General features: G+C 42.6%; 2 protein-coding genes across 3 annotated transcripts; one reads left to right on the top strand and one right to left on the bottom strand.

The window, feature by feature from the left end:
- Positions 1-67,020: 67,020 nt before the first annotated feature.
- SOD1 (superoxide dismutase 1) lies at positions 67,021-75,315 on the top strand. Its single transcript, NM_001290973.1, has 5 exons — positions 67,021-67,092; positions 70,719-70,809; positions 72,579-72,648; positions 73,476-73,593; positions 75,208-75,315. The coding sequence occupies exons 1-5, from the start codon at positions 67,021-67,023 to the stop codon at positions 75,313-75,315; spliced, it is 459 nt and encodes a 152-aa protein (NP_001277902.1).
- A 2,435-nt stretch (positions 75,316-77,750) lies between these two features.
- On the bottom strand, positions 77,751-140,091 carry SCAF4 (SR-related CTD associated factor 4). Of its 2 annotated transcripts, none has more exons than XM_006053561.4 (20): positions 139,647-140,091; positions 116,492-116,575; positions 115,917-115,961; positions 114,555-114,716; positions 112,864-112,999; positions 112,403-112,542; positions 111,621-111,797; positions 107,463-107,647; positions 106,988-107,096; positions 102,566-102,730; positions 101,943-102,028; positions 101,042-101,232; positions 98,265-98,365; positions 97,717-97,830; positions 96,851-97,007; positions 95,618-95,775; positions 94,100-94,265; positions 93,924-94,010; positions 93,575-93,766; positions 77,751-79,064 (listed from the first exon to the last, which is right to left on the bottom strand). In XM_006053561.4, the coding sequence occupies exons 1-20, from the start codon at positions 139,674-139,676 to the stop codon at positions 78,118-78,120; spliced, it is 3,432 nt and encodes a 1,143-aa protein (XP_006053623.2). In that variant the 5' UTR covers positions 139,677-140,091; the 3' UTR covers positions 77,751-78,117. The 2 variants fall into 2 exon arrangements, with proteins under 2 accessions (XP_006053623.2, XP_006053624.2); XM_006053562.4 differs by having other exon boundaries at positions 93,575-93,700.
- Between the last annotated feature and the right edge of the window lie 4,088 nt (positions 140,092-144,179).

Genomic DNA, 144,179 nt, shown 5'->3' with positions numbered 1-144,179 from the left:
TAGTTTATGTCTTTTTTTTGGTATGTGTATTATACCATATACTTAAAAGTTTAAAAAAATAATTTGTCTTAATTTTCAAGAAAGAAGAAATTAAAGAGGAGGCTTTCAGGAATCACACACTAAAATAATTCTTGAAAAAAAAAAAAAAAAAAAACTCGAGGGGCTTCCCTCGTGGCTCCGTGACAGCGAATCCACCTGCCAATGCAGCAGGCACGGGTTCGATCCCTGGTCTAGGAAGATCCCACATGCCAAGGAGCAACTAAGATTATGTAGCACAAGCACTGAGCCTGTGCTCTAGAGCCTGGGAGCCACAACTGCTGAGCCCACGTGCTGCAACTCCTGACGTCCCTGCACCCTAGAGCCCACGCTCTGCAACAAGAGAAGCCACAGTGAGAGGCCCGCACACCACAACTGGAGAGGGGCCCCCGCTTGTCACAACTAGAGAAAAGCCTGTGCAGCAACACAGACTCAGCACAGCCAAAAATAAATAAAGTCAAAAATAACCAGGCTAATAAAAAAATTCTAGAACAAGTTACTGAGGACATGGAAAGACAGTGGGGATGCTAGGAGTTGGCACGGTTCTTTTGGAAAAAGTTGAGCTCCAAACAGCTGAGTTTTCTTTTTGTATGGAGTTCCTAGACTAGTGGGTCATGAATTGTAGAAAGCAGTTGACAAGATCTTTCATGATATCCCTATGGACCGTACAGAAATGTGGGCTGGACCAGAGAAAGCTTATCTGGAGGATACTGAGGTTGGCTTGCTGTGGATGGTATAAAACATGGCTGAAAATGTTTTGATACTTTTCCTGTAGAGAGATAAAGTCCATGCAGTGTTATCCCATTAAATGCCTAACAACCAGATTTCTAAAGGGAGAAGTCCTGATTTGCAGTGTTTTCCAATTTCTGTGGTGTAAATACTTCCACTGTGACTTATTTCAAGTCAGTGTTCGAATTGCAAAATTTCTGACAATGTTGCTGGCCAGTCTGAGCAGGCTTTATTACATTGCTGGGTCTATGTGTTCTCTTGGATTTGACAGGTTCATTAAGAGTCCAGTGCAAAGATATAGAAAAGAAACTTACAGTTACCAAGGGGGAAAGCGAGGGAAGGGGAGTAGGGGAGAGGAAATATTTGGGAAACTGGAGTTGGTACATACACACTACCACATATAAAATAAAAACTAATAAGAGCCTAGAGCTACAGTGGTTCAGACGGTAAAGGATCTGCCCACAATGCAGGAGGCCCGGGTTTGACCCCTGGGTCAGGAAGATCCCCTGGAGAATGAAATGGCAACTCACTCCAGTATTCTTGCCTGGAGAAGTTCATGTACAGAGGAGCCTGACAGGCTACAGTCCACAGGATTGCAAGAGTCGGACACAACTGAGCAACTAACATTTTCACTTTTGTTTTCAATAAAGATCTACTATATAACAGAGGGGATTCTACCCAATACTCTGTAATGTTGCCAGTCCCTTGGACTGCAAGATCAAACCAGTCAGTCCTAAAGGAAATCAACCCTGAATGTTCATTGGCTGGACTGATACTGAAGCTGAAACTCCGATACTTTGGCTTGCTGATGCGAAGAGCTGACTTATTGGAAAAGACCCTGATGCTGGGAAAGACTGAGGCAAGAGGAGAAGGGGGTGACAAGGATGAGATGGTTGGATGGCATCACTGACTCAATGGACATGAATTTGAGCAAACCACGGGAGATAGTGAAGGACAGGGAAGCCTGCGTGCCTCTGTTCAGGGGGATGCAGAGTTGGACACAACTTGAGCGACTGAACAACAACAACTTTATAATGAACTACAGGGAAAAGAATCTAAAAGAGAGTGGATATATGTATATGTATAACCGATTCACTTAGCTGTACTGTAGAAACTAATGCAACATTATAAATCACCTATACTCTAATGAAAAATTAAAAAAAAGAGAGTCCCACTGCAAGTGACCTCTGGAAATGCAAAACACAGTCATCAAGGCTGTGCGACTTCTGCCCTGAGACCAGAACAGTCTCTGGGAACACCTTCTGGGGGCCCCAAGTTGCCGTGTAAGAAGTCTGACCACCAGAGTGCCAGATAGATGGGGGAAGCTGTTCTGGACTCTTGCACAGATTGAATGACCCTCATTAATATCACCCAGCTGAGCCCTGCCCAAATGCCTGACTTTCTAGGTCATAAAAAATAAAATTCTTGCTTTAAGCTATGACGTTTTGGGGTAATTTGTTCTGCAAAATGCAACATTGAAATACTTCCCACAGTCATTTGCACCCCATTCTCAATTTGAGGCTGGAGAATGGTACACACTTTTTAAAAAATATATATAAATTTATTTATTTTAATTGGAGGCTAATTACTTTACAATATTGTGATGGTTTTTGCCATACATTGACATGAATCCGCCACAGGTGTACATGTGTTCCCCATCCTGAACCCCCCTCCCACCTCCCTCCCCATCCTGTCCCTCTGGGTCATCCCAGTGCACCAGCCCTGAGCCCCCTGTCTCATGCATCAAACCTGGACTGGCAATCCGTTTCACATATGGTAATATACATGTTTCAATGCCATTCTCCCAAATCATCCCACCCTCGCCCTCTCCCACAGAGTTCAAAAGACTGTTTTATACATCTGTGTCTCTTTTGCTGGAATGGGACACGCTTATTCCAAGCTTCCCTTGCAGCTAAGGGACCATGTTACAGTTCTGGCCAAAGAGATGTAGGCAGAAATCTCCGAAGGGGTTTTAGCTTCCTGAATTAAAAAGGCAAATGCTTAAAAGGTGAAGCATTTTGCCCTTTGTTTTTGGTCATGCCTCATTCTTCCCACCTGGAATGTGGATGCAATGGTTTGAGGTTCTGCAGCTATTCTGTGTCAGGAGGAGAAAACTGGATGTTAAAAAGAGTGGGAAAGAAGAGAGAAGGGCAGAAGTCCTGCATTATTTGCCTCTGGATCTTTTATTACATGGAAAGAATAAATCTCACTTACTTAAGCCATTAGAAAAGAAGCTTAATCAGGGCTGGTTTCATGGGTGTGAGATCTGTGTAGTCTTGCAGAGTCTCACACTCAGAAGGGCCCACCCTTTGTTTACAGTTCTTTTGTCTCCATCTTGAAATTCTGAATTTTTTAACAAGAGGCCCTGCATTTTCCTTTTGCACTGGACCCCACAAATTATGTAGCCAGTCCTGCATTTAATGTGTCAGTATGATCTTAAATAGGGTTTCCCTGGTGGCTCAGATGGTAAAGCATCTGCCTATAATGTGGGAGACCTGGGTTCGATCCCTGGATCGGGAAGATCTCCTGGAGAAGGAAATGGCAACCCACTCCAGTACTCTTGCCTGGAAAATCCCTTGGACGGAGGAGCATGGTAGGCTATAGTCCATGGGGTTGTAAAGAGTTGGACACAACTGAGTGACTTCACTTTCACTTATGTTCGTAAATGAAATTTGTGAATGATCAGTAAGCTCTGTTCTTAAACTTGGCCACAAAGAAGAGGACATAGAAGACATTATTAAATTTCTAAGCAGCACAGCATTTGATAGATTATCAGTTAGATGACAGATTTAATAGTTATAAGGATGTCTCAGTTCAGTTTAGTCACTCAGTCGTGTCCAACTCTCTGTGACCCCATGAATCGCAGCATGCCAGGCCTCCCTGTCCATCACCAACTCCCGGAGTTCACTCAGACTCATGTCCATCGAGGCAGTGATGCCATCCAGCCATCTCATCCTTTGTCATCCCCTTCTCCTCTTGCCCCCAATCTCTCCCAGCATCAGAGTCTTTTCCAATGAGTTCAACTCTTCGCATGAGGTGGCCAAAGTACTGGAGTTTCAGCTTTAGCATCATTCCTTCCAAAGAAATCCCAGGGCTGATCTCCTTCAGAATGGACTGGTTGGATCTCCTTGCAGCCCAAGGGATTCTCAAGAGTCTTCTCCAACACCACAGTTCAAAAGCATCAATTCTTCGGCGCTCAGCCTTCTTCACAGTCCAGCTTTCACATCCATACATGACCACTGGAAAAACCATAGCCTTGACTAGACAAACCTTTGTTGGCAAAGTAATGTCTCTGCTAAATTGTCCCAAAGTCCAAATCAGAAAGATGACATTTATCGAGAAATAAATGAGAAGCCTGTATTCAGAGTTTTCTTTTTTTCTTAAATCCATAAGGTCAGAGCTGTACATCTGGAAGGGACAGGGAATTAGGCTGTTACAACGTGTCTTGGGGCTTCCCAGGTGGCTCAGCAGTAAAGAATCCGTCTGCCAATATGGGAGACGTGGGTTCAGTCCCTAAGTCAGGAAGATCCCCTGGAGAAGGAAATGCAACCCACTCCAGTAGTCTTGCCTGGAAACTTCCATGGACAGAGAAGCCTGGTGGGCTAGAGTCCATGGAGTCAAAAAAGATTTAGCAATGAATTAGCAACTGAACAACAGCTGTGTGTCTTATATAAATTACCACTTCTTTTTTTTCTGGGCTATGCCGTTCGGCATGTGGGATCTTAGTTCCCTGACAAGGGTTTGAGTCTGTGTCTGCTGCATTGGAAGCTTGGAGTCCTAACCACTGGACCACCAGGGAAGTCTCAAATCATGACTTCTTTGTATCATGATGTCTTTATCTGCATGGTAGGGGTTTAGCTGGGTAATACCAGGTGAACCTAATTGTTGGGTTTGGTAATCTTTTACCATACAGTGATATTTGGTAATGGCCTTTCACCTGGGAAGGAGCCAGGTACACACACATCTGCTGAGGATTGGAACCCACTGGCCTCACCCAGCCAGTGTATACCACACACACACATGTATATATTTATATAATAAATATAAATATTATGTACGTGTTTGTTTGTCGCTCAGTTGTGTCCAACTCTTCGTGACCCCAAGGTCTGCAGCCTGCCAGGCTCCTCTGTCCATGGGATTCTCCAGTCAAGAATTCTGGAGTGGTTGCCATGCCCGCCTCCAGGAGATTTTCCGAAACCCAGGGATAGAACCTAGGTCTCCCGCATTGCAGGTGGATTCTTTACCATCTGAGCCACCAGGGAAGCCCATAAATATTACATGTGTATATAATAGTTATAAATGAAAATATCATACGTAAGAGTTATGGATCATTTGATTTTCATTCCATTTTATTATAGTCAACCAGAACAGATGGTATTATCCAAATTATCCAATAAAGGTTTATAAACGATAAACTTCCAATGAGAAACACTGATGATGTAACATTTTATGAACATTTCGCAAAACACTTTGGGTCAGCTATTAAAAGAGGAAACCCATAAAACGGGATCCAGGGCCCCGAGCCTCAAGCACTGTTGTCAAAACAGAGCTTGCCTCCTTATCTTACCGCGAGGGTTGAATGAGGTGATCCAGGCGACAGGCTCCGTGCTGGGCACACATGAGCCATCAGTGAGTTTTTGCAGTCATCTATTTATTCTTCACCCTCTCATAGCCAAAACTGAAAGCTAAATTCCTCTTTGGCATCAGAGACGTGTTATTCAAGGAAACCACATTAGTGAGAGCTGGATGTTGAGGCTGCCCACCTTTGAGGGAAAAAAAAGACAAAGTGGGAGAGAAGGAAAGAGCTGCAAACGTTGCTTCCATTTCATCTTAATCTACACACGGAACTTCCCCCCAGTCAATGAGTCAGCCATCAACAAGGCCACCGAGAGTGACGTGGTGCTGCCACCTGCTGGTCACAGCACTCAATCCTGCGACAGCTGGCGTTGGATTTCTCGGGTGGGGTTGCTAAGTCGTGTCTGAGTCTTTGAGACCCCATAGACTGCAGGCTTCCCTGCGTGGGGGTGGTAAGTAAAAAATGGATGGTTGTTTCTTTGTATTTTTGTACAAGTGGTCCTTTCCAGTACTTTTGTGCTCAGCAGGTAGTATTAACAGTGTTCGACATTATAACATACAAGGCAACTTCTGAGGCCAACAAATGCCTGATTTTGCACTTACCCATGTTATAACTTCTTCTGGGTCAGGACGATCCCCTGGAGAAGGGAATGGCTACCCACTCCAGTATTCTTGACTGACGAATTCCATGGAGAGGGGAGCCTTGAGGGCTACAGTCCATGGGGTCGCAAAGAGTCAGACACGACTGAGCGACTAACACACACACATAAGGACGTCTTTCCTTCTGATATAAAAACATGACTATTAATAGGATCTTTGAATAGGGTCTGACTTTACCCTGGGGTGATGTTGTGTCTTGATAATTTTCCGAAGGGGAGAAAGTTTCTGGATCTTTAACTTCTATTTACTCTCTCCTCCAAGGCTGATCTGCCTGACCACTAGTGTGGATGAAGCAGCAAGCTGGTTTTCAGTCTCTCAGCCCCTTTACAATTACTCCTCTCCCACTTTACAGAGGAAACATCTGTGTCAGCCATTCTGAGTCTCACGAAAGTGCCCCATCCCCGGGAGCAGGGGGTCCCCGGGGGCACCAAACAAGGGGGAACGGCAGTGTCTCTGTGGCCCAGGAGAACTGACTGATGCCTGGGTCACAAGTCCTGACAAATCAGGTCACTTCCCACTCACTGTGTGTGTTTTTTATTTTAATTAAAAAAATATGCCTGAGTTTTGTTTTCAACTTTTTTTTTTTTTTTTTTTTTTAATTTTTTGGCTATGCCACACAGCATGTGGGATCTTACTTCCCTGATCAGGAACTGAACCCAGGTCTCTTGCCTTGAAAATGCAGAGTCTTAACCATGGGACCACTAAGGAAGTCCCCCATGCATTATTTTACACAAAATTAGAGGAGGACCTAAGTGGACTGCCCATTAATACAGCATTAAAATTGATTTTTATGGAAGATCACTAAATGATTTCTGGCAAATAGTGCTGAAGGAATTTAAAGAATTGAATGACAGGGCTGTAACAAAACTTCTCCCAAACCATCTCCTGATTTATGTGAAGCTGGTTTCTCAGTACATACATCTTTTTTTTTTTTTTTTTAATCTGCCTGCACCATGTGGCATTAGGGATCTTAGTTCTCTGACCAGGGATTGAACCCATGCCCCCTGCAGTGGAAATGCAGAGTCTTAACCACCAGACCACCAAGCAAGTCCCTACATCTTTTTTTTTAATTATTAATATAGATTCATAGAAAGTTGCAAAGATAATACAGAGAGGTTCAACATATCCTTCACCCAGCTTCCCCCAATGGTTAAACTTCTGTAGCCGCAGTGCAAAATCAAAACCAGGAGACTGATGCCGGCGTCGTGTGTGGGGCGGTTTGCACCCGTTTATCGCGTGTGTGGGTTCACATCGTCGCTGCCGCAGCCGCAATACAAAACTGCCGTCACCACAAACGCCTCCATTTGCTTCTCCTTTACCCGCACGACCGCCCCCCCCAACCATCCCTAACCCCTGGCACCCGTCTCTGAATATTGCCACTTTGAGAATGTCATATACATGGAACTATACAATATCTGACGTTTTGAGACTGGCTTTTCCAGTCATCATAATATCCTTGAAATTCATTCAAGTTGTTGCATGAATCAAAATTTTTTTTTTAATTGCTGGGTAGTTTTCCACAGTAGTTTCCTATGTGAAAAGTGGGGATGGAGTTCATGCCAAAGCTTGATTCACTCTAGCAGTATGTTTTCTTAAATTTTTGGCTGCACTGCGTGGCGTGTGGCAACGTAGTTCCCTGAATAGGGGTTGAACTCATGTCATCTGCAGTGGAAGCTTAACCACAGGACTACCAGGGAAGTCCCCTAGCAGTTAGGGATTTTTATCACCAATGGGACGAATTCATTGTTACCAATAAAGTCACTCATTTCACTAAGCTATATATTTCTAATAAAATTATTTTTTGTTTTATATCATAATTATCAATATTTTTGTATATTGTTTTATATAATATTTTGCATATTGTTTTAATTGATTGGATACTACTGATCACAGTAATTGTAAAGTAATACAAATTAAAGAAAAGTTAAACCTTATAGACTTATGATCATAGGAAGTGGAAGATATTTAAACTTATGCATTTCATTGGAGAGAAATGATGGGTGTTCAACAAAGATCCTCAAATATATAGCTAGAACTCTATAGGGGATGTGGAACAGAAGGGGAAAAGGAAGCAAAATTTCTGACTGTCATTAATAAAAGAGTTTGTTACCTATTTTGTAAAGGATTTGTGATGGTTATTAAATCACTGGGGTATTAAGGGATTCCCTGGTGGCTCAGATGGTAGAGTCTGCTTGTAATGTGGGAGACCCCAGTTTGATCCCTGGGTCAGGAAGATCCCCTGGAGAAAGAAATGGCAACCCACTCCAGTATTCTTGCCTGGAAAATCCCATGGACGGAGGAGCCTGGCAGACTACAGTCCATGGGTCACAAAGAGTCGGACACGACTGAGTGACTTCACTTTCACTATTAAGGTTCCACCAGCTTTTATATTTGTTTATTTATTTGGCCATGCCTTGCAGCTTGCTGGATCTTAGTCCTCCAACCAGGGAACAAAGTCAGGCCCTTAGCAATGAAAGTGCGGAGTCCTGGCCACTGGACTGCCAGGGAATTCCCCAGATGCTTTTAAAAGTGATAAGAGAGAGGAATTTCCCTACCGGTCCGGTGGTTAGGACCCGGGTGATTTCAGTGCTGAGGGCCCAGGTTCGATCCCTAGTTGGGGAACGAAGATCCCACAAACTATATAGTGTAGCCAATAATGATAATAATAAAATAAAAGTGATCTGAGAGATTTTGTTTCTTTGTGGTAAGAACACTTGAGGTGAGATCTACCCTCTTAACAAAGCTATGTGTACAATACAGAATGGTTAACTATAACTACAGTGTTGCTGGGCAGGCAGATTGCCAGAATGTATTCATCTTGCATAAGTGGAACTTCATACCTGAAAAAGTAATGTATGAGTTTTATTTGAAAATGTCATTCTTCCCAGTGGTAAAAAATCCACCTGCTGATGCAGGAGACTCCAGCTTGCTCCCTGGGTCTGGGAAATCCCCTGGAGAAGGAAATGGCAACCCATTCCAATATTCTTGCTGGGGAAATCCCATGGACAGAGGAGCCTCGTGGGCTACAGTCCACGGGGTGGCAAAAGAGTTAGACACGACTTAACAACTAAACAACAACAATATGGGAGAAATTACATTTGCAAAAACTTAAACTTAGCATGAAATGATTTTTTAAATGCTAAAAACTTTAAAAAGCATATGGCATTGTTGTACAGCAGAAACTAACACAACACTATAAAGCAACTATACGCCAATAAAAAAATTTTTTTTAAGGAAATAACAGCAATAGAAAAAGCATATGGTGGAACAACAGTTTTTCAAAATTCTTCCATGTGAGCAAAGAGATTGATTTGCCACCATTATCAAGAGGTTTTGGCAAAGCAATTTTGAAAATTTATGAGGTGGTGAAATCAATTAGAAAAGGCACAGGAACCAGAGATCAAATTGCCAACATCCACTGGATCATGGGAAAAATAAGAGAGTTCCAGAAAAACATCTATTTCTGCTTTATTGACTGTGCCAAAGCCTTTGACTGTGTGGATCACAATAAACTGTGGAAAATTCTGAAAGAGATGGGAATACCAGACCACCTGACCTGCCTCTTGAGAAATCTGTATGCGGGTCAGGAAGCAACAGTTACAACTGGACATGGAACAACAGACTGGTTCCAAATAGGAAAAGGAGCATGTCAAAGCTGTATATTGTCACCCTGCTTATTTAACTTCTATGCAGAGTACATCATGAGAAATGCTGGACTGGAGGAAGCACAAGCTGGAATCAAGACTGCCGGGATAAATATCAATCACCTCAGATATGCAGATGACACCACTCTTATGGCAGAAAGTGAAGAGGAACTAAAAAGCCTCTTGATGAAAGTGAAAGAGCTGAAGGAGATCAGCCCTGGGATTTCTTTGGAAGGAATGATGCTAAAGCTGAAACTCCAGTACTTTGGCCACCTCATGCGAAGAGTTGACTCATTGGAAAAGACTCTGATGCTGGGAGGGATTGGGGGCAGGAGGAGAAGGGGATGACAGAGGATGAGATGGCTGGATGGCGTCACTGACTTGATGGACGTGAGTCTGAGTGAACTCCGGGAGTTGGTGAGGGACAGGGAGGCCTGGCGTGCTGCGATTCATGGGGTTGCAAAGAGTCAGACACAACTGAGCGACTGAACTGAACTGAACTGAATTGAAATCAATTAACATAAGTGAGGGCGGCCCTGTTACATAATAGTGTTCCATAGATGTTTACTGGTATCTTCTTAAGAAACCAATTTGTACTAATCAGGATAATTTTAGTGGGAGTAACCAAAATCTGATTAAGCAGAAAAGATAATTTATTGGCCTAAAAACTAAAAGGCTGAGGTGGCTGATCCATATGCTTAGACAGTAACAGGGATCCATATCTCTCCAGTTGCTTTGGCTTTCCTTTCCTCCTGGATGGTTTCACCTAGCAGCAGGTTTTCCACATGGTGCAATACGGATGCAGGTAGCCCTGGCCTCCCATCCTCCCAGTTTACCAATCCTGGTGGGAAGATGACTTGTTTTTCCCAGTAGGTCCAGTGAAATGACAGGAACTGATTTTTATTGGTCTGGCTGGGGTCATGTGCCCATCCCTGAGCCAATGACTGTAGCCATAGAAATGGAATGCCCTGATTGGCTAGGCCCGATCATGTGCCCACCCCTGAATCTGGGGAACAGGTCAGTCCCACTCAGTCTACAGGTACGGAGAGTGAAGGGGTTGAGGAAGACCAGAATTTTACCAAAAGAGAGAATGGACAATGGAGGAGCCAGGATATAAGGCTAGATATAATACATAGGCTGCTGCTGCTGCTGCTAAGTCACGTCAGTCGTGTCCGACTCTGTGCGACCCATAGACGGCAGCCCACCAGGCTCCCCCGTCCCTGGGATTCTCCAGGCAAGAACACTGGAGTGGGCCGCCATTTCCTTCTCCAATGCATGAGAGTGAAAAGTGAAAGTGAAGTCGCTCAGTCGTGTCCGACTCTTAGCGACCCCATGGACTGCAGCCCACCAGGCTCCTCCATCCATGGGATTTTCCAGGCAAGAGTACTGGAGTGGGGTGCCATTGCCTTCTCCGAATACAGAGGCTAGATATAGATATAATGATATAGATATATATAGATATAATGATAGAAGGCTATCAGTTCAGTTCAGTCAGTCAGTCACGTCCGACTCTTTGCAACTCCATAGATCGCAGCACGCCAGGCCTCCCTGTCCATCACCAACTCCCAGAGTTTACCCAAACTCATGTCCATTGAGTTGGTGATGCCATCCGGCCATCTCATCCTCTGTCATCCCCTTCTCCTCCTGCCGTCAATCTTTCCCAGCATCAGGGTATTTTCCAAAGAGTCAGCTCTTTGCATCAGGTGGCCAAAGTATTGGAGTTTCAGCTTAAACATCAGTACTTCCAGTGGACTGATTTCCTTTAGGATGGACGGGTTGGATCTCCTTGCAGTCCAAGGGACTCTCAAGAATCTTCTCCAACAGCATAGTTCAAAAGCATCAATTCTTCTGCACTCTGATTTCTTTATAGTCCAACTCTCACATCCATACGTGACTCCTGGAAAAACCATAGCCTTGACTAGACGGACCTTTGTTGGCAAAGTAATGTCTCTGCTTTTTAATATGCTGTCTAGGTTGGTCATAACTTTCCTTCCAAGGAGTAAGCGTCTTTTAATTTCATAGCTGCAGTCAGTCAGCAGGAATTCACTGAGTTGTAGGCGTTACGGAGAAATCAAAGTCATAGACCTTGTTTATTATTAATGGATGGGCTTTGAATGGGTAGGTAAAGTGCTTGGAACAATGCTTAGCACAAAGCGTGCACAGGTTAATCAATGTCTGCTGCTTCTCCTCAGAAGCAGAGCCTGAGAGGGATTCTTGTTTTAGGCTTTCTTGGGGAGTGGCTTTCAGGGAACGTGGGCGAGGGAAGCAGGATGGGGTAGGGAGATGGTTGACTAAGCAAAGTGTGGCTGTAGCTAGAGACTAACTTCAGGCTGATCCCACCGGAAGCTCTGCCATGAGTGGCACCCCAGAGCTGGTTCCACTGACAGCAAGGGGGCTGGCCTTTTGTCCGCCTGTGGCGGGGGTGGGGGGAGCGTCACTGGCTGCAGGGTGTGGGGTTGAAGGGACACAGCCTCCCCTGCTCTGCGCTCCTGAGCCTGGAGGGCATTTCTCTGGAGAAGCTTTAGATGTGACCGCAGTCAACACCCACAGGATGACTTTCCTTGCCACAGGAATCTGGCCAGGGCACCCACAGCGTCTGCTATAGCCCCTTGTCTTCATCTTCTGATCGAGGGCACAGAAGCAAAGGTAAATGAGGACAGAACTTCCATGCAGGCAGTTCGTTTTCACTTAGGCAAAATAAAGAGAGGAAAAGTTCTCTTGTGGAGCACCCCTGGGCCATCAAGGCAGAGGGGCCTCAGAGAGGAAGAACTCAGCCCTGCTAGAGGGCCTGGGGAAGGGTCTAGAAAAAAAAAATGGAACTTGAGCTGTCATTCCAAGGATAGGGAAAGCTCTGGATGACTGAGGGGAGAGAGGGGCAAGGTGGGCGATGGGGTCAGGGCTTTCCCACAGTTTGTTCTTAGTTGGTAAGGAACTCTGACAGGAGATGGGGTTGGCGGAGGGGGGCGGTCCATGATATTGGAGACTGCAGGGGGTAGGAAGGATGGCAGAGAGGATCAAATGACACAGTGGCCCTCAGCTTCCCAGCAGTGAGCCTCTGATGGGCACACGTGTTAGCTCTGTCACAGATGAGAATATGGAGGCACAGAGAGGTTAAACTGTTGCCCAAAGCTGCACAGCTGTGAAGCAGTGGAGCCCAGGCCCCCTGGCTCTGAAGTTGGCACTCTGATCCTCCCCTGCTGAGCTGCTCACCTTGATGATGGTGGGAGTCCTGGAGGAGCAGCGTGGCCCAGGCTGCTGGCCACTGAGTTCTGGGCAGAGGGGGTCAGGTGAGCTGGAAGGCACAGTCCCACTTGAGGGGGGCAACCAGTGGGAAACAGTGAAAGTGACAATGTTAGTGGGTCAGTCTATCTGGTCCTTTGCGACCCCATGGACTGCAGCCCACCAGGCTCCTCTGTCCATGGGATTCTCCAGGCAAGAATCCTAGAGTGGGTAGGTTGCCATTTCCTTCTCCAGGGGATCTTCCCAATCCAGGGATTTAACTCAGGTCTCCCACACTGCAGGAAGATTTTTTACCAACTGGTAGGGCAGAGGTTTTGCCAAAATCTCAGCTAAGGCTTCTGCAGCCCTGCTCTAGCTTGGGGGATAAAAAGTCAGCTGGGCAACTGGGTTGGCAGGGTGGGGACCTGAGCCAAGGAGAGGGAGGTGGGAAGGCTGGGAAGACAGGGCTTGGGAAGCAGAAAAAGCCTGGGGTCAGGAATGCAAGCAGGCAAAGGACTTCGGGAAAATGGGAACTTTTTTTATAAAGAGAGATTTTTTTTTAATAAAGATTTTAAATAATTTATTTATTATTTTTATTTGTCTGTGCCAGGTCTTAGCTGGGGCATGTGAGATCTAGTTCCCTGCACAGGGATTGAACCCAGGCCTCCTGCATTGGGAGCTTGGAGTCTTAGCCACTGGACCACCAGGGAAGTCCCTTTTTATTTTTTATAAAGACAGGACATAAAGCTTTTGAGTGTTGAGGTGCTGAGGTATCCATTTTAGGAGGTGATCTAATGACTTCTCGGTGTATTCAGCCCAGGTTGGGGACCACAGAAGGAAGCCAGGTTCAGTGCCTGGGCCCAGAGGTTCCAGGTAGAGACTGCACATGCCGGGGGTGGGGGATGCTGGAGTGAGGCAGGCCCACTCTGGGGCGGCTTCTGCCCCGAAGACAGGACTTGGCTGCGCATCCATCTTGGAAGCTGCTGGGCAGGTTTCATTTTAATTTTTTTTTAATGTGTGTGATAAATGTCCATTTTATAAAATGTACCATTTTAACAATTTTTAAATGTACAACTTGATGGCATTGAGTACATTCATCTTGTACCATCATCAATCACTACCATCCAGCTCTAGAACTTTTCATCATCGAAAACTGAAACTCTATACACGTTAAACAGTAACTCCCCAATCTCCTGTCCCCTCAGCGCCCCGGTAACCTCTGTTTTACTTTCTGTGTCCATGAATTTGCCCATTCTGGGTACCCTGGATAAGTGGGATCATACAGTATTTTTCCCTCTGTGACTGGCTCATTGCGCTGAGCGTACTGCCTTTAAGGCTTATCCGTGTTGTGGCATGCAGTGTAAATACCCAGTATTAAGCCTTTGTTTTTTAAATAAAGAGAGATTTAAAATAATTTATTTAGTTATTCACGATTCTTATCTGTCTGTGCCAGGTCTTAGTTGGGGATCTAGCTGCCTGACCAAGGATCAAACCTGGGTCCCTGCATTGGGAGCTCGGAGTCCTAGTTACCAGACCACCAGGGAAGTCCCTTTTTTTTTTTTAAATAAAGAGAGGACATTAAGCTTTTGAGCGTTGAGGTGTCCATTTTAGAAGACATCTTTTTGAACAAGCGTATTGCCTGCTGTGTGACACAGCTATTAGATAAAGAACCAGATAAGGAACTGGACCCATGCAGGTCTCCTTTGAGAAAACCCTGGACAACCGGGGTAACTCATTAGTGACCTGCCTCTGTGCTGCCGGCTTCTGATTCCTGCTCAAATTAACCAACAATGAGTGAACCTGCAAAGCCTTAGACACCCTGATAAAGGCAGCACCCCATGTCTGCACTCAGGGTCTCTTGCACCCTCTCAACCCATGAGCTTGCTGCATGGGCCTTGGTGTGCTGTGAATCCTCCGTGAGTAATAAATTCTGGCTCTGGTCCCCGTGGGGAAGTTTCTGTGGGGCAAGTGCCTGCATGCATTCTTAGCCCAGAGCTTTACCAGTGTCCGGACTTTATTCCATTTTAGAAACGTTGACTAATATTCCATGGTATGGATATATCATCTATTGTTTATCCACTCATCCACAGAGAGGGGTCACTGAAGCAATTAGTTACCCTGGTTGTCCAGGGTTTTCTCAAAGGGGACCTGCATGGGTCCAGTTCCTTATCTGGGTCTTTATCTAATAGCTGTGTCACACAGCAGGCAATACGCTTGTTCAAAAAGATGTCTTCTAAAATGGATACCTCAACGCTCAAAAGCTTAATGTCCTCTCTTTATTTAAAAAAAAAAAAAAACTTCCCCGGTGGTCCAGTGACTAAAACTCTACGCTCCCAATGCAGGGACCCATCATCTGCTCATGGTCATATGGGCTGTTTCTATTAATACCTTCAGCCATTGTGAATAACATTGCCATGAACACTGGGGTGACAAGGATCTGCTTTCAGTTCTTTTGGGTGCACACCCAGCTGGATCACATGGTAAAGCCATGCTACACTGCCTTGCACAAGGACTGCTCCATTTTATACCTCCACCAGCAATGCACAAGGTTCCAGTTTCTCCACGTTCTCAGTAGCACTCACGGTTCCCCGTGGGGAGGGTTTTGAGTGGTCCAGGCTACCCACACTTCAAGGCGTGGTGAATCCCTTTTTTATTTAATATTTCTTTTTCCCCATTTTGCTTTTCTTTCTCCTCTTCTCTCAAGAGCCGCCCCTGATAAAGCCTGCATGTGTGACTTTGATGTGCAGGCAGAATAAAGAAGCATGACCATAGTTCTTTTTAGTGACACTGGGCCCCAAGGTATGCCCTCCCTCCCCCGCCAGAACCTGTCTCTACAAGGACACTGCCACTGGGAGACTCACACCTTCTTAGGAGATTCCACTGTTTCTAGGTGAACAGATGCAGGTGACAACCCACTTTAAGCCGATTTGTTGGGGGAAGGGGAGATGCTTCCTAATGAACCCAAACCCAGGTTCTGCACCCCAACACCAAATTAGATCCCAGAGACAGAGTTTTGGGTAATGTAGAATAGATTTATTTCTTTGCAGAAAAAGAGCAGGGAGCAGTCCACAGTGGGCTAATGCCCTCAAAACTGTTTGTCTCACCCTGGAGTGGGTAGTGAGAAGTTTTACAGCAATACTTAAAAGAAGACATTGTTCTTTAAAAAAAATTTTTTTTCATTTATTTTATTTGGTTGCACTGAGTCTTAGCTACAGCTTGTTGGTTCTAGTTCCCTGACCAGGGATCAAACCCAGGCCCCCTCCATTGGGAGCACAGAGTCTCAGCCACTGCACCACCCGGGAAAGCCCATGGACATTGTTCTGAGTGGTTGGTGGTGAGGTAAGTGGGAGTCAGCACCATCAGTCTTCTGGTTCCAACAGTTCTGGGGTCTACATACTTGTGGGCAGCATACCGTGAACTCTCCCACCTGGTGGCGGCTTCAGTATCTGCAAAACAGCTCGGAGATAGTGTTGTGTGTATCCCTTGATGAGGAACCAGGATCCTGTCCCAAGTCTGCACTATTGCTTCTCTTGACTGTTTCTCCCTGTCTCACATTCTCTCCCTTTCCTAATTAACAACGGCTTGAACCTGCCCATTGGAACTCGGGACAGTCATGGAGGCTGAATGAAGCCTATTTTCTGTAATCAAGAAATAGGCGCGGCAGGGAGGGGGGCTTTCCTGGTGGTTCAGTGATTAAGAATCCGCCTGCCAATGCAGGGGACACAGGTTCGATCCCTGGTTGGGGAAGATCCCAGTTGCTGTGGGACAACTGCGCCTGTGCACGACAAATACTGATGCCTGAGCGCCCGGGAGTCCACGCTCCGCCATGGACCAGAGAAGCTACCGCAACGAGAACCCCACAACCACAGCTGGAGAAAAGCTCTCACCATGAAGCAACAAAGACCCAATGCAGCCAAAAAGAAATAATTTTTTTTTTAAAGAAAGAAGTGAGGGACAGAAAGAAAGAAAGGCTTTTATGCCCAGGAATCCCAAAAGGTCTTGCTTGGAATCACTAAGACTCTGGTTGTTAAGGATGTGTTTAACCATGTGGAACACATTCAAGGCTGTGTGGGTTATTCTCCATTTGCCCCTCCAGACCCGTCCCCTTTCTCAGCCCCACACTGTGCCCTGGGGCTGACCCCTGGGCTTTATCTGAGTTTCCCTCTCTCCTGGCTTCCTGTGGGCTTGGCCAATGGGAGGTATCAAGAGATGAGACCTGGAGGAGAGAGAGGCCAGGGTATTTCTTTCCTGTACTTCCTGGCCCACCCACTTTCCTAGGCCCACTTCCTGCAGCAAGTGTGTCTCCTGGTCTCTGGCTCCAGCTCTCAACAAGGCTCAGTAACACTGTTTCTTTCCTTCTGTTGTTGTTCAGTCCCTAGCTAAGTCCCGTCCAACTCTTTGTGACCTCATGGACTGTATGTAGCATGCCAGGCTCCTCTGTCCTCCACTGTCTCCCAGAGTTTGCTCAAATTCATGTCCATCGAGTAGGTGATGCTATCTAACCATCTCACTCCTCCGCCACCCCCTTCTCCCTTTCCAGCTTGAGGGTCTTTTCCAATGAGTCAGTTCTTTGAATCAGGTGGCCAAAGTATTGGAGCTTCAGCTTCAGCAACAGTCCTGCCAATGAGTATTCAGGGTTGATTTCCTTAGTATCGACTGGTGTGATCTCCTTGCAGTCCAAGAGACTCTCAAGAGTCTTCTCCAGCACCACAGTTCAAAAGCATCAGTTCTTCGGTGCTCAGCCTTCTTTATGCTCCTACTTTCACATCTGAACATGACTACTGGAAAAACCAGAGCTTTGACTCCATGGACCTTGGTCTGCAAAGTGATGTCTCTTCTTTGCCTTAGCTCTACTATTGTTACTGATCTCTCAGGGTTCCTCCACACCTCTGTGCATCCATTAACCCTGTAGCTACTTCAAAACCAATGCTTTGTTACAAAGTTCATTTCAGAATTCCATAGGAGTGTACCTTCAGTTTCCTGCTGGGACTCAAGACTATATAGAAGTCCAGAATTATAGCCAAGTGTTAATAAGAAAGCTCTGCTCCCAGGTATGGCACCCCACTCCAGTACTCTTGCCTGGAAAATCCCATGGACGGAGGAGCCTGGTGGGCTGCAGTCCATGGGGTCGCTAGGAGTCAGACATGACTGAGCAAATTCACTTTCACTTTTCACTTTTGTGCACTGGAGAAGGAAATGGCAACCCACTCCAGTGTTCTTGCCTGGAGAATCCCAGGGATGGTGGAGCCTGATGGGCTGCCATCTGTGGGGTCGCACAGAGTCGGACACGACTGAAGCGACTTAGCAGCAGCAGCAGCAGCTCCCGGGTAAGGGCAGGATCCTCATTAACATTGGAATGTTGCTGATGCCAGTCAGTTACAGGAGAGAAGACGGATCCCTGTGGATCTGGGAGGCGGCCTGACCAGGCTGGTGCCTCCTCCATGCATTCATTCTTCTCCATTTGTCTGCTCAGTAGGAAGATGGATTCAGAGGAGGGTTGTGAGTGTGGAGGAGAAATACTTTAATGTGAGACAAATCCCTCCAATCCTAGGGTGAAGGTGAAATCAACCTTTTATTGGTTGTTGAGAGTTCCTGGCTTGGTGTCAAATACTTATGATCTGTGAAAGTTTGACCAGGCTGATTCCACCATGAGATCACACAACAAATTAAGTAAAGTCAAATAAATATATTTATATAAATTATTGGGCTTCCCTGGTGGCTCATGGGTAAAAGAATTCGCCTGGCAATGCAGGAGACGTGAGAGATGAGAGTTTCATCCCTGGGTTGTGATGATCCCCTGGAGGAGGAAATGGCAACCCACTCCAATATTATTGCCTGGAAAATTCCATGGACAGAAGAACCTGGCAGGGTGCAGTCCAGAGGGGTCGTAAAGAGCGGGACACGCCTTAGCGATTAGACAACAACAAACACAGAGTTAGATATAAATTATTAATAAATACAGAATCAGATTTGTTTCACACCCATCCTGCTCTGCATTCTGCTGAGCTGTAGTTAATAGTTTACAAAGATACTCTAGAGTTTCCACTAGAATTTCTGTTCTTAAAAGGATCAAATCTATTGAATAGGGCCTATTTGAGGATTCCTTAGCAGCCCCTTTGCCTAGATGGCTCCGTGCAGGATGGCCTCAGGACCCCCTTACGAAATGCTCCCTAGCCTCCGTCATCTGGCGGAAGCTCCTTCCCTCGGGCTTTCTGCTCCTGCTGCCCTTGCTGCTGCTGCTGCTGCTAAGTCGCTTCAGTCGTGTCCGACTCTGTGCAACCCCATGGACGGCAGCCCACCAGGCTCCCCCATCCCTGGGATTCTCCAGGCAAGAACATTGGAGTGGGTTGCTATGTCCTTCTCCAATGCATGAAAGTGAAAAGTGAAAGTGAAGTCGCTCAGTCGTGTCCGACTCTTCACGACCCCATGGACTGCAGCCCACCAGGCTCCTCCATCCATGGGATTTTCCAGGCAAGAGTACTGGAGTGGGGTGCCATCGCCTTCTCCACCTGTTGCCCTTAGCACTGCCAAAATCTTGGTTCTCTGGGCACTGAGGCCAAACAGAAATACAGAGACAGAGTTATAGAGGAGAAAGAAAGAGTGGTTTTATTTCTTTGCCAGGCAAAGGGGGCACAGAGTAGGCTAGGGCTTCAAGAACTGTGCTCCCCTCCCTGGTGAATAAGGGAGAGGTTATATAGCCAGGCAAGGAAGGGTATGTGATGAGGATCAAGGCAGTAGCTAATGCTCTTGCAATCTTCTTCCTTCTACAAAGTTTCAAACGGGTAGTTGTTGCTCAGTCGTGTTCGACTCTTTGTGACCCCATGGACTGCAGCATGCCAGGCTTCCCTGCCCTTCACCATCTCTCAGAGTTTGCTCAAACTCAGGTCCACTGAGTCCGTGATGCCATCCAACTATCTCTAAAGGGTGGAGTTGCTGACAAGATGAGGGTGTGTGCAGGGTCTCAGGTGGTGGGTCTCCTAATCTTGATGAGTTCTCTGGGCCTTTTAATCTTGCCTCATGTGGTTTTGTGGCTGCTCCTCCCTTGATTGCAATTGTTCGAATCTGCTCTTTGGAACTCAGGGAAGGTCATGGAGGCTGGAGTTTTGCCTACAAGAAATAGGGGACAAAAAAGCCTTCATGCCCAGGAGCCCCACAGGGCCCTAGCTTCAGCTCCTGTAGGAAAGTGTCAGCAGACATCACGCCCTTTGGCTCTGTTTTAGAATTCTCTGCGGGCTCCCAATTCATCTGTTCCTACTTCCAAAGATACAGCTATTGTCCATGGAGAGTTTCAAGGCCTATGTCTTGATGGTTGTAAGGGAAAGGAGTTAGTATCTTCCTCCATCTTTTGGATTTCAGTTTTGTATGTCAAAAGTCAATGCAGCCAGTCCTAAAGGAAATCAGTCCTGAATATTCATCGGAAGGACTGATGCTGAAGCTGAAGCTCCAATATGTTGGTTACCTGATGTGAAGAGTCGACTCACTGGACAGAATCTTGACGCTGGGAAAGACTGAGGCAGGAGGAGAAGGGGACGACAGAGGATGAGATGATTGAGGGGGTATCACCAACTCAGTGGATATGAGTTTGAGCAAACTCCAGGAGATGGTGAAGGACAGGGAAGCCTGGTATGCTCAAGGGGTCACAAAGAGTCAGACATGTGTGACCATGGAGTCATAAAGAGTCAGGGTCACGACTTAGTGATGAACAACAATGTGTCAAAAAGGAATTATTGCTTTTGATGACAGACAATGGAATCCAGTCAATGAAGGGACTGTCATTCAATGGATTCCCTTTGAGGCATTGCAGTGGTTAATTTCATGTGTCAACTTGGGTATGGTAACAGTTGCTTCCTTAACTGGCAGTCTAGATGCTGCTGTGGAGGTATTTTTTTAGTTGTGACCAATATTTAAATCAGTAGACCTTGAATAAAGTAGATTACCCTGCAGAAGTGGATAAGCATTAATCAGTCCGTTGAAGATCTTAAGAGAAACGACTGAGGTCTCCAGAAGAGGAAAGAATTCTACCTCCAACATGACTTCAGACTCAAGATTGTAACATGACCTCTTCCCTGGGTCTTCAGCCTGCCCTGCATATTTAGGATTTGACAGCCCCCATAACCACATCAAAAGATGCTCAACATCACTAATTAACAGAGAAATGCAAGTTAAAACCACAAGGGACTTCCCCAGTGGTCCAATGGTTAACAATCTGCCCGCCAATGTAGGGGACACAGGTTCCATCCCCTGTTGGGGGAGACCCCCATGCTGTGGGGCAACTAATCCCACACACAACAATTACTGAAGCCCAAGAGCCCTACAGCCCACGTTCTGCAACAAGAGGAGCCATAACAAAGAGAAGCCCATGCACCCCAACTAGAGAGTTGTATATATAAATACATAAAGAATTATATATACATATAAAGCATTAATTTTATATATGCCTGTGTGCTCAGTCACTCAGTCATGTCCAACTCTTTGCGACCCCATAGACTGTAGCTGCCAGGCTCCTCTGCTCATGGGATGTCCCAGGCAAGGATGCTGGAGTGGGTTGCCATTTCCTTCTCCAGGAGATCTTTTCAACCCAGGGACTGAACGTGCGTCTCTTGCATGTCCTGAATTGCAGGCAGATTTTTTACCACTACACCACTGGGGAAGCCCTGTGTGCGTGTATGCACACACACATACGTATCTGCCGTCCTTAGTCACTCAGTCGTGTTTGACTCTTTGAAACCCCATGGACAGTAGCCCACCAGGCTCCTCTGTCCAGGGAGATTCTCCAGGCAAGAATACTGGAGTGGGTTGCCATGCCCTCCTCCAGGGGATCTTCCCAATTCAAGGATCGAACCCAGGTCTCCCTCATTGCAGGTGGATTCTTTACTGTCTGAGCCACCAGGGAAGCCCAAGAAAAATGGGCAGCTTATCCCTTTTTCAGGGGCTCTTTCCAACCCAGGAATCAAACTGGAATCTCCTGCATTGCAGGTAGACTCTTTACCAGCTGAGCCACAAGGGACAGGCTACCCACTCCAGTGTTCCTGCCTGAAGAATCCCCTTGGACAGAGGAGCCTGGTGGGCTACAGTCCACAAGGTTGGAAAGAGTTGGACACAACTGAGCAACTAAGCACAGTATATATGTGTGTATGTGTGTGTGTATGTATATATATATATAGAATAGGGCTTCCCCAGTGGTGTAGTGACCCACTCCAGTGCTCTTGCCTGGAGAATCCCATGGATGGAGGAGCTTGGTGGGCTGCAGTCCATGGGGTCGTGAAGAGTCGGACACGACTGAGCAACTTCCCTTTCACTTTTCACTTTGATGCATTGGAGAAGGAAATGGCAACCCACTCCAGTGTTCTTGCCTGGAGAATCCCAGGGACGGGGGAGCCTGGTGGGCTGCCGTCTATGGGGTTGCACAGAGTCGGACACGACTGAAGCGACTTAGCAGCAGCAGCAGCAGCGGTGGTGGTGTAGTGGTAAAGAATCTGCCTGCAGTTCAGGAGAAGTAAGACATGCAGTCAACTATACTTGAATTAAAAAGTACTTTAAAAAGTTAAATAAATTTTAAAAAATGAGCCAATTTCTTAAAATCAATCTATTTCACGTATAACACACACACACATAAATACTTAAATATATATATATATATATATGGGGCTTCCCTGGTGGTTCAGAGGTTAAAGTGTCTGCCTCCAATGTGGGAGACCCGGGTTTGATCCCTTAGTTGGGAAGATCCCCTGGAGAAGGAAATGGCAACCCACTCCAGTATTCTTGCCTGGAGAATCCCGTGGACGGAGGAGCCTGGTAGGCCACAGTCCACGGGGTCATAAAGAGTCGGACACGACTGAACGACTTCACTTCACCTTATATATATATATATATATATATATATATATGTATATATGCACACACACACATCCTATTGCTTCTCTTTCTCTGGAGAACCCTGACTGATACAGCAATTATGCAGGATAAAAACAGCAATCCAGGCTTCCCTGGTGGCTCAGTGGTAAACAATCCTCCTGCCAATGCAGGCACCAGGGGTTCACTCCCTGGCCCAGGAAGATCCCACACGCCGTGCAGCAACGAAGCCTGTGCACCACGACTACTGAGCCTGAGCTCTAGAGCCCGGCAGCTGCAACTACCGAAGCCCTCATGCCCTGGAGCCCGAGTTTTGCAACAAGAGAAAACACAGCCTTGAGAAGCCCACACGCTGCAACTAGAGAGTGGCCCCTGCTCACCACAAATAGAAAAAAGTCCTGACAGCAAAGACCCAGAACAGCAACAAAGAAATAGATAAAATTATTTTTAAAAAAATGGAAAAAAAAATCAAGCAATCTGTTTTCCCAGGAACTTAGTTTCAAGTGCTATATAGAAGGCTAGAATTTAGTATTGCCAAGATTACCCTCATGAACTCCAGTTCTTAATAAGAGCCCAACTTGACACAGTATGTTGGTGAGTGATACATCAGCTGTCCAAAACAGTCCTTTGCCCTGTCCCGAGAGATGAGCCAATTGCAGCTTCTGTGTGCTTGTTTTCAGCTGAGCCTCAGTGGAAGTAATTGCTTGGGTATTCAGGGCCTTATTATACAGAAATAAATATATACGTAAAATAGTAGGATCGCACTCACAAGGTGAGATCCTCACACTGAGAGTTACCAAGGAACTGAGATCTTCTGAAGGAATATTTAAGTCAAACCTCCAGTCTTTTTTCTACTCTAGGCCATATATTTATTGACGGGGATAGCAGGCAAAAATCTCCTTCATGAGTTACCTTCATGTTCTCTCTCTGTTTCTCTCTGCCCCCAATATGCATTTGTAATTGATATTATGTGCTTGTACGCTCAGTTGTGTCCAATTCTTGAGACCCCATGGACTGTAGCCCACCAGGCTTCTCTGTCCATGGGATTTTCCAGGCAAGAATGCTGGAGTGGGTTGCCATTTCCTCCTCCAGGAGATCTTCCGGACCCAGGGATCGAACCCATGTCTCCTGCATCTTTTTCACAGCAGTCAGATTCTTAATCACTTAGCCACGAGGGAAACTCCATGTGATGTGAGTTATATGTAAATGCATGTTGGATGTGACTTTACTGTACATTAAGAGTGATGGTCTGGGTTTCTATCAGATTTACTGAACAAATTTCCTGAGACTATGGTGTGCTATTAAAGTGGCCTGATTTTGTATTATAAGGCCTTTTTATATCTGACCCCAAAAGAGTCATCAAGTTTGGATAGAAATGTGAGAGAGACCTCTCTGATCTTGACACAAAAATGCCAGCATAAGTAGCCCCATGGAAAGTCTGTTGTAAAAATTGCTGACTGGGGACTTCCCGGCATGCCAGTGGTTAAAACACCACCTTTCAGTGCAGGGGGCATGGATTCAATCCCTGGTTGGGGAATTAAGATCCCACATGCCACCATGCAGTGTGGTAAAGAAAAAATTGTAGACTGGACTCTGCAACCATCAGTCTAAATTCAAATGCTTCCAAAGAATAAAGAAAATAAAACAGTTGACCTCTTTGTGAACAGAAGCCCTACCATACACCATGTATGTGAATTCCCAGGTGGCTCAGTAGTAAAGAATCCACCTTCTAACATAGGAGACATGAGTTTGATCCCTGGGTTGGGAAGATCCCCTGGATGAGGAAATGGCAACCTACTCCAGTATCCTTGCCTAGAAACTCCCATGGACAGAGGAGCCTGGCAGGCTACAGTCCATGGGGTCACAAAGAGTCAGACATGACTGAGCACACAGGCATATATACTTCGTACACTACTGAAAAATCACAAATGTAATTGACTTTTAGCATATAGCATATCAATGTCTGTAGAGATGAAAAAGTAGTTACGCTTATACTAAAACATAATATCCTTAATGTTTCTTTTCACAACACTGGCAAAAGAGTTTGGCCACGATACCTAACAGCCACCTAGTTTCCTGGTACATGTATCTCACATGAGATGTAAAATATACAGACAATACATGTATTAGCTGGGAAGAGGCAGTTTCATTCTTCTTCTTTTTTTTTTTTTTTAATTTTATTTTATTTTTAAACTTTACATAACTGTATTAGATTTGCCAAATATCAAAATGAGTTTCATTCTTCTTAGCTTCTCTCATTTCTGAATCTGAAGAAAATTTCAAGTGCAGTTCTGTGCATACCGAAAGAGATTGGAAACTTCTGATAAATGTCCTGTTATTTTTCTTCTCAGACCTTTTTGTATGAAGCTAATTTTTCTTTTCTTTTGAGTAGTTCTTCATCAGAGGTCTAGTTTAACTCTGGTAACGTTCTTATATTATAATAATATGAAGCTGGTAGCCAGCTTTGTAAGACGGGCCCTCTCTATGAATTTTTACATTCTGCTGTCCACATATTTGTGCAGTCCCCTTCTACCCTGGGCCAATCTATGTGATCAATAGATGACCGTGAATGTGGGGGCATGTGGCTTCCAGGTCTGGATCATAAGCTACACTGCAGCTCTGCTCTGCTCTCCTGGATCACTGGCTCTCAGGGGAGTCAGCTGCCACGCTCTGAAGATACGCTCGAGCAGCCCTTGTAGAGGCTCAAGCACAGAGGAGTGGAGACTGTGCCGACCTGCAGCCACGTCAGAAGCCACGACGGAAGCCCATCCTGTAACTCTGGTCAAGGCGTAACTCAAGCCCCAGTTTAAGAGGGACCTTAATCCAGAAGTGCACGGCCAAGCCACTCTTGAAATCTTGAAAGATCATAAATGATCATTATTGCTGTTTTAAGCCAGTGCATACGTAAGAGATGATTTGTTAGAACTGAGAAGGATAAAGGGCTCCCTGCCAGATCAGTAAACAAAGGATGCTGCAACCATGAAGCCGCCCGGACAGTGAGCCCTGAGGGACCTGAAGATGGAGACGAAGCAGTGGCAAGTGCTCCGTCACTGTGGCCACTCCAACCGTGTGCCCGAGGGGACTCAGAACAGGGCATCCTGGGAAAGAACAGGATGCTGGCCCTGGGTAGCTAAGGTGCAGATCCGAGGAATGATTTCAGTGAGCACAGACTCCTGGTTCTTCCCATAAAGCATTAAATTCTTTGAGATATCTGATTTCTTTACTAACAATCATCTTTTGCTTTTCATTGTGATGCCCTGGTCTTCGTTGCATAAACCATTATATATCCCAGCTCCTCCTTTATCTCTTCCGAGCAGTCCCTCAGAGTAATCTGAGAGGTGTGAGGTCCTGAGAAAGTCCACCAAATAAAACATGGTTCTCAACTTTTAGGTGGTGCGTTTTTTTTCAGTTGACAGCAGGAATACATAACTAATAGAGATAATATCGAACATGATTTTATTTTTAAAATTACTTTTGTGGTGGCAAAATGATGAAATGAACCATGTCCGATATCAATTCCTGTGATTTGTAACTGATATACTTCTGCACTCGTACTCTGTAAGTTGTCTTACTTGTTGCTCAGTCATTAAGTCGTGTCTGACTCGTTGACCCCATGAACTGCAGCACACCAGGCTTCCCTGTCCTTCGCTGAGTTTGCCCAAATGCGTATCCATTGAGTCAGTGATACCATCCAACCATCTCATCCTTGGCTACCCGCTTCTCTTGCCCTCAATCTTTTCCAGCATCAGGGTCTTCTCTAATGAATTGGCTCTTCGCATCAGCAAGCTAAAGTATTAGAGCTTCAGCTTCAGCATCAGTCTTTCCAATGAACATTCAGGGTTGATTTCCTTTAGGAGGGACTTGTTGGATCTCCCTGTAGTCCAAGGGGCTCTCAAGAGGCTTCTCCAACACCACAGTTCAAAAGCATCAATCCTTTGGCATTTAGCCTTCTTTATGGTTCAACTCTCACATCCATACATGACGACTGGAAAAACCACAGCTTTGACTAGACAGACCTTTGTTGGCAAAGCGAGGTCTCTCCTTTTTAATACGCAGTCTTGGTTTGTCACAGCTTTTCTTCCAAGGAGCAAGCATCTTTTAATTTCATGCCTGGATATGTTTCTAGATATTGAAGACTACGTACAATTATAAAAACGTTTTTCCGTCCAAGATTTGAGTTTAGGAATTACTAGCATCTGTATCAGAGAAGGCGATGGCACCCCCACTCTAGTCCTCTTGCCTGGAAAATCCCATGGATGGAGGAGCCTGGTGAGCTGCAGTCCATGGGGTCGCGAAGAGTCAGAGACGACTGAGCGACTTCATTTTCCCTTTTCACTTTCTTGCACTGGAGAAGGCAATGGCATCCCACTCCAGTGTTCTTGCCTGGAGAATCCCAGGGACAGGGGAGCCTGGTGGGCTGCCGTCTATGGGGTCGCACAGAGTCGGACATGACTGAAGCGACTTAGCAGCAGCAGCAGCAGCAGCATCTGTATATGTTAATTCCTAATATATTACTGATAGCATAACATAATACCGATAATAATAAGTTACTAACATCTGTAGTCTTACTAGATGACTGGTTTATTATGAAAGGATATATAACTCAGGAACAGCCAGATGGAAGAACTGCAGAGGGCAAGGCATGTAGGAAGGGCTGTAGACTCCATCCTTCCCCTTGGGCGCATCACTCTCCTGGCTTCTCCACGTGTTCACTGACTCAGAAGCTCTTCAAACACCACCCTTCTGGGGTTTTATGGGGGTTTCATTACACAGGTGTGACTGATTAAACCACTGGCCATTGGTGATTGATGTGATCTTTAACCTCTCTCCCCTCCGAGGAGGTGAGGGAGGTAGAACTTGACAGTTACACCCTCCCTGCACGTGGTTGGTTCCCCTGGCATCCAGCCCACATCCTTGGGGGCTTTCCAAACGTCACCTCATTAACTCAGTCAGGGTTGAAATGGGTTTGTTAATAATAGCAAGACAGCTTTATCCCTTTTGGTGCTTCCCTGGTGGCTCAGACGGTAAAGTGTCTGCCTGAAATGCAGGAGACTCGGGTTTGATCCCTGGGTCAGGAAGATCCCCTGGAGCAGGAAACAGCAATCCACTCCAGTACTCTTGCCTGGAGAATCCCATGGATGGAGGAGCCTGGTGGGCTACAGTCCAAGGGGTCGCAAAGAGTTGGACACGACTGAGCGACTTCACTTTCTTTTCTTTCTTTTATCACTCATCACTTAGGAAATTCCAACGGTTTTAGGAAGTTTGTCCAAGGGATGAGGACAAAGACCAAACATATATTTTTTTATTATAAACCACAGTATTGCAGAAACATTCGAGGAGCAGTTGTGGAGTGAGCCCAGAGCAAACAGCAAAGAGAAAGGGCTTGAGGTGGGAGGGAGATGGTGAGGCTGAGGAGCAGCAGGAAGCCCACTGACAGGAAGCAGGAGAGAATGGTTAGAGGGTAAGAGGTGGGTGGGGCAGAGAGCAGGCCCCTGAGAAGGTGAGGGAGGGACATGTGGACTCCTGTGGACTTTCTGCTGAGGGAGGCAGGAAGCCATTAAAGCCATGGGGCAGAGAAGGGGCGCTGTAAATTTAAAAACTGAAAATACAGTGTCAGGATGTATAGAATCACAGACTCTCGTGCACCGATTCATCCAGTCTAGAGGAGAGTGCCCAGAACACTGGAAAGTTCAGTGTGCAGGTACCCGATCATGTATCAGGTTCATTTTGGAGAGAGGCACAACGTAATATGTATGAGAAGGTACATCCTGGTTAGCAAAGAGAATTAGAGTTCTCCAGAGAAGCGGAACCAATGCACCTGCAGGAGACTGGTTTCAGGACCTCCCACAGTTACAAAAATCCAAGGATGCTCAAATCAGTTATACAAAATAGGGTAGTAGTTGCATATAAACTCCCCACATCCTCCTATATACTTTAATTCATCTTTAGATCGGGCTTCCCTGGTGGCTCAGATGGTAAAGCACCTGTCTGCAATGTGGGAGACCCAGGTTCGATCCCTGGGGTGGGAAGATCCCCTGGAGAAGGAAACGGCAGCCCACTCCAGTACTCTTGCCTGGAAAACCCCATGGATGGAGGAGCCTGGTAGGCTACAGTCCATGGGGTCACAAAGAGTCAGACACAACTGAGAGACTTCACTTTTACTTTAGGTCACTTATGAAACTTAATACAGTGTAAACACTGTGTAAATAGTTGCAAGTACAAGGTAAATATCAGTTGCTGTTGCACAGTAAACGCAAGTTTTGATTTTTGGAACTTTCTGAAATTTTCTTTCCTTTGGAATATTTTTGATCCATGGCTATTTGAATCCACAAACACAGAACCCAAGGATACAGAGGCCAACTGTCATCCTATTTGTATTTGAGACCCTAGAATGAGACCTAAAATAATTGCCTTCCCAAACCATGAACTCACTATGATATTCAATCAAAAGAGGAAGTCCCCTTCCCTGCCCTCCAGAATAATGTGTCTGTCACCATTGGAGGTAGCTATGGGTCCAGCTCCATACTCTGAAAATTGATCATTGAAGGAAAATAATTGAACATTTATCTTGCCTTTACTTTAGGAACTATATTTCAGAGTGACCAAATAGGCCTGAATAATGAGAAAAAGCCAGTTAATAAATGTAAAAAAATAACAGTATTAAAATTACCATTTTGCAAACTCTAATAAAATAATTGATTCAGGCAACATTCATCATTAGATGAGAAAAACTTTGGGTGAAAGACTGATAGGGAGCAGAGTGTCAAGCACCATGCCAGAGATTACTTGCTGGTTGAAAGAGGGAAAGGGTTCTTCCATGAGTAATTAGGCTTTCATTACCAGAACTCATCAGATCTTAGCATCATATTAGTAATGGGACAGCCAGATATTTCGAGCACCCTGGTATGTTGAAACACAAAGCACAAGACATCATCTTTAAAGTATTCTTACAAAAATGCTTAATATTTTTATTAAGCTTGAGCAGGATTTTAGGTCTAAATTACAGGTGACAAGAAGTAGAACTGTGTCTGTGCTAAGTCGCTTCAGTCGTGTCTAGCTCTTTGCAATGCTATGGATTGTAGCCTGCCAGGCAGGCTCCTCTGTCCATGGGATTCTTCAGGCAAGAATACTGGAGTGGGTTGCCATTTCCTTCTCCAGGGGATCTTCCTGACCCAGGAATGGAACTCGTGTCTTTTATGTCTCTTGCATTGGCAGGCAGGTTCTTTACCATTAGCGCCACCTGGGAAGCCCAAGAAGGGGACAGGCTAAATGACTCCATGAGGGAGCAACCAACCAAATCCAGAATGTGGGGCATTTTGCAGAAAGACTGATTTAGCTGTCTCAATAAAACACTGGCATTTAACAAAGAAAAAGCATGGAATTGTTCTACATGAACTCAAATCAACTGTAATAAAGTGGTTTTTTAAGGACAATTGGGAAAATCCAAATAGAGGCTGTGTATAAAATGGTATTGCTGCTGCTCCTGCTGCTGCTGCAAAGTCGCTTCAGTCATGTCCGACTCTGTGCGACCCCATAGACGGCAGCCCACCAGGCTCCCCCGTCCCTGGGATTCTCCAGGCAAGAACACTGGAGTGGGTTTCCATTTTCTTCTCCAATGCATGAAAGTGAAAAGTGAAAGTGAAGTCGCTCAGTCATGTTCAATTCTTCGCGACCCCATGGACTGCAGGCTACCAGGCTCCTCCGTCCATAATGGTATTAGGGAATTAATTTTTGTATGTGTGACAAAAGAATTATGGTTCTGAAAGATGCTGTCCTTTTTATTTAGGTTTGAGATGCTATGATGTTTGTAATTTACTTTAAAATGTTTCAGGAAATTACGTAAAACAAAATGAGAAGCAAAAAGAGGGCAAACGATCCTTGGTGAATCTAAGTGATGGGTTCATTAAGAAATTCTTTGTACTTTTCTGAATATCTAAAAATCTGCTTATACAAAAGTTAAAATGGGTCCATGGGGCTCCTAGGAAGAATAAATTCAGAAGTTTCAGAAGTCATTTAACATTTAAGAAGTCACATTCAAACAGAAATTGATGGATATAATAGTTACTAATATATTTAACTTTGCAATAAGCCTGTCTCAGAAAGGCTGTTTTCCAATTAAAGAAAAATCCACCACTAACAACAAAAATTTAACAGCTGTTTGAGAGAAATTCAGGGTCATGATAGCAAACTGGTCAGGCCCTTGGTGCTCAGAGGTGGATCAGACCAGGGACCAGAAGACTTGAGTTCTAGCCCTGGGGCTGCCAACTGTTATTTCTTGTAACCTGAGCCTGACTGTTCTTGTTCCAAAGCTGGGAATCTGCATCTGTTCAACTCCAGGAGCATTTCTTAGCCATGAACAGTGTTCCAGCACTGGGTTAGGTGCTTCTGAGATGTAGAAAAAACAGAAAAGGCAGGAGGAAAGACAGACAGTAGAGCAAACCAGGGAATTCCCTGGTGGTCTAGTGGTTCAGTTCAGTTCAGTCTCTCAGTCGTGTCCGACTCTTTGCGACCCCATAGACTGCAGCACGCCAAGCCTCCCTGTCCATCATTGACTCCGGGAGTTTACTCAAACCCATGTCCATTGAGTCAGTGATGCCATCTGACCATCTCATCCTCTGTCATCCCCTTCTCCTCCCGCCTTCAATCTTTCCCAGCATCAGGGTCTTTTCCAATGAGTCAGCTCTTCCCATCAGGTAGCCAAAGTATTGGACTTTCAGCTTCAACATCAGTCCTTCCAATGAACACCCAGGAATGATCTCCTTTAAATGTAAATCTAGATTACAATCAGATAAAGGTTAAAATCAGCCAAGAGAAGAGACACACAGGGTGGAGTCAGGAGAGGTCCCTACTTGGCATCCAGGAAAACAAATGTAACGGAGCAGGACTCAGTGGGGCTTTCCGGGGACAGACCCCCTCCCTCCATGTCCTCTGCTTTAGCTCCTCTCCGAAGCACTAAGATAACATTATTTGATATACATTTCTGGAGTTATTTTTACAGATGTGAAAAACCCCCACCAAAGGGAATATGTTAACTCCTTGATGGACATGAGCGCTCAGCCCCCAGACCTACCTACACCTCACAGCTGGTAATGTCACCATCCCCACCCGCTGCGGGAGGCTGCCCTGATACCAATCAACCAACCAGAGAATCGCGCATGAGCCGACTACTGACCTGTAACTCCCCTCCCTCATGCGGCCTTTAAAAATGCCTCCCTGAAAACCAGAATTGAAAGAGACACGTGTACCCCAATGTTCATCGCAGCACTGTTTACAATAGCCAGGACATGGAAGCAACCTAGATGTCCATCGGCAGATGAATGGATAAGAAAGCTGTGGTACATATACACAATGGAATATTACTCAGCTATTAAAAAGAATGCATTTGAATCAGTTCTAATGAAGTGGATGAAACTGGAGCCTATTATACCGAGTGAAGTAAGCCAGAAAGAAAAACACCAATATAGTATACTAACGCATATATATGGAATTTAGAAAGATGGTAACGATAACCCTGTATGCGAGACAGCAAAAGAGACAAAGATGTAAAGAAGAGACTTTTGGACTCTGTGCGAGAAGGTGAGGGTGGGATGATTTGAGAGATAGCATTGAAATATGTATATTATCATATGTGAAATAGATGACCAGTGCAGGTTTGATGCATAAGACAGGGCGCTCAGGGCTGGTGCACTGGGATGACCCAGAGGGATGGGATGGGGAGGAGGGTGGGAAAAGGGTTCAGGATGAGGAACGCATGTATACCCATGGCTGATTCATGTCAATGTACGGCAAAAACCACTACAATATTATCAAGTAATTAGCCTCCAATTAAAATAAATACTTTTTTTAAAATGCCTCCCTGAGTTGGAGTATTTTGTGTATTCGCTGCCCTGGACTCCTTGTTTGGCACCTTACAATAAATACTAAACTCCTTCATGGCAAGCAGAGTCAGTAGATTGGCTTTACTGCCTGTGGGTTAATGGACCTACATTTGCTGTTATCAGAGTCAACGGCTTAGAGACCACCTCTGGGGAGCTGAAGGCAAAGACCAGATCTCTCTCTGGGCAAGGGTAAATTGTTTATTATACAGGGCCGTTTTCTTGTGATACATTCATACCTGCTCATGACCTTGGAGGAAGAGCCAGCCTCTGTGCTCACGTAACTGGCATGAAGAGGAATCCCACTTGGCTAGACAACAGGACTGGGAAACAGACACCGACAGCCAGTCTGCAACAAAATGTGCAACAAACTCTGGTTGTTGAGAAATCCCCCCCAGCGTTTTTCTCTATTCATCCAATATGGAAGAGAAATGTCAGTCTGACCCCACGTAGCTCTTGTGTCAGGCCCGGTTGGCCTCATTTCTGATTTGGTTGCACTCAGAACCCATAGTCGGCATCAATTTTCAGTTGGAGCAGCAAATCATTTTTTCTTAAAAAGGAGGCAGGGGTGGAATCCCAAAGATTAACAAGCTTCTTGCCTCTATCACGTTGCCTTTCCCAGTGAGGTAATGTTACCATGAAGACTGCCTTTCAATCTGTACAGGAGGGGGAAGTTCACATCTTTATTCATTCTGGGACCTTGCTGACACTTGAAAAAGTCTTCCGCCTGCACCACAGACAAAGTTCAATAGATGGGGGCCACCAGTCTTACTGTTTATGGATGGAGGAGGCGAGAGGAAAGGAAGACAACTTTGGGCCTGAGGATGCAGGGAATGGGGAAGGGGTGAGAAAGGGACTAGAAGGAAGGAGAAAACCTTTTCACTTGACCTCACAAGTTCTCTCTACACCCTGGGCTATCCCGAAGGAGGAGGGGAGAGTCTCTTTTCTCCGGAGGTTCTCCAACCCCCCAGTGTCCTCAGGATTTCCATTCTCCTCCAGCTTTCCTCCGATAGGAAGCCAGAGCCACAGACAGATGCTTTATTCCTTCATAACATGGACAAGCAGCAAAAAAAAAAAACCACCCAAACCCAACAGCCTGGGTGACCAAAGCCTCCTTGGGAGCCTATTATAAGGACAAGAGTGGATTTTTGCTCTTCCCCCCAACCCCACTTTCCCTCCTGTGCCTCATTCCTAGAGGACCCAGTAGCTTCCTCCTGGGGATATTTTAATTATGAGAAACACTGGGCTGGAAGAAGCACAAGCTGGAATCAAGATTGCCGGGAGAAATATCAATCACCTCAGATATGCAGATGACACCACCTTTATGGCAGAAAGTGAAGAGGAACTAAAAAGCCTCTTGATGAAAGTGAAAGAGGAGAGAGAAAAAGTTGGCTTAAAGCTCAACATTCAGAAAATGAAGATCATGGCATCTGGTCCCATCACTTCCCAGGAAATAGATGGAGAAACAGTGGAAACAGGGTCAGACTTTATTTTTCTGGGCTCCAAAATCACTGCAGATGGTGATTGTAGCTAGCAAATTAAAAGACGCTTACTCCTTGGAAGGAAAGTTATGACCAACCTAGATAGCATATTAAAAAGCAGAGATGTTACTTAGCCAGCAAAGTTCTGCCTAGTTAAGGCAATGGTTTTTCCAGTGGTCATGTATGGATGTGAGAGTTGAACTATAAAAAAAGCTGAGCCCCAAAGAATTGATGCTTTTGAACTGTGGTGCTGGAGAAGACTCTTGTGAGTCCCTTGGACTACATGGAGATCCAACCAGTCCATCCTAAAGGAAATCAGTTCTGGGTGTTCATTGGAAGCACTGATGCTGAGGCTGAAACTCCAGTACTTTGGCCACCTCATGCAAAGAGTTGACTCATTGGAAAAGACCTTGATGCTGGGAGGGATTGGGGGCAGGAGGAGAAGGGGACGACAGAGGATGAGATGGCTGGATGGCATCACTGACTCGACGGACATGAGTCTGAGTGAACTCCAGGAGCTGGTGATAGGCAGGGAGGCCTGGTGTGCTGCGATTCATGGGGTCTCAAAGAGTTGGACACGACTGAGCGACTGAACTGAACTGAACTGAATACGTACTTATTAATACTGAGCATCCATTACTGCCAAGCATTGGTGGGAGTGATGACAGAGAGACACAGCCGATAAAAACAAACAAGGAGTAAAAGAGTGCTGGAATGACTGGGTGAAAGTGCACAGGAACTGTGTCTTTAAGAAAGTGACGTTGAAAAAAAATAAAAAGAAAGTGATGTTGAGGGACTTCCCTGGTGGTCCAGTGGCTAAGACTCTGCGCTCCCAATGCAGGGGGCCAGGGTTCAATCCCTAGTCAGGGAACTAGATCCCACGTGTCACAACTAAAGATCCTGCATGCCACAGTAGAGACCCAGTGCAGCCAAATAAATCAATTAAAAGCACACACACACACACACACACACCAGGGGACTTCCCTGGCAGTCCAGTGGTTAAGACTTCGCCTTCCAATGAAAGGGTTGTAGGTTTGATCCCTGCTCAGGGAAACTAAGATCCCACATGCCTCCGGGCCAAAAAACCAAAACATAAAACAGAAGCAATATTGTAACAAATTCAATAAAGACACACACACAGACACACACAGACACACACACACACACACACACACACACACACCAAAAAAAGGAGAAGGAGCAAGCAAAGCTAAGAAGGAAGAGGGAAAAAAAACCTTGATTGGACTATGTAAGCCTTGAACTGAACTGGCTGAGATGTTGCTTCTACACCTTGTGGTATGAGTGTTCAAAGTAGAAATTAAGTTCAGCCACAGGAAAATTAACAAAGCTACAATCTTCATTGTGCTTCCCAGGTGGCGCAGTGGTAAAGAATCCACCTGCCAACGCAAGAGATACAGGAGATGCCAGTTTGATCCCTGGGTTGAAATGGAGTAGGGGAAATGGCAACCCACTCCAGTATTTTTTTTTTTTCCTTTAAGGAGGAATTAAAAACATTTTATCTGTGTATTCAGAATCACACATAAGTTACCTTTACAGTTCAATTTACTATATAGAAATCATTTGGATTTTATATTTTCAGTTAAATTCTAAACTTACAGTATTGATTTTTTTTTTTAAAAAAAAGGCTGCTAAACTAATTCAATGCTTTTTTTTTAGCATACCAAATTGAAATACATTAAGTTCAAACTTCAGATTTATGGCAAACAGTCTTCAAATACAACACAAACATTTTTTAAAGTTACCATATTGTTCACATGCGGTACTTGCAACTGTGAGCTGTTATACACAGAATAACTCTCTTTTAAATATGGCAAAACTGACGTGCCATGAAGCTCAAAGTTGTATAGTCAAGCCAAGGACTCAAAGTTGTACCATCTCTTGAAAGATTCAGCATTTCTGAACCAAAAAGCACAACATGCAAATAAGGTTGGGAACAATTCCTCCTCCTCATTACAGTTAAAAGACGTTGCATGGTAGCTTGGAATTTTGCATAAGACCCCACCTTATACCTTTGAAAATTCCAAGGGTAATTAGATGACATCTGACTGGGGTCCTTTTTCCCATTCCAGTATTCTTGCCTGGAGAATCGCATGGACAGAGGAGCCTGGCGGGGTACAGTCCATGTGGTCGCAAAGAGTCAGACACGACTGAGCACACACGCATGCACGCACAATCCTTATCACGGAAGGGGAAGGCTGGGAAAAGAACCAGGCCCTGGGTTGACTGCTCCAGGGGTTCCTCCAAGGCTAACTAACCCTCGTGGTGACCCACATCAGGCTGAGCACGGTGGGCTGGTGACAATGCGGACTCCAGAGTCAGAGGCGCAAAGCTTTGAATTCTAGGTGTGTGATTTCAGGCAAATACTTGATGCATTGAAGCCTCAGTTTCCTCATCTGTAAAAGGGGTCTAACGAGCCCTCCCATGGAGGTCAGGAGGGCCAGATGTGATGGCCTGTGGGGACTGCTGTCACAGAGTCAGGCACCAAGGGCCCCAGAGGGTGGGGAAAGACACACAGCAAAGGTCCTTGTGGCCCAGGGGATAGACAGCGCAGTGGGATAGACAGGGTTCCCTCGGGTGTTCCGAGGCCTCAGAAAGGAGGAAATGCCTTTACTACCTTAAGGGCTCTTTTCTAGCACGCTCTTCTTGGCAAAAGAAAAACATCACGTTCTCGGGCTACGGTTACATAACTGCTTATGTAACTGCTTAAGGGAAGCATAGCTCTACTGAAGTCTGAGATTTAACAGGATCATCTGTAATTGCTTTAAAATACACCATTTCCAGACTTCCCTGGAGGTCCAGTGGCTAAGACTCCACACTGCAGGGGGCCCGGGTTCGATCCACGGTCAGGGAACTAAGATCTCACATGCTGCATGGTGCAGCCAAAATAATAACAATAATAGTTAAAAAATAATAAAATAAACCATTTCCCCACACCAACACGGAAAGAGCAAGCCTAACAGTCAGTGCAGGTGGTTCCCCACCACCTATGAGGTTCTGATTAATGGTGGCAGTTAATATAAACTGAAAGTAAAAGGCAAGAGTAAGCCCATCTTCTCTGGGAAGGCAGGCGATCAGAATTCTAGCCCTGGTTGGGGAGGCTTGCACAAGTCACTTACCCCTTGCTACTCAAAGTGTGGTCCACGCATTAGCATTCTGGGCACTGGGAGCTTGTTGGAAAGGCAGAGTTTCAGCCACACCCCAGATTTACTGTATCAGAGCCTACATCGTTAACCAGATCTCCAGGGGATTTTATGCATGTTGAAGCTTGAGAAGCATTGACTTACTATTCTGAGACTTTCTCTCCTAAATGAGCGGCCAGAGTGGCATTTAAACAAATTGAATGTAAGTACGACTGGCTTTTTAGAAGATAAGAAACATATATTCATAAAGAACACATTAAGTAAGACAGTGAAAGTGAAAAGCAAAGTCCTTTTTCAGCCCAGAACTCCCCTTCAATCCACAACACCCCCCAGCCTCTGCCTTCCAATAACCATTCTCTAAATGTCTTCAAGCTCAACCTCATGTTCAGCCTTTCTTTCTTCCTGGCAGCCCATCCACACTCCAGTCAGGCCTCTCTCTCATTTTTTCATGGAAAGGCATTTAATTTTAAATATAGCAGTGTGTGCATGTCAGTCTCAAACTGCCCATCTAACCCCCCTCTCTCCCTTCCCCTGTAACCATAAATTTGTTCTCTAACTCTGTGAGTCTGTTTCTGTTTTATAAATATGTTCATTTGTATCATTTTTTTTTAAAAATTCTGCATATAAGTGATATAATAATATGATTTATCTTTCTCTGTCTGACTTATTTCACTTAGTATGATCATCTCCAGGTCCATCACGCTGCTGCAAATGGCATTATTTCATTCTTTTTAATGGCTGAATAATATTCCATTGTTCATAGTACCATATCTTCTTTATCCAGTCATCTGTTAATGGATATTTAGGTTGCTTCCATGTCTGAGCTATTGTTAACAGTGCTGCAATGGACATTGGGGTACATATATCCTTTTGAAGCTAGGCAGGCTTCTCTTGAAGCCCTGCTATTTGCCTTGAGTTTGGGGGGGCGAGGAAGTAGAAAACACCCTTTCACCCCAAGCCAACCATGCTCTTCAAAGAAATGCTCACTCTGATCTGGCTGATAGATTCTTCACTTTCTCTCATATTGTTTACAGGAGCATTCCAGGTCAAAAGATTGGTCCAGCCTCCTCTTAGCAAATTATGAGGGGATATCCTTACATCTCTCTTTAGAATATCAGGGACCTGTCCCCTATCATTCATATTAGTGGCTTGGGGCTTCAGCTAGTGTTCCCAGATGGAGGTCTGCTACCGTCTTCCAAACCTGAAGTTCTGCAGATTGATCGCAGACACCTGATATGTTCACCCACCATTTCATGGCTGTCTCTTTCTCTATTTCTTCAGTGTGATTGTGACTCAGTCAAAATATGGGTGGGCCATTCTAGCCACCCTAAAGGGGATCTCCAAGCGCCGTGAGCCTCCGTGACTCCAGTTAGATACTTCCCATCTTTCTCCAAATTTAAGCGTCAGGGCATCTCGCATGCATTTTTGCTGTCACATCCAACTCTTTTGCAATCCCATGGACTGTAGCCCACCACACTCCTCTATCCATGGAATTTTCCAGGCGAGAATACTGAAGTGGCTTGCTGTTTCCTCCTCCAGGGGCTCTTCCTGACCCAGGGATCGGAACCAAGTCTCTTGTGTCTCCTGCATTGGCAGGCAGGTTCCTTACTGGCTGAGCCATCAGGGAAGTCAGTCTTAAGGCCAGTTTATCAGCTGCAGATTGATTCCAACAACTCTCTTCCTTGGATTTAATTAATTTACTAGGGTGGCTAACCCTAGTAGCTTAGGGAGGGCTTCCCTTGTGGCTCAGCTGGTAAAGAATCCACCTGCAATGTGGGAGACCTGGGTTCGATCCCTGGGTTGGGAAGATCCCCTGGAGAAGGGAAAGGCTACCCAGTCCAGTATTCTGGCCTAGAGAATACCATGAACTGTATAGTCCATGTGGTCGCAAAGAGTCGGACAAGGCTTGAGCGACTTTTTCACTTTCAGGGTGGCTCACAGAACTCAGAGAAACACTGAACTCACTAGATCATCAGTGTATTATAAAAGGAAAGGGCTTCCCAGGTGGTGCTAGTGGTAAAGAACCCGCCTTCCAATGCAGGAGACATGAGAGACAAGGGTTTGATCCCTGGGTTGGGAAGATCCCACTCCAATATTTTTGCCTGGAGAATCCCATGGACAGAGGAGCCTGGCAGGCTACAGCCCACAGGGTGTCCGCCCAGAGTCAGACACGCCTGAAGCAACTTAGCACGCACGCCTAAAAGGATATGAACAGCCAGATGGACGCGACGTGTAAGGAAAGGCATGCATAGGGGACGTGGAGCTTCCTTTCTAGGTGTCCTTGTCTCCCCCACCTTCACGTGTTCACCAGTTCAGAAGCTCTCCAGATCCTATCTTTTGGAGGTTTTCTGGAGGCTTTGTTACTGAGCAGGGTTCTTGGTCTTCCCCAGTCAATAGAAACTGACTAGAGGCCAGATAAGAAATTTCGGGCCGCTACTGCGGCAGTGAGCAGTGAAGAGCACAGGCTCCCATGCTTGCTAGGTCCCAGACGGGAGCAGCCGGGGTTGGGCTGGGGAGCAGGCTTGTTCCTTATATGGGGTGAAGGTAGGGGTGTGTCTATGGGTCAGGCCAGAGGGGTGGCTTGGGCGGTCTGCCCACCCCTTAGGTGGTGCTGAGCGCAGGGGGCATGCGCAGTGCCCTGCTTTGGCCCCCAACACCAAGCTTTCGCTCTTGTTCACTCAGTCGGGTCTGGCCGGCCTGCTCTTTGCCACCCTTTGTGACCCCAGGGACTGCAGCACAGCAGGCTTCCCTCCCTGTCCTTCACTATCTCCCAGAGTAGGCTGCTCAAAACTGGCAGTGGGATTTTTGGTCTCTTTATATCTTTGGGTCCAGAATTTGCCCCAAATGGGTAGGCTCACGCACACAGTTATTTTTAGTCTCATACAGTTTCTGTGTATTTTGTTGCTTGAGGCAAGTTGTGTCCAGGTGCAACCACTGCCACTCTGTAGCAGAGAGCCCCAGGCCTCAGCCTATCTCTGCTTCATTATGTAGGCATCATTGATTAAATCACCATTGGTGACTGATTCAATCTTCAGTCCCTCTCCCGGAGGGGCCAACCTCTGATCAGTTTCTCCTGGCAACCAACTCCCATCCTTCAGTTCAGTTCAGTTCATTTCACTCGCTCAGTCGTGTCCGACTCTTTGTGACCCCATGAATCTCAGCACGCCAAGCCTCCCTGACCATCACAAACACCCGGAGTTCACTCAGACTCATGTCCATCGAGGCAGTGATGCCATCCAGTCATCTCATCCTCTGTCGTCCCCTTCTCCTGCCCCCAATCCCTCCCAGCATCAGAGTCTTTTTCCAATGAGTCAACTCTTCGCATGAGGTGGCCAAAGTACTGGACTTTCAGCTTCCTCATCATTCCCTCCAAAGAAATCCCAGGGCTGATCTCCTTCAGAATAGACTGGTTGGATCTCCTTGCAGTCCAAGGGACTCTCAAGAGTCTTCTCCAACACCACAGTTCAAAAGCATCAATTCTTTGGCGCTCAGCCTTCTTCACAGTCCAACTCTCACATCCATACATGACTACTGGAAAATCCATAGCCTTGATTAGACAGGCCTTTGTTGGCAAAGTAATGTCTCTGCTTTTGAATATGCTATCTAGGTTGGTCATAACTTTCCTTCCAAGGAGTAAGCAGTCTTTTAATTTCATGGCTGCAGTCACCATCTTCAGTGATTTTGCAGCCCCCAAAAATAAAGTCTGACACTGTTTCAACTGTTTCCCCATCTATTTCCCATGACGTGATGGGACCAGATGCCATGATCTTCGTTTTCTGAATGTTGAGCTTTAAGCCAACTTTTTCTCTCTCCACTTTCACTTTCATCAAGAGGCTTTTGAGTTCCTCTTCACTTTCTGCCATAAGGGTGGTGTCATCTGCATATCTGAGGTGATTGATATGTCTCCCGGCAATCTTGATTCCAGCTTGTGTTTCTTCCAGTCCAGCATTTCTCATGATGTACTCTGCGTGTAAGTTAAATAAGCAGGGTGACAATATACAGCCTTGACGTACTCCTTTTCCTATTTGGAACCAGTCTGTTGTTCCATGTCCAGTTCTAACTGTTGCTTCCTGACCTGCATACAGATTTCTCAAGAGGCAGGTCAGGTGGTCTGGTATTCCCATCTCTTTCAGAATTTTCCAGTTTATTGTGATCCACACAGTCAAAGGCTTTGGCATAGTCAATAAAGCAGAGATAGATGTTTTTCTGGAACTCTCTTGCTTTTTCCATGATCCAGCGGATATTGGCAATTTGATCTCTGGTTCCTCTGTCTTTTCTAAAACCAGCTTGAACATCAGGAAGTTCACGGTTCACGTATTGCTGAAGCCTGGCTTGGAGAATTTTCAGCATTACTTTACTCCCATCCTTAGGTGGAACCAAAAGTCATCTCATTAACATAAAAAAAGACACTTTGGACTTCCCTGGTGGTCCAGCAGTTAAGGATCTGCCTGCCAATGCAGGAACATGGTTTTGAAGCCTGGTCCAGGGAGATTCCACAAGCTGCAGGGCAACTAAGCCCGTGTGCCACAACTGAGCCAAAGCACCAAGGGCCCATGCTTCACAAGAGAAACCACTGCAATGAAAAGCCCGTGCACCGCAACTAGAGAGTAGCCCCCATTCCTGGCGATGAGAGAAAGCCTCGTGCAGCAAAGAAGACCCAGTGCAGCCAAAGATAGATAAAAAATTTTAAACATATAATTATTAAAAAAGGACATCTTTATCTCTCTAGTCGCCTAGAAAATAGCAAGGATTTTAGGATCTCTGTGTTGGAAATGGACGAGGACCAAATATTTATTTCATTACGTTATCATACTGAACCCGTGTACAAGCCCCTGTGTCCTTGTCTTCTGAAGTAAAATGCTGACTTAAGAGTTAATTGGGCTCCCCAGGTGGCGCTAGTGGTAAAGAAGCCACCTGCCAATGCAGGAGACATAAGAGACGCAGGTCCGTTCCGGGTCGGGAAGATCCACAGGAGGACATCATAACAACCTACTCCAGTATTCTTGCCTGGAGAATCCCACTGACAGAGGAGCCTGGTGGGCTACAGTTCATAGGGTCACAAAGAGTGGGGCACGACTGAAGCAACTTGGCAGGCACACAAGAGTTAATGACTGGGAAATGTGACCATGTAGAGAATAATGCTCAAAATTCTCCAAGCCAGGCTTCAGCAATACGTGAACCGTGAACTTCCTGATGTTCAGGCTGGTTTTAGAAAAGGCAGAGGAACCAGAGATCAAATTGCCAATATCCGCTGGATCATGGAAAAAGCAAGAGAGTTCCAGAAAAACATCTATTTCTGCTTTATTGACTATGCCAAAGCCTTTGACTGTGTGGATCACAGTAAACTGTGGAAAATTCTGAGAGAGATGGGAATACCAGACCACCTGACCTGCCTCTTGAGAAATCTGTATGCAGGTCAGGAAGCAACAGTTAGAACTGGACATGGAACAACAGACTGGTTCCAGATAGGAAAAGGAGTACGTCAAGGCTGTATATTGTCACCCTGCTTATTTAACTTACATGCAGAGTACATCATGAGAAATGCTGGACTGGAAGAAACACAAGCTGGAATCAAGATTGCCGGGAGAAATATCAATCACCTCAGATATGCAGATGACACCACCCTTATGGCAGAAAGTGAAGAGGAACTCAAAAGCCTCTTGATGAAAGTGAAAGTGGAGAGTGAAAAAGTTGGCTTAAAGCTCAACATTCAGAAAACGAAGATCATGGCATCCGGTCCCATCACGTCATGGGAAATAGATGGGGAAACAGTTGAAACAGTGTCAGACTTTATTTTGGGGGCTGCAAAATCACTGAAGATGGTGACTGCAGCCATGAAATTAAAAGATGCTTACTCCTTGGAAGGAAAGTTATGACCAACCTAGATAGCATATTCAAAAGCAGAGACATTACTTTGCCAACAAAGGTTTGTCTAATCAAGGCTATGGTTTTTCCTATGGTCATGTATGGATGTGAGAGTTGGACTGTGAAGAAGGCTGAGCGCCAAAGAATTGATGCTTTTGAACTGTGGTGTTGGAGAAGAATCTTGAGAGTCCCTTGGACTGCCAGGAGATCCTAGCAGTCCATTCTGGAGGAGATCAGCCCTGGGATTTCTTTGGAAGGAATGATGCTAAAGCTGAAAGTCCAGTACTTTGGCCACCTCATGCGAAGAGTTGACTCATTGGAAAAGACTCTGATGCTGGGTTGGATTGGGGGCAGGAGGAGAAGGGGACGACAGAGGATGAGATGGCTAGATGGCATCACTGCCTCGATGGACATGAGTCTGAGTGAACTCCGGGAGTTGGTGATGGACAGGGAGGCCTGGCGTGCTGCGATTCATGGGGTCACAGAGAGTTGGACAGGACTGAGCGACTAAACTGAACTGAACTGAACTGAGAGACAAAGAAGAGCTGTTGGGCTAAGGAACTAGCAACAATGTAGATGATAATTCTGGAACATAACAGAATCACCAACTGCCAGTTCCCTGAAAGATACAGACAGAAGCCTGACACACATTCCTAAACTGTTTTTACAGGAAGCAGACCCCTCTCCACATGAAAACTGCTGATCACAAGAACACAGACCCTAGACCAGCTAAAACCAGAAGGGTAATGATGCTTGAAACCTCACTTTGATGCCAACCCATCTAAGAACTGTCCACGAGTTGATCACAGCCTGCTCCTTGAGCACTATAAAACTCTTCACCACCCCCTCCAGGGTGGGTCACAGGGTCTTCAGGGTATCAGCCCACTGTGACCCCCTTTGCCTGGAAAATCAAGTAAAGCTACTCTTTTCTACTTTACCCAAAACTCTGTCTCCGAGTTTCTATTTGACACCAGAGAACAGAGGCCAAGCTGCAGCCACGCTACTACGACACAAACATGCTTTCTTTAGGGAAATGCAGAATCGGGGAACATAAGCAGCCTGTATTTCGTTTTGACACCAGTTGATTTACTCATCAAATATTTAAGGGTTTACTTTGTGTCTGGGCTTAGAGCTCAATGTTCAGAAAACTAAAATCATAGCAGCCGGTCCTATCACTTCATGGCAAATAGATGGGGAAACAGTGGAAACAGTGTCAGACTTTATTTTTCTGGGCTCCAAAATCACTGCAGATGGTGACTGCAGCCATGAAATTAAAAGACGCTTGCTCCTTGGAAGGAAAGTTATGACCAACTTAGATAGCATATTAAAAAGGAGAGACATTACTTTGCCAAGAAAGGTCCATCTGGTCAAGGCTATGGTTTTTCCAGTGGTCATGTATGGATGTGAGAGTTGGACTATAAAGAAAGCTGAGTGCCAAAGAATTGATGCTTTTGAACTGTGGTGCTGGAGAAGACTCTTGCAAGTCCCTTGGACTGCAAGAAGATCCAACCAGTCCATTCTAAAGGAGATAAGTCCTGGGTGTTCATTGGAAGGATTGATGTTAAAGCTGAAACTCCAATACGTGGCCACCTCATGTGAAGAGCTGACCCATTGGAAAAGCCCCTGATGTTGGGAAAGATTAGGGACAGGAGGAGAAGGGGACAACAGAGGATGAGATGGTTGGAAGGCATCATTGACTCAATGGACATGGGTTTGGGTGGACTCTGGGAGTTGGTGATAGACAGAGAGGCCTGGTGTGCTGCGGTTCGTGTGGTCGCAAAGAGTCGGACACGACTGAGCTGAACTGAACTGAACTTGTGTCCGGGCACTAGACTGGCACGGGAGGCTTGCTGATGAGCAAAGGAGGCAAGGTGAAAGTTGAAGAAAGGCACCACTCTGAGATGGCTTCCCATTATTTTCAATTCTGGGAGGAAAAAACTCTCTGAGAACTGAAAGCCTTACCTCAGTCTTGTAAAAAGTTAAACTGAGGTATATTAAATGTTTTAATAGTTTATTTGAGCAAAGAGTAATTTGAGTCAGTCAGCATCCAATCTAGGAAACAGAGCATCTCTGAGGAGCCGTACAAAACAAAAGAGTCCTAAAGGCAGAGGGAGCAGAAACAAGGGGGCAGCGAGACAGGCTAGGACCTGGGACCCTTTGTGGCAGTGCTTGTACCTGGACACACCTCTCCTCTAGCAACAAAATACAAAGAAACTGTATAGGACTAAAAATAAAAATAACTGCCTGCATGAGCAGTTGGGGCAAATTTTGGAGAAAAGATACAAAGAGACCAAAAAAAAAAAAAAAATCCCAACTGCCACTTTTAAAGTTGTTGTTATTCAGTTGCTAAGTCAAATTGATAATTTGGGTCTGACCCTTTGTGACCCCATGGACTTCAGCACGCCAGGCTCCTCTGTCCTGGACCATCTATCCCAGAGTCAGCTCAAATCCATGTCCATCGAGTCAGTGATGCTATCCATCTCATTCGGTGCCATCCCCTTCTCCTGCCTTCAGTCTTCCCCAGCATCAGGGTCTTTTCCAACGAGTTGGCTCTTCGCACCAAGTGGCCAAACTATTGAAACTTCAGCTTCAGCATCAGTCCTTCTAGTGAATATTCAGGACTGATTTCCTTTATGATTGGTTTGATCTCCTGGCAGTCCAAGGGACTCTCAAGAGTCTTCTCTAGTATCACAATTCGAAAGCATCAGTTCTTCAACACTCAGCCTTCTTGATGTTCCCACTCTCACATCTGCACATGACTACTGGAAAAACTGTAGCTTTGGCTGGAGCTAAAGCAGGTTATTTACACAGGCCCTCTGCACACAACACCAGTGCTACCTTAACCAGTGTAGGAATCTGACAATTTCTGATTGACTAGTTAAAGATTCCATTTCTGGGAGAGCTGAAACTGTAATTAAATTACAGCTTGGTAACATGGGGCTTAACACAAGCGATTCCACTGGGAGCCTGTTATCTTGTTTTAAACAGCCTCAGCCAGAGGTGTAAAATTTATCTTAGTGGTATTTTTAATAGTTAAGCATTTAAAGATATATGTACTAAAATATTTTTTGGAAAATACATGAGCATGGTAAATTCAAATGGCCCAAAAGGGTGAGCAGGTAAGTCAGCACCTCCCTTCCCCAGAGCTGATAGGGGAAGTTTTGGTTTAGGGCCTGGGTCGGGGGGAGGGGAGGTCCTGGTAAGCTCTCCTTTCTTCTCAGGCCTGTTCTAGATGCTTGGACCAGAGGGCTCTGGCTTGCTGGCCAGAGAGAGTGATGGTGGGGATGAGATAAGTCCCCAGTCCCCAAGAAAGGCATTGGATTCACATATCTAACTAGCTGTTTAGGTGGGGCTGGAAGTCACTCATTGTCAAATGCTCCTGAGTACAACACTGATCTAGACTTTTGGGGTACAGCATCTTGGAGGTGAAGAGCTAGGAAGGGGTGGGTGGATGAGTACCTGATGTGAGAAACAGGGCAAAATCTACCCGCTTCCCCACCACTCTTAACGACAAATCAAATATTCCTAGAACATTAAAAAAAAAAAAAAATGACTTGCTCTTTGAAAACTCCAGCTTGTTAACATTTCTGGAACATTTTATCTCCAAAACAAAAGTAAACAATAAGGACATTCCCCAGTCACTCTCAAACCAACTTATTAAGAACCACTTTTTCAGAACTTGCCTATGGTTCGCCATAATGTGCTTGTCCTAAATTGTTAATTTCTCTGCTATTACGCAAACAAACTCGTCTTCCTGGTAAAATACCTAGTTCCCAACAAAACCTGACTGAAACACTCTCCCACCAACTGAACTGGTGTGACTTGTCTTCCTGGTAAAATTGGACTGAATTTCTCACTTCAAACCAGTTCAGAGGTCTTATTCCCATGCAAATGAAGAGCTTTACGAGAAAAAGAATATATATACCATGTTGGTTCATGCACAACTAATTGCATATGTAGCAGGACTTCTATTAATTTAAATACCTGATCATCTCTGGAATTACTGTGATTATGAGTCCTGTTATATACGGCACTAAAAGTAAACTCAAAACACGCTTGTAAGAAAACTGTAAGGGGGAAAACAGTCCTGATCAAGTGGCATTTGAAGGAAAATTACTATTACTTTGAGTAATAGAAAGCCAAATAGACCTTAGAGACCTTAGGTACTTAGTATGTGTTTTGTCTGAATCAAGACACGTGAGAGTCTTACAGCGATTAGTCACTTTAATCAGGCTTAACCTGCAAAATTAGAATAACCAAGTGAGGACAACGACAACACATCATTTTAGACTTAAAACAAATTTCATGGTGTGCTTCCAAGACTGCTGGCCTGGAATGGACCCTGGTGCTCGTCCAGGTTTTGCCATTTCTAGGCTGTGATCACCTCAGAGTATTAATTCTCAGTCTGTAATTTGGGGATATGATACTTGCCTGGCTTCCTAACATGTGCTTGTGAGTGCAAAGTGGAACAGGAAGTGTGAGAGCAATTCATGGACTCGACTCTCTGTGCCAAGGACAGTTTTGTGTAGGAGGGAGGAGCTCTGGGTAGACAGATGATAAGGCTGTTGGCACTGATACCCTCATAGTGTGAAATGCCAGCCCTCTCTATCAAAGAAAAAAGTACAGACCTATCACAAAACAAGCAGCTGCAAGCTCACGTTCATAACCAAGTCAGTTCCTTGCACTGGGGATGGTCCGGCTTGACATTGCTAGTGACCACCTGGGCATCTTCATCACTGCCCTGAAGGTTCTAAGGTGTTCTCCTCAGGCTGACTTTCTCTCCTGGCTTTGTGTGCCAGTTAGGATACTTTAACAGGCAAGTGAAGAAAACGCTTCTCAGAATGGCTTAACTGGTCATAGAGTGCATTATCTTGCAGAAGAGATCCAGAGAAGGGATGGGTTCCAGTTAGTTAACTAATGGGCTAGAAAACGCTATCTTTCAGGTTGACCATCCTTAGCGTGTTTTTACCCACATCATGTGTGCAGGATGGTTGCCCTAGGGCATTCAGGAGGAGAAGCCAAATTATTTTCATGTATCTTTTTTTTTTTTAATAAAGTCATTTCTTTTTAAAAAATATTTATTTATTTATTTGGCTGTGTCGGGTCTTAGTTGTGTTATGTGGGATCTTTCGTTGCAGCGCACATACTTTCTAGGTGTAGCATGCAGGCTTGGGAGTGTGTAGGTTCTGTAACTGTGGCAATCGGGTTAGTTGCCCTGCAGCACGACACTGTTAGCTCCATGTTCCATCTTAGTTCCCCGACCAGGAATTGAACCTGCATCCCCTGCATTGCAAGGCAGATTCTTAACCACTGGACCACCAGGGAAGTCCTGGTCATAGTTAAGTTCGTGTTGTCTTGTGGATATCTAAGATAAGAAAGGTAACAATGGACTTTGCCTTTCAGCTTCAACTTCACAGCATTTCACACTGTGAGGGTATCTGTACCAATAGCCTTATCATATCCTGTCTACCAGTGAATCTTTTTTAAAGAAAGCAAACATTCCCCAGAGTCCCTAAATGACTGCCCCCCTCCCCACCATGTCTCACTGACCAGAACTGAGTGTCAGACTTACGGCTCTACTTCTCAATGACATGCAGAATGGGGTGACCTGGCTGGTTTAGACTGTTTTCTCCAGTCACACAGCTGACGTCAGACACTGGAGCAAAATCTACACTCTGCCAGGCTGCACGGAGAAAAGAAAACAGGGCCGTCAGGCAGGCAGGCAACAGTGCCTGCTGGAATTGGAAAATAATCTTTATAGTTCGGTTCAACTCTGTGTAGAAGTTGAAAGGGAAGGTCCATTGTTCCCTTTCTTATCTTAGATATCCAAGTGACATCACAGACTTTACTATGACCAAAACGAAACTACTGATCTTTCCTTTTCCTCACAAAGAAAACCTGCTCCACCCATAGTCTTCCAGTCTTCCCAACCATCCTAAATAACAACAATCTCACACAGTGAATCGAAATCCTGGAATCATCCTCGACTTCTCTCCTCTTGCACCCAGTATTCCAACCATCAAGCAACTCCTACTGGCATTGCCTTCAAAACTCATCCACCCTGGGCCCCAGGACACAAAGAGCGGCAGGGAGTTGAGAGGCCACACTTTGGTACCAGAGACAAGGGAGCATCTGGAGGCAGCATCCTGGCGTGGAACTGGGGGCCCTTGTGATGGGAAGCTGCAGAAGCAAAACTGCTCCAGGTGGCTCTGGGGACCACGGAGGGGAACAAGAAGCCAGAGTAGAAGAGGAAGGAGAAGGCCTCGTGGGGGGCTGCAACTGACATTCTGGTTTGTGGGCACCTGTGAGCTGCTACTTGGGGCATGCCCAGAAATAGCTAAGGACACTGGGGGATGGAGAAGAGGGCTGATGCCCAACAGAGCTGGTGGCGCTTGCGCGTGGAAGGAAGTGCAAACGGCTTTTATTTCGTGGCTGAAGGATAATCAGGCTCTTTGGTGCTATAGGTGCGTGGTTCGTAGCTCAGTCACGTTCGACTCTTTGTGACCCCCATGTACTGTATAGCCTGCCAGGCTTTTCTGTCCATGGGATTCTCCATGGCAAGAGTACCAGAGTGGATAGCGATTCCCTTCTCCAGGGGCTCTTCCCAACCCAGGGATCAAACCTGAGTTTTGTGTCTCCTGCATTGTAGGTGTATTCTTTACCACTGGGTCACCTTGGTGCTATAGGTGGGAAACTCAAATGAGTGCGATCGGGATGATGTTTTGAAGATATTAAAGCTTTATATTTTTGTTTCCCTCTTAATCACATTCCCTGGCAGCGTTCCAACTCCAAGTTTGAGCCGCCAGCCTCATTGTCCCAGGAGAGTCCGTTTACTCCTAGAACAAGGAAGTTACGGCTTTGCGTTCCAAAGATGATTTTCTTGAGCTGTAGCATGGGGTAAACAGGCATCCTGGTTTGCCTAGGGCAGTCCCAATGACTCTCGTGATCTTGGCATTATTGTTATTAATATTAATGCACCTAACCATTAAAGGTATCCCCGTTTGGACAAATAAATTATAGTCACCCCCCACCTTATAGGCCAATAGAAAGATTTTTGTTGAGAAAAGGGATTTTTTAAGTTCCTTTAGCATCCACTAACAACTCACGTATCAAGTCTTCGAAAAGATCTTAGAATTTCACTTTAAATTGAGGGGAACAAGAAATCAGGGTAGAAGGTAGATCAGTGGTTCTTGCATTGTGGTTAGAAGACCAGCAGCAACAGCGTCACCAGGAGGCCTGTAACAAATGCACATTCTTGGGCTTCCCTGGTGGCTCAGTGGTAGAGAATCCACCTGCTAATGCAGGAGACACGGGTTCGATCCCTAATCCGGGAAGATCCTGTGTGCCTGGAAGCAACTAAGCCCATGCGCCACAACTACTGAGCCCTCGATCTAGAGCCCAGGAGCTGCAACTACTGAGCTCATACGCCACAGCTGCTGATGCCTGAGCGCCACGAGAGAAGCCACTGCAAGGAGAAGCCTGTGCACCACAGTGAAGAGCAGCCCCCCTTCACCACAACTAGAGAAACGCCCTTGCAGCAGCAAAGACCCAGGACAGCCAAAAAATCATAAATAAAATAAATGCATGAAATTTAAGAAAAAATGCACATTTTTGCGACTTCCCTGGTTGTCCAGTGGTTAAGACCCCGTGCTCCTAATGCAGGAGACCCGGGTTCAATCCCGGGTTGGGGAATTAGATCCCACATGCCGTGATCCGGTGCAGCCAAATAAATAAATAAGAAATCTTAAAAAATAAAAGACGTGCACCTTCTCAGGCCCCATCTCAGAGCTGCTGAATCAGAAGCGCTGGGGATGGGGTTGAGTCATCTGTGCTTTCACAAGCCCTTCAAGGGATTCTGATGTAGCTCACGTCAGAGATCCTCTGAGGTGGAGAAAGTAAAACATGCTGTCCTTCACGTGATGGGAAGAGACGGAAAGGAAAGAGGGCCATAGGCGGAGCAAGCGGCATGGCCACTCGGGTCCTCACTTCCTCTCTCCCTGTGACTGCTGAGGTAGAAACACCTAGATGAAATGGAAGATCCTGAGAACTTTATGAAAGCTAGCGGCATTCATATCACAGTGGGTGGAGGAGGAATAAAGCTTTAGGAGAGGGTCCGTGTGGAAGCATCCCAACATGGCACCAGGGCGGGCAGTGGGCACAGAGGTTCTGCGTGAAGGCATCCCAACGTGGCCAGGGCGGGCAGTGGGTGCAGAGGGTCCTCATGGAGACATTCCAACATGGCCAGGGTGGGCAGTGGGGTGCAGAGGGTCCACGTGCAGGCATCCCAACAGGGCGCCAGGGCGGGCAGTGGGTGCAGAGAGAGCTGTCAGGATAGGGAAGTCGGAGCAGTAAAATGTAGCCTCTGTTTGGTACCTAGAGCCCCCGATGTTCCTGTGCACCCCACTGCTGGGATATGAAAAGGCTGAGTTGACCCGTGGACCAGCAGAAGACTGGGGCAAATGCAAAGAAGCTGGGATCTGGTGACAAGCGGGCAATAGTCAGAGCCACCGACGACAGTGGAGGACAGTCCTGCTGCACCTGTCACTGGTCCAGAACCAGACTGGACCAGCTGCTGTGCGGCGGAAACCAATGAGGGCCCTGATGACGCCACGTGCACGGGAAGTGCCCGCCTCTACTGCTGCCTGACCTCTGCCAACTAGATGCCCGGTGTGCCTCCTAGGGCACAACAGCAGGAAAGCGGGGAAACTGGATTTGCTCAGGTGAGAGAGCACTTCCACCATCTGAGCAAGGCAGCCTGGAGAAGACCAGAGGGGCTTGGGATAATCAACACCCTCCCGGGGAAAGTGTCTGGCATTCATGATAAAATAACAGCAATTTTCTTACAGACTTTGATGAGATTAAGAGCCCTCATGGGCTGTTAGATTTACTTGAACGGTCTTGTTATGAATCACCGAAATTGCTGACCAGACCAGCAGGCTTGTGCTGAACAGACAAGCCTTTCTTGAACCTAATGTTAACAGCATTATCTAGTCACCTTTCCTGCGATTGAAAGTTTCTATAAAACAGAAATATCTGGATTGGTTTTATTGGATGCCTTGTTCCCCTGCAGCAAGTTTAAAAAAATTTCATGTGTGCTCCTAATGAATTCATACTTGAGAAAGTTGTTTTCACATCGAAAAGAGATGGATTTAATCTAAAGCAGTAGGTTTCAAAGTGTGGGCCCTGGGCCAGCAGCATGAGTATCACCTGAGAACTCATTAAAATTTAAAATTCCCAGCTACACCTCAGGGTTAATGAATCAGAAACATAGCGGGGAGGAAACAGACTTCTGGGTAGGGCCAAGTGAAATGGTTAGCGACTCCCTTCCCCAGGAAGCAACTATAAAGCTAGATAAAATTGACACGAACAACATTAAGGGCTCTAGAAGGTGAACAAACAGGTATAATAGTCTGAGGCGTGTTTATGTTTGAAAACTGCTGAACCTTGGGTAAGGCTAGTGGATACCTGAGGCATGCCTGTGAGGACTGCTTCCATCTCCTCCAGCCCACTGGGTGTAGAGGCCCTGCCAGTGCTGGCCAGGCCATGGGGACCAACACGGTGCTGTTACCGAAGGGGACTCAATTGATTTGGTATAGTGGGTAATGCCCACGTCCAGAGGCACTGTTAATAGAAGGGATGACAGCTTTTCAAGAAATACTACAGAAACCCCTTCAGATTGAAAGTTAGTGACATCAGATCACAATTTGAATGCACAGGAAGAAATGAAAAGTCCTGAAAATGGTAAATGTGTGGGTAAATATAAAAGACTCTATATATTTTCCTCATTTCTTCTCCTGATGTCTTTAAAAGACATAAAATTGTATAAAGCAATAATTGTCACACTATATTGCTGGGTTTATACCACATATAAATGTATATTATATATAACTGCAATAACACAAAGGTGAGGGTAGAGAATGGAGCTACCCTGGAGCAAGGTTTCTGTATTTTACCAGAATTCAGTTCGGTTCAGTTGCTCAGTCGTGTCCGACTTTTTGCGACCCCATGAATTGCAGCACGCCAGGCCTCCCTGTCCACCACCAACTCCCGGAGTTCACTCAAACTCACGTCCATTGAGTTGATGATGCCATCCAGCTATCTCATCCTCTGTCGTCCCCTTCTCCTCCTGCCCCCAATCCCTCCCAACATCAGAGTCTTTTCCAATGAGTCAGCTCTTCGCACGAGGTGGCCAAAGTACTGGAGTTTCAGCCTTAGCATCATTCCTTCCAAAGAAATCCCAGGACTGATCTCCTTTGGAATGGACTGGTTGGATTTCCTGGCAGTCCAAGGGACTCTCAAGAGTCTTCTCCAACACCACAGTTCAAAAGCATCAATTCTTCAGCGCTCAGCCTTCTTCACAGTCCAACTCTCACATCCATACATGACCACAGGAAAAACCATAGCCTTGACTAGACAAACCTTTGTTGGCAAAGTGATGTCTCTGCTTTTGAATATGCTATCTAGGTTGGTCATAACTTTCCTTCCAAGGAGTAAGCGTCCTTTAATTTCATGGCTGCAATCACCATCTGCAGTGATTTTGGATCAGTATTAATCACAACTGGATTTTGGTAAGTTAAGATGTTGCAGTCTACAGAGTAACCACTAATAAAATAAATTTTAAAATAGTAAAAAAAAATTAACAGAGGAATTTAAATGCTATACTAAAATTTTTTTAACACAAAAGAAAGCAGTAAAAGAAGGACAGAGAAACAAAGAAAATAGGAGACACAGAGGAAACAAATGGCAATTGTAAATCCAAACAGATATTGATTAAATTAAATGTGAATGGTCTACAATCCAATCAAAGAGCAGGGATATACAAAAAGACAAGACAAAAGCAAGAGTCAATTATGTGCTGTCTGCAAGAGAACACCTTAGATTCTGAGACATAAATACACTGAAACTAAAAAGACCGAAAAAGATATGCCATGAAAACAGTACCATAAGAGAGTTGAAGTAGCTATGGATAGCAGCTAAAATAGATGTTAAAGCAAAAAAAAATTCCCATAGACAAAGAGAGATGTTCTAAAATGATAAAAGAGTCACTATAACAGGAAAGCATAACAATTATAAATGTATATGCATCTACTCCCAGAGCCTCAGAGACATGAAACGAAAGGGACAGAATTAAAAGGAAACGTGGACACGAATAATAAATATGGTGAGGGTGTGAAGAAAAGGGAACCCTCCTGCACTGTTGGTGGGAACGTAAAATGCTGCAGCCACTGTGGAGAAAAGCATGGAGGTTCCTTAAAAAAACAAAAATAGGGTTACTGTATGATCCAACAATCCCGCTCCTGGGCCTATATCCAGAGAAAACGCCAATTTGAAAAAGATAAATGCATCTCAGTGTTCATGGCAGCACTATTTGCAATACCTAAGACCTGGAAGCAACCTAAATGCTCATTGACAGATGAACGGTAAAGATGTGATGTGTGTGTGTGTGTGTGTGTGTGTGTGTGTGTATCAGTTCAGTTCAGTCGCTCAGTCGTGTCCGACTCTTTGTGACCCCATGAACTGCAGCACGCCAGGCCTCCCTGTCCATCACCAGCTCCCAGAGTTCACCCAAACCCATGTCCATTGAGTTGGTGATGCCATCCAACCATCTCATCCTCTGTCATCCCCTTCTCCTCTCGCCTTCAATTTTTCCCAGCATCAGGGTCTTTTCAAATGAATCAGCTCTTCGCATGAGGTGGCCAAAGTATTGGGGTTTCAGCTTCAACATCAGTCCTTCCAGTGAACACCCAGGACTGATCTCCTTTAGGATGGACTGGTGGGTTATCCTTGCAGTCAAAGGGACTCTCAAGAGTCTTCTCCAGCACCACAGTTCAAAAGCATCAATTCTTCCGTGCTCAGCTTTCTTTATAGTCCAACTCTCATATCCATACATGACCACTGGAAAAACCATAGCCTTGACTAGACGGACCTTATACACACAATGAAATATTACTCAGCCATAAAAAACTGAAATAATGCCATTTGCAGCAACATGGGTGGATCTAGAGATTATCATACTAAGTGAAGTAAGTCAGACAAAGACAAATATCATATGATACAGCTTATATATGGAATCTAAAAAATGATACAAATGAACCTATTTATAAAACACACAGCCATAGGAAAAAAACTTACAGTTACCAAAGAGGAAACGGCGAAAGGGCAAGGGTTTGGGGGCAGGGATAAAATAGGACTTTGGGATTAGCAGATATGAAATGCTATATATAAAACAGAAAAAACAACAAGGTCCTATCGTACAGCACAAGGAACTGCATTTAATATTTTGTAATAAGCTATAAAAGAAATGAATCTGAATCACCTGCCATACATCAGAAACTAACAGAACACTGTAAATCAACTATACTTCAATCATTTATAAAAGGAAATGTAGACAATACAGCAATAGTACTTGGAGATTTCAATATCCCACTCTCAATTACTTATAGAAAAACCAGACAGAAAATCAGCAAAGGTACAGAGAACTTAAGAAACACTATCAACCAATGAAACTTAGTGATATATGTAGAATGTTTCACCAAACAACTGCAGAATACACATTCATTTCAATAGCAGATAGAATATTCCCCAGAATAGATCATATTAGATCATAAAATAAATCTCGATATATTTAAAAGGAATGAAATCATACAAAGTGTATTCTTTCAATTTACTGTGGAATTAAACTAGGATGCAATAACAGAAGGAAATTTGGGGAACCCTAATATTTGGAAGGCAAGCACTATAAAGTAATGCCTGGGTGAAAAAAGAAGTCATGAGAGCAATTAGAGAATATTTCAAATTAAATGAAAATAAAAATATGACATATCATGTTATGGGCGTAGCTAATGCAAGGCTTAGAGGGAAATTTATAGTTTTACATATCCAGACTAGGAAAGAACAAAGATCTCACATCAATAAACAATGCTTTCACCTTAAGAAACTAGACAAAAGAAAAGCAAAATAAGCCCAAGGTAAGCAGAAGGACAGACATAAGAAAGATGACATTGGAAATCAGTAAGACAGAAAACAGACAAGCAGTAGAGAAAACCAATGAAACCGAAGTCGGTACTCTGGGGGAATTCCCTGGCAGGCCAGTGGTTAGGACCCCACCTGGGGTTTGATCCCTGCCGGGGGAACTAAGATCCCCTAAGCCCTGTGACACAGCCAAGAAACGAAACAAAGACAGAAGCCGGTTCCTTCAAAATGAATTAACAAAATTGACAACTGCTTAGTTAGACTGAAAAAGAAAATTAGAGCGACAAAGAAATAGCCAAAATCAGTAATGAAAGAGGGGACACTATTTCTAACCCTATAGAGATTTAAAATTTATAAGAAAATATCATGAACAACTCTGTATTAACAAACTACACAATTTAGGTGAAGTGGACAAATTCCTTAGAAGACACAAATGACCAAAACTGAACGAAGAAGAAATAGAAAATCTGATGTGAATTCTAATAAGAACCTGAATTAGTAATTAACAATCTTCCCACAAAGAAAAGCCTAAATCGAGATGATTTGTCAACTCATTCAATGACACCAGTATTATCCTGATATCAAATAAAGACAGCACAAGAAAATAACATTATAGATATTAACAAATCAAGTTCAGCAACATATACAAAGGATTATACACTTCATTCAAATGGAATTTATTACAGGAATACACGGTCAATTAAACATCTGAAACTCAATGTAATATACTAGATATATAGAACAAAGGACAAAGACCACATGATCGTGTTAACAGGTGCAGAAACACCATCTGACAAAAGCTAACACCCTTCATGTCAACTAACTAGAAATAGATGGGAACCCACTCCAGTATTCTTGCCTGGAAAATCCCATGGACGGAGGAGCCTGGTAGGCTACAGTCCATGGGGTCGCTAGGAGTCGGACACGACAGAGAGACTTCACTTCACTTCACTTCACTTCCTCAACCTGGATAAAGGGCATCTATGAAAAACCTACAACTAATATCACACTTAAGTGTAAGAGACTGAATTCTTCCCCCAGCTATGGAGAACAACCTAAAGATCTCCACCTGTTACCACTTCTACAACATTATGCTGGAGGTTCCAAACAGTGTTTATAAGGCCCAAAATGGGAAAAGACCCACAGAGACAATTCATCAAAGAAGATAAACAGCTAACAAGCACATGAAAAGATGCTCAGCATCATTAGCTGTTAGGGAAATGCAGATTAAAACCACAATAAGATACTACATACTCACTGGAATGGCTATAATTAAAAAAAAAATAATAGCAAGAGTTGGCAAGGATGTGGAGAAAGTGAAATCTTTGCGTTGCTGATGTAGCCCACTGAAATATTGTCTAGCACTTATTTTGAGCCAAAGTTAAAAAGCAAATCAAAGAGAAATGAAATTGTATGTCCACACAGATGTGTATACCAATATTCTTAGCAGGATTATTTACAACACTCAAAACTCGGAAATAATCTTGTATTGGTTTGCTAGGGCTTCTGTAACAAAGTAGCTTAAATAACAGAAATTGATTGGCTCACAGTTCTGGAGACCTGAAGTCTGAGATGAAGGTGTCAGCAGGATGGGTTCCTTCTGGGCTTTGAGAGAGAACTTGTCCCATGTCCCTCCCCTAGCTTCTGGCAATGTCGGGTTTTCCTTGGCTTTGTAGCCTGGTGGGCTGCCGTCTATGGGGTCGCACAGAGTTGGACACGACTGAAGCGACTTAGCAGCAGCAGCAGCAGCAGCAGCAGCATCCTGATCTCTGCCTTCATCTTCACATGGTGTTCTCTCTGCCCGTGTCCAAATTTCCTTTTTTATAAGGTCACTAATCGTATTGGGTAAGGGGTCCACCCTACTCCAGTATGATCTTATATTAACTAATTTAATTTCAAAAATCCTATTTCCAAACTAGGTGACATTTCATGGGGGTTAGGACTTCAACATATGTATTTTGGAGGTTCACAATTCAACAACACATAATAAATCCAAATGTCCACCAATTTGTGACTGGAAAACAACTTATGGTGTTTCCATGCCATGGAATACTCTTTAGACATAAAAAGGAACAAACTACCAACAAAGATTAAGCTCTGAAACATTATGCTGATAAGCCAGATGCAAAAGACTACATACTGTTTCCATTTATAAGAAATGTTCAGAAAAGCAAATTTACAGGGTAAAAAGCAGATTAGTAGTTGCCTAGGGCTTGGAGTGGGAGAAGGGCTTAAGCAAAAACCAGCATGAGGAAACTTGCTGGGCTGATGGAAATGTTCTAAAACTGCATTTTGGGAAGTGTTGCTAATTACAAAAATGTACTAAAAATACTGCTGAAGTGTATACTTACAATGGGTGAATTTTTTATAGTACATGAATTATATAGTAATAAGGCTATTTTGTTTTTTTTTTTAACTTAAAAAAAAAAAAAAACAACAAACCTCTGCGGGTGGACCAGCAATCTGAATTTTAATAAGCCTTCTAGCCAGCTCTAAAGTATACTAACATCTGAGGGACTTCCCTGGCAGTATAGTCGTTAAGACACCATGCTTCCAATGCAGGGGGCACAAGTTCATCTCTGGTTGTGGAACTAAGATCCCACATGCCATGTGGCATGGCCAAAAAAAAAAAACCCAGGATATCAACATTTGAGAATCACTGCTCTAAAGAATCTGTTTTAACCAGATGAACTTGAGAAAATGTCAATGGTTCCTGTGTGTGTATGTGTGTGTGTGCTCGGTCCTGTCCAACTCTTTGTGACCCCCATGGACTGTAGCTGAACAGGCTCCTCTGTCCATAGGATTCTCCAGGCAAGAATACTGGAGTGGGTTGCCATTTCCTTCTCCAGGGGATCTTCTCTACTCAGGAACTGAACCTGAGTCTCCTGCGTTGGTAGGAGGATTCTTTACCACTGAGCCACCTGGGAAGCTTAAGCCTCACCAGTTTCCTACCCAGTGTGGTAGAGAATCATGACGACAATTATATCCCCTAAAAGGAATAAATGGGCTTAACCAGTGGCTTTGCTAGTAAAGAATCCGCCTGCCAATGCAGAGACGCCAAAGACACGAGTTCAATCCCTGGGTCAGGAAGATCCCCTGGAGAAGGAAATGGCAACCCACTCCAGTATTCTTGTCTGGAGAATTCCACGGACAGAGGAGCCTGGTGGGCTATAGTCCATGGGGTTGCAAAGAGTCAGACACCACTGAGTGTGCACACAAACAAAGGGAGTAAGTAACTACATTTTCGGTACAAATCTGAACAGCATGTGTACTGGGTCTGATACACAGCCCACACTTTGGGTGACCCCGAGGTTCACAGTTCAGTTCAGTGCAGTCGCTCAGTCGTGTCTGACTCTTTGTGACCCCATGGACTGCAGCATGCCAGGCTTCCCTGTCCATCACCAACTCCCAGAGTTTACTCAAACTCATGTCCATTGAGTCGGTGATCCGGTAGGATCGTGGGCGCTGGAGTGGCTGTGAGGAGATTCCCCACGTCCAAGGGCAAAGGAGAAGCCCTGGCAAGATGGTAGAAGGGGCGAATTCATGTTTATAATCAAACCCCATTCCAGCCAGAGACGCTCAGAGGGCTAAAACAAACCTTGTGCGCACCAGGACCCAGGGATCCCACAGAGACTTGAGACAGAACTGTGTGTGAGTGTCTCCTGTGGAGGTGCGGGTCGGCAGTGGTCTGCTGCAGGGGCAGGGGCTCTGGGTGCAGCAGACTTGGGTATGGCATAAGTCCTCTCGGAGGAGGTCACCATTGACCCCACCATAGAGCAGCCAGAACTACATAGGACTGGGAAACAGACTCTCGGAGGGCACAAGCAGAACCTTGTGCACCTGGTCCAAGGAGAAAGGAGCAGTGACCCCACAGGAGACTGTCCTGGACTTGCCTGTGGGTGTCTGGGAGTCTCTGGCAGAGGTGTGGGTTGGTGGTGGCCTGCTGCAAGGTTGGGGGCACTGAGTGTAGCAGTACATGCATGGGATCTTTTGAGGGAGGTCACCATTATCTTCATTACCTCCACCATAGTTTGGCCCCAAGTAAATAGCAGGGGGGGAACACAGCTCAACCCATCAACAGAAAATTGCATTAAAGATTTACTGAGCATGGCCCCGACCATCAGAACAAGACCCAGTTTCCCCCTCAGTCAGTCTCTCCCATCAGGAAGCTTCCATAAGCCTCTTATCCTTCTCCATCAGAGGGCTGCTGCTGCTAAGTTGCTTCAGTCGTGTCCAACCCTGTGCGACCCAATAGACGACAGCCCACCAGGCTCCCCCGTCCCTGGGATTCTCCAGGCAAGAACACTGGAGTGGGTTGCCATTTCCTTCTCCAATGCATGAAAGTGAAAAGTGAACGTGAAGTCGCTCAGTCATGTCCAACTCTTTGCGACCCCATGGACTGTAGTCTACCAGGCTCCTCCATCCATGGGATTCTCCAGGCAAGAGTACTGGAGTGGAGTGCCATTGCCTTCTCCAAGCAGACAGACTGAAAACCACAATCACAGAAAACTAACCAATCTAATCACATGGACCACAGCCTTGTCTAACTCAATGAAACTATGAGCCATGCCGTGTAGGGCCACCCTGAGGTTCACATCTGTGTTCAGAAGGATGCATCCACCTCAGCACTTCCAGGTTCTTCAGGCACCCAGACGCACCCTTGTCCTGAATGAAGGTCTTAATCTGGACCTTTCTTTTCATGGTATCAATAAGTGGCAGCTCTATCCTCCACTCTGGCACCCAAGCCCCACATCTGGGAGCTACCCTTTGCCCTGCTTCTCCCTCACGCTGCAAGGTTTGGTCAGGCCCTAAGGCTGAAGGTTCCTTTTTCATTCTCTCTGCCCTATTTTCTAGCAATGGCCTCTGACCAGGACCTTATATCACTACTCCCAAACAGCCTTTCTGCCCTCAGTTTCACTTCACTCTCTTCTGATCTACCCACTTGAGGATCCTAGGATCCATCTTATTTACGCACATAATCAAGTCCCTTCCTGATAAAACTCCCCTGGTGGCTTCTTCTCTCTTTCAGTTGGAACTTACTTTGAACTGCATGTAACAGAAGCCTGGTTATGCTTGTTTAACCAAATATGTTTTATTTATTCGTAGGATAGAAAGTGCCAAGGTAAGCAGCCCATTTCCAATGAAGGCCATTACCAGTTTCTTATGTAACTTACAGCAATGTCAAGTGCATCTACCATTTAAATAAACACAATTTAAAGATGTGAATGTAATCGGGCCCAAGCACACTGTTTTCAAAAATCTCCTGGGTCCATGGGGTCACAAAGAGTCAGACACAAATGAGCAACTAAGCACATATACAAAAACATATTTTTCATCAGCAAAAGTTTTGGTGATAATCCCTTTGTGATGTGTGATGTGAAGCAGATGAAAAGAAACCTACTTATTTATTGAGCACCATGAAGGTATAAAGGAGGAACTGCCTTGGGAATGATTTTGGGGGAAAAGGGAGATGAAATAAAGGAGTGCTGTGCTGTGCTGTGCTTAGTGGCTGAGTTGTGTCTGACTCTTTGCAACTCCATGGACTGCAGCCCACCAGGCTCCTCTGTCCATGGGATTCTCCAGGCAAGAATACTGGAGTGGGTTGCCATGCTCTCCTCCAGGGGATCTTCCCAACCCATGGATCGAACCCAGGTCTCCCGCATTGCAGGCAGATTCTTTCCTGTTGGAGCCACCAGGGAAGCCTGAAATAAGGGAGAAAGGGAGGAATGAATCCTAAGAAAGGAAAAGAAGAGGAAAGGGGTGGAAATACAAGACTGAACAGCTGGTCTACCTTCTCACTTCTTAACCAAACACTGATCATGCTCAGGAACGCCAGAAGGACACACGGTAAACTGCTGAGTCAGCTGCACATGAGGCAATCTGGTCTGAGGCACCCAGTCCTCTCCGTTCCCTACAAAACTCAAGTCTCTCTGGGTAAACGTGCCTCATCCTGACTGTCAGAGGCCAGCCACATTCCTGGGCTCAAGACAACCCAACCTCCTTTTGGATTCCCTCCACTTCCTGGAGAGAATGACTCTCAATGGGATTTGAACTTTTCAAAACCATCTGGGTTCTCTGATCACACACATGACCTTTGGGACTAGATTAGGGGGCAGGAGCACCCCAAAGCCACAGAATCGTGGGATCTCAAGGTTGAAATGAATAGGCCTGCCAAAGAATGCTCAAACTACCGCACAATTGCACTCATCTCACATGCTAGTAAAGTAATGCTCAAAATTCTCCAAGCCAGGCTTCAGCAATACGTGAACCGTGAACTTCTTGATGTTCAAGCTGGTTTTAGAAAAGACAGAGGAACCAGAGATCAAATTGCCAACATCCGCTGGATCATGGAAAAAGCAAGAGAGTTCCAGAAAAACATCTATTTCTGCTTTATTGACTATGCCAAAGCCTTTGACTGTGTGGATCACAATAAACTGTGGAAAATTCTGAAAGAGATGGGAATACCAGACCACCTGACCTGCCTCTTGAGAAACCTGTATGCAGGTCAGGAAGCAACAGTTAGAACTGGACATGGAACAACAGACGGGTTCCAAATAGGAAAAGGAGTATGTCAAGGCTGTATATTATCACCCTGCTTATTTAACTTATATGCAGAGTACATTATGAGAAACGCTGGACTGGAAGAAGCACAAGCTGGAATCAAGATTGCCGGGATAAATATCAATCACCTCAGATATGCAGATGACACCACCCTTATGGCAGAAAGTGAAGAGGAACTCAAAAGCCTCTTTATGAAAGTGAAAGTGGAGAGAGAAAAAGTTGGCTTAAAGCTCAACATTCAGAAAACGAAGATCATGGCATCTGGTCCCATCACTTCATGGGAAATAGATGGGGAAACAGTGGAAACAGTGTCAGACTTTATTTTTCTGGGCTCCAAAATCACTGCAGATGGTGATTGCAGCCATGAAATTAAAAGACGCTTACTCCTTAGAAGGAAAGTTATGACCAACCTAGATAGCATATTCAAAAGCAGAGACATTACTTTGCCAACAAAGGTCCATCTGATCAAGGCTATGGTTTTTCCTGTGGTCATGTATGGATGTGAGAGTTGGACTGTGAAGAAGGGTGAGTGCCGAAGAATTGATGATTTTGAACTGTGGTGTTGGAGAGGACTCTTGAGAGTCCCTTGGACTGCAAGGAGATCCAACCAGTCCATTCTGAAGGAGATCAGCCCTGGGATTTCTTTGGAAGGAATGATGCTAAAGCTGAAAGTCCAGTACTTTGGCCACCTCCTGAGAAGAGTTGACTCATTGGAAAAGACTCTGATGCTGGGAGGGATTGGGGGCAGGAGGAAAAGGGGACGACAGAGGATGAGATGGCTGGATGGCATCACTGACTCAATGGACGTGAGTCTCAGTGAACTCCGGGAGTTGGTGATGGACAGGGAGGCCTGCCGTGCTGCGATTCATGGGGTCGCAAAGAGTCGGACACGACTGAGTGACTGAACTGAACTGAACTGAACACAGGACAGGGGCAAGGGCATAAAGGGAGGCCTTTGGACCACATGGATCTCCTTCCTACAAAACAACTTAGGAATGTGTGTCAGACCTTCATCCTTCAGGGACCTGGGAGCTGGGTAACACTGCTTTGTGGCTGGCTTATGTCTAAATTGCTAGCAGTTCCTCAGTTCAACAGCTAGTCTTTGTTTCTTCATCTTCACGTTTCCTGATCATTAACTCTTTGAAGTCAGTCCAGCGTATTGTGCGGGCTTCCCTGGTGGCTCAGTGGTAAAGAATTCATCTGCTAATGCAGGAGATGGGTTCCATCACTGCGTCGGGAAGATTCCCCAGGAGGAGTGCATGGCAACCCACTCCAGTATTCTTGCCTGGAGAATCCCATGGACAGAGGAACCTGGAGGGCTATAGTCCTTGGGGTTGCAAAGAGTCGGACACGACTGAGCGACTAACACACACACAACCCTGTTCTAGAGGAAGGGGAAAGACTCTTGTGGGAGCATCTTCTCAGCTCCACACCTCTCCCCAGGGGAAATACCGCCTAAGGAGGAACAGAACAGGGCCCTCTGCAGTGTGGGACCCCTTGCCTAGGTGTGAGGGTAGTTCTAGGAATGAACCTCAGGGGTCCTTGAATCCTGCATGACACAGCCCTGGCACTGACCCAGGCTTTGTCTACCTATCTCAAAAGAGGAGGAACCTGGATCCCAGCGCCACTGCACATGGGGTAGTTTGTTGGATGTGAACTGAAATCTGATTCCAACTTCCTGGAAGCCAAAGAGACTTTGGCCTTGGGCAAAGGACCTTTGGCTGTGATTTGCACATTTATGCAACTTACAGGCTAACTAGAAAATGCTAGTTGAGTACAACAAGCAAAATTACAAATATGTATACTTTCAAGAGGATGATAAAAAAAAAAAGTGAACTGTGTATCTGTGACAGATGACAATTTGAGCCCAAAGGTAGAATTAAATAAGTCATGTGCAGCCAAGATGTGGCTGAAGCAGTTTCTGCCTTGTTTCACTCTGACCTTGAACTAGGTCTCACTCAGCATTTCACCATCCCCACAATTGTGTGTGTGTATTACGTCACTTCAGTTGTGTCCGACTCTTCGCTACCCCATGGACTGTAGCCCACCAGTCTCCTCGGTCCATGGGATTCTCCAGGCAAGAATACTAGAGTGTGTTGCCATATCCTTCTCCAGGGGATCTTCACCACCAAGGCATCGGACCTGGGTCTCTCACATCTCCGGCACTGGCAGGTTTACCACTAGCACTACAAGTAAATCCTCCCTACATTAGACAGAAAGGCAGATTGTGTTGGGAGTTCACTGGGAGAAGCGGAGGATTTCAACAGAAGTCCCTAGCAGCCAGAGCTCTCCTCCCTTAGGTGTGTCCCTCATCGGCCCCTGTCTGGGTCTCCTTAACTCCCTGTTTCTTTTCAGTATACTTTCCCGTCTCCTCTTTTGAGTCAAGTAGATCCAGCTCTTGCCCTCAACTTGCCTACTGCACTGGGCATGAAAAACACCTGCAGGTCAGAATTTCTGAACCTGCCAACATCAAAGCTCCCTGGGAACAAGGGAGGAAGGTAAATTCCAGGTTCCCACCGCAGACCCACTGGGTCAGAAACACAGCAATCTGCAGTTTAATGAGCCTTTTAGATGAGTCCAAAGCATGCTTCCCGATTAAATTAACCTCATCTCTGAAATGGAGAAGGCAATGGCACCCCACTCCAGTACCCTTGCCTGGAAAATCCCATGGACGGAGGAGCCTGGTAGGCTGCAGACCATGGGGTCACGAAGTGTCAGACACGACTGAGCAACTTCACTTTCACTTTTCCCTTTCATGCATTGGAGAAAGAAATGGCAACCCACTCCAGTGTTCTTGCCTGGAGAATCCCAGGGACGGGGGAGCCTGGTGGGCCGCCGTCTATGGGGTCGCACAGAGTCGGACACAACTGACGTGACTTAGCAGCAGCAGCAGTAGCAGCATCTCTGAAAATAGTTCACTCATCTTTGTTACTCAGGCAGCCCGCTGAGGAGGGAAGAGGAAGATTCTTCTCTTGATGCCCCCTGGCAATCCCATGGTTATCAAACTATTTTGCCAAGAAAAGCATGTTTGTGGGGGTGGGGCCAGATGGTGGCGGTGGTGGGGATTCTCCTTCTGAGCCAAACTGTTGCAGACAAATGCACAGTGAAAAGTGTAAAAGTGAAAGTGTCCGTCACTCAGTCCTGTCCAACTCTTTGCGGACCCCACTGGACTGCAGTTGGCCAGGCTCCTCTCTCCATGGAATTCTCCAGACAAGAATACCGGAGTGGGTAGCCCTTCCCTTCTCCAGGGGATCCTTCTCACCCAGGGAGTGAACCCAGGTCTCCTGCATTGCAGGCAGATTTTTACCATCTGAGCCAGGAGAGAAGCAAATGCATAGTCACTGTAAAAAAATATTTGGAGAGAATATTAGTAAAAGTTAAATTTGCATTTCCCAAAGGTAGCCACCCACAGTCTCCTGTACATCTTTCTAGAGATTTCTGAGCACACAAGTAAATATGTTTATACTTTTAAATAAAAACCCACAGAAGTGGTTTGTGCTGTTAGCTAGTTTCATGAAACGTCTTCCTTGAAGGTTAAAAATGTATGGAGGTATCATTCACCCATTCTCCTTGACTGTTGGGGCAGCAGACAAAACACAGAGGGATGTAGAAATCAATCAGTTGGCTTTTTTTTTTTTTTTGGCATTTTCAGGTTTGTGGCCTTGCCACACAGGAAATATTCGAAAAGACGTAATTCTGACAATCAAATACGTAAGTCTTATGTGTTTAGGACGACGAAAATTGCGGAGAAGAAAAGGTGAGACCCGGGACGGAGATCCACCGTCTTTACAGACCCTCAGAAAGCCACAACGCAATTAAAAAAAAAAGGAAATTATCACAAACACCCAGCATGAGAGTCTCAACTTGTGAAACACAAAGGCGACACAGTCAGGACCAAAGTCAGTTATCACTCATTAACATTTGCGGACAAAGGGACTTCATATCTTCAAGGCGTGCCACGTATATACCTCCCTGTCCCACTTTCGTGTACTGCAATCCGCAGATCACACACTTTCGAGGAGAAAGCCTGGGTGGAGGTTGTTTTTTTTTTTTTTTCCACGGATCCAGGTTTTACTGCGCGTTTTCACACAGCCCCAGGGGATAGGGGGCCGGCGGCGCTTGAGTGACGGGCTCCCCACACCGCGCCTTGGCTCCGCCCCCGGTCCGTCAGGGGCCCCTCCGAGGCCACCCCGTAGCGGGGGAGCGCGCTGAGAGCGCGGGCGGCGATTGGTTGAGGGCCAGGTTGGGCGGGGCGCGGCCGTCCGGCCCTATAAAAGTGCGGCGGCGGGCTCGCCTCGGTTTTGCGTCGGCGTGTGTTCTGCGGCGTCTCCTGCTGTACTTGGTTGGGGCGTTCCTAGCGGTCCGGGCCTGAGAGCCTTTCCCCCGAGTCATGGCGACGAAGGCCATCTGCGTGCTGAAGGGCGACGGCCCGGTGCAAGGCACCATCCACTTCGAGGCAAAGGCAAGGGCTGCCGGGGGCGAGAGGGGAGGCCAGCGGCGAGCGCCTGAGCGCCAACCTGTGCCCTGGAGCGGGAGGCCGGCCCCGCCGGGCCTCGGGCCGCCCTCGCCACGCCTCCCTCCCCCGGCGCGCGGTTCGGCGGGTCCGCGGTCCACTCCCACCCCCGGGCCGCCCCGCGCGCCCGCAAAGTGCTGAGTCACCGGGCGAGCCCGGCGGCGGTGCGGTGCGAGGCGAGGCCTGGGCGGGGGTGCAGGAAGGGAATACCCGGTCGGCCCCTTTGTGTGTAGGGGGGCGGGGAGGCCGACAACCCCGGGCCCGGGAGGGCGGAGAGAAAGCGAGGGAGGAGGAGAACCGGATGCCGCGGCGCCCCTTCGACGTCCGCAGGCCCCGACGGAGACCTGCCCTGCTTTGAGGAGGCCGTGTGGCTATCCACACCCCACCCCCCCCCCCCACCCCCCTACCCCCCTACCCCCTTACCCCCTTCTCGGCGGGGTCAGTGTCTGGGTCCTGACATCCTGCGGATTCTTGAGTTGCGCAGTCCCGAGGCCTGGCCCGTCCTTGAGATCTCGGGGGTGGGGGGGTGCGGCCGGGCTTCTAGGATTCTCGTGGCATCCGTTATCCCTTTGGGGCTTCCTTTGCAGCTCGAGTGCTCCAGCTCAGGGATCTGCAAACCACGCGCACAGTCTGTGCCGGGGTTGGTGTTTGTACAGCCCTCGAGCTGAGTGGTTTTATCTGTTCAGGTCTTTGTATTTTTGTTTTGTTTTAATGTTTGTGTTTAAAGGAAAACACGAGTATGCAACAGTGACCCTTTACAAAAAAGTTTGCTGACACACCCTGCTCTAGGTCATGGTCAGGCTCTGTGAGGACAGAGAAGACGGCCCTGGTCAGAGCTCCAAAAAAACCAGAGATCTAACAGACTCCCTTGTTTGGGGGATTTTCTGGAGAGCGATATTAATCCTAGGTGCACGGCAGATTCAGACTCACCGCGTGCGTGCTAAGTGGCTTCAGTCGTGTCCAGCTCTTGGCGACCCCATGGACTGTAACCCGTTAGGATCCTCTGTCCATGGGATTCTCTAGGCAAGAGGAACTGGAGTGTGTTGACGTTTCCTCCTCCAGGGGATCTTCCCAGTCCAGGGATCGAACCCAGCTCTGCTGCATTGCAGGCAGATTCTTTACCCGCTGAGCCGTTAGGGAAGCCCCAGAGTCACTGGCAGAGCTTTTTAAAATAGAGATTCCAGGGCTCAACTCCGGATCAATTACGTCAGGATCTGGTGCGGTGCAGTCTGAGATTTGGTGTTTTTAAAGCCTCCAAAGTGGTTCTTAACAGTGCATGGAAGATTGAGAATTCCTGTTGATAGAGGGCAGTGGATGCGGTTTGGGAGTCCAAGGAGAGGAGGGCTAGAGTATTTCCTTTGCACGAAATTGTCATTTCTGTGCTTGGAGTATTCCTGTAAACATTTTCAGTCATGTGACTTTGAAATTTCTTTACCGGTAGGCCTGTTACTGAGAGGGTATTGGACAAACCTCTGCACGAATCATGTAAAATAAAGTGTACAGAAACACTCAGTGATAATACTGTGAAACACAGATGTTGTGAGGAGTGTGAAACATCTTTTCACAGATGTTGTGAAAAGACAGTCCCAGATCTTAGGTTGCAAGTGGGTGGAAAATTGTGCTGGCTTGTTAATCTTGAGGGAGTATTTAAGGTACCAGTGAGATTTACAGTGGTTTATGGAAACATGAGAGGATATGCAAAGTGTCCTATGTGAGATTTATACAAGGAGAACTTAAAATATTTGAGCTTAATTTTTTCCTTTCGGTGGTTTCCAAATTTTCCGAAAAGGCTTTTTGACATTAGACTAAACTTTGCTCTTTTCATTTGCCAGACTCTGTTTTGTCTCTCCTCTTGCCTCTCACTAGAGAACCTAAGAAGCCTCTGAGGAATTCTTTCCCTCCTCCACTGAGAGGCAGCTCCTGGTGTTACTTAGATTCAGAAGCCAAACTGTGCAACCTGACGCAACCCCGGGCCCCCTTAGTTTTTACACTTTCCCTGCGCAGCTTGTATGGCTCCCTCTTCTGGGTTCTGAACCTCCGTTTTGGTGGTGCTCTCTGCACCTGATAAAAGACCCTTGGGTATGCAGATGTATTAAACTGTCAGTAAACTATCAACTGTATTTCTTGGCTTATTGAGTGTTTAAAATTTTTGGATTAGTTTCCAGTTTTCAAAAATCAGAAATTTTCACATCTTAAGTCCAAAGTCCTAGCTCGTCTTGAAAATCATCTGGAGAAGGCCCCTGCTGAGCCTTTGTTAGCCTAGAGTGACAGGGCGGCTCGTTTCCCTTGCTCCTGCTTCCCTGACCTGTTTCACCCATTTGAGAGAATAGCCCGGTTCCCCCAGGGTGTACCAGGCTGCTTACCCTTGAACTTCTCCTGTGCATTACCAGTTGAGTGGGGGTGTGGAAGAGCCTGCGTGTTTGCCTCTCTGTGCTCTTGATAACATGGTGCAAAGAGCACCACCAGAATGGAGGTTCAGAACCCAGAAGAGGGAGCCATACAAGCTGCGCAGGAAAGGTGTAAAAACTAAGGGGGCCCGGGTTTGGGGGATAACGGTCACATTTAGCTTTTTCCAGAATGTTCTATTAAATTTCGGGTTTTTCTTTACCTAGAGGAATCATAGTGTATCTGTCTTCAAAAAGAAATACAAGAGGCAGCAGTCGCCATGCTACTTTCCAGGAGCAGTGATACCTAGCCAGTGGAAAATCAGATCTTTAAGGCCTAACACCTCTTGTAACTGTCGGTCCTGGCTTTTTAAAAAAACAGAAACACCATCTGGTATTCCTATATGGTGTGGTTGCTGTGTTATTTTAGTTGCTAAGATCTCTCTGTAGCTGTGGAAGTAACTTCTTTGATTTGTCTATGCAGCGTGCAGTACCATTACCCATCACCTTTGCTGGGATTGCAGTGTGTTTTTTTTTCTTCACCTGCTTCGGTGTTTTATTGTCCCTTCTTTTTGATCTCAGGAGTGGAAAGGTTATCTAGGTTTCAATGCCTGAAAAGCCTCGAGAAAGCAGTACTTCTGGTTAGACTAGGATCAGCTTCCCAGTGGCAGTGAGGAGGATATTCTCTGGCTACAAACCAAAAATATCCATGTGGGAAACTGATAAACATCCCTCTCCTGGGAGAAGTGGAGAAGAGGGACCATGGGATAGCAAGTTGAGTATTTCCAGGAAACCTTTTTTTTTTTTCTTTTTAAGACAATCTGTGTGTTTGATAATACAGCAGCGTCTGCATGAAGAAGATGCTGAAAAGTGTATGACGTGCAAACAGTTGGGTTCACAAGTTTGATACATGCACATATACTTAGCTGCACACGAGCACAACCTATTTGAAATATTTACATAATAAGCAAGAACTTACTCGTATTACACGAGTGGTTAAGCAGCTACCTGGGGGTTCATTGCTAGAACGTGGTGGGCCTTTCTAGCCAAAAACCTTGGACACAGGCTTTCGACTCCCGAGTTGCTGTTCTTTTCACTTTTCCTGTGAGTGGTAAAGGTAATTCAGTCGTTTTCTTTGCTCAGAAGCATTTGCCCTCTTTTCAAACTTCTCGCACTTTCCTTTGACTAAAGGGAAATACAGTCGTGGTAACTGGATCCATTACAGGATTGACCGAAGGTGATCATGGATTCCACGTCCATCAGTTTGGAGACAATACACAAGGTGGGTGCTGTCCTGGTGACGAGCGATTCACAGTCACCTCACCTAGTGAGATAAACCTAGTTGTGTGTGTGTGTGTTCCCGTGCGCGTGTGTACTTAGACGCTCAGTTGTGTCTGACTTGGCAACCTGTGGACTGTAGCCCTCCAGGCTCTCTGTCCATGGGATTTTTCAGGCAAGAGTACTACAGTGGTTGCCATTTCCTTCTCCAGGGGATCTTCCCGACCCAGGGATTGAACCCGAGTCTTCTGTGTCTCCTGCATTGCAGGTGGATTGTCTATCTGCTGAGCCATCCAGGAAGCCACCCCCACACATTAAAAACTTGCCAACAATTTTTTTAAAAGTCAGTAGGACTACTCAAGTCAGCCTCAGGGACAAAAATGACTGACTCATGGAATGGAAAGGGAAATTGATGTTTTTATTTTATCTTACTATCGGTTGATTATGTAAGAGCCTCAGGTATTTTTAACAATAGAAAACAATACTGCTGCTTTCTGACCTTGGCCTTTGGTCCTTGTGAGCTGGGGGTTGAGGGTGGGTGTGACAGGCAGGGGGTACATGTATCATTACCCTGGAAGAACAGCTCCACAGCTCCAACACAAGAGCCTTAGTTGGGACGGGGTTGGGGGGAAGGAAGAGACAAACTGATGATGGCCTGTGAAGTGCTGCTGCTGTGGATTGGGTTTGATTTTCTCCGTTTGGGATCAGAAGCAAGTTAACAAAATTTATGGGTTAAGTTGCTGTATTTGAGTAAACTTAGTGTTTCACCCTTCTGTGATGAGAACTTAATTCATTTTGCTGGAACCTGTTTTTAATGTCCCATAATTTGGTTCCTTTAAATAGTGATTTAAGGGTCAGATGTGATCCACTTCAACAATTATAAAAATTCCTGGGACTAAGAGGTGGTCCAGTGGGTAAGACTCCCCCTAGTTCCCAATGCAGGGGACCTGGGTTGGATGCCTGGTCAGGGAGAGGAGTCCCCACATGCAGGCCACAACCCAGAGGCCACATGCTGCTGCCTAAGGACCCTGCGTGCCTCAACTAGAGATCACGTGTGCAGCAGCTGAGACCTGGCGCAGCCAAAGGAAAAACATTCCCGCCTCTGCGGTGGGAGGCGACTGCTGTTTGGCTTCGACTTACTCTGCCACGTCCTGTAACCTGCGTGTCGTCTCCCTGAGTGGGGAGGGTGGGGGCTGTTCACAGCCTTTATCCACCCCCCACCCCACCTGACAGCCATCGAGTGAAGACCCATGTTCCTAAAGAGCCGCCTCCATAGTTGTGTGGCAGTGCTCTTCCCTGGTGCTCAGGAGTGCCGTTTTCACAGAGTACAACCTGAAGGCCCAGAGTTGTGCAGGGCAGCAGCCCTTGGACTAGGATGCTGCTTTATATTCCACAAGCACCAAGACCCAGACAGCAGCTGTCTGGCAGTGTGTTGCTGGGGAGGCATGCTTTTTGTAGTTGAGGTATCCTGTCGTCTTAGGAAGTAGGATCATAATCATGGGATTTTAATAGAAGGACCATTGAAGTGCAAGTCGGGGCAGAAGCAGCCAAGCCCAGAGAACGGTGTTACCTTGACCAGCGTCACACAGTAGTTAGAATTCGTCTCTACTCCCTGCCCTCTGTTGCTGTTGTTACTGGCCCAGAAGTCACATTGTGGGTCAGTACTTTTCTCCAGCTGAGGCTTTTAGCAATGACCAGTTTCGTTTTTAGAATTTATTTTGGAATTTTGATTTATAATTTAGCTGCCTTTTTTTTTTTTCCCCTGGCAAACAGGCTGTACCAGTGCAGGTCCTCACTTTAATCCTCTGTCCAAAAAACACGGTGGGCCAAAAGATGAAGAGAGGTGAGTGACCTTAATTCTTTTTTGAAATATTAGTGCTGGCTTTGGGCAGGGGTGGTCAGTATGGTTTACTACCTGCAGATTGTATGCTAAGGTAATTGCAGTTGTGCTTTTGAATTTGTTGCTCCACGTAACGCCTTGCCCCCGAGTACTGGAATGGCATTACTCCCTGGGCTAAGGAATTGACAAATGGGGACACTGCAAACGATTTGGGTTTTGTAGCGTTTATTGAATAAAGAACTAATACAAGTGTCAAAGGGAACTAATACAGGAAATGTCATGAATAACAGTACTGTCAACTACTAGCAAAATTGAAACATCATTGTGAAACACTGGAAACTTTGTAGGTAAAAATTTGATGTTGAACATTCAGTGAGACTCCCCTTGTATGTGTTCGTTTTCTGAAAGCCTTTCAGGAAAATATTAAATTTTAAGGACAAGGATTAATTTACGTTTATATCAAAGGGCTAGGGGCATAACTCTTTTAGCCATGCCAAGTATTAATAGGCATAACTCAGTAACTTAGAGTTTACCCTCTTAAGTTTACTTTACCTCTGAAGTTAGGGGTGCACCCCAAGTCTTTCCAGAGCGTTGCTTTATAGACTTGAAGCCTTGCTTGAAGAGCTGTGTGTCTGGAACATCTTGTTACTTGTTAAATTTGTATGTTTTCAAAGTTTTGTCAGTATGGAAAAGTGGATTCTATTTGATAACAGACTATCGCTCTCTCAAGCCACCCTTATATATCTGACTCATCCATTTTTAATTTGGCTTATGAACTAAAGTTAGATAGACAGAAATCAGTCCTAATCCCTCTGCTTTTTCAATGTTAGGCATGTTGGAGACCTGGGCAATGTGACGGCTGACAAAAACGGTGTTGCCATCGTGGATATTGTCGATTCTCTGATCTCACTCTCAGGAGAATATTCCATCATTGGCCGCACGATGGTGGTAAGTTTTCATATAATAAGGATATGCATGAAATTTCTTCTAACATGATCATGTATGTTGTCATGACTTCACAATTGTTAATCCTGGCTTCTAAGCTTCCATATAAATTGTACTTTCCGTTCAGATTAGGAAAAGCAGTTATTTTGTTGGACACTTACATTGAAGGTGAATTAATGGTCAAGGTCGGTTAAGACCAGTTTTGCTAAGATGCAGTAATAAAGCAGATTACCTTTGATCAACCCTGGGATTCTCGAGGCAAGAACACTGGAGTGGGTAGCCATTTTCCTCTCCAGTGCATGAAAGTGGAAAGTGAAAGTGAAGTCGCTCAGTCGTGTCTGACTCTCTGCGATCCCATGGACCGCAGTCCACCAGGCTCCTCCGTCCATGGGATTTCCCAGGCAAGAGTACTGGAGTGGGGTGCCACCGCCTTCTCCGATGGAAACAGAAGCTGTCTTTATTTGGTTTTCAAATGGCCAGGCCTTCTGTCACTACTGGGTTTCCCCCTTGCAGTTAACCAGAGCATTTGAAATCTAAAATCTGGGGTGGACCTCGGTACCAGTGTTCATTCATGTCTGCAGGTTGTTGTGACTGTTTAACATGTGGGAGGCTGTTGCCCCAGGTTATATAGCACTGCATCTGGTTCCTACGGAACGCCTCCTGAAGGCTCCCAGAGGACAGTTAACTTTCAGTAGACACTTCCTATCAGTTCACCCTTTTATCCTTAGAATTAATTTCCTTCTGTAGTTATGAAGCAGTAAAGTCACTTATCAATGTTTGATGTGCTGTGCTTAGTCGCTCAGCTGTGTCTGACTCTGTGCCACCGGTGGACTTGCAGCACGCCAGGCTCTGTCCATGGCATTCTCCGGGCAAGAATACTGGGGTGGACTGCCATGCCCTCCTCCAGGGGATCTTCCCAACCCAGGGATCGAACCCAAGTGTCCTGCATTGCAGGCAGATTCTTTACCATCTGAGCCACCAAGTGGTGGCTTAATGTTTTATGAGCAAAATTTAAAAGGCTACTGCTTGAATATTCAAGATATTTTTAGGGCCTCATAGCTTCAGTTGGTAAAGAATCTGCCTGCAATGCAGGAGACCTGGGTTTGATTCCAGGGTCTGGAAGATCCTCTGGAGAAGGGCATGGCAACCCACTCCAGTATTCTGATTTGAATATTCAAGATATTTTTAGGTTTATCTCTTATTTATGGGTCTGTAGCTAATTAGGCACCGTTTTTATAAGTTTATAGTTTTTTTTGGTTCACCTTTCCCCTCAAACCAGTTTGTACTATGAAAGAATGTCTACTCTGATATTACTAAAATTTCTCATGGTAGATTTAGCATGTGGATACTTTGTAACCTAATTCTATGGGTTTCTCGTGTCTTTTTGAGATAGTACTGCTAACCTAGTGTTTTATGATGTCTGCATCATCAAGAAAAAGCTCTGAATAGTAGTTTCTACTTTTTACTACTAAATATTTATGTATTTTCCTACTAGTAGGATTATTTTAACATGGTATTTTCTAATATTCAGTGGTTCTTAAAAGTCTTTTGGGTATTGTTGAGGAGATGGTAATTGCTTGATAGCCTGAGTTAATTTGTTCTTAAAATTTTTTAAAGGTCCATGAAAAACCAGATGACTTGGGCAGAGGTGGAAATGACGAAAGTACAAAGACTGGAAACGCTGGAAGTCGTTTGGCCTGTGGTGTAATTGGAATTGCCAAGTAAACATTCCTTGGGACATGGTCTGAGTCCTAGTAACTCATCTGTTATCTTGCTAGTTGTAGAAATTTAACTTGATAAGCATTTAACACTGTAAACTTAAAGTGTAATTTGTGTGACCTTTTAAAAATTGCTTTAAGTACCTGTAATGAGAACTGACTTATGATCACTTGAAAGATTTGTATAATTTTGTAAAACTCATATGCAATTAAAATGTCTGTTTCATTGATCTCTGTATTTTGCCAGACTTAATCCCATGTATATTATTTGTCTGAATTTCTTCGATTCTCTCAAGCCTGCAATAAACATTCTCTGTGGCACTGTATTTTGAGCCTGTTGAAGTATTTAAATTGAAATTCTAAATTAACTTGATATTCATACATAGAGCGTGAATTATTACTAAATCTCTTAGAAATATGTTGACAGGTATTAACTATCTTATAGAACTTTTTTTTGAAAGTGTTTTTAAATGAGATCATTCAAATGTTAAAATTTTAGCGACTGGTAAATTTAGCTAAGACTAAGCTGAACTTTAATCTCAGACAAATAGGCCAGTCTTAGCTTTAGGGAAGTTAAGGTGGTAACTTAAAAAGTAGCTGTTTACAATTTAAGAGAACCCTTTGATAACTTAGTGAAATTGTAAATGGCAAGTTACAGCCTTAGCAAAGAGTAAGATTAATTTACCTACCTGTCAAAATGGCACATACTCCCATTTTTATAGACCCATGGCCACTTATTTCTAATAACAGTAGAGTTTGGCACAACCTGCTTTCAGATATACCCTTTAAAGAAATACATTATACCCACTGTAAGGTGGAAGCAAAGAAATGACTTAGTTGTGGGTTCTGCCTGTTTAAATACAAGAATTTCTACACCCAATTAGTAATTCAAGTCTGTTTCTCTAAACACGTATGCCTATAGAAGAATGCTTTAAAATGAAGTGTTGATCTTAACACAGGTTTGACTGTGGGTTATAGTTTATTAATTGAAAATTATAGGGTATTTGACAGAGAAGCCAGAAATAAGCAACTGTTTCGGTTGGACTTTAGCAAGTGAAGATCACTTGGAGAGGAAAAGCTAATTTAGAAAAATAAATGTAGTGTATTCAAAGTTTTAAGTTGGTGATAACAGTATGCTCACAAATTAACAGTTAAGATGACCATCAGGTAGGGAATTTAAAAACCAACACTAACATTTCTTAAGGTACAGTTTGTTACATAAATGGACTTGCTTGGGTCTTTAAAGCCTCAAATGTAATGACTACCACTTAATACTTCTGGGGTTTTGTCATGAGCAAATAGGGTGACCTTAATACTTTTAATTGGAAATACTGGACTGTTTCCTTGAAACCCGAACACTAATCAGATGTCTATTTCCAGAAGCAGTTTCAGCTAGGCCTTTTGACACTCAGTGGGCCAACATACACCAGGGTAAGCTTATAACTCAGGTCTACATATGTGAAACGGGATTTTCTCTTATTTTCCAAACGTTGCCCTAGGTACCTTTCCCCCCACCACCCATTAAGGATCTTGCTGCAGAAAACTCAAAACCAAATAAAGCAGCTTGGCCTCGGGATGAGGGTGAAGAACCTGTACCAGCACACAAACTAGGACAGTTTAGATCCATAATTTAAGGAGAAAAGGGCTTCAAGGCCATAAATACCTGGGTTGTGTTAACGGTTGGTCTTTTCCTTGGCACTGGCTCAGCAGCTTTATGTAACCGCTTCTCTGTACTACTTCAGGTACAGGTTTGATTTCCCTTTGAATGTCTTCATGTAACAGTTCTTGGATAACTCACAACTGTTCTTCCTAGTTAACCCAATTATTTTAAAGAAGAGCGAGTACTTTGCAGGGCTGAAAAGCTCAGTTTACCTCTGCTCAGCAGGGGAAAAGACAGGCAACAGGCAAGGGTTATAGAAACAGTGGGGGCTGCATTTAAGTTCTTAAACAGATGAGACAAAAAGCTTTTAAAGCTGCAGACACTAACCTTGATTTTCTTTCACCTTTTTGAAAAATTTAATGGGATGGTAAGAAAGACAACCAGCTTTCTAAAGAAGTAACACCCAGGCAATAATTTATAGTACAATTGGCAATGTTGGGGTCCAATGTTCCCTTAGCAAAGAATTTCTTTTACCAATTATTTAGGGCAACATTTACCACAAAGCCAATGGGTGGCGGGTGGGGAGGAGGAGAACACCTTGATTGAATCCCAAAACTCAAGCTTTTCAGTTAACATTAAAACCACTAACTTTTGCCTTAAGATTGAAATGCTAAAAATCAAAAATATTACAGATGAAGTGTTTGAAAATAACTACATAAAGATGTCTGTTTCCATCAAATCAACACGTCTAATTTAGACTAATACAGCATTAACCGCTCAAACTTCGATGAACAGTCCTTTTCCACCTTAATGCAGTGTAGGAAGAATAGCACACATTAAAGTTTGTTACGAAAATAGAGTTTATTAAAAACATCCCTATTGTTTTTTGAGGAGCTTTCACCGTTACCTTGTCTTAAATTAAAAAAAAAAAAAAATAGAGAGCACTTCTAATTACGATTTGTAAACTTTTTAAAGTCAAAACTTTTAAAAAGTTACAGCAAAAAGGGTAATATTTATTCATATTTTCAGTATTTTTTTGTTGTTATTTTGTGGCTATTTTTAAATAGAAGGGAAGCAATCAAATTGCTTACAGCTCCCACCAACTACTGCGGGGCTGGAACATAGCGGGAGCAGGTATAATACAGCATCTGTACACCCCAAGCCCTACCCTCCTGTGTTGCTGTCATATCCGACAGATCCCAGTCTCTCTTAACGAGGAGCCTCTGCTGCTGAGCCGGGGTCCTTCTCGGGGTTGACGGATGAGGTAGCCTCAGCAGGTAACTCTTCAGAAGGCTTTGCGACTGCAGGCCCAGGCTCCCCCTTAGGAAGTTCTGAAACAGTGTCTACGTTTCCCGCTTGGCTAATGGGAGGTTCCACGGTCTTGTTACTGCCTGCCCTGTCTGCCACCTCGGGCTTCTCCTTGCCTCGGTTTTCTTCCTTCTCTCTACGAGACTCTCTATCTCTAGAATCTCTCTCTCTGTCTCGATGCCCGCTAGAACGTCTATTCCTGTCTTCCAAGTCTCTGTGCCTGTCCCGGTCGGGGCTCCTCCTTCCCCACTCTCTCCTCTCACGGTTACTATTCTCTCGATCATCGTTACGGTTCCCGTACCGTTCCCGGTCATTCTCCACCCTATTTCCAAAGGATCTTCTTCCAAACCTTTCTTGGTCTCTACCTGAATTGAACTGCTGCTGCCTGCTGTCATTTCTGAACGGCTGTGGCTGCTGCTGAGCCGGCGGCGGCTGCTGGGCTGGCGGCGGCTGCTGCGGCGGCGGCTGTGCAGGTGGCTGCTGCTGCTGCTGCTGCTGCTGCGGCGGCGGCGGCTGCCTTCCGTCTCGGTCCTCAGGACCCCCCGGGCCCGGCCCCGGGCCCCCGAGCCCTGGCATCCCGCCAGGCCTGACGAAGGGGCCGTGGGGTGGGAATGGGCCTTTCATTCCATGAGGCGGAGGCATTCCGAAGCCCCCCGGGCCTGGTGGTGGACCTCGGTGCATCATGTGTGGAGGCATGGGCCGAGGTGGCATCAAGGGAAACCGCTGTAAGTGAGGTGGAGGCATTCCCGGCGGGCGCTGGAGTGGGATCAGGCCAGGTCGGGCACCGAGAAGACCAGTGGATGGGGCCTGGAGCCCAATGACGGGACCTGGTGCAACTCCTTGTGTACCTAATGAGGCAATAAAAATGAGACTGTAAATAAAGCAACACAGAAGACGGCATATTCTATTTTCAGCTGTTTCCTGTGGTGCTTGGAGCAAAATGAAATTCACAATCTTCCAATGTCATACTGTTTGCCAGTCTACCCAGGAGAAACTCAATGTGAAGTCCCAGCAACAATCCACGGCAAGCAGTCCTAAAGATACATTATACAGTTATGTACACACACCTACCTAATACAGGTAGAGGTCCAAATATGTCACATAAGGAGACTAATATACCACATTTTGGAAAAAGTATATCTAAACATCCTTCCGCACAGCCCTGATTAGCAGCTGTTTTACCACTCAAAATACTTGAGAAACACAATGTACTATGTCCTAATGAGATAAAGAAATGAACTAGCTGAGCCAACTGAAACTTATTTCAGGTGTACTCTTAGAAATTTTTTACTCTAAGTCTTACTTTGACTTTCTATTAGAAAAAAATGGGGTCAATGACCTAGAAAATCCAGTGAAGAGGGAGGTTTCTTTGAGTCTATGACACTAAAATGCTTTACGTAGTTAACGTGCAGTCATGTGCTCAGTTGCTCAGCCGCTTTGTGACCCCATGGACTATAGCCTGCCAGGCTCCTCTTAGAATTTTTCAGGCAAGAATACTGGTGGTGGTCCAGTATTATAATGTTAACTGAACTGTATAGCCCGCCAGGCTCCTCTGTCCATGGGATTTTCCAGTCAAGAATACTGGAGTGGGTTGCCATATCCTTCTCCAGGGGATCTCCCGGACCCCGGAATTGAACCCTGGCCTTGTGCACTGCAGGCAGACTCTGTCAACTGGAATGCGTTGCCCTTTTTCTTCTCCAGGGGATCTTCCCAACCCATGGATTGAAAACACTAATGCTTGTAAAACAAAGATCAACACAAGAACGGTGAGTTTGTTTTCACAAGTCTCTTTTTAAAGCACAGCATAACATCTGAACTGCTATGCCAAAATGACTGCTGAACTATGCTGAGTGCTCAGCTATTCACCTTCTATTCATTTTCCCGAAGATGGCAAGACTGATAAAAGTTAGTGCTGCTGAAAGTGACAATGACTACTGGTCTTATTTCCTACTTACAGGAGGCATTTTACTTATGCTTTAGTGTAACAGTCAAATTCAACCCATCATGTATGATACAGAAAAAGAGGATTTGTTTCACAACTTAATTAAGTAACAGGTATCATCACCTCTCTCATTTCTCTGCAAATATTAACAATACAACAAGTTACTCTAAAAAGGAAAACGTTCAGGTATTATCAGAAGGTGCTGTCTACTCACATACTGCAGAGATGTCTTTGGCAAGCTGTAGGTTATGACTATCAGGTGGCAATGGTGAGAGAAATGCTTGTGCAACACTGACAGAAAAATAACCTGAAAGCAAACCCAATACTTTTGCATCTTTCCCCCATCCCCAACATCATGTTATTTTATGTTTACAGTTTCAATCACTTCCTCCCACTCACTTTAGCAAACATTTAAGGAAGTCCTACTAAATCCTAACAATAGATTTTCTGTATACACAATTATTACTAATATGGAAGACAAGAATTTCTACTTCAGTTTTTGCTCCTCCGAACATATGGTCCAATACTACTCTGTCAGACTTAGGAACTAAAAAGAGTGGACTGAAAATGTACGTGTATCAGTTATAACTCTTAACATGAAGTTATAACTCTTATCACTTTACTTAGAGCACCTTCTTTTAAATGCTTAAAGAGAAACATTTGGTGAAAAAAACCTCACACAGGAGTGACCCTGGACACATGCCTCAGAAATACAGATAATAATACCTGCTTTTTGCTGATATTAAATGGGATAAAACACTTAAGCATGAGCTAAGAGCTTGGCACATCGCTAAGTGCTGCAGTTATTATTCTACACATCTATTCTGACAGATGGTAAATGTCTTAACACTAAGTATTTCACTTTGCAAAAACACTATGTTTTGTTTTTCTGATCATTAAGATTTTATTAGCCTCTCCTGGTCCCCCAATATCCACCACAGTTTAGAGTCAAGCAGTTTGGTAATTGAAAGAAATTAAGCTTCCATATACCAGGCCTAAGAAAATGTTAATTACCATAATGAAAACCCACAAATGATGAACTGGATGAATGAGGCAAAGACCTCAGCCCTTCATAGACTCTTCACACTCTTAAGAAAATCCCAGACAGTGAGCATAATACAGAACTTATACTCTACCTCAGAATGATATGCAATTCACAGCAAACTTTCTTGATGTCACTTACTGTACATTTACTGAGACTGGACCATATAGTGAGACAACCCGGCATCTAAGGTTATTTCCTTGCTCCCACTTTTTAAAGAAATCATACAGTACCAACACTTGTGGACTTTAACTCAAAACAAGCAACATAAAGTGTATGTACCCATGTACAGTCTCTTTCAATAGTTTATCATATACAGAAGCACCTAAATAAAATTTTCATTTCCCACCAGCTTTTACTCAAGGATAAAAATGATAAATGTTTACTCTGTTAAAAGACTTGGTGTGGCACATTCTAGTACCTAACTATAAGCTCAAGGGGCCAATAGCAAGTTTTAAATTACACTACAGGGATGGGGAAGGGATTAAAAGTATCTTATAACAAAAGAATTAAGTTCAGATGAATCTTTAAGAGGAAACAGACCTTTGCAGGACAATGGGAATACTGATGGCTTCCTCAACTACCAATTTGACAGCTGCCAAAAGCCAACCTCTATCTTTGTACAGAGATCAAATGGGCAATGATTCTTGGTAAACCCATCTCTAGGAACGCATTTCTAAGTTCTTTGTAACATGCATCTGAGGGTACATACAGACTGACTTAACAGGGTTAACTTTTACACTACATGCATGCATATATATATATATATATATATAAAAATAAATATTTATCTTGTCAAACCGGATCTTTAGTTGTGGCATGTGGGATCTAGTACCCTGGCCAGGGACTGAACCCCAAGCCCCTGCACTGGGAGAGTGAAGTCTCAGCCACTGGACCACCAGGGAAGTCCCATATAATGAAACCTCTTACAAACAAATTTTTTTTTAATTTATTTTTAATTTTTGGCCACGACATAAAGCTTTTGGGATCTTAGTTCCCCAACAAGGTATTGAACCAGAGCCCATGGCAGTGAATGCAGGGTCCTAACATCTGGACCACCAGGGAATTCCCCAAAGCGTATTTTTATAAAGAAAAAAGCCCATTGCCTAATTTATCTATCTAACACATGTGGATATTTGGGGTTTACTTAAAATATTATACACTCAAATAATTTTTCTCTTTCATAAATAAGCTGATTTCCCTTTAACCCTTTATGGGCCAACAAAGTACAGACTCCTCTGACAGTATTTCCATAGTTTCAAATGTTGGCCTTCAAAATACACAAGTGGTAGAATTACTGATTTTTTTGCTCATCTGTTGTTGTTCTGCAGTGAACAAAAAAGTACTTCTTTTAATTAAAGTTACATTTGATTAAAAAAATATATCAGGTGGTATAAGTTCCTGGTAGGGATAACAGGTGAATTTCATTTTCATTAGGAAAGCTGATGTTACACACACACCAGTGGATATGTAGTGAGTTCCCCAGGTCTAAAGGACATTCAACGTAATTATTCATTTTATTTCAAAGTTTGATGTGCAATATACCATGGACAAGTTTTCCAGAGTTACAAACTTCAAAAAAAAAAAAAAATTCACCCATACGTATGTTGAACATCGAAGCTTTTTTTACATTGTTACCACATTTACTGTGCTGGGGATGTTGTTCTTTAGTGGCTGTGTCCCAACCTGTGTCTACCCTGTGGACTGTTGCCTGCCAGGCTCCTCTGTCCATGGGATTTCTCAGGCAAGAAAACTGGAGTGGGTTGCCATTTCGTTCTCCAGGGGAATTTTCCAACTCAGGGATCAAACATGCATTGGCAGGTGGATTCTTTAACACTGAGCCACCAGGGAAGCATGTGCTGGGGATATAAGGACTAAAAATAATCATCTTTTCCTTCAAACAGAATACAGCCTAGTAGAAACAAATGTTAATTGCTCTAAGAGATGGCACACACTAGGATGGTGACAAAAGTAAAACTGATACAAGTTGGTGTGTGTGAAAATGAGCAGGAGTCCCATGAGATGTCTGAATTAGGTGTCAGCAGAAGAGAAAAACATTCAGGCCAACATTAGGAAGGAAGGATGTTACGATCAAGAGGATGGCGCTGCTGAAAAGGCCTATTAGCAAGCTGAAGCAGTAAAGTGTGCTGTTATTGCAGCAGAATGTCTTTTGAATGAAAATCGAGGTGAGGTTTATTATTGAAGCAGCTAGAATCTGTACAAATATAAATCGCTATCAATTAAAAATTAGAAAAAGAAAAAAAGATGAGATGTGTGAGGCTGAACAAGGTAGGCCGGGGCATCCAGGTCTTCCATGCGTGATAAGGAACTTGGACTGATCTAGAGAGGTGGGAAAACCTCACAGGGATTTTTAGCAGGGATGGTCCTATGTTCGTTTTTGGAAAATCCCTCTTCCTGAGGAAAGCAAGAAGGGGGAGGAGGGAGGATACTAGAGAGTAGTGAGGCTCTTATTTCAAGAATCCAGGGGACAGAGGTGAGAGACAACTGAAAGAGGTGCTAGAGAAGGAGGAACATTTAAGCTTTTCAACAGCAGGACCGGAAGAATCCAAGAGCTGGAGGAACACAGCTCTCTGCTTTGAATGAGAGGATGGAGGCATCTGTGCAATGCAGAAATTTAATAACAGAAGCAATTTTTGGAGAGAGACGACAAACTTCACATGGTAACACTGAGGGTTGGAGAGGCCTGGGCTACACCTGATGGAAATATGCTCAAGAGATTGATTAAATGTATAGAGCTCAGAAGATTAAGAGTCATGGTGTTAACTTATCCAGAATATGGATGAAACAAAAAAGGGAGGAATTCAGACCTGGGGAAACAGCACAGTAGATAGAAAACTCCAAATTTTCTAATACAGCAAGATTTTAAGGCAGACAAATTATTTAAATTCAAGGAGAAGAAGAAACTCGTGTGTGTGCGCTAAGTCACTTCAGTCATGTTGGACTCTTTGCGACCCCATGAATTGTAGCCCGCCAGGCTCTCCTGTCCATGGAATTCTCCAGGCAAGAATACTGGAGTGGGTTGCCATACCCTCCTCCAGGGGGTCCTCCTGACCCAGAGATCAAACTTGGGTCTCCTGCATTGCAGGTGGATTCTTTACCGTCCAAGCCACTGGGGAAGAAACTCATTGGAGTTTAAATAGCCAAGGCTATTTCCTATGAGTCAAAAAGCCCTCAACTGTTCCACAACTAAAAAACAAGTATCAAGATTAGAGAGATGCCACTGCTTTCTATAGCAAAGATGTTGGTGATCATGGGAAATAAGAAACAAGTATGTTAAAAGGCTAAAGGTGTGGTGTGGGAGGGGAAGGTTGGTATGGTTGGGGACCAGTGTGGACCTTGAAATCTCAGAATAAGGCTTGACTTATTTACTGTGGCAGAGACCAGCTGAATGTGTTAGTTGTATTCTTTCACAGATGATGTAAATTTAAGTTGGATTTTTTTTTTTAAAACAAGGATCTGCTATGTGAAGAAGGAAAGGGGGGAAAGCAAGGGGAGGAAGGGCAGAGGGAACATCTGAAAAGGCCAATCAGCAGAAAGGATGGTTCTTCTGCCTCTTCTCCACCAATCATCTTGTCTTTCATTCTACCACAGCCAATACCTCTGGGAAGTCCTGGACTTTTCATCAGAAGCAACTTCGTTACTTCAAAATTCTCCTTTTCAAGTGCCCCAAACAACCGTCAATCCCACTAGGATCATGTTCCCCATGCCCGCAACGTCTTTCCTTTCCTCCTTACCTGTCTTGGGAGTCCATGGTTCTCCCTCACCATGCTGCTCAGAAATTGGTTTTAAATGCAACTCTTCTACCTAATCTGCACCTGAATATGGCTGGGCACCACCCCCAACATGCTGACTGGCCTCATTTTATTTGTAACTACAACCACAAATTCTCCCTTAATCCTGGCCACCAATTCTAATTTCGTGAGTCAATTCACATTCATATGCTTCTAGGTATCTGTTTCAAATGTTCATTTTTCCTTAATTGTCTGCCCTTACCTGGTTGGTTTTATATAGCTTTTGAGAGGTAAAATTCATATAGCCTACAATTCACCCATGTAAAGGGTGTAGTTCAATGTTTTTAAATATATTCAGAGTTGGGCAACCATCAAAATAAATTTTAGAACAATTTTTATCATCTCAAAAAGAAACCCTGTATTCATTAACTACCATTCCCCATTTCCCCCCAACCTCCAGGCAACCATACATCCCATTTCCTGTCTCTATGGACTTGGCTATTCTGGACATTTCATGTAAGTGGAATCATACAATACATGACCCTCTGTGACTAGATTCTTCCACTTAGCGTATCTTTTCAAGGCCCATCCAAAGTACTTCATTTCATTACCAAGTAATGTTAAATGGAAATAAGTTTTATTTATCCTAGTTGATATAGCATTAAAAGAAGGCATTTAGAAAGACTTTTTCATCCACCCACCCACCACCAAACCTACCCTTTACCTGCACCTGTATCCGTATTGCTCCTTCCGTCTGTGAACATCTGTTTGGAACATGTGTTCCAAAGGCTAAATGAAGCCCCACACTCAAACCCCAAACCTAGGCTCCCCTCTCATCTACCTAAGAATATCAACCTAGCAAATCTCTCTTTTTTGCTGCATCAAAAATTTCCCGTCCCGGGTTTTCCAGTAATAACATGCTGGAGTTTTGTCTATCTTTTAGAAATAAAAACAAAAAATCCCTCCCTCACTGTGGATTTCCCTTCAGCTCTCACCCCCATTTTAATGTTCCCCCATATGGCACATCTCCTCAGAGTAGGATGTCCAGAATCACTGTACCATTGCCTCATCTCTCCTTCTCTCCTATATATATATATATACACACACACACACACACACACACTTATACAGGCTTTTGAACCCATCACTCCAATAAAACCACATTTCCCAAAGTCACCCAGAAGCTTTCGTTTTGCTAAATCCAGTTGGCAAGTCTCAGCACTCCTCTTTGACCCAACAATGGCCTGTGACGGTTGCAGTCTCCCTCCTCCCTAGGAACTTTCCTTTACTCAGCTTCCAGAGTACCTCCCTCTACTGTTTCCTAGCTCCCTGGCTGTGCCTTTGCTGGATGGAACAGCACAGGACAGTGGCTAAAAGCATGGGTGTTGGAACGAGGGTACCTTGAATTCTAGGCACTGCCACTTGGAGCTGTGACCTTGGGCAGGTTATTTCATCTCTTTATGCCTCTTACGCTCTATCTACAAAATGGGGATAACTGTGTCAACTTCAAAGAATTGTAAGGCTTAAATGATTGATACACACAAACTCTTAGTTCTCCATACTGTATTTTCAACTGCTAAATGCTGCAGTATTCCTGGGCTCATCCCTCGCACTACATCCCCTCCCTAGGTAATTTCACAACTGGTGGCTGTAAATGTCGTTTATATTTGCTGACAACACCAGAACTTATCTTTACCAGTTGTTTAGCTGACATCTGCACCTAAATGTCAAAATCCAACATATTTAACTTGACATCCTCACCCTAAACCCACGCCTCTTTGAGATTTTCCCATTTCAGGAATGGCGATTACACTACCAAATGCTCAGGTTAAAAAAAAACCAAACAACAAAACATAGTCATTCTTGGCTCTTCTCTCACGTATGTAAGTTAGGAGAGTCACTTTGAAGGCTCTATCTTCATCCAAAATAGTCCCCTCATTCCACTCTTACCAACTCTTGCAGTTTGCTTTCTCCAGAACTGCCATATACAATCCTTTGAAAAATGGAAACTAGTTCACAACAGTGTTCAAACCTACACTTCCTGTTGCACTCCTGACTGACCCTTGGTCACTAGCTCTGAACTCATCACGGCTGCTCTTATGTTCACCTTGTTCCAGCCCTACAGCCCTCTGTAGTTTGTTCTCAGTCCAGGCTCCCCTTCTGTCTTCTCTAAATGAGATGTTCTTCCTCTGTATCTACATGACTCTTTCCTCTTATTATTCCTCTCTATATTACCTCCTCAGAAGCCTTCTCCAGCCATTTTATTCAAAACAGTACACTTTACACGACATTCCTCCAATCCCGTTCTCTGCTTTATTCTCTTCACAGGAATATCTTCATGTGAAATTATTAGTTTACTTATTTATCTAAGTCCCTGCCATAATGTAAGCTCCAGGAAGACAGGCCTTCTCTTGTCATCCAGGTATCTCTAGTACCCAGAACGGTGCCTGGTCCACAGTAGGTATTGGGAGTAAACATGTTGAACATATAAATGTATGGTGGTGGCATAAACTGACAACTAAACTCATAGACAAGATACCTCTCAGGGGGCAAAAACAGTCTCTCCCCACGGTGGTCTCTTTCCTTACCTATGAAGGCCTGAAATTTATTTTGAGAAAAGCTGCAATGTTCTTTCACAACCTCCTTTTCCGCTCCCAGTTGCAGTTCCACCTTTTTTGATTCCAAAAGAATGCCACTGTGGCACTGTGCATGAACCTAATTCGAAATCTGTTCACACAAGGAAAAAGATATACCAGCCACTCTTCTCTCTCCCATCAACGCCCTGAGAGCCTCTAGGCATACAGATATATGGTTGTTGAACCATTGAAAGCTGTCTTGTTTCTTTTAAACTACAGACCTTCAGGAAATTGAAATAATAGTACAACCCAAACATGTATCTCCTTTGCCTAGATTCACCAATTAATAACAAATAGGGCATAATTATTCTGAAGAGACTCCCAGGTGATTCTTCTAGCAGGTACTGTGTTGGGAGCTGGGGAGAATGAAAAAAATGAGCTAGTTTTCTAAGAATGAGAGAGAGAGCACATGTTACATTGCATTATACATTACTACACCAAAAAAAGAAAAAAAAGGTATGGTAGCAAAGACTTAAAAGAAATTTGAGTTTCAATAATATATAGTGTAAGTACACTAAGACGTATATCTATTTTTAGCATGGCATAGGACATGAAAACCCTAATTTTAAATGAAAAAACCAGAAGCCATTATCTCTTAAAAATGACTTCTTGGTTTTTTTTTTTTTTTTTCAAAACAATCTACAATAAGGTTTGGTCAATTTTCCTATAGATCTTTTATAGTTGCTTTTTAGAATTTCAGTTTGTATACAGAAGCATAACAGGTGTGACTTGGAGTTAGGAGTTGTACTACTGGAGTCAAGAAGTCTGGGATATACTGGTAATCCATCACTGAATGAGATCATCCATAATTCTCAGTGTTATCTGGAAAAAATCTTACCTGCAATTCTTCATAGCATTATACTTGTCTACCAAAAATCAATCTAGAGCCCAGAGTTTCTGTCCCTCCTACCTTCCTTCGGCCCCAAAAGCTGTCAGGTTTAAATTAAAAAGACTCTTTAGGTTGGAGTTCTGCAGCCTAGAAGGTGCAGACAGAGATGGAGACAATGTGATAAGCACCTTTCACGTTTTTGTGCAAGACTTTCCCAAGGTTTTGTTTGAAGTGCTTCACCTTCTGAGAAAATACAGTATACTCATGTATAAATTCATACCCAAAGTAAGTATTTGTTGTGGATTGATCACTATTAATCATTCATTGAACAATGTTTTTTATACAAAGTTGAAAGAAACACTGTGTTGAGTATTTTGGAAGCATTTCTAAGTATAAAACACTAGTGGAATAATAAAACGCAATATTTAGAGTACCAATTCAAATATTTTAAAGCTTTCAAAGAACACTTTTATAGGACAAAGGAACATTTGGTAGACCCCTCTAGGTTATAATTTAATATAACCAACATCATAACCAAGTCTACAATAAGAAAAAAATTAAAATGCAAAGTGTTTTAAAAATTAGACATTACCATTAAAAAAACATTGAGAATTTTCTTCAGAATTCCTTTAAATGTTATTCACACTATTAGATTGGTGCTCTAATGTTCTAATTTAAAATATTAAAAATTATCAAAAAATCAAAATTCTGGGGAGAAAACTCTAAAGCTAAGTGAAATCACAACTTAAAATATCAATTTTAAAGCACAGTTGACCCTTAAAAAACAGATTTGAACTGTACAGACCCACTTACACAGACTGCTTTCCCAGTAAATATATACTACAGGGTATGTAGTTGGTTGAATCTACAGATGTGGGACCTCGGTTACTGAGGGCCAACTATAAAATTTAAAGTGGATTTTCAACTGCACGGGAGTTGAAGCCCCTAATCCCAGCACTGTTCAAGAATGAAGTGGAATTACAGAAGTTGACAATAAAATTGTTCATCTTCAAGACAGTATTAAGGTCACAGCTATGGCATAAAAGCAAATATAACTGTTTAATTTACAAACCAATTTGGTCTACATAATTCTTGACGTGTTCAAATTTCGGAAAATCAAACGCCAGGCAAGGAAGTGTGAAAAATCAAGCTCGAAATACATCATACTACTGTCTAGCAATTCAGCTTGTAGGCCACTGACCTGTGATTTGTGCTTTAAATCTTTGGTAACAAATATTATCAAAAAGAAGCAATCTAACACATACCCAATTCTTACTTATAAAAGTTCACCATCATTTATAGCACTGTGACAAAACCGGGGAGAATCTCTGTATAATAATAATTAATGAACGTATGTACCTGACAAGAGAAGAGACTTTAATTTTGCACAATAGGAATGAGTCTGACTTATCTTACTTTCTTCCCTGAAAAGATATTTTGGATATGCTGGTAACACAATAGATATGTAACACAAACAAACATTTTTTTTGTGTATTTTTTTATTGTCTGGAACACCAAAGTAACCCAAATTTCACATTACAATGAAATTTTAAATAAGAATATGTTGTACATCGTATGAGAGATACATGTTATACATAAATTTGGAAAAGTAATAAATACATACACTTATACAGTAAAGAGAATGTACTGAATTGCTATCATCTTTCATATTCCTTCTCTTCTAAATGGTCAACAACTATGAACTATTAACTTTAATGAAATGACCACTGCTCTAGCAAGCTACTTGGGAGTGTGAGGTATTAAGCACAGATTCCTTTAAAATCAAGTAATGAGTTATTATTGTGCATCAAATAGTTTTTATGTTTTCAGATTATCGGTTACTAAAACAATAAAAATCTCTAGAAGATGGAGGTGGTTCTCTATAAATCTGGTGGTGTGGGCTACCTCAGCCCAATTCCAGAAACAGAGAGTCATCACTTCCAAACTAACACCTAAACTTAAGTCTGATCATTCAGAAAACTCTTTAAACCAAACCATCCTTAAAGCACCCCACTGCCTCCTTCATAACCAAGGCCCACAACAGAATTTTGGAAGATCTGTTGAACATTTTACTGGCCCCTCTAGTTTAAAAATATCATTGCCACATTTCAGAAATTAAGATCCAAGAACTCAGTTAACTCTCAAGGATATATTTACCTTTCATTTTAAGAAAACAATTTGAGTATCACTAATAGGATAAATACAGATACCATATCATGCTATTTAAATGAAATGCCACTACTATATAACCAATACACATTTTATCACTAAGCCATGATGGAATGTCTATATATGTGAACTTATCACCTGGTTTAATATACTGTAAAAATATCTGAGGCAACCATGCCAAGATACATACTTCCCTAAACAAGCTACTTCTACTGCTGACAATTAGAACAATTTAAAATAAATTATAGGTACAGTAATATAATTTTAGAATTTCCAAGTATAAATACTCTTCTTTATTCTAAATATTGTCTATGATATTTCTTACCTGTAATAAGCACCCACTATTCACTGAGTGCCTACTCTGTGACAGGCCCCACGTCAGCTGTTTATATATGTTTATGTTAGTCCAACTGAATCATCCCAACACCCTGGTTTAACATTTTTATTTCTTGTCTCACAGATGAAGAAGCTGAAGTTTAAGTATCACCTCCTAGGCTTAAAATTTTCTGTATAGTGTAATGTTGGTTTTTATTATCTTAAGAGAAAACATTAGAGCACCAAGAGAAAACATGAAAGCATCTTAGTTCTAGTCTTCTGTTTCGCAGTTGACATCAACAATATCCAACCTACTTAACTGATCCTTTAGTACTACAATACCGCATGTGATTACTATATTCCTTTATCAAAATGATGGAATTGTGATCAGTCTTTTGGATAAATCCTCCTTTATTTGCATATACATTAAAAAGTCTCACTTCTATAAAAGGTCAAAATTCATGGGATACTCTTTTCAAGATTTCTAATTGAAGGGAAACAGAAGTGTATTTTTTTCATGATTCAAATAAAACTACTGCATTTTACTTAAAAGTGCTTATTTTAACAAAACTGTTCTTATTTTTATGCTATATCAGAATTTAACCTTTCCAGATCTGGAACAACCTTTATTCCCTAAGTTTTTTGTTTTAAAAGTTAAGGACAAAGATCATAGAGGTGAAGTATAAACAGCCCTACACTGAAAAGCATCCATCCATCCACTTACATAATAAATGTTCCTCTCTCATGGAGCTTCCGGTCTGGTGGGTAGGAAGAGATGGACATCTAAGCAGGTATGTTACATAACAAAAAATGCTAAGAAATTTGATTATTTTTCTAGCACTGACTAGCTTTGATATGTTTTGTTTCACATGTTGGTTGAGAGTTTAAATTATACATTTCAGTAGTGATGAGAAATTAAGGGCAGAGTTTCCAAAGCCTAAATGTTAAATAAAAGGTAGGCTGTTTATTCTTCTTTGTTTTTGGCTGTGCCTGTGGCTTGCAGGATCTTGGTTCCCAGCCCAGGGACTGAACCTAAGGCACGGCAGTGAAAGCCTGGAATCCTAACCATCAGGCCACCAGGGGAACTCCCTGGGTTATTTATTCTTGAAGGTTGTTCAAAAGTAGTGGTTCTCAAAGTCTTAGAGATGATGAAATCTTTTCACTGATTTAATGAATTTACTAAACCCAGAAAAAAAGCACAAATGCAAGCAAACAGTCTCAGGTGACCTAATATCTACGGACACCAGAGTAGGAAATTTCATTTTAATGAGAATTCATAATCAGGGCATGGGTGTGGGGTGAAGGAAAGAGGGTGATCAGAAAATTCTACCCAACTTAGATTCACTATGATTCTTGTATAATCACCTTATTACAAATATTGGGGGGGGGGGGGTTTGTAACAAAACTGAGATCCAAAGATACTGAGGTTTCCTGGCTCCCAGTCTACTACTGTTCCTTCTACTATGCCTTCCATCAGGGCACAGACCTCTTAAGCAACTTCCCCATCAGACAAATCATTTTGCATCATTACAATGACTACTGTACACTACTTGTGACAAAGTTTAACCATAAATCCTCTTTTACTATTACTCAGTCTGTGTACTAAAATAAAAATCAAGTTTATTATTAACCTAACCTCAGTCTTGGAGAGGGCAGAAGACAGCATGCCATTTAAAAACAAATTAATTTTTATTATAAATGTAGTACACGCAACAAAGTAAAATTTCCAACAGTCCTGAAAACTGCAGGTGAAAAGTAAAAATCCTACATCACAAACCAATGTCCCACAGCCCTATATCCCAGGAGTATAGGGCTCTTTCCTTAAAAAATCTCAGATTAGGAAAACAAACATTTGTGCACAAACACACATCTTTAAAACATACAATGGGTTCACAGGATTGAAACATTACAATAGTAAGGATAAATTAACTACCCATTATCAGAATCAAGTGTTAATTATAGTTAGCAATACCACTTCAAATATAATTAATTTGTTATTAACACTTGAAACAAGTATATGGCATATTCATTTAAATTCAAGCAAGCAAGGGTAAGGCCTCTTAAAGATGTGAACAATCTAAACCACACTTCCTTGGACCTTAGAAGTTGAGTTGTGGGTAAAGAATACAACAGGTTAAGTCTTGTAAGAAACTGAGGGGTCAGTGGAAAAGCACTGCCTCGGGCTGCGCAGCTCTCACTCAGGTAACAAAGCCATTTTATTGCAATGTATCAAAGGTAGTCTCTTTGCCAGCCTACAGAGAATGCTATCAAAGTCCAGGAATTTTAAATATATAAAAATTCATCCAGACAGAAAAAAAACCTATGTTGCTTAAAAAAAAGTCTGTATCTTATTATGCCAGGATGTCTGGGGTTTTGTTAATCATGGACTATGTACCAATTCCTGTTCATAGAGATTAGTCTGATCACTTTTTTATACCAAATTAAGATGTGCAAATCCAAAGTTTTATTCAAGACAGAGAAACGAATAAGATTTCATTTTTGAGGCTGTCTCTTAAGGGTAGACTTGGTGAAGACCATGTACACATGTTTAAAAGAAAGGTCTTCCTCCAAGGAAAACAGCCTCAGAGAATAATTTACCAAAATGAACACTGTTTCTAAAAAGCCTAACTTGGGAAGGGGAAAGAAAACTAATGATAAAAAAAATGAACTTACCAAGAAGTGAAACAGGCTGGGTTACAGGAGGGGTAGGCAGATTCGTGGGTGCAGCAGGTGGCACAGCAGAGCCATACATTTTCACACTGTCACCAGACTCGGCGTTTCCTCTAGCCCCAGACACCACTGTTGGAATGGGATTTCCAATAGATAAGTCTTTTGTAGTGTCTTCATTTATACCAGCGATAGTAGCTAAGGAATATAATTACATCAACATGTGAAGCTGAATAATTAATTATCACCCTGGTTAACATGCTTTTGCCATACTACAGAACCTATTACTGGTCCATTCTCCCTCCTACTCCCAACTCCAAGAGGACAAGTGAACACAAAGGAAAAACATGCTTACAGTTTGGGATGCTTATTGGTGGAGTGTGAGGAGGAGGAATGGATACTGGTGGAGTTATAGGAGGTGGGGGTCCAGGGGGAAGAAAACCTAGAATAAGAAAAACAATGCCAACTTAAGTTGTGTCACTTTATTTCAGGCTCTTAAACGAGAGTATCTTCTCAAATAACTTAGTGTACCTGGTGGCAGATGCATTGGGTTGAATCCTGGGCGCAAAAACGGTGGCGGAGGTGGAGGAGGAGGAACACCAGGCCCAAAGCCTGGAGGTGGAATTCCCAAAGGAGGCGTGAAAGCAGGTGGCTGGAGAGCACCAACTACAGGAGGTCCTGGCTGATGTGGTGGGACCTAGAAAGAAAGGAAAATGAAGCCGCATATCTAGCCACCCTCTCACTCATATAGTGGGTAGAGACAAAGAAAATACCTTGCTGAAAAAAACCAGTATCTCTAAATTGTGCTTATTATGTGAATACATTTATTAGATAACAGTGGTAATCTGTACCCACTCCAAAACAATGGAAACTACATACTTTTCCCCCTTTCTAAAAATTCTGGGCTGCTTGCTCCATGTGGCTTGCAGGATCTTTGTTCCCCCACCAGGGATTGAAGCTGCAACTCTGCAGTGGGAGCATGGAGTTCTAACCACTGAGCTACCACGGAATTTCCAGAAATCACAGTTTGCCCTATACTTATCAAAGCAAATACCACACTGTGATTCACCATCACCTACACTGGTGTTCTGCCAGAATATTAATGTTAAAAAATGTATCACGGTCAGGTCAATTAAGTTTGAGGAATACAACTCTAAGAAAAGCTACCAGGTAATTTGCACTTAACTGTGATTAAGATCACAGTTCCTGGGGTCAAACTGCCTGTTCCCCCTTTTAAGTCATCCTGTGACCCTGAGAAAGCGACTTACACTACACTCTGCAGACCTCGGTTTACTCATCTGTAAGATGAAAAAGTGCCAACCTCACATAATTATGGAGATTAGAGAATAAATAAATGTTGAGTGCTAATGCCTGACATTTAATATATACCCAACACTTTAGTTATTGCTTAAAAAAAAAAAGTATCAATCTTAACAGATTAGTCAAGTTTCTTTAAGTGAGTGCTGACATACACCGAAACCTGCACTGGAAGTCATATCCAAAAGGTTGCATAAAGAGTGCCAATTTGGGGAATCCATTTATAAAATATCACCGCTAAGAATGTACCAAAGCATGTACTTTTCTCCTAACATTGAGAAAAATCAAGAAGCTAGGCAACCCAGCCCTGAGATAGCTTAGATTTATCTTATTCAGTTTTAATGTGAGAAACTGAGGAAAGAAGGTACTGAAAGAAAAGAAAAATCTAGTGACTCACACATGAAAGTATGGATCAAATACTTCTAATTCTTACCAACACATTAGTTACTTAGCTCTTAACATGTAGCAGGAAAATCACATTTCAGGTCAAAAAGTTTATGAGGTAATAAGATACTGAAAAATCTGGGCAGATGTAAGGCAAAATGAAATTTACTCTGGTTTTTGAAAGCATTTATAAATATTAGGTCTGACATACCAATATATAAGAAATTAATACGTACGTCTATGTACTCACATCTTTTGACTATGAATCTAGACATACATCACCAGTAAGATTTAGAAAGGTATCTTTTAGATGCTTGAAAGCTTCAACAATGCCCCAAGTACTCTTACCTGTGGAGGCGGTACTGTTATCGGTGTGGGAACAGGAATAGGAGGCACAGGCACAGGCAGAGGCTTAGGTGTGGGTGACACTGGCTCTGTGTGTGAGGTTTCAGCTCCTCCATTTTGAGCAACTTCGTTTTCATGCTTCTTGGGAATTCCCTTCCAATCTATGAAGAGTTAAAGAAATATAATCAGAAAGCTCTCTGATTTTAATATCATCAACATTAAAAAAAATCATTTCTGCGTTTAAAATTATAAACTGAAAATGTAAGCCTTTGTTACATACACACATACATATATACACAGATGTAACAGTTCTACTTATTATTATTCCCATTTTATGAGAGAGGAAAACAAAGTCACACACACTTGGCAGAGGCAGAGATGGGATTCAACCCAGATACATCTGGCTCTTAAGTCTCTATTCTTAACCACAATGGTGGAGGAGGAGGTCTTTGGATCAAAGACCCTGGGAGGGAGGAGCAGAATTCTTTTTATCCTGGACCAGAGACGCCCAGAACACCTAGAGCACAGACCTTCAACACCTGTCTGCCTGAAGGGAAACGCCTAGCTCTATCCGTAAGTGAAGGGGCTGTGCACGCGCAGGGAGGAGGTGGTGTGTGCGGCAAATCCAGCTCCGCACTCCTGACTGAAGTTCTGTAATGTGTGAAATATTTACTCTATTTTGCCATGCCATCCTGTGCTCCTCTTTGTCCTGCTATCTCTCATTCTCCAGGTCATGTCCCCACAGGCTGGCATTTTCCCCAATGAAAATTCCACTATCAACATGGCGTTTTTAATATCCAGGCTTCAAATAACTGCATCTCCTCATCTTACATGCTTACTTTTGATGGCTTCTCTGGACATTTAAACATTTTCAAAGAAATTATTATGAGGCAGTGGATCTTACTAACAATGTTCAGTTTAAGACTCATCTGATCTGTGAGTTTTTTACACTGAAAAAGTCTACTTAAGATCCACTTAATATTGTAATGAATAATGAACCCCACCATCAGTAATTATTTGTGTCTGCATCTCTCCCACTAAATATAAGTTGCATAAGGGCAAAGGCCACATTTGTCTTATTCACCATTGTTCCCTTAGTTTATAATGGAGAGACTAGCACCCACATAGAGGGTATTTGAAAAATCTCAAAAAACATTTCCTAAGGCAAAGAATAAACATTTGTCATAGTACTACCAAGGATATAAATACATTAAAAAAAATTAAATACTACTTTACCTGGATTAAGTGTATCACTGTCCAACATTCCTCCTTCACAGAAACTCTCCAGTTCTTCAGGCTTGACTTTGTCCCATGGAATATAAGTAACACCAAGTTCTACATCCCAATACTGCTTATAATCTGCCTTTATTCCTTTGTTTAGGGCCCAGGCAATCTAGTTCAACATTTGTTAAAATATAAAAAGGAAGGGAGAAGAATGTCATAAACTTTCCCATGATTCTCCAATCACTCAGACTTGGTCAGCAAGGGAACAATCTGGCCTGGCTATCCATGGGGCTCACTCAAAGTATCTTTGGCGCCAGGAATCTGGTTACCCTTTCATCCCACTCTTGTTTGTCCTAGAAGGAAATCTGACTGTCAATGACCTTCTTTCTCACTCTTCCAATCACCCCTACTCAGACAGCATAAAACTAAGAGAAAAGGGAAAATTTTATCAGGGACTGGCTGATTGGGCATAAGAAAGTAGGGAACACTTTTAAAAGTCTTGGGTACATCAGAATTACTCAACATTAGACAAAATCCTTTTGCAGTGAAATCCAAGTGTAGAACAGGGTATTGGGACTTTAAGGAAACACTGACTCTGACCCCTCAGAGGAAGAACACCCATGTACCTATATCTTTCCCTCTGTCTTCAGTGATTATTTTTCATAGTTCTGAGATGGCAAACTTTAAAAAAAAAAAAAAAAAAAAAAAGACAAAATTCTACCATATACCTAGCGTTTAAAATTGTGACTCTTAGGAGATAACCTCTTAAAAAAAAGATGCACATGTAATAATACCCCAGTGTCCAAAACTACAGTTTTTAAAAGTCTCATAATATATGTTACATTTAAAAAAATGAATTATAAATGATAAAACAGTACCTTTATGGATTTCTGGTTCACTTTGTAGTTCCCTCGGCTCAGTTTCTGCAGGGCACGATAAGCATCTTGCCTATGAACCATAACAATATAGGCACAACCTCTGGGAGGAATCATCTGCTCCAAAAGATTTTAATATTATAAAACATGATAACAAAACCAAAAAGTAACAAGACATAATATTAGGCAGTCAGTTCCAACAACCTCAATTCCAATCCCCTGCACCCTCCAGAGCCTGTGTTCTATAACTGGAGTTTAAAAAAATTTGAAAATTGGTGGCTCCAGTTTAGTCTCAACTGCCGATCATCAACAATCTACAGCCCCAAGCTTTGTTATATAAAGTCATTTTTAGAAAAAGATTTTAGATTAAATTTGGTTATCCAAAAAATGTACTTAAAATGCTAAACAAAAACTTAGAACAAACACCTCAACTCCAGCCACATCTTCTACAAATCTAGACCAATTTTAACTTAGGTCTCAAGTCCTTAATTTCGCAAAATAATATTAACCACTTCTATCTACTGTGGTTAAGAAATTTAATAAATACTCACATTAATTGATTCAATTGGACCAAACTCTTCTAAAAGACTGGCAACATCCTGCTGAGTAGTCCTTTTGTCCAGCTGTCCCACCCAGAGTGTAGTACTACAAACTTAAAATAAAATTATAATCATAAAAATATACACATTCCATACTGAGCAGCTCTGTACTTTAAATGAAAAAAATCATTACAGAAAACATGCATGAGTTACATTATGATAGCCACAAGTTTAAGTATAAAGCACCATATGTGCTACGGCTCAATTGCTCAGTCCCGTACGACTCTTTTTGATCCCATGGACTGTTGCCCACCAGGCGCCTCTGTCTATGGAATTTCCCAGGCAGGAATACTGGAGTGGGTTGCCATTTCCTCCTCCAGGGGATCTTCATGACCCAGGTCTCTTGTGTCTCCTGAAACTACAGGCAGATTCTTTACCACTGAGCCACCTGGAAAGCCCAAAACCCCATATAAGTTTTAAAAATTCTAGAAAATTACAGTAGTACTTCCAGAAATGGAACCAGGATCAGATCAGATCAGATCAGATCAGTCGCTCAGTTGTGTCCGACTCTTTGCAACCCCATGAATTGCAGCACGCCAGGCCTCCCTGTCCATCACCAACTCCCGGAGTTCACTCAGACTCATGTCCATCGAGTCAGTGATGCCATCCAGCTATCTCATTCTCTGTTGTCCCCTTCTCCTCTTGCCCCCAATCCCTCCCAGCATCAGAGTCTTTTCCAATGAGTCAACTCTTCGCATGAGGTGGCCGAAGTACTAGAGTTTCAGCTTTAGCATCATTCCTTCCAAAGAAATCCCAGGGCTGATCTCCTTCAGAATGGACTGGTTGGATCTCCTTGCAGTCCAAGGGACTCTCAAGAGTCTTCTCCAACACCACAGTTCAAAAGCATCAATTCTTTGGCGCTCAGCCTTCTTCACAGTCCAACTCTCACATCCATACATGACCACTGGAAAAACCATAGCCTTGATTAGATGAACCTCTGTTGGCAAAGTAATGTCTCTGCTTTTGAATATGTTATCTAGGTTGGTCATAACTTTCCTCCCAAGGAGGAAGTGTCTTTTAATTTCATGGCTGCAGTCACCATCTGCAGTGATTTTGGAGCCCCCAAAAATAAAGTCTGACACTATTTCCCCATCTATTTCCCATGAAGTGATGGGACCGGATGCCATGATCTTTGTTTTCTGAATGTTGAGCTTTAAGCCAACTTTTTCACTCTCCACTTTCACTTTCATCAAGAGGCTTTTGAGTTCCTCTTTACTTTCTGCCATAAGGGTGGTGTCATCTGCATATCTGAGGTGATTGATATTTCTCCCGGCAATCTTGATTCCAGCTTGTGTTTCTTCCAGTCCAGCGTTTCTCATGATGTACTCTGCATGTAAGTTAAGTAAGCAGGGTGACAATATAGAGCTTCGACGTACTCCTTTTCCTATTTGGAACTAGTCTGTTGTTCCATGTCCAGTTCTAACTGTTGCTTCCTGACCTGCATACAAATTTCTCAAGAGGCAGATCAGGTGGTCTAGTATTCCCATCTCTTTCAGAATTTTCCACAGTTTATTGTGATCCACACAGTCAAAGGCTTTGGCATGGTCAATAAAGCAGAAATAGATGTTTTTCTGGAACTCTCTTGCTTTTTCCATGATCCAGTGGATGTTGGCAATTTGATCTCTGGTTCCTCTGCCTTTTTGAAAACCAGCTTGAACATCAGGAAGTTCACGGTTCACATATTGCTGAAGCCTGGCTTGGAGAATTTTGAGCATTACTTTACTAGCATGTGACCTACTACCCAGGTCAGTAGGTGCCCAATATGCTACTGGAAATCAGTGGAGAAATAACTCCAGAAAGAATGAAGGGATGGAGCCAAAGCAAAAAGAATACCCAGCTGTGGATGTGACTGGTGAGAGAAGCAAGGTCCGATGCTATAAAGATCAATATTGCATAGGAACCTGGAATGTCAGGTCCATGAATCAAGGTAAATTGGAAGTGGTCAAACAAGAGACGGCAAAAGTGAATGTCGACATTCTAGGAACCAGGATAGTGAAAGGTAAACCGATGAGGTGGGAAAAAACTGGTCTTTTGAAGACACATCTAAAGATTTCATCTATGTAAAGAGTCAGAGAAGCAGCATCTTGCCCAAGAATGCCCTTGGCAAGTGAACAAAGGAGTTAAAGCCTTGATCCCAAAGACCTTGATCACCAACCAATTCAGTGCTTTTGTTCACTGTAAGTAGCTGTCCCTTTTCAATTGTCGAGTGTAATGATTTTTGTTTCATGCTGTGTCCTAGATAATAAGACCTGCAGTCAGAAGTTTTATATATGCCCAAGTCATATTATCAATTAAAATTTCATTAACAGCTATAGACTTATATCAAGAATATCTACTATACATTATTAAACATATTCTAAACACATCATGAAATTCAGGAGATAATGCAAGCTAACACACCCTATAAACTGTGTATCTTTATAAAGTAAGAGGATATTAGTTGTTCTGGAGGGGCACTCCCACGTTTCTTCAGTGTGCAGAACTAGTTAACAACTATATCTTATACACTTGACTCAAGACACACTATTACTTATCACTGTTAGTTTGGCTCACTTCTCGTTGCTGCTTCACAGCCAGCTATAGGTACAAAAGCAAATCTAAAGGTATACGCCAGAGTACAAACAGACAAGACCCAATAAAGCAGTATTTTGCTAACTGGTTACAAAGCATTTAAAACTTATTACATGAAAAAAAAATGCAGGAAATGTGAATTATAAACGTTCACTTACCACTTGCGGTTTCTGCTTTGATCTGAGGAAGGCCTTTTTGTCGGCGTTCTCTTTCCTTTTCTCGATCTCGTCTTTCTTGGGATCGAGACCGAGGAGAATGTCGGCGTCTATCTCTGGACCTAGATCGAGAACGTCGATGCCGAGACCTTCGAGATCTAGAACCAGATCGAGATCGTCTCCTTTTCGGTGACCTAATATTTTCAGGACAAAGGAGAATGGATTAATATACGGAAATAAAGAAAACTTCAGCATGTGTTAATCATATACAAGAAGAAAAAAATACAACTAGGGAATTTAATGTAAGATATGTAAGAATTTGTAAGATGTGTAAGAATTTGGCAGTAGGGAATTGATTTTAAGGATTTTTAATATGCACAAAGTTAGAAAGCACATATATATGATAAACAAGATAAGTTTGCTAACTTATAAAAAAGTATCTCTCATCTTTGATACCTCTAGTACTATTTTAAATGACATCTTTGTAATGAAAAAGCTAATGTCATCACAGAGATATACTGTGATTGCTATTCTCTATCTTCTCAGAAAAGTCTTTTTTTCTGTAGCAATTAAAAATATGTGATCTGATTATAGTATTCCTTACTTTCTTTCCACTTTTTTTTGGGGGGGCTTGATAAATTGGTAAAGGAACTTTGAATACATAAACCTTACAATTCCATGCATATCTGTAAACAGGCATTAGAGAAACTCAGAGGGAAAAAATACTGGTTAAGATGACTTAGTTTTTTAAAACTAATATGTCTCCTGCCCCCATTCTACTCATACACACAAACATACCAAGTGTTATTTTATTAATCCCATACATCTAAAAACAATCCAACTTGATTTAAATACTAAGTCTCTCAAAACATGAACATCTGGATTAACATTTTCTATAAACTACCTGGATGCTGATCTAGATCTTGACTTTCTGTGATCAGATATGTGCCGCTTAGCCTCTTGAATACAAGGTTGTTCTACTTCCATTTCCTTTAAAAAGAAAAACAAAATACAAAACCCATCATTAAAGGAGAAAATGGAAATTATAAATAGAAAAAAAGAGGCCAAAAACTTACAAAATGCTAAATTACAAATCTCTTGCCCAGAAAGTTCTCTTTTGATTACTTGAGACCTAATTACTAGCTTAATGATGACTGGGCATGAGTGGAAAAAGTTTTTTTCATATGGCTCACAAACAAAGAAGAAATACTTATCTACTTCTGGAAATTATTTTGTGAAAGTTAACATACTGTGTTAACAAACCATCACCTAAAGCAATGAATTAGGCACTGTTTAAGCATTCCATATTCTATCTCAATCCTCATGAACCCTATGAAAATTTATAGTATTATTATGTCCGCTTCCCAAAAGAATAAGTCAGGTCACAGAAAAGGTGAATATATGCCCACAGTTAATAGTTTTTCTTCATATTCAAAACTGAAGATAGAAAGCCAACAAATAGACAGGAATCTGCTTGTAAATCAAGGGAACCAAAAAATAATCAGCAACTGGAGAATGAAGCTTTACCTGATGTGCCTTCTGTGTAAGTGGCTCATTTTGTGCCTGAAAGGAAGTTTGGAAGGGCTGCTGCACAGGTGGAGTTGGAGGAATCACGGGCTGAGCCATGGGAGGAAACGGAGGTGTAGGAAGAAGGCCAAAGCCTGGCATCTGTCCATTAGGAGGAAGTGGAACCTTGTTTGTTTTAAAACAAAAAAAAATTGTATGAGTAGATTTTAAGTAACTGCTACCAAAAATAATTTTTAAAAAATTTTAGTTAACTTTATATAAAACTAAAACATCTTCAATAAATTTTGATCAAGGAAAAACTATGACATTCAACCATGACCAACAATTTCTACATACATAATTTTTATCCAAAGAAACTGCCTATATCTAAGAACACAGCTTAAAAACCCTACAACTCATTTTAAAATTAACACAAATGTTAGGTTTTATAATTTAAAAACATACCTTCATTTATAAAAACATACCTTCATTTATATGAGAAAGCAATGTGACAGACTAAACTTAAACTCAGAGGTACTCTACTGCAAATATTCTCTCTTCAACTTTAAAGGCAATTAAGCTTTAGGGGAGAAAAGTATTTAGAAGTACTGACTTCTAAGTTTGTTTAAGTTTTACTCCAAGGGGAGTTTCAGCCAACATGCCTACGACTGAATTTATTTAGGGTTTGAAATATCATAATAATGAGAGTATTATGTCACAATCTAACAATTTTATACACTTAACATTCTAATGCCAATACAATAGAAAGTATAATTGTAATATTACTATAATATAAAAAAGCAGTCTCTCTAAATTATTAATAAACTATCAATAATTGTTAAACATTTGGAATTAAGTTCATCTGTATTTTAAACAGGATGAGAAAATATTTTTTAAATTTCATCTATCAACAAGTCATAGAGTTTTGTCAAGAGAACACATTGGTCATAGCAAATACCCTCTTCCAACAAAACAAGAGAAGACTCTACATGGACATCACCAGATGGTCAACACCGAAATTGGAATGATTATATTCTTTGCAGCCAAAGATGGAGAAGCTCTATACAATCAGCAAAATCCAGACCAGGAGCTGACTGTAGCTCAGATCATGAACTCCTCTATTACCAAATTCAGACTTAAATTGAAGAAAGAAGGGAAAATCACTAGACCATTCAGCTATGACCTAAATTAAATCAATCCCTAATGATTATACAGTGGAAGTGAGAAATAGATTTAAGGGACTAGATCTGATAGAGTGCCTGATGAACTATGGACGGAGGTTCATGACATTGTACAGGAGACAGGTAGCAAGACCATCCCCAAGAAAAAGAAATGCAAAAAGGCAAAATGGCTGTCTGAGGAGGCCTTACAAATAGCTGTGAAAAGAAGAGAAGCAAAAAGCAAAGGAGAAAAGGAAAGATATACCCATTTGAATGCCGAGTTCCAAAGAATAGCAAGGAGAGATAAGAAAGCCTTCCTCAGTGATCAGTGCAAAGAAATAGAGGAAAACAATAGAATGGGAAAGAACAGAGATCACTTCAAGAAAATTAAGAGGTACCAAGGGAATATTTCATGCAAAGATGGGCTCAATAAGGGACAGAAATCGTATGGACCTAGCAGAAGCAGAAAATGTTAAGAGGTGGCAAGAATACACAGAAGAACTGTACAAAAAAGATCTTCATGATCCAGATAATCACGATACTGTGACCACTCACCTAGAGCCAGACATTCTGCAATGTGAAGTCAAGTGGGCCTTAGGAAGCATCACTATGAACAAAGCTAGTGGAGGTGATGGAATTCCAGTTGAGCTATTTCAAATCCTGAAAGATGATGCTGTGAAAGTGCTCAATATGCCAGCAAATTTGGAAAACTCAGCAGTGGCCACAGGACTGGAAAAGGTCAGTTTTCAATCCAATCCCAAAGAAAGGCAATGCCAAAGAATGCTCAAACTACTGCACAATTGCACTCATCTCACATGCTAGTAAAGTAATGCTCAAAATTCTCCAAGCCAGGCTTCAGCAATACGTGAATCGTGAACTTCCTGATGTTCAAGCTGATTTTAGAAAAGGCAGAAGAACCAGAGATCAAATTGCTAACATCCACTGGATCATGGAAAAAGCAAGAGAGTTCCAGAAAAACATCTATTTCTGCTTTATGGACCATGCCAAAGCCTTTGACTGTGTGGATCACAATAAACTGTGGAAAATTCTGAAAGAGATGGGAATACCAGACCACCTGACCTGCCTCTTGAGAAATCTGTATGTAGGTCAGGAGGCAACAGTTAGAACTGGACATGGAACAACAGACCGGTTCCAAACAGGAAAAGGAGTACGTCAAGGCTGCATATTGTCACCCTGCTTATTGAACTTACATGCAGAGTACTTCATGAGAAACGCTGGGCTGGAGGAAGCACAAGCTGGACTCAAGATTGCCAGGAGAAATATCAATTACCTCAGATATGCAGATGACACCACCTTTATGGCAGAAAGTGAAGGGGAACTAAAAAGCCTCTTGATGAAAGTGAAAGAGGAGAGTGAAAAAGTTGGTTTAAGCTCAAGATTCAGAAAACTAAGATCATGGCATCTGGTCACATCACTTCATGGCAAACAGATGGGGAAACAGTGGCTGACTTTATTTTTTGGGGCTCCAGAATCACTGCAGATGGTGACTGCAGCCATGAAATTAAAAGACGCTTACTCCTTGGAAGGAAAGTTATGACCAACCTAGACAGCATATTAAAAAGCAGAGACATTACTTTGCCAACAAAGGTCCATCTAGTCAAGGCTATGGTTTTTCCAGTAGTCACGTATGGATGTGAGAGTTGGACTATGAAGAAAGCTAAGTGCCAAAGAATTGATGCTTTTGAACTGTGGTGTTGGAGAAGACTCTTGAGAGTCCCTTGGACTGCAAGGAGATCCAACCCGTCCATCCTAAAGGAGATCAGTCCTGGGTTTTCATTGGAAGGACTGATGTTGAAGCTGAAACTCCCATACTCTGGCCACCTGATGCGAAGAACTGACTCATTTGAAAAGACCCTGATGCTAGGAAAGATTGAGGGCAGGAGGAGAAGGAGACGACAGAGGATGAGATGGTTGGATGGCATCACCGACTCAAAAGACATGAGTTTGGGTAAACTCCAGGAGTTGCCGATGGACAGGGAAGCCTGGCGTGCTGCAGTCCATGGGGTCACAAAGAGTCAGACACGACTGAGCGACTGAACTGAACTGATCAACAAGTCACTAAATCACAGTGTCAGTTTCATATGACCAAATACAAGCATATCTCAAAATATGATGGATTTGATTGCAGACCACTGTAATAAAATGAATACTTCAATAAAGTGAGTCACATGAATATTTTGGTTTTCACAGCATTTAAAACTTATGCTCACACTTACTGCAGTTCAGTAAGTGTGCAATATATCCAAATAAAACAATGTATATGCTTTAACTAAAAAGTACTATCTTGCTAAAAAAAATGCCAATAATCATTTGACAACCCATGGTTGCCATAAACCTTCAATTTGTTTAAAAATAAACAAGTGCAGGATCTGTGAAAAATAAAAAAACAAGGTATGCCTTTATATATAATGGATTGAACATGATACAGATAAGAAAATGAATATATTCTAAAAGGTTTCTTAGAACACTTTCTAAATTAAGTCTAAAAGGAGCATTTCCCAAAGGCTGGTGATACAACAGAACTGTCACATAATTAAAATAAATAAAGATTCTCTAAGATTGACTATAGCAGCAGAAGTCTAGGATATGTATTTTGTAGTATGTTCCTCCAACTGAGATGTACAGACAAGTTCAGAAAACTCTGAATTAGAGAATTTATTAAAATAGATCCAACGAACAAACTTAGTCTAACTTCCTGAAATTCTCCAGTATGATGTCCTCCTTACCTTATACTGCAGATTTCAAACTATATTCCTGAATGCTGAAAAGCTGAAAGCCCTCTAAAGCAATAAGTCACACAACATTAATAAAGAAAAAAGGGAGACTTCCCTGGCAGTACAGTGGTTAAGACTCTGTGCTCCCAATGCAGGCAGCACAGGTTCAACCCGTGGCTGGGGAACTAAGATCCTGCAAAACACAGTGTACCACAAAAATTAATAAATAAAAGTGAAAAGGGGGTGGGGGGAAAGGCTTCTCAGAAGGGGAAAAGGTGTATAACTGAATAGCTCAGTTCCTTAAAATAGAACCAACCATCTCTCTCTAAACTATTTAAATAAAAATACCTATTAAATTATTAGTATGAATATTTAGCATCCTTGTTTTAGTTAAAGCAAAAAAGCAACTCAAATCAGTTATGTGCTTGACAGCTTTTAGTACAGCTTAAGGACTATTCAGCCACCCACACAGCTAAATACTACTACTCTGGCAAGTGCAACCCAGATGCGCTAATGAACACATCTTAGGTAATTAGAAATGCCGCTACCTGGTGGTGCACTGGGTCCTGCTGCACTGGCATCATTCGAGGCGGAAACTGATCCATGTTCTGATGTTGGGCATATGTGGGTTGCGGCATGCCATCTCCAGGAAACCCACTAAAAGAGATGAGCAGTCTTCTTTTTACCCATTCAAAAACACATCATTCTTGGCCACATTTACGCTACAGAAACTTACAGAATGCTGTTCAGGAGTTGTTAACAATCAACATTTTATTTAATCATTTATTTATTTACCTATATTAACTTAAAAACTCAGCATTATTCCCAAAATAAAAGTCATTTTTTATTGTAAATCTGACAGGATCCCCTCCCCATTCAGAAGAAATCTCCAAATACCACAATTTTTAAAAAATTTTAGAAGACGCTATATGAAAAATGACTGTTATTAAGTGTTACTTGCATTATGCCTTGTAATGACTACCAAAGTTCTATCTGCTGAGGAATCAAAAGAAAGTGACATACAAGGGTGCCTGTGGAGGAGAGGCAGTGGGCGCAGCCACAGAAGGTGCGGCAGCGGTGGCAGGCGTAGTGGGCACAACAGCGGCAGGAGCAGGTGTTGTGGTGGCCGAGGCGGCAACAGCATCTTCTTTCTTGGATTCTTCCACAGCTTCTGGCTCATCATCATAATCAAATCTATCAAGTAGCTTCTGCAAGAGGTATGTCAATATTCCGTTTTAAAATTCAGGTTATGATTCACTGCACAAAAAAACTTGATAAAAACAGACATTCACCATCATCTATAATCCTGCTATGCTGTGATGTACAATTTCATTTTCCCACATGCCTCTTAGGGACTTTGGCGCACAGACAATTTTTGCACACACAAAAAAGGTACTACCATTGCTCTTTTACAGAGGTATAGAGTGAATATTTAAGTAACTCAACATCAACAGAGTCAATGACAGGAGCCAAAATTAAAACTCGGGTCTAGGGCTTCCCTGATGATCGGCTCAGGGGTGAAGACTCTGCCTGCCAGTGCGAGAGACACAGGTTTGATCCCTGGTCTGGGAAGATTCCATATGCCGTGGAGCAGCTAAGCCTGTGTGCCACAACTAACGCGCCCGTGCTCGAGAGCCCGGGAGCCGCAGCTCCTGCAGCCTGCGTGTCCTAGCGCCTGTGCTCCACAACAAGAAAAGCCAACACAAGGAGACTAGAGAGTAGCCCCCGCTTGCTGCAACTAGAAAAAGCCTGCACAGCAACGAAGACTCGGCACAGCCAAAAATAAATAAAATATAAAAAACAAAACAAAAAAACTTAGGTTTAAACTATCTACAAAAACAAACAAAAGAACTCTCTGCAGTTTATCACATACAGACATGTTCCTCAAAAGTTTTACGATTCAAACCTATTGCTTTGGGAAAACATCTGAAGCAATTAAAAAATTTAACTGAGCCCTACTATCTAAAAAGATATTTCTGCTGCTTTTAAGGAAACTGAACATCTACGAAGAGGCTGAAACAGACAAGCTGTTCCCAGTCAGCTGTTTGACTAGCTTAAAATAGACCTTTTCAGTCAAAAGCAAAGCACAATTCCTTTTTCTAAACTTAATGTAACTAACAAACATTGATCAATCCACTTAAGATAAAACACTAGAGGAATTAGTCGCAATTCAAATGAACAACAAAATATGAATGCCACTGCTAGCACTGCTATTACTCAACATTGTATTTTTCTGGAAGTCCTAGCCATCAGACAGTAAAGAAAAAAAAAAGAAACAGGTCTAGATGTTGAAGGGGAAAAGTCAAATTTAGCAGCCTACAAAATCTGAGAGAACCAACTAGAGAAAACAAGGTAATTTACAAGATAACATAAAAATTCAATAGTTTCCCTAGACAGCATCAATTGGGCTTCCAGGGTGGCTCAGAAGTAAAGAATCTGCCTGGAATGCAGGGGCCATAGGAGGTGCCAGTTTGATCCCTGGGTTGGGAAGATCCCCTGGAGGAGGAAATGGCAACCCACTCCAGTATTCTTGCCTGGAAAATCCTATGGACAGAGGAACCTAGTGGGCTACAGTCCATAGGATTGCAAAGATTTGGACATGGAAGTGTTATGAAACACTAAACATGAAAAATGAGTAAATTATCTAAGAATAAATGAAACAAATATAAAAAAAATCAGAAACCTAGTAAATTGAGATTCTATATAAGAAATTATCAGTACTTCTTAAATTAACTTGTAAATTCATAAAAATTTATGCTAACACTCAGCTCATCTGGAAAAGCATGCTGTGATGGTCAACTGTATGTGTGCCAACTTGGCTCGGTTATGATGTCCAGTTGTTTGGTCAAATATTAACCTAGATTTGCTCTGATGGAATTTTAAAAATGTGATTAACAGGGAATTCCCTGGTGATCCAGTGGTTAGTACTCTGCACTTTCACCACCATGAGCCTGAGGTTCAATCCCTGGTTGGGGAACTAAAATCCTTTAAGCTGCATGGAGCAGCAAAGAAAAAGAAAAGTGACTAACATTTAAATTAGTGGACTGTAAATAAAGAAACACCTTCCACAATATGGGTGTGCCTCAATCAATCAGTCAAAGGCCTTATAGCAGGGTTTCCCAAAGACGGCATTCTCAAGACAGCAACAGGAAAACCTTTTGCTTTGTAGAATTTAGACTCAAGACTGCAGCATTAACTCTTACCTGGATTTCCAGCCTGACACTCTAACTTACACTTGACAACTACATGAACCAATCCCTTAAAAAAAAATCCCCCCCTTCTCCCCTTTGTGTGTCTGTGCCTGTAACTGGTCCTGTTTCTCTGGAACATACCAATTCACATGCCCAAGAATAGGCAAGGAATGTCTGAAAAAGAATAAAGGCAGAAAACACATCCAGAAATGAACTGTAAGTTGCAAGTGTTTAAACTGCTATGATGCCAAAACAAACGCAGATACTAGTGGGACAAAATGGTATCTAGAGACAGACATAGAAAAAAGTGTATGACAAAAATTGTGAGGGAGAATTGGCTATTTCCAAAAATATAAAGGTTTAACTATCTTGAACTGTATGCTAATATAAGTTCTTGATACATTGAGACAAACATAAAAAACAGAAATGTAAAACTACTAGGAGAAATAGAGAATTTTTAATACAAGTGGGGAGAATTTTCCCAATCACAACATAGAACAGAAGACTAAAAAACAAAACCACAGCACTTAACAGTTTATGTTCACATATGCAGAGGAAACAGGTCTGAAAAACCATACACAAATCAGTGGAACTGATTTCCCTTTTCACTTCAGAACTTTCTGTATTATCTGCATTTCTTCCCCCTAAAAGCATGTACTTCTTTTGTACTCAAAAATTTTAATCCAACCTTCTTTTAATCAGTAGTCACTCATAAATCATATAGATAGAATAACAAGCAGTAATTTCCATATAGATTCTTAATATTAACTACTAGCAACAGTTACTGTATCTTAGAATGCTAGAAAGAAACAGATATTTAGAGATGATTAAATTAAAAGTTCTTTCTAGGATTATCAAACTTCTGTGTTTTTTTGTACTGCAACTTGTAAAATGAAATTAAATTTTATATTGTCATATATAGATAAGACACAAACAGGTAAGAGTGGAGTTGTTTAGGCAAACATTTCAACAGGAAGCTCTGAGCTGTGCATTTTCAACACACCTATACCCTTAGTGCGGAGAAGGCAATGGCAAGCCACTCCAGTACTCTTGCCTAGAAAATCCCATGGATGGAGGAGCCTGGTAGGCTGCAGTCCATGGGGTCGCTACAAGTCGGAAGCAACTGAGCGACTTCACTTTCACTTTTCACCTTCACACAATGGAGAAGGCAATGGCAACCCACTCCAGTGTTCTTGCCTGGAGAATCCCAGGGACGGCAGAGCCTGGTGGGCTGCCGTCTATGGGGTCGCAGAGTCGGACACAACTGAAGCGACTTAGCAGCAGCAGCAGCAGCATATCCTTAGTGGGAGCTCCTTAAACATAACTAAGGCCCAAAAGAGAAGTTTGAAGACACTAAACCAACCCAAACCTTCATATTATAGATAAGGTAACTAATGTTTTCAACAACAGAAAACAGAAAGCAACTTAAATGTCTTTCAACAGGGGAAATGGTTAAACTGATGTGTCCATGTAATGGAATAATCCTAATGAGCACTCAGTACATAGTAGATTTATATCTATTAACCTTAACAACCACCCAGAGACATGAGGATTAAGATGAAAAATAAGCCAGTTAAAAACAATGTGTATATATATTTATGTATATAGATTAAAAATACCTATTTTTATATATGTATGTACACACACATACACACAAACACACAGATACATAATGACCAAAAAAGAAAAGACTATATCCACAGGAAATCAATTCTGAAAAGATATATAGCAGAATGTTACAGTAGTTATCCTTGAGTAAGGGGGTTAATGGTGAATGCTCTGTTTCCTTTATACTGTTTACTTTTCTCTTATATTGAAAATTCTGCAATGAATATATATCACATTTATAACCAAGAATAAGAGTCAATGTTTTGATGTCGAGGGGGAAAATCCTTCAAATAACTAAATGAACAATCCAGGTAAGTCAGAAAAGGGTTAACTTCTACAGAGCGATATAAACAATGGGATGGGTTATGTGAGAGAAGCATACCTTGTCAAATGCAGTTTTTTGTTCAGGTGGGGGGAAAGCAGCTTTTTGTTCAGGTGGTTGTGTAGGAGCTGTCTTTAACTGAGCTGTGATAGCCTGAACCTGAGCCATCACGGCATTGTCAATGGCAGGAGACTGTGGTTTTGGAGGCTGTTGAAAAGTCTGAAGGATCTGCTGAAGCTTAAAGAATGGGAAAACTGATAAACCACACAACAAAGGATAATCACAGTATCAAAAGTTAATTGACTTAAAAAAAAAAAAAACAAAACTTAATGGTGAATCAAAATAGCACAGGCACAGAGGAACTTGGAAAAAGGAACCAACCTTTTAGTAATGGTTAAGTTTATCCTGAATAAATATATCAGGGATACAATGTGTGTCACTTAAGGTTAAAAGTATATGCTGATGACCCCAATGGTAGACAATGATGGTCAGAGAGAAGAGAAAATACACTGAATTGTGAACAATGTATATGTTTTCTAAAAAAGTGTAAAAAAATCATCTGCATTAATTCATATAATTTTGTAACTAGCACTGTGAGCAACTCCACCACCCTGAGAGCTCTGCAGCTCTCTCCAAAGGGGCACACCATTCCTCAGTGTGCTGCTCCCTTGCTTACCTCTCCCACATGTCCCCTAGTATCCTTGTGAATTTACCTTCCTCGCAAAGGCTTTTCCAGTAGATATATTCCCTCCTCACAATGTGCTCGGTAACCAGGAAAGTAAAATAAGAGCTGACAACAGTACCTAACTGCAAACTATTTCATCTTTGGATAGACAGTTTACCTGTTGACCTTGAGTTGTCTGAAACAGTTGGGCCACAGCAGCAAAAGCATCAGAGCTGGGCAACTGCGGTACAGTTGGTACAGAGTTTGTAGTGGCTTGTGGAGGTTCAGAAGAAACTTTAACTGGAGGTGGAGGTGAACCTAAAAAAGAAAAGATCATTAAGGCCTCAAAAACTTTTAACTCATAAATATTTCCTTTAAACTCCATTAAGCTTTACTAAAACAATACTCCATTCAGTTTAACATACAGTAAAAAATATAGATTATGGTATTACAGCCTATACTGCAACAAGCACTGAATACTTTTATTAGAAATAATGATGGGAAGAAAACTTTATCTTCCAAGATGTAAACTCAAGTTTCCTTCTTATAGAAAAATTCCATCACTATAAACAGATTCCAAACATATCATGTACAAAAAAGGATACAATTCTCTAAGTGCACAGACACACCTGACCTTACCTTCATTATTAGTAACATTTTCTGTTACTGGAGCAGCATTACTGGTTCCTGCTGCCATGTCCAAAAGAGGCTGAATAATTTCAATTTTGAATACTCCATTTTTTTGCCAAAGGTTCAATACACGAACTATTTTACTCTGTTATGTGAAAAAACATGAATATATAATAAGTATTAGCATAAATAATTATACCTCTTATGAAAAGAGAGAACAAAACCCCACAGGCTAACATTTCCATGCTATATCTGTTAGAAAACAATCTATCATCAGAATTACAGCCTCATTAAACTACTCTAACTGGCCTTCCTTCAGTAGTGTAATCCAGGGTAAGAAACAGGGAGAGAAAAAAAAAAACAAAAAATTAACCTAGAGAGTCAAAAGAAATGCATTAGAATTACTTGAAATTTTCATATTTATGATTACAAAGAAACCAAAAAATTCAGTTATCTAAGAAGACTAAAATCCAGGATGATTTTAATAGTTAAAATATTTAACACAATTAACTGGCCTCTAATTGCTAGATAAGTTGTTTTGTGGGTTACCAAATTTGAAGGAGATCCAGAGAAAATGTGTTATTCATGGTTACAACTCTTATCTCCTACTCTAGGAATGAACTTTTCTCTTGTAGTACATCTTTCCCACAAGAGCATTCCTCCAAGAATACAGAGAATCCATAACATGCAAATTCATATGTCCTTTATTATACAGGCTCTAGTCTTCATCATTCTGAGCTTACCAGTGTATTTCTCCTATTTATTAGAGTCTAGTTTTTTGTCTATGTTTTTCTATCTTTTTATAGTACAGAGTAAAACCAGCTATAAATGTGAGGAATTAAATACAGTAGTCTGATTGCTAATGAATATCATTTATACTTCAACATCTCTATATGATGGGGAAAGTCAATGATTGGTCCCTTCCTTCTGGAATAAACAACAATTTGAGATAAGCACTGTCTTCCTCTACTGCAGAATTTCTTTACCATTCAGTCACAAGAAATCTTTCTAATAATGTTTTCTTTAAAGAAAGATGATGCTCCCTTTTTTTTTTTTCCAGTGGTCATGTATGGATGTGAGAGTTGGACTGTGAAGAAAGCTGAGCGCCGAAGAATTGATGCTTTTGAACTGTGGTGTTGGAGAAGACTCTTGAGAGTCCCTTGAACTGCAAGGAGATCCAACCAGTCCATTCTAAAGGAGATCAGTCCTGAGTGTTCTTTGGAAGGACTGATGCTAAAGCTGAAACTCCAATACTTTGGCCACCTCATGCGAAGAGTTGACTCATTGGAAAAGACTCTGATGCTGGGAGGGATTGGGGGCAGGAGGAGAAGGGGACGACAGAGGATGAGATGGCTGGATGGCATCACCGACTTGATGGACGTGAGTCTGGGTGAACTCCGGGAGTTGGTGATGGACAGGGAGGCCTGGTGTGCTGCGACTCATGGGGTTTCAAAGAGTTGGACACGACTGAGCGACTGAACTGAACTGATGCTCCTTTTGTATTTCAATAGTACAACATTTCTGAAGGACTTCACAAGAAAATAGATATGACTACTATAGAAAAAAATCGGGTTTTGTTTCAAGTTCACAGAGATCACTATATGATTACCTTTCTAATAATACAGTAGGCTTTAAATACCTAATATACATTTAAGAATAGAGTAAGAATACAAGTTTAATTTAAAAATTATGAACTATACCTTATCTTCAGATGGACAAAGATACAGATATTGGAATGTGGCAGTTATGTTTTTAGAGAATCTTGGCCCAAAAACATCTTTATCAGTTCCAAACTGATGACGAGACTGTCGCACAATTGAGTCGATTACATATAATCCTGGAACCTTGTATTCTGGTTTACACTACAAAGATTAAAGATGTAAAGTCAATACAAGAAAAGTAAATCACAATTTGACACCCATTAATCTCACTCTTATGAAACTATATATCCAAGGTTATTTCTACAGAAATAACTAAAGTTATTAATTTAAGTAATTAACTACTTAAATGTTAAATTCTCTTATTGGCTAGCCTGTCAAGATTCCCACAGGTCTGTAGAGAACTACCATTCTCTTGATGTTTCAGACTCCCAATATTTTACTTTTTTCTGATCCCTCTGTCCTCCCCGCCTTCCAACTTCCTAGAATCAGCATTACTTTATCAATGCCTAAGCCACCTCCATACAGATCTACTTATTATGGAAAAATCTACTCTCATTCATCCTGCTCAAAAAATAATTTTTAACTTTTAAAATTATCAAAAAGCCAATTTTAACCAAAATATTAATTTCAATTCTATTAAAGTACAGTATCAGAGAAACAAAACCCAAAAGGCAAAGTCATTCTTGGCCTTACAAACTGACAAGATAAAATGAATAGACAGACACCTGCAAACATTTCTGGTGGTACAACCTTTATGAAAAATAATTTAGAAATAAACACAAAGCCTTGTTTGATCCAACAACCCTATTTCTAGAAATTTATACTAAGGAAAACAGACTCCATATTTCCAATGCAGGGGGCACAGCTTGATCCCTGGTTGGGGAACTAAGATTCCGCAAGCCACGTGGCATGGCCAAAACAGTTAAAGAAAAAAAAGGTACAGCTCTAGGTTGGGGGAGAAGACAATGATGTCTAAGTCTCCTTTCTCAGTCCTTTACTGACATAGACATGTGCTAATGCTACATATGTTATCAAACAACATATAACTGTAGAAGTGAAAAGTGGTTTAATTATGATGGGAGAAAGGGAAGTTGAAAACACCAGAGTGATTTCATTTGAAGTACTACTACAAGGTAAGTTAAAAGTCAAAAGAGTCGTCAGGGCAATGGGGAGAGAAGGCTCAAGCAGACAAAAACCTATTTTGAATCCTGACTCATAGTAAGTACTCAATCAACAGTACTGCTATATATTTTTGTTTTGTTATGAAACAAAAAAACAAGACTCCCAGTGACAACTTTTCTGTAGAGTGACTTTAGAAGTAATTATTCAAATTACAACTCACAAAGTACATTACAATACTGATCATAACTAAAATGAGGTAATAATAAAATGGATAGTTACCTTTTTGATGAACTTTTCTACTATTTGAACCACATGCTTATAAAGCTGAAAAGAACAAAAAGAATATCATTATCCAGCTAACACACTTTTCTCTTCAATACATTTCCTATAATTAGAAAATACCGAAAACCTCAAAATTTGTACAATTTGAATAATTCTCAAGGTAATACTGAAAGAACCCTAGTAAATAATCCATAGTCAACAACTCAAAAAATTCTTAACCACACATAAACAAGGTAATTATGTGAGGTGATGGATGTGTCAATTAGTATAAGGTAATTATTTCACAATGTACATATGCATCAAACCGTGCTCTATTACCTAACTACTAAATCTGTCAACTATACCTCAATAAAGTTAAAAAATATAAAGAGGAAATACAACATAACAGATTTTGAAATATGTTACAATGTAGATACATCATACAGTTGTTATTATGTACTTTCAGCAAAACCTGGTTAGTGCTCTTTGACTTAGGCCTGAAGTACTCCACAGTATGAAACCTCAAATTTAACAATAATATTTTCAACATTTTAAAAACACTTTCCAAATTAATATATTTCTTTTACTCTTACCTTTATAGCTTTAATAGCAGCTTTCGTGATGAGAATCATCTTGGCTCGAGAGATGGGAGGTTTCATATCCATAAGTGAAAAGAGCTTTAAAAAAAAAAAAAAAGGAAAAAAGTTTTAATTAAAAGTAAAATTAGAGGTTTACCCTTCATTTCGACAAATATATTTCTAACTAAATAATAAAATTTCTGAAACTAGGTTTAATAATTTGTCTGGTAAAGAAAAACGAAGAGCTTTCTTACATACTAGCATCACCACTTTGAAAACAGAATGGGAAAAGATTATGCTAAAATCAGCAAAAAAGGGGGAAAAGGTAAAAAAAATTGACAAAATCTATAACAGAAAATTTATAAAACCCTACTGAAGAACTCAAAACTGATTTGAATGGAAACAAACACACCATGTTCCTATACTGAAAATGGCAATACTGTGACTCAATATTTAATATTTCAAATCCAAACCTCACTGAGATTTTGGAGGACTTCAAATAATTCTGATGTTCATTTGGAGATACACATGTATTACATCAGGTAAGAAACTTAACACGTCATTATAAAACTTGAATTCACAATTTCTTGATTAGTCAGGAATAAAAATGACACCGTATTTAACAAATTTCACTACAGTAAATCCAACAATCAGGGAGTCCCAGGAGATGAAACCACAAAGGCACACTCCTTTCCCCTAAAATTTAAACCCAACCAAGATATAATGAGAGCCCATAAAGAGTAATAAAGATAAAATTCTGACATTAAGAAGAAGCTTATATCTAGTTTCTTAAAATCTTGTTTTTGTTTTAACCATAGGCATACATATTCTTCTAAAAATACATTTTGAAATAAGTTTCAGGGCCTTCTAAGCATTATCAGTCTTACATGAATCATATTTCCATTTCTCTCCAACTAATGCTGGAATTTCAAATACGGAACCCCTAAGACACAGACTATCTTTACTGGACACCTACTAAAAAGGTACCCTAAAGAACAAGTCTCCTTTTCCAGAATAAATAGCCCTACCTGTCAACAAAATACTCTGGCAACAGAATTTTTGCAGTTTTTCAAAACTACAGACACAATGGGACTATAGATAGTGGTAACAGTAATTTTTTTAAAAAGTATGCAATGCAAGATATGATCAATATAAGAACTAAAAACGTACTTTGTTTAAGCAGAGAAAGGTAGAATTTTTTGATAAATGATACTAAGATGAATTTGAGTAAACTCCGGGAGATCGTGAAGGACAGGGAAGCCTGGCATGCTGCAGCTCATGGGGTCACAAAGAGTTGGACATGACTTAGGACTGAACAAGAAAAACAATACTAAAATACAGAGAATGGGAAAAACAAAGATACTAACACAAAGACTGATTTTTTTAAAAAGGCATTATCCAATTCGGGTCATGATTCTTTATTTCCAACAAAATAAAAATTCTCCGTGAAAATAAATGCTCACTAATTGAAAAACAACTAGAGACAGTAATCTTTAAAACTATATAAACCAATGAGAAACTAAAACGATTTTAAGTATTTCAACTCCAATACAAACTGAAAAATATATGCAGCACACAGTTTATAAAAGGGCATATTCTGCCCATTTCTAAGTTACAAAAGCTATTGAAACAGTTATTTATTATTACAGTTCTATTTCCTTTTCTGGATTTTAAAGCAGAGAAACTGGATACAAAAAAAGTTTATACACAATCTCAAGAATGAGTAACAGCGAGAACTACTTTTCTGGCCATTAAAAGCGTAGAGAATCATATTTCTCTGAAGCCTAAGCCAGGACGAATATTCATTTAATGTCCCACATTCTTGATTATTTCTACAGTAAGGAACTCCCCATATTAAAAAAAAAAACACACACACACACACACAAAAAACCCCAGCCAACTGAGGAGACAAGACAGATTAGTGTTATCTTCTGATGAAATGCTCTACAGTTTATATTTAAATCATTTATCTTAAAAAATTAAAGTACAGATTATACCATATAGCAGTATAACTATCACTCAGGCAATAAACCAGCAAGAGAGCATTTAAGTGCTACCATTTAAGAGACAGACAGAGGAAGGGTATTTATTCCACTAAAGAAGGCACAACTCAAGAAAAGAGGAAGTTGATTTTGAATCAACACTAAGTGCCTAAGTATAAGGTGGTACATCATTTTATTTAATCATATTAACAATTAACATAGATTGTCACAGCTGTTTTGAGCCGATACCAAAAAGGATTACATCTGCTTTCAAATGATTCCCAGGGAATGTGTCTGGACTAGAATTTGTTGATTGTTTTTTTTTTTTTTTTTAAATTTATTTGGCTGTGCCAGACCTTAGTCGTGGCACACGAGATCTTCATTACGTCATGTGGGACCTTTTCACTGTGGCAGGCAGGCTCAGCGGCTCCACAGCATGTGGGATCTTAGTTTCCCAACCAGGGATCGAACCTGCACCCCTGGCATTGCGAGGCAGATTCTTAACCACTAGACCACCAGGGAAGTTGCCCTAGAATTTGTTGATTGTAAAGCTCACAATCCTTAAGATTATCAGTTCAGTTCAGTTGCTCAGTTCTGTCCAACTCTGCGACCCCATGACTGCAGCATGCCAGGCCTCCCTGTCAATCACCAACTCCCGGAGCTTGCTCAAACTCATGTCCATTGAGTCAGTGATGCCATCCAACCATCTCATTCTCTGTTGTCCTCTTCTCCTTCTGCCTTCAATCTTTCCCAGTATTAGGGTCTTTTCCAGTGAGTCAGTTCTTTGCATCAGGTGGCCAAAGTATTGGAGTTTCAGCTTCAGCATCAGTCTTTCCCATGATTACTCAGGACTGATTTCCTTTAGGATGGACTGGTTGGGTCTCCTTGCAGTCCAAGGGACTCTCAGGAGTATTCTCTAACACCACAGTTCAAAAGCATCAATTCTTCGGCACTCAGCTTTCCTTATAGTCCAACTCTCACATCCATACATGACCACTGGATAAACCATGTAGTCAACTCCTTATACAATGCTGCTTGTTGTAAATACATGCAAAGACCATTAACTCTGATGGAGAATGCAGGCAAAATACCAAGTAGGCATCTGTGCTCATCTCTCTCTATATATATTGCATTGGTTCAGGGATAACGATGAGACATACTGAATTTAACTTGGGATGCCTACTGAAAATCCAGGCAGAGATTTCAGCAGACTGGAATATGGATCTTGAAAAAGCAGACGTCCTGCTAGAAATTGAGAGGTTACAGAATCAAAACCATGAAGATGAGTAAGAAGGGAACACAGATACAACTAACTACAGTATACCAAATATTTCAATGTAGCACAGAAAAGGGGGCGACACAAAGGAACACCAGGACAAACGCCAGAAACTAAACCTTTAATGCTATAGTTTTTTTCATATGGCTTGACTAACATTCCATCATGTAAAATGCCAGGCTGGATGAAGCACAAACTGGAATCAAGACTGCCGGGAGAAATATCAATAACCTCAGATATACAGATGATGCCACCCTTATGGCAGAAAGCAAAGAGGACCCAAAGAGCCTCTTGATGAAAGTGAAAGTCGCTCAGTAGTATCCGACTCTTTGCGACCCCATGGACTGTAGCCTGCCAGGCTCCTCTGTCCATGGAATTCTCCAGGCCAGAATATTGGAGTGGGTAGCCTTTCCCTCCTCCAGGGGATCTTCCCAACCCAGGGATCAAACCCAGGTCTACCACATTGTAGGCAGATTCTTTACCAGCTGAGCCACAAGGGAAGCCCAAAAGTGAAAGAGGAAGAGTGAAAAAGCTGGCTTAACACTTAACATTGAAAAACCTAAGATTATGGCATCCAGGCCCATCAATTCATGACAAACAGATGGAGAAATAATGGAAACAGTGAGAGACTTTCTTTTCTTGGACTCCAAAATCACTGCAGATGGTGACTGCGACCATGAAATTAAAAGACGCTTGCTCCTTTGAAGAAAAGTTATGACCAACCTAGACAGCATATTAAAAAGCAGAGATATTATTTTGTCAACAAAGGTCCACCTAGTCAAGGCTATGGTTTTTCCAGTAGTCATGTGTGGATGTGAGAGTTGGACTGTAAAGAAAGCCGAGTGCCGAAGAATTGATGCTTTTGAACTGTGGTGTTGGAGAAGACTCTTGAGAGTCCCTTGGACTGCAAGGAAATCCAACCAGTCCATCCTAAAGGAAATCAGTCCTGAGTGTTCACTGGAAGGACTGATACTGAAGCTGAAACTCCAATACTTTGGCCACCTGATGCGAAGAACTGACTCATTTGAAAAGACCCTGATGCTGGGAAAGATTGAAGGCAGAAGGAGAAGGGGATGACAGAGGATGAGCTGGTTGAATGGCATCACCGATGCCATTCAATGGCATGGACATGAGTTTGAGCAAGCTCCGGGTGTTGGTGACAGACAGGGAAGCCTAGCATCCTGCAGTCCATGGGGTTGCAAAGAGTCAGACACGACTGAGCGACTAAACTGAATGATTAGTATTATCATCTGCAACTGGGCAAATGCTCAATAAACATCACTAGGCGCAGCATTCTCTTTGCTACTACACATCTGCATTCAGAATTAATGTGATTTGTCAAAAAACAAAAAGTGTCAACGCACCCACAGAAAATGATGCAATTCTGTTATACAGGATAATAGCAGCAGTAGGCCCCAAAAGGTACAAAACCTCCTTAGAAAGCCTTAGTAAGGAAAACATACTTGCTAGCAACAGACACAAGTTTGTTTTTTTTGTTGTCATCAGTTGAATGACTATTAGAAAACCTAAACATGAATACTGTTCTCCTGGGTGCCTGATATACAAAGTATTCTAAAAATTATGGAAAAAAAAAAATCACTCACAATGATTCCTATTATCAATAAAGAACAATTTTAAATTTGGCCCATCACACCTGTAGAATTCACAGGGTTTGAGGGTTAGTCAAAATAACATGATACTCTACTATTTATTGACTGCATAAACTTTGACAAGTTTAGTTAAAACTTTTCTGAATTTCAATGATGTATGAAAAAGAGGATTAGTAATATTCAATTCACTTCGTAAAACTGTTGGGCTTCCCTGGTGGCTCAGAGGTTAAAGCATCTGCCTGCAATGCGGGAGACCTGGGCTTGATCCCAGGGTTGGGAAGATCCCCTGGAGAAGGAAATGACAACCCACTCCAGTATTCTTGCCTGGAGAATCCCATGGGCGGAGGAGCCTGGTGGGCTGCAGTCCACGGCACTGCAAAGAGTCGGACACAACTGAGCGATTTCACTTTCATAAAACTGTTAGGATTAAATGAGATAATGTATATATAAATCTCTTGGCCTAGATCTGACACATAAATGGCTCGGTAAAAAGAAGTATATAATGCCCTAGGAATCTTAACATAGATCTCAAGTTTAAGTTTTTGTCGTGAAACTGAAGGCATTAGTGGTTCAGCTGTGTCCAACTCTTAGTCACCCATGAACTGTAGCCTGCCAGGCTTCTCTGTCCATGGAATTCTTCAGGCAAGAATACTGGAGTGGGTATCCATTCCTTTCAGGGGATCTTTCCGACCCAGGGATTGAACCTAGGTCTCCTGCATTTGCAGGTGGATTCTTTACCATGTGAGCCACCAGGGAAGCCCAATTTTTTATTATGGCTTAGCATAAAAACTTTATTGTGTTACATCTACTATTCAAGTGCTGCATTTGGAGAAATTTTCTCTATACTGAAAACACAGCAGTATCAAAGACTTCTGCAGCTGTATAGCACCTACTACCTAATCTAGTATTCATACTAAATTCAGAACTGCTTTCACAATGTATCTGGCAGGTCCCATATTAGTTCACAGGGTTACTAACTCATAACTAATCAGCTCCAACGGTTACAGCTGTCATCTTTGTACTGACCCCAAATCTCCCTTCTGATAACCTTCCCTCCCTTTTCCTGCTCTAGTTCTGCCTCTGGAGCACAGAACAACAGTGATCTTTCTCATGTGAGAAAATAAACATAAGTAAGCATGTTTTCTTATCGGCTTCAACTGTTAGCCAAATGATATGATTTCTAGATCTGACTATACTGGCTAATTCCTTTTAAAAGTATGATAAAACAAAATAAAGAGGGCCTGGATATATTCCTGTGGAATCTAGTGGGTTGTCTTTTGTATCAGTTTCCTCTTCTTGCAGGAACACATTACCACAAACTCAGTAACTTAAAACAACACTTATGGAATTCACAACTTCATTAGTCTGAAATCAAGGCATTGGTAGGGCTGCCTTCCTTCTGGGCACTCTAGGTCAAAATCTATTTCTTTCCTTTTCTAGCCAAAGGGTGCCTAAATTCCTTTGGCTCTTCCATCTTCAAAGCTGGCAGCATAGCATCTTCTGTCCTTCCTTAGCCTCTGCTTTCACTGTACCTCACTTTCTCTGACTTTCATGTCTCTCTCATTTAAGGACCCTTGGGGTTACACTTGGTTCATCCAGATAACATGGGACAATTAACTCAACTCAAACCCTTATTCACATCTGCAAAGTCTCTTTGCCAAGTAAGGTAACACATTCACAGGTTCTAGGATTCAGAACATGGTCACTCTAGGGTAGGGGAAATAATCTATTATTATTTTTTTTAAAATACTGCTTCAGTTCAGTTCAGTTCAGTCGCTCAGTCGTGTCCGACTCTGCGACCCCATGAATCGCAGCACACCAGGCCTCCCTGTCCATCACCAACTCCCAGAGTTCACCCAGACTCACGTCCATCGAGTCGGTGATACCTTCCAGCCATCTCATCCTCTGGTTGCCCCCTTTTCCACCTGCCCCCAATCCCTCCCAACATCAGAGTCTTTTCCAATGAGTCAACTCTTCACATGAGGTGGCCAAAGTACTGGACTTCCAGCTTTAGCATCATTCTTCCAAAGAAATCCCAGGGCTGATCTCCTTCAGAATGGACTGGTTGGATCTCCTTGCAGTCCAAGGGACTCTCAAGAGTCTTCTCCAACACCACACTTCAAAAGCATCAATTCTTCGGCGCTCAGCCTTCTTCACAGTCCAACTCTCACATCCATGTATGACCACAGGAAAAACCATAGCCTTGACTAGACAAATCTTTGTTGGCAAAGTAATGTCTCTGCTTTTCAATATGCTATCTAGGTTGGTCATAACTTTCCTTCTAAGGAGTAAGTGTCTTTTAATTTCATGGCTGCAGTCACCATCTTCAGTGATTTTGGAGCCCAGAAAAATAAAGTCTGACACTGTTTCCACTGTTTACCCATCTGTTTGCCATGAAGTGATGGGACCAGATGCCATGATCTTCGTTTTCTGAATGTTGAGCTTTAAGCCGACTTTTTCACTCTCCACTTTCACTTTCATCAAGAGGCTTTTTAGTGCCTCTTCACTTTCTGCCTTGGTGTCATCTGCATATCTGAGGTTATTGATATTCCTCCCGGCAATCTTGATTCCAGCTTGTGCTTCCTCCAGCCCAGCGTTTCTCATGATGTACTCTGCATATAAGTTAAATAGTTGGGGCTTTCCTGGTGGTCCAGTGGATAGGAGTCTCCCTACCAAGGGAGGGGTCATGGGCTCAATCCCTGGTCTTGAAAGATCCCATAAGCCTGTGCTCCACAACAAGAGAAGCCAGTGCAATGAGAGGCCCACGTTCTGCAATAAACAGTAGCCCTCCCTCACCACAACTAGGGAAAGCCAATGAAGCAATGAAGATCCAGTGCAGTTTAAATATATAGTGCTCAATTCATTATTAACTCATATTTATAACCAATTAAAACTCTCAGACTGTTTCACTGCAATCTTCATCAGAACTAGAACTTCATGTTGATTTTATGTTGGTTTCTGACAGTCCTTCAATCTACTTAGGTGGTCTAGAAATCACTTTCTGTTTTCAACGTAGCAGCTATTCCAATTAGTTTGTAACTTTCATGAATCTGCTATATAGATGGCTTTTTCCAACACCACGGTTTTTTAAAAATTAGAAAGACCTATACTTGCAACTACCACCTGACCTGCATCTTGAGAAACCTGTATGCAGGTCAGGAAGAAACAGTTAGAACTGGACATGGAACAACAGACTGGTTCCAAAGAGGAAAAGGAGTACGTCAAGGCTGTATACTGTCACCCTGCTTATTTAACTTATATGCAGAGTACATCATGAGAAACGCTGGGCTGGAAGAAGCACAAGCTGGAATCAAGATTGCCGGGAGGAATACCAATAACCTCAGATATGCAGATGATACCACCCTTATGGCAGAAAGTGAAGAGGAACTCAAAAGCCTCTTGATGAAAGTGAAAGTGGAGAGTGAAAAAGTCGGCTTAAAGCTCAACATTCAGAAAACGAAGATCATGGCATCTGGTCCCATCACTTCATGGCAAATAGATGGGTAAACAGTGGAAACAGTGTCAGACTTTATTTTTCTGGGCTCCAAAATCACTGAAGATGGTGACTGCAGCCATGAAATTAAAAGACGCTTACTCCTTAGAAGGAAAGTTATGACCAACCTAGATAGCATATTCAAAAGCAGAGATATTACTTTGCCAACAAAGGTCCGTCTAGTCAAGGCTATGGTTTTTCCTGTGGTCAGGTATGGATGTGAGAGTTGGACTGTGAAGAAGGCTGAGCGCCAAAGAATTGATGCTTTTGAAGTGTGGTGTTGGAGAAGACTCTTGAGAGTCCCTTGGACTGCAAGGAGATCCAATCAGTCCATTCTAAAGGAGATCAGCCCTGGGTGTTCTTTGGAATAAATGATGCTAAAGCTGAAACTCCAGTACTTTGGCCACCTCATGTGAAGAGTTGACTCATTGGAAAAGACTCTGATGCTTGGAGGAATTGGGGGCAGGAGGAAAAGGGGACGACAGAGGATGTGATGGCTGGAAGGTATCACCAACTCGATGGACGTGAGTCTGAGTGAACGCCGGGAGTTGGTGATGGACAGGGAGGCCTGGCGTGCTGAAATTCATGGGGTTGCAAAGAGTCGGACTCGACTGAGAGACTGAACTGAACTGATACTTGCAACTTGTAGGAAGACTTTATCTAATATTCCGTGGACCTGCCAGTTAGATAAAATTCACTTAAGAATACTCTCAACTTATCAATATTTTTTCTAATTTATTCAAGATGAAATCATGACAAATATCTGAAATATATGGAGTCCTCACTAGATGAAACACACCTTATGAAAGAAAAATGTTTAATTTGGTCTGTGAGAATATGTTCTAGCTCCAAGTGACTAGAAATCTCTAGGCAGAATCTCTTTCAATGGTGTACTTATCCCATCTTATCCTCTTAAACTTACTATAATGAATTATACTTTATGATATCTAGTATTCCTTTCCTTTGCTATTATGATCTCCGTGATGACAAATTCTGCCTTAAGCTCCAGTTATTAATAATTAATTACAAAGTTTAAAGAAAAAATTTGGATGCTTCCAAAAATACATACACATACTCACAGTAACAGGCTGGTACTCAAATCTCCCTTCTGACGGATCAAGTTATCAAAGTGTTCAAGTCTACAATCTCCCTCCCTCTTTTGTTCATCTGTCTCATCAAATCTGATACATTGGCTTCAACCAAATCAAGAGTTAAAGCCAACTTAACTTAAATGTTTACTGATAAAATATACTTTATAAAAGCACACATTAAATTTAACAAAAGAAAGCATAGGGGGAAAATCTTAAAATCATCTCCACAAAGATGCTTTGTCCCTCTAATTATAGCCTGAAGACAGCTCTATAAAATAGTGCTAGAACAATCAGTTAAGAGATAGTTTACAGTCTCTTCTTAACTGGCATTTCCTTTTATGCCTTTACCAAAACTTTGAGCTAATTCTTTAATACTGGGCACTTAATGTGACCGTGTGAATGTACGTGAGACAAAGAGACAGAGAGAGAGAGCGGGTGGGGCAGGGAAGGAAAGAAGAGCTGCAAGCCAAGCATGTTAGACAAGTACCATTATACCACTCTACCCTAAAGCAGAATACTGTGCATGAGTTAATCAATAACAAACACTAAGAAAAACAATAAAACTGGAAACTGTACAAAGTATAACAAATAGAGCCAGAAACTAATTAATAAACATGGAAAAAAATGTTCAGTCTTACCAATAGTCAAAAAAGTACAAATTAAGACAATGAGATAACAGTTCACTTAGGTATCTAATAGGCATGAGTGTAGATCAGCAAAAAGCAAAGAAAGCACTCTGCTGATGAGAACTAACGGGCAAGTTTCAATTTCAGAGAGAAATCTAAAGCTATATATATCAAGAACTCAAAAAGTCCATATCTTTTAAACCAACAATTCCACTTATAGAAATTTATCTAAATCAGATGTTCCCCAAATCCCCAAGATGGCTTTTAAAATCAGAAAGTAATTCATGTTATCAAAAAGATCTGGTAACCATATCCAAACACAAGTGGAAGGGGAAAAAAAGACTGACATACTCTAAAATGTTAAAGATATTTTGTGGGATATTTTCTTACTTAAATTTACCTAATTTGCATTAGTTCAAAAATAAATAAATTAAAATCATGGGTTAAAAATGGAAAACTTTACATTTGTGTCTGAGACACAGAAATGCATTTCTCCAACTTGATTGTAAATATATAGGACCATCATTACCAAGTACGACTTGTCTGTGGAGTAAACCATATCTTTGAAGTTAACACATATGTTTAAATTAATGCCTTATAAATCTTTAATATAACTTTTCAAACTGCTAAAACAAAATTTTTAAAATAAACATAAAATCTGCCATTTAAAATCTTTATATCTGAAGTCTTTGTGCATAAAACCCAAAACTGAAACATCACTTAAGTATATTTTTTGACTTCTGTGCATTAAAGAAAGCATCCCTTTAACTACTGATATATGATTTTTGTTGTTTTGTTTTAGTCACTAACTTGTGTCTGACTCTTATGACCCCATGTACTGTTGCCCTCCAGGCTCTTCTGCCCATGGGATTTCCAAGGCAAGAACACTAGAGTGGGTTGCCATTTCCTTCTCCAGAGGATCTTCCCAATCCAGGGATTTACTCCCATGTAAGTTATATTTACCTTCCAGAGAGTCAAATCCTTTGAAACCCAAATATTTAATCAATTTTCCACCTGGTTAAAGGAATGTATGGAGATAAGACAGGTCTGGCACTAATATACAGTATGTCTAATAACAGGGCAAATTTACATGGCTCTTTAGATGGGAAAAAAGAAACTACACAGTTCCTCTGCTCCTACGGAGCAGGGTCTTTACTTAAACACTACAAATCAGTTCTACTTATTTCCCCATAAGGTTACAAACCAGGTATTTTTACAAACAGCAAAGATGCATATACTATTCTCAAGTTTAAAGAGTCTTAAAATTTTTCATACTTACTCCTTTCTACACTTCTTTACCTTACTACACTTACCCACAAACTCACCAATTTTTCTCCTGGTTCCAGAACCAAGGGAAATGCTTTACAAAATACACACATATAAACGCAAACATATACTGTTAAATTATGTATGAAACCACTTTCAAGTTAACTATTTATGTTTCTATGTGCATTATGAAAATAGAATATAGTAATATAGCAAACAGTAGTTTAAACCTCCTCCCTATTTAATTATATCACCAATCCCTAATTCTGTTACCATTTGCCGCTGCCAGAACTAATTTTCTAAGCAGTTAATTTCTGATGACTCACTCCACAAACTATGCCCTAATTTATTCTTCATGTAAGACTAACTCCCTTACAATTTATAAGGGTCTATCTTTCAATTAAACTTTTTACTTTAGAACCAAGGCTGCTGCACCCCCGCTGTCAGGCCTTTTAACCCCCTCAGTTCCACTTACTAGGTCATTCTTTATTCCTTACCTCCATTTTGATTCACTGAACTGCAATCAATCCTTAACTCCTTTGTCTTCACTTGCTCAGGAAATAGGCCAGGATTTATCTTTGCAACTGCCAAATACTCTACCCATACCATTACTCCCCATTTTACTAGCATAGCTGCCAGGTTTCAAAATTGCTTTTATTGTGCCTCACTAAGTAAACTTTGTGTTTACCCAAAGCTGGCTATCAAACATTTTAATGAATTAAACAGTTCCTTCCAGGCTAATTGAACAAATAAAAACTGGTTCCAGGATATAAAATCATTTGATTAGAAGAAAAACATTAACCTATACATTGTATGTTTTATCCATATCTACTTCTCTCCCCACCAAGTTGTAATGACTAGATCTACACACAAGCATGGGATTAAAACTGAAAAGGTTAACATTTATAAAACCCCAATTAAAATTTTTAATTGTGAATATAAATTAGCAAATGAAATATAACATCTAAAAAGCAAATCTTAAGTTTAAAACACTGACTGCATCTACTGCATTACTGTAGATGACTTAAAAACTCCCAAACTTCATCATTCTTAAACTCTGGCAAATCCTCCCACAAATATACATTACAGTGCCCTTGTTACTTTGAGTCAAATATACAAAAGTTGTTTGGGAAGCCCTCTCCCTTCATAAACAATACAGTAGACAAAGATGAGCTGCTCAAAAAACTTCAGAGCAGTATTGTGGGGCTGTGGATTGGACTCAAGCAGCCTCTTAAGAGTTCTCGGTCAAATAACACCATCCCTTCCAGCTTCCTTACCTCTAAAATAGAAAGAAAGGTATATATAAGAAATATATAGAATATATAAAATAGAAAGAAAGGTATATATAAAATATAAAGAAAGGTATATATAAGACACCTAACCCATATGCTAGTATCTAGTTGGGAATAAGCAAATGCAAGATTCATTTACTGTCCTTCCCTTGAACGGTCTCTGCTGGATTACTTCTTAAAATAGCATGTAAAAACTAAAGATATCCTTTCAACAAACTTATGATTCAGGATCAACAAAACAACCTGCAGAGCCACTCAGCAGCTAATAGATATTGTTTTCAATCTGTCAATCAAATCAAGCAATAAAATAATGAAAATGGTGTTAAAACATAACTTTTCTGTGTTATTTTTAAAAGAGCTCTGAGATATAATTCATATACCATAAAACTCACTTCTTTAAAGTGTACATCTCAGTGGCTTTTGCTATATTCAGAGTTACAACCATCAACACTATGTAATTTTAGAATTATTTTCATTGTACTTCAAAGAAATCCTATACCCATTAGTAGTCATCCCCATTCTTCCTCCATCCCCTCATGAATAAGCTACTTTCTCTCTATATAGATTTGCCCATTTTGGACTACTATATTAAAACAAAACTCCAAACTTTATAAAATATGCTCTTACATTAGTCAACAATGTTTAAGGTCTTCATAAAGATTTGAACATATCTCCAACTGAACCCCAAACTCAGCTGTCCTTGATAAAGTGATTTATATCATTCAGCAACTTGTAATTACAGTGGACCAGGTCATATGTGACTGTTTATTTAAAGAATAGTTTATGTTTTCTGAAAACTTAAAAGGGTATTACCATAAATTTCCCTATTATAGGCTTTCTATAGGGTATTCTAATTCTACATCAGCTAAGACTAAACTCTGATAAAAGAAGGATTAAAGTGGAGTATTCACGATAAAGGGCATAAAGATATACAGGGGATACTGCAGAAGATTTACAGACTATAGCATTAGATAGTTACTGCTCTCCAGAGTAATAACACACCTAGAGTGGAACAATGGGAGAAGTCCACCCAGGGGCAGGCAAAAAGTGGCTGAATTGTCTTTAAAGACTTACAAAATAATAAAACTGTTTGAAAACTGTTTTATCATCAGCAAATACTAGCAATTCTAAATGATATCAGGGATAAAATATTCCTTTCCCTAAAATATTTGGTTGACCGAGATTGTTTTTCAGGATAGCCTGTACTCTCCTCAGGCTCATTTTACATCTCCAATTCTGCAGTTCCTAAGTGTATATATTCAAATATTTAAACAGTACATTTAAAGTATGATAGCTGCAGTTCTTCATTCCTGATATATCTTTTTTTTTGTGGTATAAATATTTATAAACAGCAGAGTGAGTCTTAAAGAAAACACAAAGCTTAATGATCCATGAATAAAAATTATGGAGAATACCATTACACGTAATTTTAAAGAGGTTCATCAATTACAATAGAGACCTATATAGAAACTGAGTGAAAATATTTTAGTGAAATTTTTTTGACTGACAGTACATTTGGAAGTCACTAGTTGTTTAGCAGAGAAGTCATATCCAACTCTTTGCGACCCCATGGACTAAAGCCTGCTAGGCTCCTCTGTCCGTGGGATTTCCCAGGCAAGATACTGGAATGGGTTACCATTTCCTTCTTCAGGTGATCATCCTGACCCAGGGATCGAACACATGTCTCCTGCATTGGCAGATGGATTCATTACCACTGAGTCACCAGGCAAAGTCACTAGAACTGATGTCAAAAAAGACATGGGTAGTATTTTGATTTCCAGAATTTATTGTGAAGTGAGCTTTTCTTAAATTTCTGCCAAAGATAACTTTATGTTTAAGATTTCCCAACTATTGTGTATCTGCCGCTACACATACAACCTTTAGTAAATAGAATTAATGAGAAGTGTTCTTTAACCACTTAGAGGTGGAGATAACACTGCTAAATCTGACTACAATTGTCTGCTGCTGCTGCTGCTGCTGCTAAGTCGCTTCAGTAGTGTCCGACTCTGTGCGACCCCATAGACGGCAGCCCACCAGGCTCTGCTGTCCCTGGGATTCTCCAGGCAAGAACACTGGAGTGGGTTGCCATTTCCTTCTCCAATGCATGAAAGCGAAAAGTGAAAGTGAAGTCACTCAGTCGTGTCCGACTCTTAGCGACCCAATGGACTACAGCCTACCAGGCTCCTCTGTCCATGGGATTTTCCAGACAAGAGTACTGGAGTGGGGTGCCATTGCCTTCTCCATACAATTGTCTACTGAACTCAAATACTGTGAAGATCAACACTGACAGTCATTTAATAATTATGCAGAAGTTAAGACTTAAAAGAGCCTGAATATTATTATTCATTACTGTTATAGAGCAGTATGTAGGTAAGATTTTCTACATATAACAGAAAGAAGTATTAATGAAATTTTAAAACATTAATCAATTATTTCTTTGTTGTAATATTTATTTGTAAGTGACATCAAGTTCAAATTTCTTTCCTGGCTAATTTCATGATTATATTTGAAAATAATTTTGTTGTAAAAGAGGAATTAAGCTAAAAAAAAAAGTTCTCAGGATGTCAAATATGTTAGGTATGCTACTGTCTACAATCTCCTCCACATGATCCACTTGGATTTATACCAAAAATCATGAATTATCCAAACACCAATTATAACTTTTAAGGGGTACCTGTATGGCCCTCCACTTTTCAAGAGCCCTGGTATTTCCCCCATCCCATCTGAACCTTGGCTTCTAATTCTTAAATCCCCTTCAGAGTGTCACTGGATTTCTTGCTGAATTCACTACTAACCTATACAATGCTTTCTCAATATTATCAAAGTTTCTATAAATACCTATGGCTTCACAAGCACCGATAAAGAGTCCTAACACAATAAAATGTTAATTGATAAACCATGCAAATATTGAAAAGGATGAAGGTGACTGAAGCATAATAAATTATAATACCGTTTCAGCAATTAATCTTCTAGTTCGCAAAAAAAAAAATCATTAACAGTACATTGTTAATTATACTTAATATTAACACAGAAATGTTAACATGTCTCTTCTTGACTAAGCTCACAACGGAACTTGGTAAAGCCTAACCAAATTTAACTATTACCAACTCTATCAAAACTTCAATTGTTAATAGCTGCTTATCCTATACACTACCTAATAACATAGTACAGCTTGTTTTTAGCTTATTGTTAAAAAGTTGTATGGTGTCACTCTGAAATGATTCTGTATATTATCTTAACAAACGTTATCACAAACTTCTAAAGGTTGACCATTTACATAACAATGTTTTCCCTATGTTATCAAAGTATATTTGAAATGAGTTTTAAACACATGCAGATTATCTACAGAAAAATTACCTGTCATACAACCAAAAAAAAAAAAAAAAAAATCCCCAATCAAAAAATGGGCAAAAGACTTAAATAGATGTTTTTCCGAAGAAGATAAACAGATGGCTAACTGGCATATGGAAAGATGCTTAAATCGCTAATGATCAGAGATATGCAAATAAAAACTATTACAATGAGGTATCACCTCACATCATTCAGAATGGCCATCATCAGAGTCTACAAATAATAAGTACTGAAAAAGGTTTTGAGAAAAGGGAACCCTCTTATATACTGTTGGTGGGAATGTAAATTGGTGCAGCCTCTATGGAAAACAGTATGGAGGTTCCTTAAAATACTAAAATAGAACTACCACATGATTTAGCAATTCTATTCCTGGGTATATATCTAGGGAAAAAAAACACCCCTCTAATTTGGAAAGATACATGCACCGCAATGTTCCACAGCAGCCCTAAGTGCCCACCAACAGATGACTGGCTTAAGAACATGTGGTAAATATACACAGTGGATCTTTGTTGTTGTTGTTCAGTCACCTGGTTGTGTCTGACTCTTTCCGTAATGGAACATTACATGGACATAAAAACTGAAATACTGTCATTGACAGCAATGTGGATGAATCTGGAGAGTGCTTAGTGAAATAACAGAAAAGTATTGATATCACATATATGTAATCCAAAAAATAATACAAAGGAATTTATATTCAAAACAGAAACAGACTCACATAGCAAACAAACTTATGGTTAACAGAAAAGGAGCTGGAGAGGGGAAGGGACAATTGATACTACAAGATAACAAGGTATCTCTGTAATAACATAATAATAATGGAATAGAATTTGAAAAAAAAGAAAAGCCTGGAATCACTATGCTGTACACCTGAAACTAACACAATATTGTTAATCAACTATACACCTGCAATGCAGGAGACCCCAGTTCGACTCCTGGGTCAAGAAGTTCCACTGGAGAAGGGATAGGCTAACCACTCCAGTATTCTTGGGCTTTCCTGGTGGCTCAGATGGTAAAGAATCTGCGCATAATGCAGGAGATGTGGGTTCGATCCATGGGTTGGGAAAATCCCCTGGAGGAGGGTATGGCAACACACTCCAGTATTCTTGCCTGGAGAATCCCCATGGACAGAGGAGCCTGGCGGGCTACAGTACTTGGGGTTGAAAAGAGTTGGACACGACTGAGCACATAAAAAACAAAAACAAAACTCTCCCACAAAAATCAACGGCCATCTTGTCAACTGTTTATCAGGTACTCCCCCCACCCTGCGATTTCTGTTCCACAAGATTTACAAGCCAACTTTTCCATTATTCCAATTATTCTCTGAATCAGTTCCTTATCATATGTCCACGTATTTTTTTCTTCTGAAACAAAATTCTAAACAAAATGATAGACTAGGGAGTGGGCTGTTTTCAACAAGAACATCAATGATAAATTCTGCTACAGAAAGCTCTGAAGAGCCAGCTTTATTCCACTCATCATAAAGCCAGACTTCTACTATTGTCAGAGATAAGTAAATCTCTGCAAGTCAAGAGGAACAAAATTACAACTAACTTTTAACATTCCAACCCCTGTCATAAATAGTGTTAACAGTCAGATGAGTCATGAGAAACCTCAAAATTTACTTCTGTTGCCCTGGTCCGATACGTTTCTTCCATACAGTTAAGAACTTGTTTCAAATCCTGGTCCGCTTCTTTAGACAGATCTCTCAGAGAACAAGGGAATAATCAAAAATAACCAGATTAACATTACAGGTTAAAAAAAAAAGTTAACAAGGTACTGTCATCATATGATCTAAAGTCTAGAAGACAATCATACTAGTAATCAAGAGGTAAAATACAGAACAGTTTATATAGAACAATTTCCACTGGGACTAGGAAGCTCCCTAATGAGATGTGGAACTCAATTCTTCTTCAGAGTAACATGGTTCAAGACTGACAACTAAGTGGTTAAGGGCAGTAATGTCAACTCATATGTTAAAAGTACTCATAAAGTTTAATTTGTCTGATTTTAAAGATAAACAAAAGAGACTTCCTTAGTGGTCCAGTGGCTAAGAGTCCGTGCTCTCACTGCAGGGGGCCCAGTTTGAATCCCTTGTCAGGGAACCAGATCTCACATAATGCAACTAAGAATTCACATGCTGAAACTAAAAGATCCCATTTGTCACTAACAGCAGGAGCAGCCCAAAAAAAAAAAGATAAACACAAATATAAAAGTACTCCTGTTTTCTTCCTGCACTTTAAAGTATCATTATATGCATGCCATCTCTATGTTGTAGTTCTTAGAAAGTCACTCCAGGATGGAGGGGGGTGGGCAGGGGTGTCTGACTTCCTTTCAGTGGTCTGTGAGGTAAAAACTGTTTTCATGTTAATGCTAAGACATTCCTTATCCTTAATCTCACAAGTATACAGTGGAGTTTTCCAAAGGCTACCTGACTTGTGTAACAGCTGGAAACTGAATGAAGTATATACAAGAATTCAAGTTTTATTAAACCTAAGTTTAAATGAGATCTGCAAACAGATAAAACCATGTCATTCTTCTCACTAGGTTTTTTTGGTCTTGGAAATATTATTTTTCATTAGAAATGTTATTTATGATAATATGTAACAGGTTTATTATTTTTAATAAATCTTATTCTTGGTTTGAATTTCTCATACAGCAAATATCAAGATATAATCCATAGATATAAAAAGTCTCTGTGGTCCTTAACTTCTAGAGCTTGAAGGAGTCAAAATCCAAAGTTTGAGAACAGCTGTCTGAGAGAAACTCTTACACAGAGACATGTCTGAGAAAGTTTGTTGATTGCAGTGTCTATCAGTAACAAATGAGAAACAAACGTTCATCAACTGGGGAACCAGATAAAATTCGGTTTATTCAAATGATAGAATACTACACAATGGTCAGAACGAACAATACAGTTCTTAACATACAGCATTAGTAATTTTTACACACAAAACACTGGGGAATATGTTATCAAAACAGATTTTATACACACACACACACACACACACACACACAGTTTAGGGACCACAGAGATTGATACTAAATTCATTACCTGATTGCTTCTGACTGGGGGGTTGGTGGGTGGGTAGAGGGGTGGGAAAGGGAGGAAAGGAAGACATCATAATATTTTATTTTTAAATTAAAAACACCTAATAACAACTGTCAATTTTTGTTATATCCTCTGCACTTTTTTTGTACTTTAATTAAAGATCTTAAAATCACAGATGCTGCAAAAAGAAAAGCGAGGATGAGGGAAGAGTTATTCTTTTTGATTTAGAGAAGACTGATTAAAGGGTAAAAATGCAATCAATGGATTAAAAAATTCCAATCTATAATCTTTATCCACGTAACAAACCTTCACAATAAGGAGTATATAAATATAGAACACAATTAAGTGATCACTGATTTTTAAACTCATCTTTCCATTCTTTACAACACTTGCCATGAAAGTTCTCTCAAAAGGTCTTTAACCTTATCTTTATCTTCCTCTTTTTCTGTATCACAGATACATACTTTTACCTGTGCTTCTGATCTGTCCCCTTCCTTTCATCCACAATTTTGTTCTAAGTTAACCAATCCCTCTAGCCACTTGAACTACGCTTTTTTTGCACATCCCCTCCCTCAACATGCTCTAGCATCTACACCCATCTGATAAAGACCAGGGCTTGAACCCCACTTACTTAGGTTAAGACCTTATATATACACTATATATATAAACATATCAAAGGGCTAGCACCAGCGTCTACTACATTGTCAATTGCTCTTTCTTCCCTTCATCCTTGAAGAGACTTTACCCCAGAACACCTTACAACCAAACTTCTAAAACAACAATAAATCCCAAAACACCCAACTACTTTATATTTGCTACCTCTTATCCATATCTCTCCCATCACCATTCGATCTTAAACTACAGATCCCATATGCTCAAAAAATTTTGTGGCCTTTGTATTACTTAACCTATGACCATTCCCTTGGTATTATGTAAAATATTATTTTCAGGCAGTAATTAAGATGGGACCATCTGTATTTAAACTTCAGCTCTGCCATGAACTAGTAGTATGCCCCTGGGTGAACTACTATTTGATTTCTTTGAAGTTGAAAATCAGCTTTCGTCTACGCAAGGTTGAAGGAGTATTAACTTCGATATGTATATACAAAGCACCTCGCATGCTATAGATGCTTATTATTAATTCATTTTGTCTCCCCCTCTCAATTTTCTCTAGGGCAATCTGAGAGTGACTCTTTGATGTCTTCCTCCAACTCTTTGTTGCTTCCAAGTTTGAGTCCAATATGATCAACTGCTAGCCAAAAATTTCCACATGACTGTTTCACTCAAACATAAACTGTGCAAAATCAAACATATTTCCCCCTCCACTAAATATACTTTTGATGACTGCTTGATGTGTCACCCCTCTTCCAGAGCTTAGATGTCCAGAGCAAAAGGTGCCTATAAATCTATCAGATGTCAAATCCACAGATTCTTCAGGTCCACATCCTTCCCCTCCTCTCTAGTCCCTTTATAGACATGCCAAGCTCAGATTCTACTTTCTTCTCCCACCTCAGTCCCCAACCCGCCATGTTTCCCCAAACCTTTGCCTTCTACAATACATACTATAAATCAAGCAGTATTTTGACTATATTACTCCCCTACCTAAAACCTTCAATTTATCCATAGACTAGGAAAAAAAGAAAAAGGAATTCAAACATATTAGACAGACTTGAAACTTGTCAGGCCCCAAACTACCTTAACCACCCTTTCAGTAGCCTCAGGAGTCAAACTACTGTTCCTTATTTCTCACCAATGTTGCCTTTGGATTACTTTTCCTACACCTTTGGAAATTCTGAGACTGACACTCTCTTCTCCCAGATCTAATGCCCCATGGCCACTCCACAGTACTTTAAAAAGACCCCAAAGGAAATTGTTCCAGCACACATTAAAGTTACTTGTCTAAGTTTTGTGTCCTCTATTAGTTTAGGCTCCTAGGGGGCAGAGATTCTTAGTGGCAGTGCCATCCTAATTAGGACACAGCTTTACAGCTAGGCAGGCTCTCAAATATTTGTAAAATGAAGATTTGGGAGATTTAAGGTTACAAGCAACTAACCACTAACATTTTATGAATGGGGAGAATTAACTGAGAAGCACTACATCAAGCAGGGACAAGGAGATGGATTTCGAAGTCAGACTAATTTCTCCAGAAGAAAGTTTTTGGGGAAGAAAGTTTGGCAGAAAAGAGCTGGAACTGGTAACATACACCTAACATAATGCAGTTAATAAAGACTAGGAACAGAAATAAAAATTATTTAAAGAGGAAAATGACCGATGATAGGAAAACTCTTACTTTGTACATTTTAAAAGGTCAAAATGCCATTTTCCTTTTTCAAGAAGACACTATCATTCCTAATCTTGGTTTTCAAAGTAAAAACTACTGATCACATTTTCCCAGAATTAACATGATACTTTACTTAATAACGTGCTTAATGTCCATAATGCCTCAATCATAATTGAATAATTCTGGTCTTAAGAATATGCTAAAACCCTTCCTCTTTGTTCATTGAAGACATCCAGAAAGTTTTCATCTTGAGAAAGAAATGTACCTATCTTTTAAAACATTGTGTCATTTATATAAGTTATGTACCTATCTTTTAAAACACTGTGTCATTTGTATAAGTTCTCATTCATTCAACAAGTTTTTTCCAAGCATGTGCTATGAGGAAGCAAAGGACAGAAACTCTCCACCCTCATGAAGCCAACATTCCAGTATATTTTGCCTTCAGGAAACAAAGTCAACTTCCAATCCTGAAATCTTTGGGGCATTATCACAAACTCCCTAGCCAGCAAAGAAAATCAGGAAATACTATTTCATCATTTTGAAAATAGGCAATATAGAACTTTAAAAGACACTGTCCAACTTTCTGTATCCATCAGTTAAAGACAAATCATGCTAGGATAACTGACAAGGCAATGAACGGTCCTAACTGCAGTGTTACTGGAGGCACTACAAAGTGAAAGTTACTGCACCCTAATTGTTACAAGTGAAACTACAAAATCACGTTGTGCAGGGTGCACCAAGTCATCAACGTGGTCCCAAGGCATCTAGCACTGCTACATCTGTTTTTTTCAGTGTTGGGTTGATCGGAGGTATTTGGAAAAGGAAGATAATCCAACTCAACATATGCCAATTGTTTCCATTTTGTAGGTACGTTTGCTATCAATGGTCAAGACCCCTCCCCCTGAAATGGATTCTGAAAAATAGAATCTGTGGACTCGACACTTCAAAAGCAGCACCTGGAAGGTTTTGAGATAAAACCAGAGAGCTTTAGGGCGGCAGGCAGCTTTGTTACCGGTTTTGGGAAGTTTTTCACATGTAAATGTTCCCAAAGAAGGGAGCCAAGGATTAACCAACCGCGAGGAGGGTGCGAGGGTGGGAGGACTGGAGGCCAAAGCCGGCTTTCTAGCGGTCTAAGGCGGAGCAAATGCTGTCCTCTCCCATTCAACTTTTTAGGTGTCACGTTGGGGCCATGGAGCCCGTAACAGGGTTGAGTTCACGACTCGGGAGGGTAAAGAGCCCCGTCTATTAACTCTATTTCCCAAGTGCAGGAATCCCGAAGGGAGGGGGGATGAATACCCTCACCAACTCCTCCCCGACCCGAGATCAGAGTCCAGCAGCCGGCGCGCCGCGCGGCCCGAGCAACAGGAGAAGCCCAGGCCACCGCTCTGCCGGCCCCGCGACCGGCAGATGCTCCCGGCTTCCCCACCCACCCCCCCGACCCAGGCCCGCCCGCGTTTCTTTCTTAGCCCCTTGCGGGCTCCCGGTACCGCGAAGCCAATAACGGGAGCAGAGGGCGAGAGCGCCCAGACCTGAAAAGGGTGGGGGGCGAAGTTAAAGGCACCGGCGGCCGTCGCTGGGCTGGACGAGGCCGGAAGGGGGCGAGAGGGGGCAGCCTGAGGTCGCCGCCCGGGGGTGAGCGGTGGGGGAGGGGTGTGGGGTGTGGGGTCGGCGACCGGGCCGCCGCGACCTCCCCGGGCCACACAGGCCCGCTCCGCGCAGGCCCGCCGCCCCGGAACCGGGGCAGGAAGCGTCCCCACCCCGACCTAAGCTTTAAACCTCAGGCGGCGGGAGAAACGACGGCCCGGCTCCCCCTGGTAGGCCCCCGGCACCCTCTTGTCCCGATCACCCCTCACCTCTTGGTTGAAGGCGTTGACGGCGTCCATGTTCGCGCTGCGGCGGCGACGGCGGCTGCTCCGGGCCCGCCGGTCACATAAGACCTCGCGCCGCGGCGGAGAGGAGCTGAGGAACCGGCCGGGCCTTGAGGGGCCGGCGGAGGCAACGAGCGGCGTAGCCGGAGGCCGGGCAGGAAGAGGCTCGGCCGAGGCGGCGGGGCAGGCGGCTGAGGCTGAGGAGGCAGAGGGGTGGCGGGCCCCCTCTCAGTCCCGTTCGGAGGATGAGGAAAAAGAGGCGGCGGCGGCGGCGCTGGGCTCCAACATGTCCGTTCGGTGGCGGCGGCTGCGCTCTGCGTCTCGCTGACACGGCCCCCCGCGCCCTCACGCACTGGCCCACACTGGCCCGACCGGCAAGCGGGCGGGCCTCTCCTCTGCCTCTCGCCAGCGGGATGGCGGCAGCGACCCGAGTCCACGCCGCGCGGGGCACACTGGGACGGCTCCGGCCTCCCAGCGCTTCCTGTGCCCGGCTCCCGCCCCGCCCCGCCCCGCCCCGCCCACGCCGGCCACGCCCCCGCGTCCGCCCCGCCCCGCGCGCGTGCGCTCGCCGCCCGCCCAGCCGCTAGCGCGTGACGCCGGAACGCCGAGCCTTTTCCCGCCTGCTGCCGCCTCAGGCCGGGGAGACCGCCAGGCACTTACACCGGGTCCCCGCGAGGGGCGCTGGAGAGTTCGGGGAAAATCTCAGGGCCGGGAAGGGGGCACGGAGAAGGCCCGCGGACACGCGCGCCCCTACCGGACGCGGCGCTGCCCGGTGCGTTTTTGTGTGCCATCCTGCCCAGGCAGGCCCTGCACCCGTCGGGGGACTCGGAGCCGCTTATCCTCCGCCGCCTGGAACAAAGGGCTCAGGCTTTTTTTTTTTTACCTCAGCCCGCTAGGCGTGCATTTGCGGGCTCCCCGCGCAGCCTCTGCCGATGCTGTCCCCCGTCTGCCCTGATGGTGCGGGTTACATCTGCTCAAGCTGAAGCCCCGAGAAGGACATGCAGGCCCTGGACGTCCACGCAGGCCTAAAGGGAGCCCTGTACTGCCGGCCGCGGGAGGAGTGGATTCGCTTACAACCGCGTTGTTTCCTTTTTCGGTGGCCACACTGTTCTGATTCACTTCCCTCGCAACCTTACTGTCAGCCGGGCGCTGTGCTGGGTTCTGGGAATATGGAAATTAAAGGATAATTTCTCTTTCCGCAGACAGCTCGTTTTAGTGGGAGAGGACAGGCAAATGAACAGGTAATAACGATGGCATGGTAAGTGTTAGGGCAGGGACCCTGGGGAATAAAGATACTCGTCTGACTGGAAGTCCAGGAAGGCTTCTTAGAGGAAGTGGCATCTTCCTGTATCTGGAAAAAGCGGCCAGAGTGGTTGAAGAAGGCACTCTCGCCTGACTGAGCTTGCTGAGCACGGTGGCATTAACTCAAGGAGAACCAGCTGGAGTTTAGAGAGTGCCAAGGACTGTGACCAGGCCCTGAGCAGTCTGTGCCCTTCCAAGGAGTCTGGGTTTTGTCCCCAAGGGTGCCATTGAAAGGTTTTTTAAAAGGAGGATGGTGTCCAGTGCGCTCTTTCAAGACTACTGTGTAGAGTAGGAGAGTGGGGTCAGGGAAAGAATAGCCCTAGCCCCAGGGGATGCTGAGGGTTTAAGGCAATGGAGTAGAGAGACAAGGTCAGATACCTTATGAAAGGGGAATGGATGGGCTGGGACAGAACAATTGACGTTAAGGTAGAGGGAGACATCAAGGAGGATGCTGTAGGTTCTGGCTCAATGAAGTGCATGGGTTTATTTTTTAATTTATTATATATATGTATATATATTAATTTATTTATTGGCATTCAGGGTCTTCATTCCAGCATGCAGGCTTAGTTGTGCTGCAGCATGTGGGACCGTAGTTCCCAACCAGGGATCGAACCTGTGTCCCCTGCATTGGAAGGTGGATTCTTTTTGCATTCTAGTCTTTACTGTTTATCTTTCACGTATGTATGCCTGAATGCTAAGTCGATTCAGTCCTGTCCCACTCTTTATGACCCTTTGAACCATAGGCCTCCAGGCTCCTCTGTCCATGGGATTCTCCAGGCAGGAATACTGGAGTGGGTTTCCATGCCCTCCTCCAGGGGATCTTCCCATCCCGGGTATTGTGTGATATAATTAGAAGGAGTGTGTGAGCTAAGTCACTTCAGTTGTGCCCAACTCTTTGTGACGCTATGGACTGTAGCCCGCCAGGGTCCTCTGGTCCATGGGATTCTCCAGGCAAGAATACTGGAGTGTGTTGCCATTTCCTATTCCAAGGGATCTTCCTGACCCAAGGATTGAACCCGTGTCACTTATGTCTCCTGCATTGGCAGGTGGGTTCTTTTCCTCTAGCACGACCTGGGAAGCCCTATCTGACATGCTAGTCTGTGTTATTTCATTTAATCTGCATAATGGGCTTCTGTATGATGTGACTATAGGTAACTTCCCTGTTTTAGAGTTGAGGCAGTGAGGCCCAGTTAACTACCGGGCCCAAGGCCAGATGATTTCCTTCCGGGGCCTGTGGAGTTTGAGCTGCCACTTGGGGCAAATAAGTGAAGATGTCTAAGAGGCAGTTGGGTAAACAGTGGAGTCAGGAGAGATGCTGAGAGGAGGTGGAGATCTGGGAGTCGTTAGTGCACATAGTGATGGGAGGAGCTGAAACTGACAGCTCAGTGAAACAGACAAGGGGAAAGGAGGCTGGGAACTGAGCTGTGTGAGAGGAGAAAAGCTGGAGTGAGAAAAGGCGGAGGAAGAATACTGCAGGAGAGGTCAGCCTCCTCTGATGCTGGAGTTGGAAGTCAGCAAGGTAAAGATTGGAAAGTACCTGAGAGCATTGGGGACCTCCACAGGAATGTGGGTGAGAATGGAGAGCCGAAGCCAAACTGACTTGCACTCAGCGGAAGGCAGCAGGAGGTATTCGACAGTCTTGACTATGAAAGCAAGTTTGTAAGGGCCCCAGGGAAGAGCTGTAGAATGAAGGAAGACTGTGCTTGTTTCTTTTAGGTTGTGAGAAGTGCACTCTTAATTTTGTTGAAGGAACAAGCAGAATATTCTTTCAGGGCCCATCTGGCCTCTACTTCATTACACTCCCTTTTTTCTCTCTCAGTTGAACTACCATTATGTTTTTTAAAACCCATTTGGCTTCTGTAGAAGTAGTTACCCATAGGGCCATTGCGTTAGAAAATACAGCTCTTAGAAGATCTTCCTCTTGGCTTTTCTGGATATTCCATAGTCTACCAAAGACTATCCAAGACTCCCACACCATGTTTCCAGCCTATGGCCAGGGGCCCAACCCAAGTTTGGTCATTCCCTGGACACACCTTTGCGCTTATGTAAAACCCCTCCCTGCGTCTCATGTAGGCAGGCCGATTTAGCACCTGGTTGATGTTCAGACATTGTGTATGTGTGTGTTACTCACTCAGTCGTGTCTGACTCTTCGCAACCCCATGAACTGTAGCCCGCCAGGCTCCTCTGTCCATGGAATTCTCCAGGCTCCAGGCAAGAATACTGGTGTGGGTTGCCATACCCTTCAGGGGAATCTTCCCAACCCAGGGATCGAACCCAGGTCTCCTGCACTGGCAGGTAGATTCTTTACTGTGTGAGCCACCAGGGAAGCCCATTCAGATACTTCCTTTCAATTATTAATCACTTCTCAGATACCTACTTTGTGTCAGGCACTGTGCAGAACAGCTTCTCTCTTCTCCTCCCAGCCAGACTCAACATCTCCCACCATATGCTTCCATGACCCCAGCACCTCTTACCTTATATTGCTATTATCTGAAAAGGGGGGGGGAAAAAGGTCTGTTGTGCCCTTGGCCTTCCTCTACCTCTTTCTGTGAACACCAGCAGAATTTTAAAAGGGATCTACAGAGTCTAATGGAGTTCCTTCTCCCTCAATTCATAACTGCAGTCTTCTTTCCTCCTGTGATTCAGGATTAGATTTGGCCAAGGAAGTTTGAAGTCTTGAGCTGGGGGGAAGGTGGTGACTTCAGCTTCAGATATTTGGCATTTGGGACTCAGCGATGGCACCCCACTCCAGTACTCTTGCCTGGAAAATCCCATGGACGGAGGAGCCTGGTGGGCTGCAGTTCGTGGGGTTGTGAAGAGTCGGACACGACTGAGCGACTTCCCTTTCACTTTTCACCTTCATGCATTGGAGAAGGCAATGGCAACCCACTCCAGCGTTCTTGCCTGGAGAATCCCAGGGATGGGGGAGCCTGGTGGGCTGCCGTCTATGGGTCACACAGAGTCGGACACGACTGAAGTGACTTAGCAGCAGCAGCAGCAGCAGCTATTTTTAAAAAATATTTCTTTATTTGACTGTGCTGGGTCTTAAGATGCGGCATATGGGATCTAGTTCCCTGACCAGAAATGCCTGGAGTCTTAGCCACTGGACCACCAGGGAAGTCTGCATGAGAGCTGAGGGAATGATGGCCCAGAGGAAAACATTATCTGTGTACCGTTCTACTGAGATTTGAATGTATAAGGAACGAGATTTGACAT

The sequence above is a fragment of the Bubalus bubalis genome, chromosome 1 (assembly GCF_019923935.1).
Source record: "Bubalus bubalis isolate 160015118507 breed Murrah chromosome 1, NDDB_SH_1, whole genome shotgun sequence".
Lineage (NCBI taxonomy): Eukaryota > Metazoa > Chordata > Mammalia > Artiodactyla > Bovidae > Bubalus > Bubalus bubalis.
The sequence above is the reverse complement of the archived record's forward strand: the minus strand, read 5'-3'. Positions and strand labels throughout refer to the sequence as shown.

Coding starts and splice junctions, on each gene's coding strand:
- SOD1 (NM_001290973.1), top strand. CDS start 67,021: ATGGCGACGAAGGCCATCTGCGTGCTGAAGGGCGACGGCCCGGTGCAA. Junction 67,093..70,718: donor CCATCCACTTCGAGGCAAAG/GCAAGGGCTGCC, acceptor CTTTGACTAAAG/GGAAATACAGTCGTGGTAAC. Junction 73,594..75,207: donor TCATTGGCCGCACGATGGTG/GTAAGTTTTCAT, acceptor AATTTTTTAAAG/GTCCATGAAAAACCAGATGA.
- SCAF4 (XM_006053561.4), bottom strand. CDS start 139,676: ATGGACGCCGTCAACGCCTTCAACCAAGAG. Junction 107,648..111,620: donor AAAAAACTGCATTTGACAAG/GTATGCTTCTCT, acceptor TACCTCTTGCAG/AAGCTACTTGATAGATTTGA. Junction 101,233..101,942: donor AGATCTAGATCAGCATCCAG/GTAGTTTATAGA, acceptor TGAAAATATTAG/GTCACCGAAAAGGAGACGAT.